General features: G+C 36.7%; 10 protein-coding genes and 2 pseudogenes across 13 annotated transcripts in view; 4 read left to right on the forward strand and 8 right to left on the reverse strand.

Moving 5' to 3' along the window:
* Positions 1-20,456: 20,456 nt before the first annotated feature.
* Positions 20,457-29,460, reverse strand: LOC130956284 (chaperone protein dnaJ C76, chloroplastic-like). The gene is made up of 2 exons (XM_057883324.1): positions 28,809-29,460; positions 20,457-20,658 (listed from the first exon to the last, which is right to left on the reverse strand). Exons 1-2 carry the CDS (start codon positions 29,411-29,413, stop codon positions 20,457-20,459), a joined length of 807 nt encoding a protein of 268 aa, XP_057739307.1. The 5' UTR covers positions 29,414-29,460.
* Positions 29,461-35,636: 6,176 nt separating this feature from the next.
* On the reverse strand, positions 35,637-38,223 carry LOC130957866 (uncharacterized). Its single transcript, XM_057884707.1, has 3 exons — positions 37,477-38,223; positions 35,770-37,323; positions 35,637-35,675 (listed from the first exon to the last, which is right to left on the reverse strand). The coding sequence occupies exons 1-3, from the start codon at positions 38,221-38,223 to the stop codon at positions 35,637-35,639; spliced, it is 2,340 nt and encodes a 779-aa protein (XP_057740690.1).
* Positions 38,224-41,602: 3,379 nt separating this feature from the next.
* On the reverse strand, positions 41,603-43,931 carry LOC130957867 (leucine-rich repeat extensin-like protein 7; annotated as a pseudogene).
* Positions 43,932-44,133: 202 nt separating this feature from the next.
* On the forward strand, positions 44,134-45,639 carry LOC130957868 (MADS-box protein GGM13-like). The gene is made up of 7 exons (XM_057884708.1): positions 44,134-44,321; positions 44,425-44,500; positions 44,582-44,746; positions 45,264-45,305; positions 45,399-45,440; positions 45,530-45,581; positions 45,623-45,639. Exons 1-7 carry the CDS (start codon positions 44,134-44,136, stop codon positions 45,637-45,639), a joined length of 582 nt encoding a protein of 193 aa, XP_057740691.1.
* A 1,686-nt stretch (positions 45,640-47,325) lies between these two features.
* Positions 47,326-48,615, reverse strand: LOC130956360 (uncharacterized). The gene has a single exon (XM_057883398.1). It carries the CDS (start codon positions 48,423-48,425, stop codon positions 47,415-47,417), a length of 1,011 nt encoding a protein of 336 aa, XP_057739381.1. The 5' UTR covers positions 48,426-48,615; the 3' UTR covers positions 47,326-47,414.
* A 16,567-nt stretch (positions 48,616-65,182) lies between these two features.
* LOC130957870 (sugar transport protein 10-like) lies at positions 65,183-76,261 on the forward strand (annotated as a pseudogene).
* Positions 76,262-79,603: 3,342 nt separating this feature from the next.
* LOC130957871 (sugar transport protein 10-like) lies at positions 79,604-83,975 on the forward strand. The gene is made up of 4 exons (XM_057884709.1): positions 79,604-80,056; positions 80,160-80,783; positions 80,866-81,285; positions 83,919-83,975. The coding sequence occupies exons 1-4, from the start codon at positions 79,604-79,606 to the stop codon at positions 83,973-83,975; spliced, it is 1,554 nt and encodes a 517-aa protein (XP_057740692.1).
* LOC130955313 (phosphatidylinositol/phosphatidylcholine transfer protein SFH10-like) lies at positions 82,384-83,419 on the reverse strand. Its single transcript, XM_057882153.1, has 3 exons — positions 82,851-83,419; positions 82,499-82,601; positions 82,384-82,416 (listed from the first exon to the last, which is right to left on the reverse strand). The coding sequence occupies exons 1-3, from the start codon at positions 83,402-83,404 to the stop codon at positions 82,384-82,386; spliced, it is 690 nt and encodes a 229-aa protein (XP_057738136.1). The 5' UTR covers positions 83,405-83,419.
* A 2,504-nt stretch (positions 83,976-86,479) lies between the features above and the next one.
* Positions 86,480-103,732, reverse strand: LOC130955239 (uncharacterized). Its single transcript, XM_057882055.1, has 17 exons — positions 103,392-103,732; positions 102,578-102,776; positions 101,283-101,591; positions 100,926-101,015; positions 99,078-99,551; positions 98,836-98,943; positions 97,412-97,545; positions 97,192-97,321; positions 94,615-94,981; positions 94,029-94,516; positions 93,718-93,897; positions 93,477-93,635; positions 92,177-92,251; positions 89,235-89,352; positions 88,891-89,042; positions 87,770-87,985; positions 86,480-87,255 (listed from the first exon to the last, which is right to left on the reverse strand). The coding sequence occupies exons 1-17, from the start codon at positions 103,598-103,600 to the stop codon at positions 86,620-86,622; spliced, it is 4,044 nt and encodes a 1,347-aa protein (XP_057738038.1). The 5' UTR covers positions 103,601-103,732; the 3' UTR covers positions 86,480-86,619.
* Positions 103,733-105,851: 2,119 nt separating this feature from the next.
* LOC130955665 (65-kDa microtubule-associated protein 6) lies at positions 105,852-111,099 on the reverse strand. Its single transcript, XM_057882585.1, has 12 exons — positions 110,439-111,099; positions 109,696-109,893; positions 109,333-109,599; positions 108,799-109,014; positions 108,518-108,673; positions 108,283-108,442; positions 107,992-108,143; positions 107,288-107,375; positions 107,131-107,204; positions 106,928-107,002; positions 106,328-106,699; positions 105,852-106,207 (listed from the first exon to the last, which is right to left on the reverse strand). The coding sequence occupies exons 1-11, from the start codon at positions 110,511-110,513 to the stop codon at positions 106,355-106,357; spliced, it is 1,806 nt and encodes a 601-aa protein (XP_057738568.1). The 5' UTR covers positions 110,514-111,099; the 3' UTR covers positions 105,852-106,207; positions 106,328-106,354.
* A 20,830-nt stretch (positions 111,100-131,929) lies between these two features.
* Positions 131,930-134,468, reverse strand: LOC130958063 (cyclin-J18). Of its 2 annotated transcripts, none has more exons than XM_057884953.1 (9): positions 134,343-134,468; positions 133,977-134,209; positions 133,835-133,911; positions 133,655-133,730; positions 133,448-133,546; positions 133,220-133,237; positions 133,053-133,123; positions 132,819-132,954; positions 131,930-132,389 (listed from the first exon to the last, which is right to left on the reverse strand). In XM_057884953.1, exons 2-9 carry the CDS (start codon positions 134,064-134,066, stop codon positions 132,312-132,314), a joined length of 645 nt encoding a protein of 214 aa, XP_057740936.1. In that variant the 5' UTR covers positions 134,067-134,209; positions 134,343-134,468; the 3' UTR covers positions 131,930-132,311. The 2 variants fall into 2 exon arrangements, with proteins under 2 accessions (XP_057740936.1, XP_057740935.1); XM_057884952.1 differs by having other exon boundaries at positions 133,628-133,730.
* Positions 134,469-142,020: 7,552 nt separating this feature from the next.
* The window catches only part of LOC130955416 (probable protein arginine N-methyltransferase 6), a 12,235-nt gene continuing 10,381 nt past the window's right edge, over positions 142,021-143,874 (forward strand). For all 3 annotated transcript variants that reach the window (XM_057882265.1, XM_057882266.1, XM_057882267.1), the window contains exons 1-2: positions 142,021-142,354; positions 142,781-142,846. In XM_057882265.1, the coding sequence (XP_057738248.1) occupies positions 142,088-142,354; positions 142,781-142,846 (333 nt within the window). In that variant the 5' untranslated portion in view covers positions 142,021-142,087. The remainder of the gene's footprint in view (positions 142,355-142,780; positions 142,847-143,874) is intronic.

Consider the following 143,874-nt stretch of genomic DNA (forward strand, 5'->3'; position numbering starts at 1 on the left):
TTAATTTTTTTATTATTTTTAATTTTTTTTAAAAAAATACAGGTATCTCGTTTACAATGTAAACGATATATTTATCTCGTTTACAGTGTAAACGAAATGTATATATATTTCATTTACACTGTAAACGAGATAAATACAAAATTATCTCGTTTACAGTGTAAACGAGATAAGAGATTTACTTCGATAAATATTTTTTAAATTATTTATTCGATAATTGTTATAATTAATTTATTTATTTAAATAAAAAATCTGAGGCAATGTCTTAACAAAAAAATAATATAATATCGATCAACATAGAATATGTTGTTCATAAACTACCTAATTAAGACCCTTAAAATTTAGAAATAAGATAAATAATTTTTACAAAAAAATAACAAATGACAAATTTAGAATACGATCACTAATTTATATATATTAGTATGATATAAAAATGAATAAATAAAAATTTATTATGTAGATTATATTTATTTTTGTTAATATTATTTATTTATTTTTTTAAAATATCATATTATTATATATACAAAAATATCTTCATAAATAATTATAAAAAGGTTAAATATATTTTTATAAATATTTTTTATTAAATGACTAAATAAATTACTATAACAAAAAACTTTTTTAATAAAAAGTTAAAATTAAATTCAAATCATATCATTTTAATAATCTAAAAAAAATCAAAATCAAGTAACTGAAGAAAATTATTTTTCAATTTTTTATATCATACTAATACATGTATATTAATAATCGTACTAGAATAATTACCTTTTTTAAAAAGTTTGAAAGAAGACAAATAAATTTTTCTGGTAACACATAAGCGGAAAACAGGCACGTGATGAGGCACTGAGGCTTATGGTTCACTTGTGTATGCCCGTTTAAATTTTGGATGGTAATGACACTAGCCCTCATCTAAAACTTACAGGAAAAGCGATAATTAAACAAAAATAAAGGATACTTCTACCATTTTTTATTTGGCATACTTTGTTTTTGGATAATACTACAATGAAATGGGATTTTTTATTTTTATAAATTAAATAAATAGAATAATTATTAAAATAAATAATTTTAAAAGTATTTATCGAAATAAATATCTCTATTTTATCTTGTTTACACTGTAAACGAGATATATGTATTTTTTTTAAAATTAAAAAATATTAAAAAATATTAATAATATCAATAATCCAAATTTTTGGCATGCAATTAGTACATAAAAGAGTTAGTAAAAGAGATTAAAATGGATATGTTTGATTAATTTTAGTCCATTTTAAATGATAAGAATTAACACGTTTACTTGGAAACCATTAAACTGCCCACTATTAACACGGTTACCTCTATTCTACTATAATATGAAATCTTTTATACTTAAATTATATTTCAAAATTTTATGTACTCCATTGCAACAAATAAAATTTATATATATTCCTGTACAAAAAACAAAAAAAAATAGGTGAATATAGAAGAAACAAATATATTAATAATGTTGTTCATACCCTGACCCAATAGTAAAGGCCCAAATCCAAACAAAAGGCCTAATCCCACGGATTGAGCCTCACCCGGCACCGACCTTCGTCTTACGAAGTCGGCACTCACCACGACTTGTTCTAAAGAAGTTGGGAACGAGGGTTAGCTGGCAGATAAGCACTCATTCAGATGAGTAACTGCCCCTAAAATCTCTCTAACCACTTCCAGTATCCATATATTAACCTCCCCAAGATAAAGGGACGGTTAACACCCTAAATAAGTGGCACTACTCCAACGGTGGTTATTGGTTCACCACTATAAATACACTGACATTCCTCAGGTATCTCTAAGTCTCAATACTCTCTAGACCTGCTTACACTCTTGCTGACTTAGGCATTGGAGTGTCTTTGCAGGTACCACCCCCCATTCTTTCATGCACACAAGTCGGGCGGAGGCCCCCAAAGTGCAGATCCACTCGAAGGCCTCCTCTTTCAAACGATTGGGCCAACCAACGCCATCCAATCCATTAATCTCCGGTTACCCATCGTAACATTGGCGCCGTTGCCGGGGACCCGAGAGATCAACCAGTGATGGCAGACAGATCCCCCGAAGAGGGTCATGTGGAATCAGATTCTGAACAAGAGAATCTGGACACCGGAAATAATGACGCAGATTTGACCCTTCACCAGGAAACCAACGATCAGCACAGAGAAGGTACCTCCGGAGTCAAAAATCCGAAGGTGAATTCTTCAGAAGGGCGCGAATCGGAGAAAGATGGACCATCCCATGCAATTGAACTCATGGGACTAGTCCACGTCCACCAAAGTCGCCTGGAACAGTTAGAACAGGAACGGGAGCGACAAAGGGAGACTAAGAAGAACCTAAAAGAGAAGATGGAACGACGAAAAGAGTTAGAAAGAAAACTCTTGAAGTTAGAATCCTTCCTCAAAGGTCGGAACTCCCGTGACGAACGAGAAGAACCTCCCCTAGGAGGGGAGGATCCTTTCAGCGAGGACATAATGAGGGCAAAAGTTCCGAGGAACTTCAAAAGCCCCGATATGGACCTCTATGACGGAACCACGGATCCGAAGCATCACTTAAGCAATTTCAAAAGTCGGATGTACCTGGCTGATGCTTCCAACGCTACGCGATGCAAAGCTTTCCCGACCACCCTATCGAAAGCAGCGATGAAGTGGTTTGACAGCCTCCCTCCGAGGTCAGTCACCAGTTTTGAAGACCTCTCAAGAAAGTTTTTGATGAGGTTCTATATCCAGAAAGACAAATTGAAACATGCGCTAAGCCTCCTGGGAATAAAGCAGGAGGTTGGAGAATCCTTACGAGCCTATATGGAAAGGTTCAACAAAACATGTTTAGAGATCCAAGACCTGCCCACCGAGGCAGTCATAATGGGGTTAGTCAACGGGCTTAGAGAAGGTCCCTTCTCACAGTCCATATCCAAAAGACACCCCATCTCCTTAAGTGATGTGCAGGAAGGAGCTGAAAAGTACATCAACATGGAGGAAAATGCTAAGCTGAGAGATCTGAGTTGGCGACCTGGGCACCTTCCCTCAACAAAAGAGAGGGAGAGGGAAACCAAGAAAAAGGAAGAACTCGACCTCGATAGACCAAGAAAATATCACTCTTATACTCCTCTAAAGGTTTCTATAGTGGATGTATACAGAGAAATTTGCAATACCGAAAGGCTGCCACCTCCCAGACCCATTAAAAATAAAAAGGGGGGAGCCGCAGCGACTACTGCGAGTACCATAAAATATATGGTCACTCGACCTGACTAAAAAAATGTGATAGAAAAGCTGGCTAGAGAAGGTCGACTTGACAGATATCTCATAGAAAGGTCGGACAGTCATGGGAAGAGAAAGCGAGACGATATGGATAGAAGAGACCCACCACCGCAGACTCCGGAGAGACATATCCATATGATCTCAGGAGGGTTCGCGGGAGGGGGACTCACCAAATCCTCTCGTAAAAGGCATCTCAAGAGAGTCTACCAGGTCGGAGGAGAATCATCAGACCTCCCTACCATTTCATTCACAAAAGAAGATGGGCAAGGAATAATCCCTGGACACGATGATCCAGTGGTAATAACTATGATCCTAGCAAATGCCCATCTCCACAGAATCCTAGTAGACCAAGGAAGCTCAGCGGACATCCTTTTTAAGCCCGCTTTTGACAAACTAAGGTTGGATGAGAAAGAATTAAGAGCGTACCCTGACACCTTATACGGATTAGGCGACGCAGCCACTGGGATTTTTGCCCCTCCGCACCACTTTTGGAAAAGGGAAAAAATCGAAAACTCTGAGTGTAGACTTCATAGTCATAGATGTAGGGTCAGCATATAATGCTTTAATCAACAGAGCTACCCTTAATCGACTCGGAGCGGTGGTATCCACTCCCCACCTTTGTATGAAATTTCTGACCCTAGCGGGGATAGCAACGGTAAGAGGAGATCAGAAATTGGCAAGGAAATGCTACAATGAAAGCCTAAACCTGAGAGGAAAAGGCAGAGAGATTCACACAATAGAACTCGGTGGTGCAAGGGCTAGAGAAGAACTGCGACCACAGCCGGGAGGAAAAACCGAGGAGATACAGGTAGGCGAAGAGGAAGGAAAAAATACTCACATAGGAGCCAACCTAGGGGAAACCCTAAAACAAGGGTTGACTAAGCTCCTAAGAGACAACTCCGATCTCTTTGCCTGGAAGGCCTCTGACATGCCCGGGATAGACCCCGAGCTCATGTCCCACAAGCTCTCGGTCTACCCGGGGTCCCGACCCATACAACAAAGAAGGCGCAAGCTCGGCCCAGAACGAGCCCTAGTAGTAGAAGAACAAGTACAGGCGCTCCTAGAAGCCGGCTTCATCAGAGAAGTCAAGTACCCAACATGGCTAGCTAATGTAGTGCTAGTCAAAAAACAAAATGGCAAATGGAGAATGTGTGTCGACTATACCGACTTAAATAAGGCCTGTCCCAAGGACCCTTATCCACTGCCAAGTATTGATATCCTAGTAGACTCCAGCTCGGGGTATCAATATTTGTCGTTCATGGACGCCTACTCGGGGTATAACCAAATCCCGATGTATGAGCCATACCAGGAAAAGACATCCTTCATCACGCCCAGAGCAAATTTTTGCTATGTGGTCATGCCATTTGGATTAAAAAATGCAGGGGCCACATACCAAAGGCTGATGAACAAAGTGTTTGCTCCCCACCTTGGGAGCCTAATGGAAGTATACGTCGACGACATGCTGGTGAAAACCAAGAAAGAAGTCGACCTCCTGTTAGACCTCTCGCGAGTCTTTGACACCATAAAGTTACACGGGATGAGACTAAATCCCGCAAAGTGTGCCTTCGCGGTAGAGGCGGGAAAATTTCTAGGGTTCATGCTGAAACAAAGAGGGATTGAAGCCAATCCCGATAAATGTAGAGCTATCCTGGAAATAAAAAGCCCGACCTGTTTAAGAGAGGTCCAGCAGCTAAATGGCCGACTTGCAGCCCTCTCCAGATTCTTGGCAAGATCAGCACTAAAATCCCTTCCACTGTTCTCCTTATTGAGAAAGGGATGTCAGTTCGAATGGACTCCTGAATGTGAGGAGGCATTCCAGGAGTTCAAAAGATTCTTGAGCCAACCTCCGATTCTGACCCGACCTGTAGCTGGAGAAGACCTCGTCCTATATTTATCTGTAGCAGACAAGGCTGACGCGTCAGCCCTGATAAGAGAAGACGAGGTCAGCCAGCATCCAGTGTATTTCATCAGCAAAGTTCTACAAGGACCCGAGCTAAGATACTACAAACTAGAGAAGTTTGCCTACTCCTTAGTAGTAGTCTCACGAAGGCTACGACCTTACTTTCAAGCTCATACAGTAAGAGTCCGCACGAACCAACCCATGAAGCAAATCCTCCAAAAAATGGATGTCGCAGGGAGAATGGTTCAATGGGCAATAGAGCTCTCCGAGTTCGACTTGAGGTATGAAACTCGGACGGCGATTAAAACCCAGTGCCTCACCGACTTCATCGCAGAATACGCAGGAGATCAAGAGGAAAAGCCAACTACATGGGAACTCTATGTAGATGGATCCTCAAATAAGACAGGAAGCGGTGCAGGCATAATATTGGTGGATGAAAGAGGAACCCAAATAGAAGTTTTCCTCAAATTTGAATTCCCAGCTTCAAATAATCAGGCAGAGTATGAAGCCCTGATTGCTGGATTGAAGCTGGCAGAAGAAGTCGGTGCTACAAAGGTGATGATATACAGCGACTCACAAGTGGTGACCTCCCAGATAAGTGGAGAGTATCAGGCAAATGACCCAAATGTGAAGAGGTATTTGGAAAAAACTCTGGAACACCTTGGGCGCTTTGCAGAAATCGAGGTCAAACACATAACTCGGGATCTGAATAGCAGAGCAGACGCCCTATCCAAGTTAGCAAGTACCAAGTCAGGAGGGAATAACAGAAGCCTGATCCAGGAAACTCTCCAGAAACCCTCCGTGGTAAAAGTAGAAGACAAACAAGAGGTCCTTGAGGTAGCCGGTTTAAACCTCGGATGGATGAACCCCTTGGTCGAATACATGAAATTCGACATCCTTCCCAAAGAGGAAAAAGATGCCAAGAAAATTCGGAGGGAAGCACAACATTACACTTTGGTGAGAAATATTCTCTACAGAAGGGGGATATCAACACCATTGTTAAAGTGCGTACCGACCTCAAGAACCACCGAAGTGTTAGAGGAAGTTCACAGTGGGGTTTGCGGAAATCATCTCGGAACAAGGTCACTAGCCAGGAAAGTGATCCGAACTGGATTCTACTGACCGACCTTGTAGAAAGATGCCACAGAATTTGTGAAAAAGTGTCAACCATGTCAGATGCATGCAAATTTCCATGTGGCTCCCCCGGAAGAGCTCATCAGTATCACTTCTCCATGGCCCTTTGCAAAATGGGGGATGGACTTGTTAGGTCCTTTTCCCCAGGCCCTAGGGTAAGTCAAATACCTGATTGTGGGAATAGATTATTTCACGAAATGGATAGAAGCAGAACCATTAACTTCCATCACAGCCCAGAGAAGTCGGAGGTTTCTCTACAAGAATATTATCACAAGATATGGGATACCATACTCCATCACTACAGATAATGGAACCCAGTTCACTGACTCTACCTTCAGAAGCCTGGTGGCCAGCATGAAGATCAAACACCAGTTCACCTCGGTGGAACATCCACAGGCAAATGGACAAACCGAGGCAGCCAGCAAAGTCATAATGGCAGGACTAAAGAAAAGGCTACAAGATGCAAAAGGAGCCTGGGCTGAGGAGCTCCCACAGGTGCTATGGGCTTACAGAACAACCCCCCAATCCGCAACTAGAGAAACGCCCTTCCGACTAGTCTATGGCGTAGAAGCCATGATACCAATAGAAATCAATGAACAAAGCCCAAGAGTGATTCTCCATGACGAGATCGGGAACATACAGGGACACAAAAAGGAGCTCGATTTGCTCCCCGAAGTCCGAGAAGAAGCCCAGATAAGAGAAGCAGCGTTGAAGCAAAGGATGACTACAAGGTACAACAAAAAAGTCATTCGAAGAACATTCGCCCCGAATGACTTGGTCTTGATCAGAAACGACATTGGAGTCAACAAATCAGGGGAAGGAAAACTTGCTGCTAATTGGAAGGGACCATACAAAGTCAATGAGGTCTTAGGAAAAGGTTATTATAAAGTGACCGACCTGAACGGCACCGAGTTACCGAGGTCGTGGCATGCTTGTAATATGAAAAGGTACTACAGTTAAAAGCGAACTCTACTCCCTGATGTACTCTTTTCCCAACTTCATTATTTTTTCCCCAAATCAAAGGGTTTTTTCTGGAGAAGGGTTTTTAACGAGGCATCATAGTAGGGGCTAAGGGAAATAGATTGGCAAAAACCCTTAGTAGCAATAAAGTACCCCCCCAATAAATAAAGATCTTTTCATTTTACAAATATCTCTTATAAATTTCTTTTTGTTTTCTCTTTCTTTCGACGAAACGCGTCGGCTTAAACTCGACAAAACGTGAAAATTCCATGAACCGACCTAGATGGTCGTCAGGATAAAACGACGAGGTACAAGTCGATGTAAAGAGGTTATAGAAGTTGATCGTGATAAACTCGGAAACATACCGACTCATAAGTCGAAATGAGAAACCGAGTAAAACAAAAACGAATCACAAAAGTAGCCTAAGTCATAAGAGCTCAATAAAACAAAGTTGAGTACAAGGAATAACCAAAAAGAGATCAAAAAACCTAAGAGAAAAGCTTAAAAGCTGTCCTAAAACACCTTGAAAACAAAAAGGCTTAAAAAGACATACAAGCCAAGAGTTTTCAGAAAAGATCAAGGGAACTTCCGAAAATCAAAAACCAGAAAAGTATGCACGCATAAGGTAACTTAAACCCTTATCCAAAAAAGGGTATTTATTTTTTGTTAACTTAAAACCCTTATTAAAAAAGGGTATTATAAAATGTTTTGTTTACAGCCTTAAAAGGCCAAAAAGAAAATTGTTCAGTAAACCACCAACAAACAACAAATAAAAGAGTTTAAAAAAGGGGGGACCCACAGGCCGGGCCCCCATATAGCCAACAAAATCATTTTTTCAGAGGAGTAGACGGATCACCATCAGAAGGAGTAGTATGAGCAGCATCAGGACCAGGGAGAGAGGCATCCATAGGAGATGAAGAGGAAGTCGGAGGAACTACGGAAGAGCTCGGAGCGTCCTTTGGGCGAGGATGGGGACTCAATGATCCTCTGCCCCCGAGTCTTGAATTCTGACTCGGAAACAACCACGGGAGCAGGGGGATCCACTATGGCACTGGTGCACGAAATTGCAATAACACTTTTGCAATCCCGCACAACTAACCAGCAAGTGCACTGGGTCGTCCAAGTAATACCTTGCGTGAGCAAGGGTCGATCCCACGGAGATTGTCGGCTTGAAGCAAGCTATGGTTATTTTGTAAATCTTAGTCAGGATATCAGAAATTATCAGGATTGATTGTAAAAAGCAAAAGAACATGTAATGGTTACTTGTACTGCAGTAATGGAGAATGGGTTGAGGTTTGGAGATGCTCCATCTTCTGAATCTCTGCTTTCCTACTGTCTTCTTCATCAAACACGCATGTCTCCTTCCATGGCAAGCTCGTGTAGGGTCTCACTGTTGTCAGCAGCTACCTCCCATCCGCGCAGTGAAAGCTAATGCAAAGCACTCTGTCACAGTGCCGCCAATCACCGGTTTGGTTCCCTCCCCTACCGGAATAGAATCACTCTTTTGCGTCTGTCACTAACGCCCAGTAGGTTACAGGTTTGAAGCACATCACAGTCATTCAATCATTGAATCCTACTCAGAATACCACAGACAAGGTTTAGACCTTCCGGATTCTCTTGAATGCTGCCATCAGGTCCTGCCTATACCACGAAGATTCCGATTAAAGAACCCAAGAGATAACTACTCAATCTAAGATAGAACAGAGGTGGTTGTCAGGCATATGTTCATAGTTGAGAATGATGATGATTGTCACGGATCATCACATTCATCCGGATTAAGAACAAGTGTTATCTTAGAACGGAAGCAAGCATGATTGAATAAGAAACAGTAGTAATTGCATTAATCCATCAAGACACAGCAGAGCTCCTCACCCCCAACCATGGGGTTTAGAGGCTCATACTGTGGAAGAAACGTGTACAAAATGTTATGAGGTCATAAGGTTCTGATTACAATGTCAAAAGGTCCTATAAGTAGTAAACTAGTATCCTAAGGTTTACAGAAATGAGTAAATGACAGAAAAATCCACTTCCTGGCCCACTTGGTGTGTGCTTGGGCTGAGCAATGAAGGAAATTCGTGTAGAGACCTTTTCTGGAGTTAAACGCCAGTTCTCATGCCAGTTTGGGCGTTTAACTCCAACTTTTAATCCAGTTCCGGCGTTTAACGCTGGAATTTCTGAGGCCGGATTGCTACGCGGGTTTGGGCCATCAAATCTTGGACAAAGTATGGACTATTATATATTGCTGGAAAGCCCAGGATGTCTACTTTCCAATGCCGTTGAGAGCGCGCCAATTGGGCTTCTGTAGCTCCAGAAAATCCACTTCGAGTGCAGGGAGGTCAGAATCCAACAGCATCTGCAGTCCTTTTCAGTCTCTGGATCAGATTTTTGCTCAGGACCCTCAATTTCAGTCAGAAAATACCTGAAATCACAGAAAAACACACAAACTCATAGTAAAGTCCAGAAAAGTGAATTTTAATTAAAAACTAATAAAAATATACTAAAAACTAACTAAAAGATACTAAAAACATACTAAAAACAATGCCAAAAAGCATACAAATTATCCGCTCATCACAACACCAAACTTAAATTGTTGCTTGTCCCCAAGCAACTGAGAATCAAAATAGGATAAAAAGAAGAGAATATACTATAGACTCCAAAATATCAAAGAAACATAGCTCCAATTAGATGAGCGGAACTAGTTGCTTTTTGCCTCCGAACAGTTTTGGCATCTCACTCTATCCTTTGAAGTTCAGAATGATTGGCATCTATAAGAACTCAGAACTCAGATAGTGTTATTGATTCTCCTAGTTAAGTATATTGATTCTTGAACATAGCTAATGTATGAGTCTTGGCTGTGGCCCAAAGCACTCTGTCTTCCAGTATTACCACCGGATACATACATGCCACAGACACATAATTGGGTGAACCTTCTTAGATTGTGACTCAGCTTTGCTAAAGTCCCCAATTAGAGGTGTCCAGGGTTCTTAAGCACACTCTTGTTGCCTTGGATCACAACTTTATTTCCTTCTTTTTTTTTTCTTTTCTTTTTCTTTTTTTTTCTTCTTTCTCTTTTTTTTTTCGAAATATATTTTTTTTTCACTGCTTTTCTTGCTTCAAGAATCAATTTGATGATTTTTCAGATCCTCAATAACAGTTCTCTTTCTCCTCATTCTTTCAAGAGCCAACAATTTTAACATTCTTAAAACAACAAATTCAAAAGACATATGCACTGTTCAAGCATTCATTCAGAAAACAAAAAGTATTGCCACCACATCAAACTAATTCAACTAGTTTCAGAGATAAATTTCGGAATCCTGTACTTCTTGTTCTTTTGTGATTAAAGCATTTTTCTTTTAAGAGAGGTGATGGATTCATAGGACATTCATAGCTTTAAGGCATAAACTTTATTAATTTTATTAATTAAGAACAAGACTCAAATATAGATGTAAGATGAGACTAAAAATAAAGGAAAAAGGATAATAATAAAAACGAAAAAAACAGAGGCTCCTAATGATAGAGGTTTTCACAGAGTTAGGACTCAACAACCTTGATTTTGAGAAGTGGATGCTCCCCCAGCTTGAGAGGAGAGCTTTTGGCGCTTCAGTTCCTTGATATCACGCCCCTGCTTCTCTTGTTCCTTCAGCAATTTGCAGATCATGCAGTTCTGATTCTGCTGTTCTTCCTTCAGTTGCTCCATAGTCTCTTGCAGCTTGTTGATGGATGCTTCTAGGCTGGCCCAGTAGCCAATTTCAGGGAATTCAGGGAGGAACTCACGCGTCCTCCTCTTGATAGAGTTGTCTTGCACTTGTCCTTCCATTGACTTCTTGGTGATTGGATGTTCAATGGGTATGAACTCATCTACTCCCATTTTTACCCCAGCCTCTTTGCAGAGCAAGGAGATTAAGCTTGGGTAGGCCAATTTGGCTTCAGTGGAATTCTTATTTGCAATTGTGTAGATCTCACAAGCAATCACATGATGCACCTCCACTGCTTTTCCAAGCATAATACAGTGAATCATCACTGCTCTCTTGATGGTGACCTCAGAACGGTTGCTAGTGGGCAATATGGAACGCCCAATAAAGTCTAGCCAACCTCTTGCAATTGGCTTGAGGTCTCCCCTCTTGAGTTGGTTTGGGACACCCTTAGAATTGGTTATCCACTTAGTTCCAGGGAGGCATATGTCCTCTAGAACTTGATCCAACCCCTTATCTACTCTCACCATCCTCCTATTGAAGGAATCAGGATCATCTTGTAGTTGAGGTAACTTGAAGATTTCTCTTATTTTGTCCAGATGGAAGTACATAACTTTCCCTCTGACCATGGTTCTGTGGGTAGGAAAAGCGGTTCCAGTCATTCTTTGCTTATCTGTGAGCCACAGATTTGAGTAGAATTCCTGAACCATGTTCCTTCCAACCTTTGTCTCAGGATTGGTCAGAACTTCCCAACCTCTGTTTCGAATTTGCTCTTGGATCTCCGGATATTCATCTTTTTTCAGATCAAATTTAACTTCCGGGATCACTGACCTCAGTCCCATTATTTTGTGATAATGGTCCTCATGTTCTTTGGTTAAGAACTTCTCTTCATTCCAAAGATTCTTTGGATTGGTCTCTTTCCTTCCTCTTGAGTTGGTTTGTTTTCCCTTGGGAGCCATGATATTGATGAATCTTGGCTTAGTGATCACGGAAAAGCACACCAAACTTAGAGGTTTTGCTTGTCCTCAAGCAAAAAGAAAAGAAATAAGAGAAGAGAGAGAGAGAGGAGAGAAAATTCGAATGGTGTGAGGAAGGAGGGGTGAGGAACGTTCATTTATAGAGTGGGGGGAGGAGAATTTCGAAAACAAAAGAGAGATTTGAAAGGAAATTTGAAAAGATATGAAAGATTTTTGAGAAAAGGGTGAGTTTTTGAAGAAGATTTGGGATTATTTTGAAATAGATTTGAAAAATTGTTTTGATTTTTGAAGATTTGAAAGTGAATAATGAATGATTGAAGTGTGATTTTGTAGAAAAGTATGGGTGAGAAAAGGAAAGTTTGAAAAAATCTGAGTTGAAAACAAAAATGTGGTCCCCCCACCAAGCTGGCGTTAAACGCCCAGAATGGCACCCATTCTGGCGTTTAACGCCCATTTGTTGCCCCTTTTGGGCGTTTAACGCCCAGCCAGGTATCCTGGCTGGCGTTAAACGCCAGAAAACCTTCCTCACTGGGCGTTTTTCTGAACGCCCAGTGATGCTGCACACCTGGCGTTAAACGCCCAGAATGGTGCCCATTCTGGCGTTTAACGCCCAGAATGGTACCATTACTGGCGTTAAACGCCCAGAATGGTGCCCATTCTGGCGTTTAACGCCCAAAATGCCCCTTACTGGCATTTTTTCGCCAGTAAGCTCATTTTCTCTGCTTTTTGAGCTGAATCCTTCTGTAACTCTGTGAATTCCTTCATTTTTGATACTTGCCTCTGTAAGAACTAATCATACAACTTCCTAATGACTGGGTTGCCTCCCAGCAAGCGCTTCTTTACTGTCTTTAGCTGGACTTTCACTGAGAATCACTCAAGTCTCAGTTCTGAGCATTCCTGCTCAAAATTTCCTTCAAGATAGTGTTTGATCCTCTGTCCATTAACAATGAACTTACTGTCAGAATCAATATCCTGAAGCTCAACATACCCATATGGTGACACTTTTGTAATCACATATGGACCCCTCCAACGGGATTTGAGTTTTCCTGGAAACAGTCTGAGCCTAGAGTTGAAGAGGAGAACTTTTTGTCCTGGCTCAAAGACTCTGGTTGACAATCTCTTGTCATGCCACTTCTTTGCCTTTTCCTTATAGATCTTAGCATTTTCAAAGGCATTGAGTCTGAACTCTTCTAGCTCATTTAGCTGGAGCAATCTTTTTTCACCAGCTAACTGTGCATCCATGTTTAGGAATCTGGTTGCCCAGTAGGCTTTATGTTCCAGTTCCACAGGCAAATGACAGGCCTTTCCATACACCAATTGGTATGGGGAGGTCCCTATAGGAGTCTTGAATGCTGTTCTGTATGCCCACAGAGCATCATCCAAGCTCTTTGCCCAATCCTTTCTTCGGGACATCACAGTCCGTTCCAGGATTCTTTTTAGCTCTCTGTTAGAGACTTCAGCTTGCCCATTTGTCTGTGGATGATACGGAGTTGCCACTTTATGGCTGATCCCATATCTAACCATAGCAGAGTATAGCTGTTTATTGCAGAAATGAGTACCCCCATCACTGATTAGTACTCTAGGGACGCCAAACCTGCTGAAAATGTTTTTCTGGAGGAATTTCAGCACGGTTTTGGTATCATTAGTGGTGTAGCAATTGCTTCTACCCACTTAGATACATAGTCCACTGCCACCAGAATGTAAGTGTTTGAGTATGATGGTGGGAATGGCCCCATGAAGTCAATTCCCCATACATCAAACAGCTCTATCTCTAATATCCCTTGTTGAGGCATGGCATATCCATGAGGCAGGTTACCAGCTCTTTGGCAACTGTCACAGTTACGCACAAACTCTCGGGAATCTTTATAGAGAGTAGGCCAGTAGAAGCCGCACTGGAGAACTTTAGTGGCTGTTCGCTCACTTCCAAAGTGTCCTCCATACTGTGATCCATGGCAGTGCCATAGGATCCTTCGTGCTTCCTCTCTGGGTATACACCTGCGGATCACTCCGTCAGCACATCTCTTAAAGAGATATGGTTCATCCCAAAGGTAGTACTTGGCATCTGAAATTAGTTTCTTTCTTTGCACATAACTGTACTCCTTGGGTATGAACCTCACAGCTTTATAATTTGCAATGTCTGCAAACCATGGAGCTTCCTGAATGGCAAAGAGTTGCTCATCTGGGAAGGTCTCAGAGATCTCAGTAGAAGGGAGGGACGCCCCAGCTACTGGCTCTATTCTGGACAGATGATCTGCCACTTGGTTCTCTGTCTCTTTTCTGTCTCTTATTTCTATATCAAACTCTTGCAGAAGCAACACCCATCTGATAAGCCTGGGTTTTGAATCCTGCTTTGTGAGTAAGTATTTAAGAGCAGCATGGTCAGTGTACACAATCACTTTGGATCCCACTAGGTAGGATCTAAACTTGTCAATGGCATAAACCACTGCAAGTAATTCTTTTTCTGTGGTTGTGTAATTCTTCTGTGCATCATTTAGAACACGGCTCGCATAATAAATGACATGCAGAAGTTTGTTATGCCTCTGTCCCAACACTGCACCAATGGCATGATCACTGGCATCACACATTAATTCAAATGGTAATGCCCAATCTGGTGCAGAGATGACTGGTGCTGTGACCAGCTTAGCTTTCAGGGTCTCAAATGCCTGCAGACACTGTGTGTCAAACACAAATGGTGTGTCAGCAGCTAACAGGTTACTCAGAGGTTTAGCAATTTTCGAAAAATCCTTGATAAACCTTCTGTAGAATCCTGCATGCCCCAGAAAGCTTCTGATTGCCTTAACATTGGCAGGTGGTGGTAATTTTTCAATTACCTCTACCTTTGCCTTATCCACCTCTATTCCCCTGCTTGAAATTTTGTGCCCAAGGACAATTCCTTCAGTCACCATAAAGTGACATTTCTCCCAGTTTAAAACCAGGTTAGTCTCTTGGCATCTTTTCAGGACAAGTGATAGGTGGTTAAGACAGGAGCTAAATGAGTCTCCATATACTGAAAAGTCATCCATGAAGACTTCCAGAAATTTCTCTACCATATCTGAGAAGATAGAGAGCATGCACCTCTGAAAGGTTGCAGGTGCATTGCACAGACCAAAAGGCATCCTCCTGTAGGCAAACACGCCTGAAGGGCAGGTGAATGCTGTTTTCTCTTGGTCCTGGGGATCCACTGCAATTTGGTTATAGCCTGAATAGCCATCCAAAAAGCAGTAATAGTCATGACCAGCTAGTCTTTCTAGCATTTGGTCTATGAATGGTAAAGGAAAATGATCCTTTCTGGTGGCTGTATTGAGCCTTCTGTAGTCAATACACATACGCCACCCTGTGACTGTCCTTGTAGGGACCAGTTCATTTTTTTCATTATGAACCACTGTCATTCCTCCCTTTTTGGGAACAACTTGGACAGGGCTCACCCAGGGGCTATCAGAAATAGGATAAATAATCCCAGCCTCTAGTAATTTAGTGACCTCTTTCTGCACCACCTCCTTCATGGCAGGATTTAGCCTCCTCTGTGGTTGGACCACTGGGTTGGCATTATCCTCCAACAGGATCTTGTGCATGCATCTAGCTGGGCTAATACCCTTGAGATCACTTATGGACCACCCAAGAGCTGTCTTGTGTGTCCTTAGCACTTTAATCAGTGCTTCCTCTTCCTGTGGATTTAAAGCAGAGCTTATAATCACTGAAAAAGTGTCACCCTCTCCCAGAAATGCATATTTCAGGGATGATGGTAGTGGTTTGAGTTCAGGCTTAGGAGGCTTATCCTCCTCCTGAGGAATTTTCGAAAATTCCTTTGCCTCCTCTGGCTTTTCCTGATCAGTTTGAGCATCTTTGAAGATGTCCTCAAGCTCTGATTCTAGGCTTTCAGCCATATTGATCTCTTCTACCAGAGAGTCAATAATGTCAGCGTCCATGCAGTCCTCTGGTGTGTCTGGATGCTGCATAGCTTTTACAGCATTCAACTTGAACTCATCCTCATTGACTCTCAAGGTTACTTCCCCCTTTTGTACATCAATGAGAGTTCGTCCAGTTGCTAGGAAAGGTCTTCCTAGAATGAGAGTTGCATTTTTATGCTCCTCCATTTCCAGCACCACAAAGTCAGTTGGAAAGGCAAACGGCCCAACCTTGACAATCATGTCCTCTATTATGCCTGATGGGTGTTTAATGGAGCCATCAGCAAGTTGGAGGCATATCCTGGTTGGTTTGACTTCTCCAATCAACCCAAGCTTTCTGATAGTGGATGCAGGTATTAAGTTAATACTTGCTCCAAGGTCACATAAGGCTACCTTGGTGTAAGTGCCTTCCAATGTGCATGGTATCAGAAAGCTTCCAGGATCTTGAAGCTTTTCTGGTAAGCTTTTTAGAATGACTGCACTGCATTCTTCAGTGAGAAATACTTTTTCAGTTTCTCTCCAATCCTTCTTATGACTTAAGATCTCTTTCATGAACTTAGCATAAGAGGGTATTTGCTCAAGTGCCTCTGCAAAAGGAATCTTTATTTCAAGAGTCCTTAAATAGTCTGCAAAGCGGGCAAATTGCTTATCCTGTTCCGCTTTGCGGAGTTTCTGAGGATAAGGCATCTTGGCTTGATATTCTTCAACCTTAGATGCTGCAGGTTTATTCCTTACAGAAGTGGTTGAAGAAGCCTTGTTAGGGGGATAATTACCAGAACCCTCAGGTGCCTGATTCTCCTTGGGTGTTTGAACGCCAGTATTGGGCAAGGAATGGGCGTTTAACGCCAACTTTCCTCCCCTTTCTGGCGTTTGAACGCCAATAATCTTCCTCTCTGGGCTCTTACTGTCCTCAGAGGGATTTTGAACAGTAGCTTGGTCATCCTCTGTCAACTGTTCCTTAATTGATTTCTTGCTCTTTTGAGCAGTGGCATTCAGTGTTTTCCCACTCCTAAGTTGAACTGCTTGACATTCTTCTGTTATTTGTTTAGATATTTGCTGTTTTGCTTGTTTCAACTGCAGTTCTATGCTCTTGTTAGCAACCTTAGTATCATGGAGCATTTCTTTAAATTCTGCTAACTGTTCTGTCATCAGGAGCAATTGTTGATTAAGCTCATTCATCTGTTCTTGAGGATTAGGGTCAGTGACTAGTGCCATGACCTCCTCCTTTGGAACGAACTCATTGCTAGAATATAAGTATTGGTTTCTAGCAACAGTGTCTATAAGCTCTTGAGCTTCTTCAATTGTCTTCCTCATGTGTATAGATCCACCAGCTGAGTGGTCTAAAGACATCTGAGCTTTTTCTGTAAGCCCATAGTAGAAAATGTCTAACTGTACCCACTCTGAAAACATTTCAGAGGGACATTTTCTTAGCATACCTCTATACCTCTCCCAGGCATCATAAAGGGATTCATTATCCTCTTGTTTAAAGCCTTGGATGTCCAGCCTTAGCTGTGTCATCCTTTTTGGAGGGTAAAAATGATTCAGGAATTTTTCTGATAACTGTTTCCATGTCTTTATGCTTGCTGTAGGTTGGTTATTTAACCACCTTTTTGCTTGATCTTTTACAGCAAATGGAAACAGTAACAGTCTGTAGACATCCTGATCTATCTCTTTATCATGTATTGTGTCAGCAATTTGTAAGAACTGTGCCAGAAACTCAGTAGGTTCTTCCTCTGGAAGACCGGAATACTGGCAATTTTGCTGCACTATGATAATGAGTTGAGGGTTTAGCTCAAAGCTGCTTGCTTTGATGGGAGGTATACAGATGCTACTCCCATATGCAGCTGTAATGGGGTTAGCATAAGACCCCAGAGTCCTTCTGGACTGATTAATTCCACTTAAGTCCATAATAGACAAAAGGGAAATGAGAGTAATTGCAAAGAGATGAATTTTGTTTATTTTTTATTATTTTTTTTTTGAAATAACCGAAAAATTAAAATAAATAAAATAATACAAAAGGAAAATAAAATAAAATTCGAAAATTAAGAATAAAATAAGATCAAAGCAAATTGGGAACTGAATCAATTAGTAAAGAAAAAGATTTTGAAAACAGCAATTAAGAAGATATGATTGAAAAAATTTTTTATGAAAAAGATTTGATTCTTAAAAAGAGGAAAGAGAAAAACACAAAAAGACACCAAACTTAAAATTTTAGAAAATCAAACACTAATTTTTTCGAAAATTTTAAAGGAAAAACACAAAGAGGACACCAAACTTAGAACTTTTATGAATCAAAAAGGAACTAAGAACAAGAAAAAAATTCGAAAATTAAAAGAAGAAAAACAAAAAGCATGCAATTGACACCAAACTTAGAATATGAACTAGACTCAACTAAAATACTCTAAACCAACAAAAAGAAAACAGTCCTAATCTAAGCAACAAATAAACCGTCAGTTGTCCAAACTCGAACAATCCCCGGCAACGGCGCCAAAAACTTGGTGCACGAAATTGCAATAACACTTTTGCAATCCCGCACAACTAACCAGCAAGTGCACTGGGTCGTCCAAGTAATACCTTGCGTGAGCAAGGGTCGATCCCACGGAGATTGTCGGCTTGAAGCAAGCTATGGTTATTTTGTAAATCTTAGTCAGGATATCAGAAATTATCAGGATTGATTGTAAAAAGCAAAAGAACATGTAATGGTTACTTGTACTGCAGTAATGGAGAATGGGTTGAGGTTTGGAGATGCTCCATCTTCTGAATCTCTGCTTTCCTACTGTCTTCTTCATCAAACACGCATGTCTCCTTCCATGGAAAGCTCGTGTAGGGTCTCACTGTTGTCAGCAGCTACCTCCCATCCGCGCAGTGAAAGCTAATGCAAAGCACTCTGTCACAGTGCCGCCAATCACCGGTTTGGTTCCCTCCCCTACCGGAATAGAATCACTCTTTTGCGTCTGTCACTAACGCCCAGTAGGTTACAGGTTTGAAGCACATCACAGTCATTCAATCATTGAATCCTACTCAGAATACCACAGACAAGGTTTAGACCTTCCGGATTCTCTTGAATGCTGCCATCAGGTCCTGCCTATACCACGAAGATTCCGATTAAAGAACCCAAGAGATAACTACTCAATCTAAGATAGAACAGAGGTGGTTGTCAGGCATATGTTCATAGTTGAGAATGATGATGATTGTCACGGATCATCACATTCATCCGGATTAAGAACAAGTGTTATCTTAGAACGGAAGCAAGCATGATTGAATAAGAAACAGTAGTAATTGCATTAATCCATCAAGACACAGCAGAGCTCCTCACCCCCAACCATGGGGTTTAGAGGCTCATACTGTGGAAGAAACGTGTACAAAATGTTATGAGGTCATAAGGTTCTGATTACAATGTCAAAAGGTCCTATAAGTAGTAAACTAGTATCCTAAGGTTTACAGAAATGAGTAAATGACAGAAAAATCCACTTCCTGGCCCACTTGGTGTGTGCTTGGGCTGAGCAATGAAGGAAATTCGTGTAGAGACCTTTTCTGGAGTTAAACGCCAGTTCTCATGCCAGTTTGGGCGTTTAACTCCAACTTTTAATCCAGTTCCGGCGTTTAACGCTGGAATTTCTGAGGCCGGATTGCTACGCGGGTTTGGGCCATCAAATCTTGGACAAAGTATGGACTATTATATATTGCTGGAAAGCCCAGGATGTCTACTTTCCAATGCCGTTGAGAGCGCGCCAATTGGGCTTCTGTAGCTCCAGAAAATCCACTTCGAGTGCAGGGAGGTCAGAATCCAACAGCATCTGCAGTCCTTTTCAGTCTCTGGATCAGATTTTTGCTCAGGACCCTCAATTTCAGTCAGAAAATACCTGAAATCACAGAAAAACACACAAACTCATAGTAAAGTCCAGAAAAGTGAATTTTAATTAAAAACTAATAAAAATATACTAAAAACTAACTAAAAGATACTAAAAACATACTAAAAACAATGCCAAAAAGCATACAAATTATCCGCTCATCAGGCACCGTCGATAACGACTTTGTCAGGATCCAAAGGAGAAAGATCCAAGTCAGGAGCGATGACTCCGACTTGCTCCTTAAAAATCCTCCAAGCCTCCTCGGTCCCGTCAGCAATCGAGTCCTCCAACTCGGCATATGCATTCCGAGAATTCAGCAGATCCTTCCTCACAGACACAAGATCTTCAAATAAACTTTGATAACTCTCCTGTGCTATTTTCCTCAAGCCCACCTCCATGTTGCATTGGGCTTGCAACTTACTCTCCTTCTCCCGGAGGCTATCTCTCTCCTCCCTCAGCTTGGCGACTTCCTCTTTCAACTCCCTCTCATGCTCTTGATATATAAGAAGCCTTCCTTCCAGCTCTTCAACCTTCGAGGTTAAACCCAAAGAGCTGAGAGGAGTCTTCTAAAAAATATCTAAGAGTTTACCACAAACACCCGCCGCCCTGAGACTCTCCTCAGCCAGAGTGGTAAGATGGTTCCGAACAGAAACATCATCCATACTTATACGAGCATGGGGGTAGATGTACTTTCGGACGAATGCAAGAGCATCCGCTTTAACCTCACCTTCAAAAGAAGAGCCAGACTCTAAAGTCTTGCGCTTCTTCTTCTCTGGCTCAGGAGGAAGTCGGGCGGAGGGGGGCAGCCGAGATGAAGTTGAAGAAGAAATCACAATGGGCTGAGAAGGAGTCCCCGTGTTCCAGGGGGGAGGAGGAGGAGGAGAGATAATCGCCTTGGTGCCACCAGTCCTGGCTCGAGACCTTGCCTTGGCCTCCTGGACTCTCTGGTAAGATTCCTGAGCGTTCTTCTTCGCCATCTCTGCAAAAACAAGTAGTAACTAAAAGTCAAACAAGTCGGAACAAGAAATCACGAGTCGGAAGCAAATTAGAAAAACAAAAGCTACCTAGTTGCGCCTGGATAAAAGTCGGAGACCCCTGGAGGAATTTCTTAGTGTCCAGATATGGGGCCTTCCCCCACACTTCTCGGAGGAACCCCACAATGGCCGCCTCCACTTTGTCTAGGTCGTCCAGACCATATTTCTCACAGGGGGAGGCCTCCAACCAATACAGGGGAAAGCGAGGAGAAGAACTCTCGTCCAAGAAAAAGGGGTGGTGACCCTCTACAGCTTGAACTTTGAAAAAATAATTTTTAAAGTCATGGAAGGATTCGTCAAAGAGGGTGAAAACTCTCCGACCTTGTATTGCCCGGAAAGACACCCACTGTTGCTTATTATTTAGCCCACTAAAGGGTTTGGTCATATGAAAAAGATAGAAAAAAATCTTCAGAGAGGTCAAGAACTCCAAAGCCTGGTTGATAAATTGATAAATTTTCAAAAAACCCCAAGAGTTAGGGTGAAGCTGAGTAGGGGCAACTCGGCAGTGACGCAACACAAACATCTCAAAATTTGAAAAAAGGAAGAAAAACACCCAAACGGGTGATCATACACTCATACATAAAGAAAAAAGGAGGGGCCACTTCATTGGCCCTCCCAAAGCAAACCCGGTCTTCTGGGCCCGGGACTACCAACTCATACTTCGGCTCATCCTCCTCAGAAGTACAAATTCTGTGGCGAGTACGAAGGTGGGTGATAAACTAAGTATCGACCGAAGGTTCCTCCCCTAAGATTGTAACATCAACCCACTGGGAAAGGATATCTACGGAAGCCATTTCTTTTCTTAAAAAGGGGACAAAAACCTACAAGGGAAAAAGAAAATAAAAATAAAAAAACACAGTCTCTAAAGGGAGGGAATACGAAACCAAACAGAAATCTACAAACCAACCTATCTATCTACAAAATAAAGGCATGCAAATAGAAAGCATGTTACAGAAGAAGAAAAAGCTAACCTTTATCTGAAAATCAGGATTGGAGGAAGTAAAAGCCTTCGAACACAAGAATGCAGCACGAACAAATGAAGAAGAAATTTGAAAATCGCAGAAACGAAACAACGAAAGAGAGGGAAAGTATTTATAAACATGCTAGGGGCACAATGGTAAAAGCGGGGCAGTCATTAATGAGAATGCACCATTACCAAGACCATCAATCCCTACGCACATCCCTAACGGACGCGACGCTTGATTAGACGTAACTGTTAGAACCAAAAGGTCACGAAAAGTCACGTCGGTTTCAGACCATCACGTCGGTCCTCCAACAAGTTGGCTACGACCCCGAGTAGAATACTCGAACCCAAATCTTGAAAAGAAAATTGGGCTCGAGTAGGGGCACTATTCATACCCTGACCCAATAGTAAAGGCCTAGGTCCAAACAAAAGGCCTAATCCCACGGATTGAGCCTCACCCGGCACCGACCTTCGTCTTACGAAGTCGGCACTCACCACGACTTGTTCTAAAGAAGTTGGGAACGAGGGTTAGCTGGCAGATAAGCACTCATTCAGATGAGTAACTGCCCCTAAAATCTCTCTAACCACTTCCAGTATTCATATCTTAACCTCCCCAAGATAAAGGGACGGTTAACACCCTAAAAAAGTGGCACTACTCCAACGGTGGTTATTGGTTCACCACTATAAATACACTGACATTCCTCAAGTATCTCTAAGTCTCAATACTCTCTAGACCTGCTTACACTCTTGCTGACTTAGGCATTGGAGTGTCTTTGCAGGTACCACCCCCATTCTTTCACGCACACAAGTCGGGCGGAGGCCCCCAAAGTGCAGATCCACTCGAAGGCCTCCTCTTTCAAACGATTGGGCCAACCAATGTCATCCAATCTATTAATCTCCGGTTATCCATCGTAACAAATGTATAGTTAAAAATATATGTGTAACTGTCTATTATTAATAGTGTGCTGAAAAAATATTTGTAACTACCTATAATTAATAGTGGTAACCACATTTGCTTTCAAATATATTTGTAACTGCTCATTATTAATAGTGTGCTGGAAAAATATTTGTAACTACCCATTATCAATAGTGGGCAGCACATTTGCTTTCAAATATATTTGTAACTGCCATTATTAATAATTTGTTGGAAATATATTTGTAACTACCATTATCAATAGTGGGCAGCACATTTGCTTTCAAATATATTTGTAATTGTCTTGTTAATAGTAATAGTGTGCTGAAAATATATTTGTAACTACTAATTATCAATAGTGGGCAGCACATTTGCTTTCTTCCATATTCACTCACTCCTTTTATTTTTTGTACGGGAGTACATATAATTTTTTTTTGTGACTGGAGTATATATAAATTTTATTTGTTGCATGGTAGTACATAAAAATTTGAAATATAAAATTAACTACCCATTATCAATAGTGTGCAGCATATTTTTTTTTTGTGTGTCTAAACATGGAAAGAAACAAAGCAAACACTATCCTATATCCGAGCGGATGATTTGTTGAAGATCAGCACAAGGCTCAGACCAAATAATATTATTAGAGTTACTCTTGGCACCATATCTAGCCATCCAATCCGCAGCTCTATTTGCTTCTCGGGACACCCACTCAACGTGAACAAGCCAAGGACGAGATAAAAGCTCCTGAATCTTGTGAACCAAATCTGTTACTTCAAATGAATACCCACTTGTAAGCTCATGCATGATGGGCAGAATGTCGAGGCAATTCGTTTCACATATAATATTCCTCAAACCGCAATCACAAGCTAAAACCAGCCCCCTCAAAACAGCAAATAATTCACATATGATGATAGACCAGGGGGAATGCTTCCAGAGCAGTCCGAGATCCAATCTCCTTTAAAATCTCTAATAATACACCCAAATCCCGCTAAATTTGAATCCAGATACAAACTTGCATCACAATTAACTTTAAAACTGTTGCCTACCGGTGGTTTCCAACACAGGAAATTTCGGAGAGACCTAAAGACATTGTTTCAATTCCTGTAAACCTGTAAGTCCTTGGCGGTAATTCTGGCCAAGGCAACAACCTTGTGGTTTGTCCAAGGGTTGTCAGTATTGAATATGTCATTGCACCTATGTCTCCATGCCCACCAAAGTCCTGCACCAAAAGATGCCTCATTGTTAGCCAAGGCCTTCTGAAACCACGCTTCAAGAGTAGTACCAGCCGTCGAGTCCAAGATACTATGATCCAACATATGCCAAATTGTCTTTGATCATTCACAGTCTCTAAGGCAATGCTCCATAGTCTCCTGCGCCTTGTTACATCTCTTGCACATATCTGAAGAAGCTAAATGCCGCTTGAATTGAAAGGTCTCAGTTGGTAAAGCATCATGTAAGCCAAGCCACATAGTAAATTTGAACTTCTCTGAAATGTTTATATTCCACAACCAGTTCCAGTTACTATTGGCATTCCAATTTAACGTTTTCTCTAATAACCATCTATAACCCCCCTTGCACTATACTTTTTTGTTGCTGTAGGTCACCACTCCCATTGTGACTCCAACTCAGTTAAACTAGGATATTTCAGACTACAAATAAACTGCTTAATCTCATGCGAAATAGGCACGGTAAGATTATCAACCTCCCAAGACACCCCTTTCCACAAGTCAGCCACTATGAAATCTGATTCAGAAATATGTACATAAGGAACAAGGTTGCAAAGCTTACCAAAAGGAGTCCACTCATCATACCAAACTTATTTGTGGACATCCCCAATATTCCAATGAAGCCCTTCCTTGAGATGCTCATAGGCACTAACAATGGTCTTCCAGGTAGTCGATGAAGAATTTCTACTATTTTCGTTCATACCAAATTGATTCCTGAGATATTTATGCTTCAGAACCAGCACCCACAACTTCTCACTATTATTTAGATAATCTCATACCAACTTTTCCAGAAGCGCCATGTTAGCACAGGTAGTATCCCTAATACCCAATCCTCCTGCCCTTTTAGGAGTTATGGCGACCTCCCACCTGACCAGAGGCAGCCTTTTGCCGGTCGCTTGGCCTTTCCACAAGAACTGTCTCATCAAGGAATCAATTTTATTATATGCATACTTCGAGAGAAGAGAAATTTGCATTTCATAAACCGGGATAGAGGCCATAACCGATTTAACAAGACAAAGCCTCCCTGCCTTATTCAGCAGGCATCCTTTCCAATTGGAGAGCTTCTTCAAAATTTTTTCATTAACCTCCTGAGTCGTCTTCCTAGAAGCTCTGACATGATCGATGTTAATTACCAGGTATTTACCCAAATCATTGCAGAACCAGATGTTAGAGACTCCTGAGAGAACCTTTTTTTTCCTCTCCGGCACCCTCTTGGAATACTGGGCCTTTGACTTATGAAGATTTATCTTCAAACCTGCCGCTCTAGAAAACAAGTCCAGGCAATGCATAACCTCCATTACTTGAGCTTTCGATGCCTTACAGAAAAGCAAAAAATCATCTGTAAACATCAAATGAGAGAGTCATGGTCCGTTCCTAGAAACCGCTACCAGGTTCCACAAACCTTGGAAAACTCTATGAGAGATAAAGCAGGCAAACATTTCCATACAGAGTACAAATAGATAAGGAGACATGGGATCTCCTTGCCTCAACCCTCTCTTTGTATTGAAATTTTGGAGCACGTTCCCATTCCACAAAACTGCCAACGAAGAGGAAGTCACACAATTCAATATAAGATTAATGGTAGCCTTTGGAAACCCAAACTAGACCAAAGTAGCTTCCAAAAATTGCCAGTCTACCCTGTCATAAGCTTTTTCCAAATCAACTTGAACGCCATGGTCCTTTTTCGAGACTTGGTGTTCCTCATGAAGTGCATAATCTCCTGAGCAATGATAATATTCTCTATGGTTCCTCTTCCTAGAATAAACCCTCCTTGCAAAGGACCAATGATTTTCGACAGGAAATGTCTGAACCTGTTAACTAGAACCTTTGTGACAATTTTATAAATTACATTATATAAGCTAATAGGCCGAAACTCCTGTAAGGGAGAGGGAACTTCCACTTTAGGAATTAGAACAACGAGAGTATCGAAAATAGCCGCATTTATGGCTCACCCTCAAATTCTCGCTTGACCAGTCCACACACATCATTGCTAAGAGAGTCCTAAAACTCTTTGTAGAAAATTGCTTTAAATCCATCTGGCCCTAGGGCTTTAAACGAACTCATGGTCATCACAGCTCTTTTAACAAGCCTCAGTACTAAGAGACGGGCAAGGAAAATGCCCCATGGCGTCCAGGTCAATATTCTCCCTTGTAGAAAAGAGTTTTTGAAAGAAAGAATTTGCCACCATTTCTAGAGTCGAAGTCTCCGTGGCCCAAGACCCATCCTCTAAAAATAACCCATGAATTTTGTTCCTCTTTCGTCTAATAACCGTGAAAAAATTTTGTATTTCTATCTCCACATCTTACCCATTGTTCTCTAGATTTTTGATACCACAACAGCTCTTCTTGAAGAAGGACAGCATTCAGTCCCTGATGCAAAACTTGCTCTTTGACCATAAGCTGTTGATCCTCCTGACTCTCCAGAGTAATCTGAACGTCATTCAAAAGCTTCTCCGGCTCTATTTTCTTAACAAAAATATTGTCAAAAACCTTTTTATTGAAGCTAGTTGCATCTTTTTGAACCTCCAACAAACATTTGCTTTTAAATATATTTGTAACTGCCCATTATTAATAGTAATAGTGTGCTGTGAAAATATATTTGTAACTACCCATTATCAATAGTAGGCAGCACATTTGCTTTCTTCCATATTCACTCACTCCTTTTGTTTTTTGTACGGGAATACATATAAATTTTATTTGTTGCATGGGTGTACATAAAAATTTGAAATATAATTTAAGAAAAAAATATTTCATATTATATACCAATAGAGTAATGACATATATTAACTGGGTCATTAAATAAATCACGTGTATTTAAATTATATTTTAAATTTTTAAATAGTGGATAGTTAGAATAGAGATAACCGTGTTAATAGTGGGCAGTTTAATGCTTTCCAAGTAAACATGTTAATGCCTATAATTTAAAATGGACTAAAATTGATTAAACATATCTATTTTAGTCTCTTTTACCAACTTTTTTATGTACTAACTGTATGCCAAAAGTTTGAATTATTGATATTATTAATATTTTTTATTTTTTTCAATTTTTAAAAAAAAAAATATGTATATCTCGTTTACAGAGTTTACACTGTAAACGAGATAAACACGTGTTGCATACCCTCTCTTAACTCGTTTACCATGTAAACGAGATAAGAGATAAATATTTATTTCGGTAAATATTTTTAAAATTATTTATTTTAGTAGTTTCACATTTATTTAATTTATAAAAAAAAATCCCAATGAAGAGTGAAATTTTAGTAAAGAATAAAAATTTATTTAGTTAAAAAAACTTACATAAAAAATTGTTATGTTCAATGCACATCTTTTTCGTAAATTTAATAAAAAAATTTATTCTCTATTAAAAACTTTTTTTACCATTAAAATTGTTTTTATTTGTATAGTATAAAAGATAAGTTTATAATTTTTTTTATATATTAAGAATGTATATGAATCAAGTGAAGTTAAATTTGTCTTATTTCATATCCAATTTTAAATATATATCAAATTTATTTTTTAGACTCTAATTTAATTTTAGATTTGATAAAATCTATATGCGTTCAAGTTACCATTAATAATAATCTGAAAAAAAATATCTGATTTTACGTCATAAGTTTTTTTTTTTTTCTTTAGTCTTGAATGTGTAGGTCTTGTTAGTGTTGTCCAAAACATAACATAATGGGTCAAGAGTGAAAGATGAAAAACAAAAACAAAACAAAAAAAACAAGAGGCTCTGAGCAAAGAAGCACAATCCATTTGGTGTTCTCAATGCATTGCAGCCGTCAGTGATCCAACTACCGTGCCCTAAGCCTCTGCCCCTAAGTATATTTCAAATTTTGAAGGATAAACATCCTCACCGGGCCGGGGAATCCGAGGCATGTCCCGGATCCAGTTTCGATTTTTTTCGATCATACGGTGTCCAGATTAAGACACGCAAAAATTTATCAGGTCATCGGAACATGTATACTTTTATCACATGTCAATCATTTAAATAGAGTGTTAACCAAAAAATAAAAATAAAAATAAAAATAGAGTAATGTGACAATTAAATTTTAAGAAATATTAATTTTGAATTAATTAATTTTAAAAAAAAAGTATTAATTAGGTCTTCTAAAATAATAAACAATTGATATATATCCTTTTGTTAATAAATAATGCAAAACAAAACTTCAAATTGTTCATTTGAAAAAATTGAAATCCTTCTTATTGAATGGCCGTGATACTTCTCAAAAATCGAAATTCTTGATCAATGAAAGAACAATATCACTATCTTTTTTCTATAAGATATCAAAGTGGATGATTGACTCATTCCATACTAAAAAGAATCGCAGAAAATCTTTTGATAACACAGGTTCCTATAGAATTGTCCATATATTTCATTATTTATAATAGTGCATGTTTTGTTACTGTCACATGAGCATAAAAACGATTTAGTTTTAATCAGTGAATCATTTACTATCTTTCGTGTTTTCATATACCTTTTATCAACTGCTCTCTATTATCATAAATCTTATTAAAATAACTGAAGTTTCGCTCCAAAACTGTTATCTACATTTACATGACTATCTTTCATAGATAAACACATTAGAATAATTAACAGGACATATAAACATCTAATTTTAGTTGATGCATTAATAAAAGAATATCATGTTTCCATTGTTTACTATCTTAAAAAACTAAATTATACTTTTGCTAATTAATCCAAAATCAAAATATTCAAAAATTTAATTGTCACTTTACTCAAAAAAAAAAATAAATAAATAAAAAATTTACAAATGTACCTTACTTAATGAAGAGTGACAGGAAGACAATCACTTGACAAGCCTACTAGATTAGGTCTTGGATGTTGGCCAACTCTCAAATTAAAGAAGTTAAAGAGATGCGTGTCAAAATTTGTGTGTCAACTAGCCTATGAATGAATCATATCTCAGCAATTCTCTGAACATTCAGAAAGTGGGAATAGAAATAGCATAGAGGTCAGAGGAGATATACTTACGAAATGCAGTTGACAGGGCAGGAATCAATGGCGTCTTGGATTTTGTGGTGAGAATCAGCCCACTGAGCAACAACCCTTGCTCTGCCATAAACAGATTCAATAGCAAAGGTGTTGTTAGCTAAGAGAGCGCACTTGAGACAGCCAACGCACTTGATTTCGTCGACAAAGATGGCCCGCTGCTCGGTCTGGGAGCCCCGCCATACCGAGTACAGGGGTCTGCCGGTGAAGCCTTTGAATTCTGATATCTTGGCTTGCTCCCTGTCATATGAGAGGCGAGCATTGGGGTCGGAGAGAATGGCATAAGCTTGATTGAGGATGATGGACATGTCATGGCCGGCAGGGCCCGCGATGTCCGGGTGGCACCGCTTCTGGAGAGAGCGGTAGGCCGTCTTCACCTCTGACTGACCCGATGTGTTATCAATCCCAAGAAGATCGTACAGATCCAACTCTGACGTCATCCATGATGATGCCTTGCAGTTGCATCTTATTCTGCTATGTCTACTACTACTACTACTACTATACTTGTTGTGCAGCTTCAATTGCTCTCCATGTGTTCTTGCCATACATGGAATCAGCCATGTGGATGCAGCAGCACTCATAGCCATCTTCGTCCTTTAATTTCGGCTACTCAACAGGATAAGCCCCTCCTATGCCACACTGTCTTATTATTATGGCTGTGGAAGATATTTTGCTTTGCTTTTGTTCAGTAGTCGGGTTCCGAACAGGTCGGGTGGTTAGATGTAGGGGGAAGGACGCCTTCACTTGGGTCGCACTGCTCGCGAGTTGTCGAGTAGCCGAGCACTGGAGCACTTGGTCGTGAGGAGATGTTGGGGGGGGGGGTGCCACCTGCAAAGACACTCCGACGCTCAAGTCAGCAATGTGCAGGCGAGCAGAATGATAGGGGAGAGAATGTGACGTACCTCGGGGGAAGAGCCAATCTTCCCCTTATATACATGTCAGTGGTGGGCCCCACGGGAGGACAGGCCCATATTCCCAAGGACGCTGCTCTGCAGCCGTGTGTGGGTCGTACAGGACGCGTGTCCGGGTCGGGTGGAGGGCACGTGCCCGGGTCGGGTATTGCACGGGTCGGATCAACCCATGCGGGTTTTGGGCCAGGCCGTAACAGTGCCCCCACGCGCCAATGGTAGTCGTGGGAACTACCAATGGCGTGTCGTGTCGCATCTCGTCTGGCCGGCCGCTCGTGGGAAAGGTGTGCCCCCAACGCGCGTCTCTTGGTTGCTTAAGCAACCGTTTCATCGCTTCGTTTCCTGCGCCGAGCATTGAATGCTCATAATGGGGTAAAAAACCCCGTTTGAAAAGACCGTTCTGTCCCCAGGCGTTTCGCGCTTTGGGAGCAGTTTTTAAACGGTTGGTTTTGGTGCTTTTACACCTTTTCACACTCCCTATCTTTCCCTTCTTCCTCCTTGCTACAAGATTTCGAAGTGTTGCTGCGGTGCCTCTGTTCGTCCTTCTTGCATTTTCCCAGACTCGCAATTCCATCTCCTTTCCATCAATTTAGGTAACTTTCTAATCAACCTCCCTTTTATGCATTATTTCTGTATGCGTGTCATTTGGTTCTGTTACTGTTGTGTGGCCTTGCTATGGCGGTTACACGCGTTAGAGGGGGGGAGCCATTCCAGGGTAGGCTTTTCCCTGTCCACCTCTAGTGTTTTGTCCTTAGTTGGGGAGTAGTGGTGTGGTTGAACTGAGCAACCGATCTACCGATCTCTTAGACTAACTGGATGATCCCCCCGTGTAGGTATGGCTCGCACGGTTTCCCGGGCTTCCGTTAACCCCACGGCGTATGATCCGTATGCCTGGGTTGTATCCGACGTGAAGGAATCACCCAACCAAATGGGCGAGGAGGAGCTCACCGAGTTCCGACAAGCCGGGTACTTGTGTGGCGGGACTGACGAGGAGGCCAATTATGACGTTTTCGTCCCGGCTCCTCACGAGCGTTTGTACGAAATCAACTTCCATCCCCGCCAGGTCGCCGACTGGATGTGGTTCTACAAATCCATGTTCACTCAAGTCGGAGTTCGTATTCCATTTTCAGCCTTTCAAATGGCGCTTTTAAACCGGATTTCTGTGTCACCATCCCAGTTGCATCCGAACAGTTGGGCCTCGATCCGCTGTTTCGAGATGGTCTGTGAATACCTCGAACTGCCGGTGTCCGTGGATGTCTTCCTCTTCTTCTTCACCCTCACAAACCCTTCTAAGGAAGGAAAACACAAAAAAGGATTCATGTCCTTCCGAGCTGCCCAGGGTCGGAAGATTTTCGGTTTGTTCGAAGATTCCTACCACGGGTTTAAGGACAAATATTTTAAGGTTCGCCCTGCCAAAGGTCGTCACCCCTTTTGGTTGTCTTTGGAGGGGGTACGGCTCATCCCGACTTATTGGAGTTTCGGGGCAGGGTCCAATTCTTTTATTAAGGTGGCCTATAGGAGTATGTCGAAGGTGGATAAACAGATTGCCGAAGTGTTGATGGCAGTTTTTGGGAAGAACCCAGTAAATCCCCATCTCCTCATGGGTGACCGGGAGTCCGGTCGCAATTATATTTGTGAGAAACTTTTTACTTTGCCCTTTGTCTTTTTGATATTGTGTGGCGACTAACCGACCTTCTTTGTTTTCCTGCAGTGGATATGTCTGCGTCGGTGACGGGCCTTGCCGACTTGTTTCAAACCTTTCTTGCCGGCGGCGATGACGAGGAAGGTGACAAGCAAACCGCCCCCGAAGGGTCTAATGCTCCCCCGGAGGGCCAGGATGCTCCCGAGCAGAGGGCCGCTACCGAAGGGATCGGCACATCGGCTCAAGGCGCCGCAACCGATGGTGACAAGGCGGTCGATACTTCTCCTATCCGTGAGGTGATCGGGACCGGGGGTTCGGTGGCCAATCCGGACGATGAGGAGGAGGTGGTGGAGGTCCCCAGCCTGAAGAGAAAAAGGAAGAAGGCCTCCACGGCGTCGTCTAGCCCTGAGGGCGTCCTTACCGTGATGGAAAGGAATTTTGACGCCGCAAATTTCATAGACACCCAGCTGATCCCCGGTACCGAGGAGCATTTCCATGAATCATCCCTTGCCGGGCAGGCGAGGTGGATGTACCGCACTCTCCTGCGCGGTGCGGTCATAGCTCGAAAGGCCGAGTTCGAGCTGTCCGGGATGGAGTCTCTCCAACGGAGGTTGGATTCCGCTGGGAAGGCCAACAATGAGCTAAAAAGCGAAGTTGAGACCCTTCGGGAGCAGCTGACTCAATCTTCAGAGAAATTGGATGCCGCCGAGAAGAAAGCCACCACTGCCGAGCAGAAAGCTACCGCCGCCGAACAAAAGGTAACAGCTGCCGAGAAGAAACAGAAAGAGTCGGATGCGACGGTCGAACGTTTGGTCGAGCGCGAGATGGCTTTGGAGAAACAGGTTGGCGCGGCGCAGAAGCGCGCGGCCGAAGTCGAGAAGGAGAAGCAGGCCGTGGAGGCTGAACTGGCAACATGGAAGGCTAAGTACAAAGACGTCGTCAAACAGGGCAAAGGCGCGATTTTGGGCACTGAGGAAGCCCTGAAAGCTCAAATTAAAATCGTTGCCCCTGAGTTCGACACGTCGGCAATTGGCGTTTTTAAGATTATTAAGGATGGCCAAGTTGTCGATGTCCCTAAGAAATGAACTCTTTATTTCCTTGTTTTTTGTTTAGCCGTTTTGTTTTGGCTTGTAAACAGTTGATTTCGGCCGTTTTGGCTTATGAACAATTTAATTTTAGCCGCTTTTATTTTGGCTTGTGAACAATGACTTTTTGGTCGCTTGCTCGTTTTGTCGCGATAAAGTTTTTTCTTACTCGTCTGATTGCGTTGTCGTTTCTATTAACCGTTTTTGGTTTATAGTCGTTTATACTGGTGGCCCGCGGCCTCTCGTGTGATTATTCGTCACAACGGTAGTTGATGACCTCCGGGGTGATCAGTCCCGGGTCAAGTGTCGTCGTTAGTCATGACGGGATGGTTTATCTGAAAAACGGAGATAGAATAGGGTGGAGAATTTGCACAAGTATATCTTATTCGGTAACCACATAAAGGACTCGAAAGTTACTTTAAATGACAAATTTACTACTTAGCTAGATTAGCCGGCATATCGCTCTGTCCTCTAGGAGTAGAATCTTCTAAGGTTGTCCGCGTTCCATGTCCTCGGGACCTCCTTGCCATCAAGCTTTTCTAACTTAAAAGCTCCTTTTCCCATCACCTTTTTGACTCTGTAGGGGCCTTCCCAGTTTGCCGCTAGCTTGCCTTCTCCAGGGGTCGGCAGGCCGATATCATTTCGCCTTAAGACGAGGTCGTTTGGCTCGAATTCCCTTTTGAGCACCTTGTGTTGTAGCGCAGAGCCACTCTTTGCTTCAGCGCTGTTTCCGTCAAATGGGCCATTTCCCGGGCTTCATCTATCAGGTCCTTTTCTACAGTTTCCTCCACTCCTTTCAAAAGCAATCGCGGACTCGGTTCACCGATCTCTACGGGTATTACTGCATCCACCCCGTACGTTAATCGGAAAGGAGTTTCCTTGGTGGAGGACTGCTCGGTTGTTCGGTAAGACCAGAGGACCGACGCTAGCTCGTCGGCCCAAGCACCCTTCTTATTGTCCAACCTCTTTTTCAACCCTGAAAGGATAACCTTGTTGGCGGACTCCACTTGTCCGTTCGTCTGGGGGTGTTCTACCGAAGAGAACCTTTGCTTTATACCCAGGCCGCTGAGAAATTCTGTGAACTTCTTGTCAGTAAACTGCGTGCCATTGTCCGAGATGACGACTTCTGGTATCCCGAATCGTGTTATCACCTGCCTCCACATGAATTTTCTGCAATTGGCCGAGGATATGCTAGCCAGTGGTTCGGCTTCTATCCATTTGGTATAGTAATCAATCGCTACTATGAGATATTTGACCTGCCCAGGGCCGACTGGGAAGGGCCCTAAGAGGTCGACTCCCCACTGAGCGAACGGCCGTGAGGTCGTTAGCAAGCTTAGCTCGGAGGCCGGTGCCTTGGCAAAGTTGGCGTTCTGTTGGCACTTTATGCATTTTTTGACAAACTCTTTGGAATCTACCACCATCGACGGCCAGTAGTACCCAGCTCGGATTAACTTCCTTGCTAGGGCTTTGCCTCCGATGTGGTGCCCACAGCAGCCCTCATGGACTTCCTTGAGGACATAGTCCGTCTGGTCGGGGTGTAGGCACTTCAGTAGGGGTTGGCTAAGCCCTTTTCTGAACAGCTGTCCTTGGATGACGGCGTATTTTGCCGCTTCTCTTCTTAATTTTGCCGCATCCTTTTCATCACTAGGGACTTGGTCGTGCTCTAGGAAGTTGGTGATGGGGTCTAGCCATGAAGAACTTAGGGTTGTTATGTGCAGTGCAATTGCTGGTTCCCTTGTCATGCCTTGGATGAGAGACCGATTTCCCTCCCCTGGCTTCGTGCTGGCCAATTTTGATAGGAGGTCTGCCCGTGTGTTCCTTTCTCTGGGTACATGCTGGACCGTGACCTCTTCGAACTTTTGGCTCAAGCTTTTAACCTTTTCCAAGTACTTCTGCAACAAGGGGTCCTTGGCTTGGTAGCTGCCGTTTACTTGGGAAGTGACGACTTGGGAATCGCTGCACACTTCCAGTCTTCTTGCGCCGACTTCCGCTGCTAGGGCCAAGCCTCCTATGAGGGCTTCGTATTCTGCTTGGTTGTTTGAGATGGGGAATTCGAATCTAACCGACTGTTCGTATACAACCCCAATCGGGCTTTCCAGGATGATCCCGGCACCTCCGAAGGTCTGGTTGGAGGCTCCGTCCACATGGAGCTTCCACCGTGTACCCATGTCTTCGCCTGGATCTCCCGTTACTTCAACCAAGAAATCTGCCATGGCCTGCGCCTTGATGGCTTGCCGGGGCTCGTACCGTATGTCATACTGAGAGAGTTCGATGGACCAAGTCATCATTCTTCCCGCCAAGTCGGGTTTCTGGAGAACTTGCCGGATCCCTTGGTCCGTTCTAACGACAACTTGGTGACTTTGGAAGTACTGTTTTAACCTTCTCGAGGAAGTTAGGAGTGCTAAGGCTAGTTTTTCCAACTTGCTATACCTTAATTCTGCCCCTTGCAGGGCCCTGCTTATGAAGTAGACTGGCTGTTGGGCTTTTCCGTCCTCCCGTACCAGTACTGCGGCCAGGGCTTCGCTTGTTATGGCAAGGTATAGGTACAGTGGTTCCCCGTCCCTTGGCTTCCCGAGAACGGGAGGTGCCGCCAGGATTTCCTTGAAGTGTTGAAAGGCTTCTTCGCACGCGGGTGTCCACTCAAACGCCATCCCTTTCTTCATGAGGTTAAAAAACGGCAGGGCCTTTGTCGCCGAGGCTCTAAGAAACTGGGAAAGTGAGGTCAACCGTCCTGCCAACCTCTGGACGTCCTTGATACAGCCCGGACTCTTCATCTGGAGTATTGCCTGGCATTTCTCCGGGTTAGCTTCTACCCCTCTCTGAGTTATCATAAATCCTAGGAACTTGCCGGCTTCCATGGCGAAGGCGCACTTGAGGGGGTTCAGCCTCATACCGTGTTGACGGAGGGACGCAAATACCCTTGCCAGGTCATTTAGGAGGTCGTCAGGTCGTGTTGATTTTGCCAGGATGTCGTCCACGTAAACTTCAACCGTTTTCCCAATGAGGTCGTGGAATATCCTGTTCATCAGCCTTTGATATGTCGCCCCCGCATTCTTCAAGCCGAATGGCATTATCTTATAGCAGAAAGTTCCTCCTGGCGTTATGAACGCCGTTTTGTCTTCGTCTGGTCGGTGCATCGGTATCTGATTGTAACCAGAGTAGGCGTCCATGAAACTTAGATACCGGTATCCCGCCGCGGCGTCGACGAGTGCATCTATGTTGGGGAGGGGAAAGCAATCTTTGGGGCATGCTTTGTTAAGGTCAGAGTAGTCCACGCACATTCTCCACCTGCCGTTGTGTTTTTTTACCAATACTACATTTGAGAGCCACGTCGTGTAGTCCACTTCCCGTATGAAGCCTGCTTCTAGGAGGCCGGCCGTTTGCTTGGCTACCTCCTCTGCTCTTTCCGCTGACATCTTTCTCCTCCGTTGAGCCACTGGGCGTGCTTCTGGCTTGACGGCTAGGTGATGTGAAATGATTTTTGGATCTATGCCCGGCATGTCGGCTGGTGTCCATGCAAACAAGTCCCTGTTGGCCCTTATCATTTCAATCAAAGGCTCTTTCAGCTCCTGTGGGAGGTTCTTGTTAACGAATGTAAACTTTTCCTCCTCGTCACCGATTCTAAACTTCTCGAGGTCCCCTTCTGGTTCTGGCCTCGGCTTGTCCTCTACTCTAGCATCAAGGTCGGCTAGGAACACGCCGGATGCTTCCTTGGACTTCTTCCTGAGGGAAAGACTGGCGTTGTCACAAGCGACCGCCGTCTCGAGGTCTCCTCTTAAGGTTCCTATGGATCCATCGTCGGTGACGAACTTCATAACTAGCAGCTTGGTGTTGATTATGGCTTCAAAATCATTGATTGTTTTTCTTCCCAAGATGATGTTGTAGGCTGTGGAATCTCGGAGGATTACGAACTCGGCCATCGCCGATCTTCGGCCTTGCATCTGTCCCACCGAGATTGGTAGGGAAATGACTCCGTCCGGTTTTATGAAGTGGTCGCCTAACCCAATAACCCCGTGCTGGTGAGTCATCAGGTCGGCATCCTTTAGCCCTAGTGCGTCGAATACGTTGCGGAACATGATGTTCGAATCGGCTCCCGTGTCGACAAGGATCCGTTTGACGAGGCCGGTTCCCACTCTGGCCGTTATGACCATGGGGGGGTTTTCCGGGGCGTCGTTGAACCATTGGTCTTCTGGGCCGAAAGAAATGGATGGAGGTTTTTTGGTACTTCGCACCGGTGAGGACGAGATCGCCAGAACCTTGGCGTCTTTCTTGTGTGCCGACCGGGATTTTGGCGCGGCGTTTTTTGCCGTTACCACGTTTATCACAGTGAGGCCGTGGTCTCTGTCTTCGGGCTCCTGTCGCCGCTTGGCCGAGCGCGTCTTTCCTTCCTCGTCTTGATCACGATAACGCCTTCTCGGCTCCCTGATGAGATGGGAGAACGATGCTAGCTTTCCTTCCCTTATCGCCTGTTCTAATGCATCCTTCAGGTCGAAACAGTCCTGTGTTTGATGGCCATACCCCTTATGGTAATCACAATAAAGGTTCTTGTTTCCACCCGTACGGTCCTTAAGTGGTCGAGGCTTCGGAAGAATTCCCTTCTCAGCTATTTGTTGATACACTTCCACGATGGGGAGGGTGAGTGGAGTGTAGTTAGTAAATTTTCCGACTCGAGGGAATGGCCTAGGTGCTTTGTTTGATGCCTCCTCCCTGGCCTTTTCTTTTGCTCTCTCACCGTCTCCACCGGGCTGCCGAGCCTGGCCATAACCGGACTGCCGCTTATTGGCAGCCACGACTCGGCTCACTTCCTCGTCGTTTATGTACTCCTTGGCCACCGTTTGGATTTCATGCATTGTCCAAACCGGCTTCGTGGTAAGGTGTTTCCGGAAGTTCTCGTTGAGGAGGCCGTTCGTCAGGCAGAGACTGGCCACCGAGTCGGTTAAGCCGTCGATCTCCAAGCATTCGTCGTTGAACCGATCTAGGTACCTCCTGGTCGGCTCTCCCTGTCTCTGGGTTACCCCGAGAAGGTTGATAGGATGCTTGGCTTTTGCTATTCGCGTTGTAAATTGAGCCAGGAACGCGCGACTGATGTCTGAGAAATTGTAGATGGAACCTTGAGGGAGGCCGTTAAACCATCTGATCGCTGGTCCTGCTAGGGTTACCGGGAAGGCGCGGCATCTTACTTCGTCGCCCACTCCCTCTAGATTCATCCTGGCCTCGAAGGCCGTGAGGTGTTCTAGAGGGTCTTGAGTTCCGTCGTACCTCATGTCCGTTGGCTTGTCGAAGTGTTTCGGCAGCCGGACCTCGAGGATAGATCGGTGGAACGGGGTGGCGCCCATTATCACAGGTTGTCGAGTTCTTTTGTCTTCGCGATCTCTTGTCGCTCGGTGGGTCGGTCTGCCGCGGGAGTAGATGATCGTGTCATTTCGTCTCCTCATTATGGGTGACTCCTCCCGCGAGCTCTCCGCTTTCGTCCGCGGGCGGCTTCGGTGAGAGTCTTCCTCCTCGCTCCCGGGAGACGGGGTATAGCTCGGATCGGTCGACCGTCCGTCCCGCTCCTGGTCGGCAAGCTGCCGTTCCAGATTCTGGACTCTGTGGCGTAGCTCTTGCATTATTATGGCGCTATCGCCGCCCGTTCCTCCGAATGGTCGTGTCCTCGTGTGTCGATGGGGGGACCTCCGCCGCCCCCCTTGCGAGGCGACGGAGGCTGCCCCCTCCGCTCCGGCAGCCCGGCCTTGGTCGCCGGGACCCAGTACAACTTCCATTTAGACGATCCCCACAGACGGCGCCAATGTTCAGTAGTCGGGTTCCGAACAGGTCGGGTGGTTAGATGTAGGGGGAAGGACGCCTTCACTTGGGTCGCACTGCTCGCGAGTTGTCGAGTAGCCGAGCACTGGAGCACTTGGTCGTGAGGAGATGTTGGGGGGGGTGCCACCTGCAAAGACACTCCGACGCTCAAGTCAGCAATGTGCAGGCGAGCAGAATGATAAGGGAGAGAATGTGACGTACCTCGGGGGAAGAGCCAATCTTCCCCTTATATACATGTCAGTGGTGGGCCCCACGGGAGGACAGGCCCATATTCCCAAGGACGCTGCTCTGCAGCCGTGTGTGGGTCGTACAGGACGCGTGTCCGGGTCGGGTGGAGGGCACGTGTCCGGGTCGGGTATTGCACGGGTCGGATCAACCCATGCGGGTTTTGGGCCAGGCCGTAACAGCTTTCTACATCTTTTTTTTTTTCTTTTTTGACAACGATGGAAGATACTTATTATTCACTAATTTTCTGTATAGATGGCTATATCCAAGATTATGGTTTTCCTCCTTATAGGACCACCGTTGATGTCCAATTCTAATGTACTCGAAATTTTTACTTAATTATCCGCCCTATTTTATAATTGTGACCAATGTATTTTTGTCCTTAAACAATAAAATATATGAATTAATGTTCGGTTGCCCGCTAGAAAAACAGATCAGATAGTTCGCGAGTCGATAGCAACGAATTGATCAAAGGTGTTTTTAGATTTGGGCGCAAGTTTTATGGAGAGGTGTTGTTTCGAGTGTTAGTGGGTCGGCGAGTGGAGCCACCTACAAAGATATTCCGATGCTAAAGTGAGCGTCAGTACAATGAAGCTGTTAATTAGAGTAAGCGTGATGTATTTTGAGGAAGATACTTTGTATTTCGGATGGACCCTTTGTCCTTGGTCCGTTTGAAAGTTTCTGCCTACTATTCAGGATGGTGGACTCCCCATCTTTCTTAGGTCGAGCCACAACAATTAACATTCTAAATTTTATAATAGATGTTCTACTAAACAAAAATATAAGAAAAAAATTTAGAGAATAATATTTAAAAAAAAATCAAATACACAGATTATTTATCTCTAAGAACAGGATTAATCTTTAAGATTAACGAGGTCGTTTATTTCTTTTAAAAGTTATGTTCAAAATTGAACTGATCAACAATGATAATTTTTTCCCATTTTGTAAATATGCGTTTTACCTATCATTGACAGGTTCCTTTGAAGAGTCAAAGATGAAAACTTTTCATACCTTAGTTTTATTATGAAAATTATTAATGAACCCTAAAGGCAATTTCACCTTGAAGCAAATGCCTAGTAGTATTTTAAAATTTTACATATTCTTTAATAAAGAAAATGTCAGGACCAATACTTTTCATTACTTCTTTAATAATATAACATCATTCTACTTTCATTAACTTTAAAGTTATATATAAAAAATTGTTAAAATTAATTAAGTTTAGTTCATTATTAGTTTTAAAGGATGTCTATAAATATTTTTCAATATTATATATCTCTTTATTGACTATTGATGATATATTTAGTTGAAACAGAACAAAAAGTGTTTTTGTTTAACAATAACAAACAATAGTAGCAGTACGTAGCAGTAGTAGTAATATAAAAGAAACCAAAATATAATCCAAACTCCATTGATAAAGTAAATTGCAAAGTTCGAAGATGTCATATGGGCCATGGAAATAGGATTGTTAGAAATGAAGGATGATGTCCTAACTTCCATGGCCATGCATAAATGCAGAAATTCATCAACATGACCATGGCTCTTAGCCTATAAATAAAAATTCTCTCCTGAACAAGATAATAATGGTAACATGCAACTAACATTGGGATCATAATTCTTTGACATCATTTAATAACACGCAACTTCATGATCATGTTAATGAAATCTCTAATAATTTTTTGTCATCATCTGTCCCAATATAAATTTGACATCATAACAATGGTAAACTTTAATATTCTTGCCTTTTACTAATATTGACAAAGTCCACACATAATCATTTAGCATGATCGTAGCTACATTGGAAGAATTTGTCTCATATAAAATCTCTATTCTAATAATACAACCGACTTCAATAATAAAAATTATAAAAATATGCATGTTACCTGCGAATTTAACTAAAAATAAATCTATAGATATATTGAAACATGCACTAATTTTTATATTTGACATTATATATAGAAGATTAGAAGTTAATTTTTTTGAGTTTTATTTAGAACTAATAATTTTTGTAGTAGAATGTAATAACTTTATATACATTTTAAAAATATTTTTTATTTAATTTCCTTCTTCGAGGCATCATGATTTCTCTCTTTTATTTCCTAAAATATCACAAGTACTCCTTTATTTGGTATTTATCTACCAAATTGATTTTTCCCATGTCTGGCCACTTTGAGAACTTTCATATAGGAAATTAAACCAAGTTTGCACTTGATGTACAATTAATTAATAATAATCAATCATAAATTAACATGGACCAAGCAAAGGTGTCTTTTATGGTGTTTATTAACATTTTCTTATAAAATTTAAAAATAAAGAGGTGAGTTCTACTTTACACTTTATCTTTATTTTTAGATAAATTAGACAAAAATTTTGTAGGCACAAAAAATTCTTCCTAAACAAAAATAAATATAGTATTTTCAAGAGAATAAATAAGAACTATTTATGTTGTACACAAAGGGATAAATTAAAAGAAAATATTAAAATTTTCAATATAAAAAAAATTATATATATAATAATTAATAAGAAAAAAATAATACAAACACAAGAGTTGCCAAACTTAGAAATTATTGGTTTTATTATTGAGGGATGTAAAGTAATGAGTAATGGGTAATTAATATTGAAGAGACAGAATATGTAAGTATTATTATTTAAGTAAAATTCAACCATAAATATTCTCTGCGCGTGAAATCTGAGATTTGGTGTAATTTAATTATACTTATATTAGTGTTAATGGATCTTTATATGCTATTAGCCGAGTAAATACCCATAGTCGTCCCTGAGATTCACGCAAATACCCATAGTAATCCTTAAAATCCCGATTTTTCTATTGTAGTCCTCCAGATAGAGCTCCAAGTACTCAAAGTGGTACCTGTGTATATTTCTAGTGATGAGTCATCACCAGAGTGCTGACGTGGACTCGATTTGTCACGCTGGAGGGCTCCCAAAGGTTGAGCTGGCGAGTTTCCAATTTTTACCCAGATTAGTCCCTCCTATTATATTTAACCCTAAATCCCCAAATTCTAAGACACTTCATCTCCTCTTCTTGTTCATCTCTTCTTCTTCTTCTTTCAAGCATGTCACGTGAAACATAAATTGTCTGGCTTGTATATACCATCAAGTATCAGGTGTTGTCTTTCTATAATAATCATGAAACATATTAGAAGTTTTGGAAGTCAACAAGTATTGAATGTCTTGCAGACAAGACAATGTGTCTAGCACATGACCCATGAAAATATTGTAGCTAACATCCAGAACTTGAATCTCAATGAATAGCCCTACTCCTTCAGGAATGCAACCAGTTAACTGGTTATTCAAGAACATAATCTCCTTCAATTTAGAACCCATGAATCCAAAACTTGCTGAGATGTTCCTATTCAATTTGTTGTTGGCTAAATTTATCACTGATGCAGGGAAATTTCCAAGATTCTGAGGAATTTTACCTTCAAATTGATTGTTGTTGAGAAACAGTGCATCAAGATTCTTGTAGAAGAGTTCTTGAGGGATTATCCCTGAGAAGTAACTGTTACTGTTAAGGTGAAAAAGGGATATGTCAGTGAGTAAAAATAGCTCTTTGACAAGGGTTCCTTGGAGATTTGATGGTTGAGATCTATGCTTGCAACTACAGGAAATGCTGATGCAAATGCACCCATTTCATCTTCAGTAAAATCACAAAAAATCCCTTTGTAAGAGCACACACTTGGACCAACCCATGTTCATAGAATTTTTTTTGGGTCATTAATGATTGCAGATTTTTATGCTTGTATCGTTGTGTAAGCTCCATCCAGATTTGATTCTGAAGAAGATCCAGAGGGTTGTGGGTTGTTAACCCCTCCCCCAACCCAAACCACTCCTCCTCCACCATCATTGCCAATACCAACACCAACACCAATACCTATAGTATCTGATATATGCTTGAAAGAAGAAGAAGAAGAAGAGATGAACAAGAGGAAGAGATGAATTGTATGAGAATTTGGAGATTCAGGGTTAAATATAATAGGAGGGACTAATCTGGGTACAAATTGGAAACTCGCCAGCTCAGCTAGCCGTTGAGAACCCTCCAGCGTGGTAAACCGAGTCCACGTCAGCACTGAAATGCTGACTCATCACCAGAAATATACCTAGGGACCACTTTGAGTACTCGAAGCTCTATCTGGAGGACTACAATGGAAAAATTGGGATTTTAGGAATTACTATGGGTATTTGCGTGAATCTCAGGAACGACTATGGATATTTACTCGCTATTAGCCTATTACTATTACAGTATTATTACTACCACACTAGCTACCAGAAGCCCCTAGCTCTTGTGTAATATTAAATTTAAGAATACAGTATGCACGATACACTAGCACAAAACACGAAAAACTGAAAGTGTTAGACGAACTTATTATATCCGTGCAAATAAATGTATAGTAGTTAAAATATGTCTGTATTTTGTTTTTGAGCGGACAGTAATTAATGTCCATGTTAATGAATGAATGTGACATATATAAGAATGAGGTTTTGGACCATTTCTATAAGTTTAAAACTTAATAAATTTTAATAATCGATTTCATGATTAAGAGTTTTTTAAAATTTTAAAAAAGATGTTATAAAAAGAATATTAACTCTTTATTATTTATTTTAATTTCTAATAACTTAATTTTACGAATTTAATTATTATATTATAACTATTATTTTATTATTAAAATAAATATTTAAATATTAATTATATATAAATCTAAAATTATGAACAACATATCTCATGAAGAAGAAAAAAAATATCTTATAAAAAGTTAATTTATGCATAAAAAAAATCACATAAAATATAAACTCATAACGTTATAATCTCATAATATATGTCCTATTTTAAATACATGCATTTAGATATGTTCTTTATTTTAATTTTTCTTGTGACTTGTAATAATAATTTGAGGATCAAAATTCTTAAAAATACACGTCCAAAATTAAAAATGAAAAATTTAAAATATTAAAAATTTAAAATAAAAAAATAGTAATGATATCGTATTTTCAATTACTTTTTATAAATAAAAAAGTATAGGTAAATAATAGTTTTTGTGAACAATGTGAACAATAGACTCAATAAAATAAAAATACATTATATTCTTAAATTATCTATCTAAATCTAATATTAAATAACCATTCGCACACCTAGTAAATTGAACCTCCGTTGTTCATACTTCATATTGTTAAAAAAAAAAAGTCATTATTTATGATGACAATTAAGAGTATATAACTGAAAAAAAGGAAAATACTTGTAGAAAGAAGAGGGGACCCCAGCCCGGGAGAGTGAGAAGTGAGAAGTGAGAAGTGATGATATGCGATGCATTTCCATTTGTGAATTATATGATATCATCTTCGCCCCTCGGACCTGCATGGCAACGGCATCAGGCCAGGCCATATGGGTTTCTGCTATTGCATAATCATGACTTGCAGGAAATGACATATCTACCCTTGAAGCATTTATTTTCCGTGTCACTAAATTGATATCCCACACACACACACTCTCGCAAGTTTCTTCCTGATTTCACGCATTGCTTCCTAAGTAGCTTAGCAAAGAAGGAAATCGTGGGAGAGCTGGTTAGGTAAGGTGTTGACTCGGATCTACTCTCTTCCTGTGCTTCTTTCTTTCAGCTGTGGAATAAAACATGGGAAGGGGAAAGATAGAGATAAAGAGGATAGAAAACACGACGACGAGGCAAGTGACGTTCTCAAAGAGAAGGAACGGACTCCTGAAGAAGACCAATGAGCTCTCTATCCTCTGTGACGCCCAGATCGGACTCATCGTCTTCTCCAACACTGGCAAGCTCTTTCACTACTCCTCTCACCCCTACAGGTATAACCTTTTTATATTCCTTAGGGCTTTCCTCAATTCTATCTACTTATTATCATATCATATTTGAATATATATATGAACGTGAAATTAATATTTTGGTCAGGATGGATCAAATAATTGAAAAGTATCAACGATCTACAGGGACTCGCATAACGCGCCATGGACATTCCCACCTTCAGGTACTTATTATGAGACTAAGGTGCTCAATTTTCTTTCTAATCATATAGTATAATGAATGATTTGCATGTTCGTTTTTGTAGGAAGATTTATTGACTGAGATGGCAATGCTGAGGCGTCAAAATCTGAGCCTTGAGATGGGGATTCAGCGCTACCTTGGAGAGGGCATAGCTTGTCTCCAATATGAAGAAGTGACTAAGCTTGAAGAAAAACTTCAAAGCTCTGTTGCAAGGGTTCGAAAGCGTCAGGTATATACCTTTTTTTTTCTTCGGTGATGATTAACCGTCAGGTATATATATATACACACATGTGCATTTCGAAGTTGTTTTTTTTTTTTCTTCTTCACATAGTTTTCAGAAATTTGATGACCTAAATGAGCAGATACACATACTAATGTCAAAGAAAATAAATAAATAAATTGATACGAGGTTTTTTGCAAAATGTTCACTGAAGATAATAAGGTATATATTGCGATATGCGTGCATACATTTCAGACAAAATTAAATGTTTCCATCACTGATCAAATACTGATTATAATTTATATAATTAAGTTAACTAATGTCAGAAATTAGTTTCCATTCACTATATATGTTCAGGATCCCCCTGTAACTACAAATCCAATGCATATATCATGTTAAAGGAAAGCATTATAAAATTGAGTTGCTAAACGCTACTTGTTAATTAATTATTATTATGTGAAAATTGAATTAAAGTACTTTTGCAACTGAATCTTTGACATTTATAATTTATTGCCATATGCATCAGAATGAGCTCCTGCAGCAGCAATTGGAGAACCTGCGAAGGAAGGTCAAATAATCAATTGATAATCTCTCCATCATCTCGTTCTTAATATATAATTATTATTATTATTGTAACTGGTGCTTCTTGTAATTTATATAGGAAAGAATCTTGGAAGATGAAAACTGTAATTTGTCCAATTGGGTATGTAAGTTAGCAAGCTATAAATTTGGTACTAGTTAATATAGTTATATATACACATTAATTATTATTACTGATAAATGGAATAACAGGAGCAGCAAACTGCTGTATTGGAGTTTGAAAGGGCTGCAGCAAGTAACGGTGGTGATAACAAAGCAGTGATGGATCATCATCATCATCATCAGTTGCCATTCTACGATGATGAGCAAGCTTCTGCTTCTGCTGGCACCATCCTTCAGCTTGGTGCACCACATGTACCACAGCAGCTTCATCCATATCCATATCCATATCTTCAGCTTGCACAGCCCAATGTTCATCATGACTCACTCACTGGACTACTCATGGGGCCATCAAAATGGTATCTATCTTATCCATCTTTATACATAATTAAGTTGTCGGTTATATGTATCAAGTTTATTTACTACTAATTATTATTATTATTATTATTATTCTGATGAATCATGATGACTTGCAGGGTGATAGAGAAGGACGGAGGAGTTCCCTTCGATGCATGAGATGATATATCATCATTATCGTCATCCACAAAGATTTGCCACTTTCATTGCTACTCCACTGCACCTTCAGAATTATAACCTTGCTTTTTTACATTAAATAATTTTCAGACTATACAACAAATTTATTTTCACTTTTCATCATATGTTTGATCAAAAATATATTTATATTATTATTATCTGCACATTATCTAGAAAGAAATGAGGAGAGTGAATTAGATACTGGTAATCAGTAATAGTGGATAAGAAACTTATTAGCTACTTATGAGCTATATGAAGTGTCTGCTCTTCAATAGTATTTCCTTATTATTATTGTTGTTGTTGACATATTCATGAATCATTTTGTTTGGCAAGCATGAAGATATTGACTTGTGGGCCTAAATAAATATTTTTTAAGATAAAAAATTATTAAAGAACATTTTAAAAATAATGTAACCGCTTGCCTTGGCTTACTTTTCAGTAATAATATTTAATTTGTATATAGGTTATTCATCTTAATTGATTTATGAAAAATAAAATCAAATACAAAAATGTTCAATACGTTCTTGGTACATATATATCAATTAATCATTACTAATTATATATATTAATATACTCTAATTAACCAAGGTTTCGATCTCCTTAGTGCAGTTGCTTTATGTGTTTGTCTTCCTTCTATGTATCTCCCTGCTACTGTTCATTTGCATGGAAAAGAAAGTGATGCACACTAGATAGATAACAGTCAAATTAGTGAAATGAATGTTGCTGACCCACTTTGTGCCTTATAGAATATAGACAGTACGATGTTTTCTGACATAGAGATTGCATTATTTACATTTGTCATGTGTGTCAACTTTTTATGTATTTATTTCGTCTAGACACCATGTGGTTGGGGCAGATTTCGTTTTCAACCAAGTGTGTATATCAATGTTTCGGTGCATAAAATTCTGATTTTATAAAAAATAATTTTATAATTTAACTTTTCATAATAATAAAACTTTATTTATTTTATAAAAATTTATAAAGAATATACGAAAAGTAATTTTTAATAAAACTAATTTCTGTTAAAAAATAAAGTTGAAACAAACACAATACTAAAAACTATTCGAGTCTCCAACACGATAACAATCACCTGGTAAATATTTTTCCTATAGTTATTTTCTTCTCTCAATTATGCGTGGCTTATTTTTGTGCAGGTTACTAGCTCAGCTGATCTAATTAACCTAATATGTTTTTTCTCTTCTTTTTCTATTTTTAAGGAAAAATAGTGAACTATATATAATTTAATTTTCATGCATGGCGATAACAAAAACAAAAAATAGAGGAATAGTCGCAAGCAGAAGATAACAAAAAAAGTTACTATTTTGAGCAACACCAAGTTAAACTTATAAGCCATGTTGTATATGGTTGTAAATCTTATTGAATTCTATACCGACTAAAACAATACACACAAAAAAAAAAGGAAAAGAAAACTATGATCCTTATATTATAACGGTTTAACTAGAGAATTTCGATTCACGATGAGATGTGTTGGGAATGGAAGCATTGAAGAAAATAAAAAGGAGGCCTGTTTGAGGAGATGAAGTAGAATGAGAAGCAATATGGCTCCAAAAGAAGCAGCAAGTGTCGCATGATGATGATGAGGTGATTTTGCTGCCAGATAAACACAATCCAGAAATATGAAAAACCAGCTTAGCCTTTCCATAAGCCCCTTAATCCTCTGCAACATGATTCTGTTGTTGCCGGCGGCGGCGATTCTGCATATAATCCTGAAACAGAGAACCCCAACAACCATGAAAGTGGTGAGTGACCAAGCCCTGTACCTAACCAGCTTCCCTCCCACCACCAGCTCCTCTTTCCTGCACACACAAGAATCGCACTCTCCTGACAATCTCGAATTCTTCATCGCGTCCAATCCCGTGTAATAAGGCACCACCACATAGTCCAGGTACAGGCTTGCATGCAGGATTCCTGATACTGTCGATGCTGCAAACAATGCATACCTCAAGTCCTTCTTCTTCTTGTTCTCATCTTCTTCTTCCTCTTCCTCCTCCTCCTGAGAGTCAAAGACCAATGCAGAGATGAGGACCAGGTGGAGAATTGCAGGGCCAGTGGATGATATTGGGAATAATGTGTTGATTTGAGGACCCTTTGCAAAGGTTAAGATCACTAGTGGGAGTGATATTGGTCCACATGGAAGCAGGTACCTTATTGTTCTTTGTGTTGATGAAGAAGAAGAATAACGAGACCTTGCAGTGGTAGCAACAATCACAAGTGTCACCAAATAAGAAGCTGTCGCGAAGAGGAGGACCAAGATATCAACATAAGGTGGGTAATTTGCAGGGTAAGTTGTCTCGCACACATAATGGTAAGGGCAATTCAGTAAATCTAAGGTTTCCTCGACTTGCCAGCTAATGCATTTGAAGAATGTGGCGGCGGCATGGGAATCTGCTTCTGTTAAGGTTAGGTCCCGTCCAGGTTGGATTGTTGGGAGCATATTATTCTCAATTCGCTTAGCTTGCTTTAATTTGATTTGTTTTGTTCTGCTGTGTTGCGTCTGTTAAATTAACTTTATCATTATCGTTATGGTTGGATATTGTTGTTGGTGGTATGAATTAGAACTAGACCAAGAAAGACCAACTAACCAAGTTTATTTCCCACTCCATAGTCCACATATAGAGAGGAAAAGTGTTGGTTTCAATGGGAAGCGTATTGCTGAGTGGAAGGAAGCAAGATTGATTTCAAAAGAGTGCAATAAGATTAAGGCAACGTGACTCCAAAGGGAAAGGGTTATGGTTTGGTGAGTGATGCCCATTCATTTCATTTTATTTGATGTGCTGTGCTGCCAAATAATATTGGTATACCAACACTCCCTCATTTCGACCCTTCCTATTTAATTCATTTTTACAAATCATTTATTATTCTTATTTCTTCATTAAATTATGGTACGCTGGGAGATCACAAACATGCTCATGCTCAAGTTTCGCAATGCATCTTTTCATTCCTATTAGGATATTTTATACTTGACCGTTCTATAAATGATTTTATAAACGCTCATCGAATTTAAAACTATATCCTAATTTTATTTCTATCAGATTTTGCTTGCATCCTTTTCTTTTCTTGAATCAATACTAATAAACTTTTTTCATTTTTTACACTTGAAAAAAATTAACTCCTAGTATTTTTTGGTCCTACAAAATTATAAGAGTTATGCTACGTGTACACCAAAATCAGCTCCGAAAGTTAGCCACCAATACAAAATACATATTGAAAATAAATTAAACCACATATATATTTATACACCAATACATTGATAGTTGATTTTATTGGCTGATTTTGGTGTACAGATAATATTTTTGAAATTGTAATTTTTTTATTAAAATTATGAGGATAATTAAAAAGTTAATTTTTTTTAATTAATATCAGTCAATTTTTTAAAAGTATTTTTTTATCTTAATTTTTAAATCTTAAATTTTAAGTTTTGAATTCTAATTCTTAAATATTAATTTAAATTCTAAATCTTTTAAAAATTAAAAAAATTAAAATAAAAAAATTAACTAATTAAAAATCGAATATTTTAATTATTCATAAAATTAATGCATTCATATCATATTCTTCAACAAAACGACCAATAATAAGCTCGCTCTGTTTGCAAAACAGAAAATGTTAGAATTAGAAACTTTATGTAGTAATTTTGTAGTTAGCTGTATTCATAAAGTAACTATTTCATGCATGTGTCCAAACCAATTATATCTTTCCTTGGACTCTAGCTAGCATAATTAGATTTGGTTCGATAAAATTTTTTGAAGAAGTATTTGTATTTTTTGAAAGTATAAATATTTTATTTTGTATTTGATAAATAAAAAATTTATGTGTTTATATTTACAGTTTTTAAAAGTTAAAAGTATTTCTTTTAAAAGTACTTAAAGAAGAGATTTTTAAAATTAGTTTGTGTTTATTAAAATTAAAAAATTTAATATAACTTTATAAATTAATCAATATTCAAATTTAATACTGTTACGGTGGGTAACCGGAGATTAATAAGGTGGATGACGTTTGATGGCCCAAGTGTATGAAGGAGGAGAACTCCGGGTGTGTCTGCAACTCGGGAGGCTCCGTCCGACTTGCTCGCGTGCAGGAATGGGGGGTGGTACCTGCAAAGACACTCCGATGCCTAAGTTAGCAAGGGTGTGAGCAGGTCTAGAGAGTATTGGGCTTAGAAATACCTGATTGGTGTCAGTGTACTTATAGTGGTGAGCCAATAACCACCGTTGGAGTAGTGCCGTATCTTTAGGATAATAACCGTCCCATTATCTTGGGGAGGTTAAGATATGGCTTTATGAAGTGGTTAGAGAGATTTCAGGGGCGGTTACTCATTCGAATGAGTATTTATCTGCCAGCTAATCTCATAACTGACTTCTTCGTACTGAGTCGTGGTGGACACCGACCTCTTAAGTGGAGGTCGGTGCTTTACTAGGCTTAATCTATTGGATCAGGCCTTTCGATTGGACCTGGGCCTTTAACATTGGGCCAGGGTATGAACAGTGCCCCTACTTGAGCCCGAGTTCCTTTTAAGGCTTGGGTTCAAGTATTTAACTCGGGTTCGTAGCCGACCTTCACGGGTTTTGAAACCGACGTGATTTTCGCGACCTTTTGTTTCTGACAGTTACGTCAATTCAAGCGTCGTGTCCGTTGAGGGATCATTCAGGGATTGAGGGCTTTGGTAACGGTGCAGTCTTATTAATGACTGCCTCGTTTTTACCATTATGCCCCTCAGCCTATTTATAAATACTTTCCCTCTCTTTCGTTTTTCCGTTTCTGCAATCTTTCAAACTTTTCTTTTTCCCTGCTCGTGCTGCATTCTTGTGTTCGAAGATTTCCGTTCTTTCCAACCTTCGTTTCTTCGGATAAAGGTTAGTTTTGTTTCTTTTATGTCATGCTTCGCATTTGCATGTTTTGTTTTGTGAGTAGATAGGTCGACCTGTAGATTCTGGCTTCGCATCTCTCCTCTCTAGGGGCCGTGTTTTTTTTTTTCTTTTTCTTTTTCTTTTTCTTTTTGTAGGTTTCTGCCATTTTTCTTTGTATAAAAAATGGCTTCCGTAGATGTTCTTTCTTTGTGGGTTGATGACACTGTTCTTGGGGAGGAACCCCTGGTCGATGCTGAGTTTATCACTCATCTTCGTACTCATCACCGGCTCTGTACTTCGGAGGAGGACGAGCCAAAATATGAACTAATAATCCCGGGTCCTGAAGACCGGGTCTGTTTTGGGAGAGAAAATGAGGCGGCCCCTCATTTTTTCTTTATGTATGAGTGCATGATCACCCGTTTGGGTGTTTTTCTTCCTTTCTCCGATTTCGAGATATCTGTTTTGCATCACTGTAGAGTTGCCCCTACTCAACTTCACCCCAATTCTTGGGGTTTTCTGAAGATCTACCAGTTTATCAGCCATGCTCTGGACTTTCCGACCTCTTTGAAGATTTTCTTCTTTCTTTTCCATATGACTAAGCCCTTTAGTGGGCTAAACAACAAACAGCAGTGGGTATCCTTCCGAGCCATACAAGGTCGGAGGATTTTCACCCTTTTCGACGAATCTTTTCACGACTTCAAAAACTTCTTTTTCAAACTCCAAGCTGTAGAGGGTCACCACCCCTTTTTCCTGGATGAGCATTCCTCTCCCCGCTTCCCCCTTTATTGGTCGCCGCCTTCCTCTTGTGAAAAGTATGGTCCCGATGACCTGGACGAGGTGGAGGCGGCTATTGTGGGGTTTTTCCGAGAAGCGTGGGGGAAATCCCCATACTTAGATACCCGAAAAATCCTCCAGGGAACACCGACTTTTGTTCAATCTCAATTAGGTAGTGCGTGCATTCCTAATTTCCGAGTTATTTCTTCCGACTTGTATTCTACCGACTTGTAATTTTTGTTATTTGTTTTCTTTTGTAGATATGGCAAAAAGGAACGCTCAGGAGGCCTACCAAAGGGTCCAGGAAGCCAAGGCGAAGTCCCGGGCTAGGTCCGGGGGTGCCAGGGCGATCACCTCTCCTCTTCCTCCTCCTAAGAACACTGGCACTCCTTCTCAACCCATTGTCATTTCTTCCTCGAGTTTGCCCCGACCACCCCCTTCTGCCCAAATTCTCTCCGAGCCCGAGAAGAAGAAGCGCAAGACTTTAGAGTCTGGCCCTTCTTCTTTTGATGGTGGGGTTAAGGCGGATGCTCTTGCATTCGTCCGAAAGAACATCTATCCTTTTATAAATATGGATGATGTTTCTGTTCGAAACCACCTTACCACCATGGCCGAGGAGAGTTTTAGGACGGCGGGTGTTTGCGGCAAACTTTTGGACATTTTTTAGAAGACTCCCCTCAGCTCTTTGGGGGCAACCTCAAAAGTTGAGGAGTTGGAGGGGAGGCTTCTTCTTTTTGAAAAACATGAGAAGGAGTTGAAGGAGGAGAGAGATAAATTGAGGAAGGAGAGGGATCACCTTAGGGAGGAGGTAGGTAAGCTGCGGGCTCAATGCACTTTGGAGGCAAATTTGAGGAAAACAGCACAAGACAGCTACCACAGTTTATTTCAAGATATTGTTGCTGTGAGGAAGGACTTGCTGAACTCTCGGAACGCATACGCCGAGTTGGAGGACTCTATCGCCGATGGTGCCGAGGAGTCTTGGAGAATTTTCTTGGAACAAGTCAGAGTTATTGCTCCCGACTTGGACCTTTCTCCTTTACATCCCGACAAGGTAGTTATTGATGGCGCCATCGTGGATCCTCCTGCCCCCGAGGTCATTTCCGAGTCAGACCTGAAGACTCGGGGGCAGAGGATTATAGAGTCTCCTCCTCGTCCTAAGGATGCCTCGGGTTCTTCCTCTGTTCCTCCGGCCGGTCCTGGTGGCGCCCCTCCTGAGCCTAGCGGTGGTGATTCCTCGACTCCTTTGAAGAAATGACTCTTTATTTTTTATGGCTATATGGGGGCCCGGCCTGTGGGTCCCCTCTTTTTTAAACTTTGTTTCTCTGTTGGTGGTTGTGAACAATTTCTTTTTGGCCTTTTAAGGCCGTAAACAAAAATATTTATGGCGATTGCCCCTTTTAAACAAGGGCGTAGAAAAATAAATGCCCTTTTTTGGATAAGGGTTCTAAGTTACTTCGTGCGTGCATGCTTTTTTGATATATTTTTTGATCTTTTTTGAAGAAACCTCTTTGTTGGCTTGCTTTTCTCGAGCCTTTTTCGTTCAAGGGCTTTTATGCAGCCTTTAAACTTTTTCCAGGTTTTCCTATCTCTTTTGTTATCCTTTGTACTCAACTTTACTTTAGTGAGCTTCTATGACTTAGGTTATTTTTGTGATGCGTTTTTCCTTTACTCGGAGCTCGGTTTTCTTTTACTCGGAGCTCTTTCGAGTTCGTTTTACTCGGATTTTCATTTCGACTTGAGAGTCGGATGATTCCTGAGTTCTTACGATCAACTCATATAACCTCTTTACGCCGACTTGTACCTCGTCGTTTTATCCTGACGACCATCTAGGTCGGTTCATGGGATTTTCACGCTTTGTCGAGCTTAAGTCGGCGCGTTTCGTAGAAAGACTTAGAATAAAGAAGGATGCTATAAGAGATATTGAAAAAAGATCTTTATTAATTTGGAAGGTACCTTTTTGCTACTAAGGGTCTTGATAGCCTATTTTCCCTTAGCCTCTATTATGATGCCTCATTAAAAACCCTTCTCCAGAAAAAACCCTTTTCTTTGGGAAAAAACTCGTGAAGTTGGGAAAAGAGTACATCAGGGAGTAGAGTTCGCTTTTAACTGTAGTACCTTTTCATATTACAAGCATGCCACGACCTTGGTAGCTCAGTGTCATTTAGGTCGGTTACTTTATAATAACCCTTTCCTAAGACTTCTTTGACTTTGTATGGTCCCTTCTAATTTGCGGCGAGTTTTCCTTCTCCCGATTTGTTGACTCCAATGTCATTTCTGATTAGGACCAAGTCATCTGTAGCAAATGTTCTTCGAATGACTTTCTTGTTGTATCTTGTAGTCATTCTTTGCTTTAGTGCAGCTTCTCTTATCTGGGCTCCCTCTCGGACTTCGGGGAGCAAATCGAGCTCCTCTTTGTGCCCCTGTATATTTCCGACCTCATCGTGGAGAATTACCCTTGGGCTTTGCTCATTGATTTCTATTGGAATCATGGCTTCTACGCCATAGACTAGTCGGAAGGGTGTTTCTCCCGTGGCGGATTGGGGAGTTGTCCTATAAGCCCATAGCACCTGAGGGAGCTCTTCAGCCCAAGCTCCCTTTGCTTCCTGTAGCCTCTTCTTGAGTCCTGCCAGTATGACCTTGTTAGCTGCCTCGGCTTGCCCATTGGCTTGTGGGTGTTCAACCGAGGTGAATTGATGCTTGATTTTCAGACTAGCTACTAGACTTCTGAAGGTGGCATCGGTAAATTGAGTTCCATTGTCTGTGGTGATGGAATAAGGTATTCCATACCTTGTGATGATGTTTTTGTAGAGGAACCTGTGACTCCTTTGAGCGGTGATGGTGGCTAGTGGTTCGGCTTCTATCCACTTTGTGAAGTAATCTATTCCCACGATCAAGTATTTAACTTGTCCTGGTGCTTGGGGAAAAGGGCCTAACAAATCCATTCCCCATTTTGCGAAGGGCCAGGGAGAAGTGATACTGATGAGCTCTTCGGGTGGAGCTACGTGGAAATTTGCATGCATCTGGCATGGCTGGCACTTTTTCACAAAGTCTGTGGCATCCTTTTGCAAGGTCGGCCAATAGAATCCTGCTCGGATTACTTTCCTGGCGAGTGACCTTGCTCCTAGATGGTTTTCGCAGATCCCACTATGTACCTCCTCCAACACCTCGGTGGTCCTTGAGGTCGGTACGCACTTTAATAATGGCGTTGATATCCCTCTTCTGTAAAGGACATTTCTTACCAGGGTATAGTGTTGTGCTTCCCTTCGGATCTTTTTGGCTTCTTTTTCCTCTTTAGGGAGGATGTTGAATTTCAGGTATTCGACTAAGGGATTCATCCATCCGAGGTTTAAACCGACTACCTCAAGTGTCTCTTGTTTATCTTCTGTTTTTGCTACCGAGGGTTCTTGAAGGGTTTCTTGAATCAGGCTTCTGTTGTTTCCTCCTGGTTTGGTACTTGCTAATTTGGAGAGGGCGTCCGCTCTACTATTTAGATCCCGAGTTATGTGTTTAACCTCGGTTTCTGCGAAGCGCCCGAGGTGCTCCAAGGTTTTTTCCAAGTACCTTTTCATATTAGGGTCCTTTGCCTGATACTCTCTGCTTATTTGGGAGGTCACCACCTGTGAGTCGCTGTAGATTGCTACCTTAGTGGCACCAACTTCCTCTGCTAGTTTTAACCCGGCAATCAAGGCCTCATATTCTGCTTGATTGTTCGAGGCCGGGAATTCAAATTTTAAGGATACCTCTATTTGGGTTCCTTTTTCATCTACCAATATTATGCCTGCGCCGCTCCCTGTTTTGTTGGAAGATCCGTCTACATAGAGTTCCCATGTAGTCGGTTTTTCTTCTTGTTCTCCTGCATATTCTGCAACGAAGTCGGCGAGGCATTGGGCTTTAATTGCTGTCCGAGTTTCATATCTCAGGTCGAACTCGGAGAGTTCTATCGCCCATTGAACCATTCTCCCTGCAACATCCGTCTTTTGGAGGATTTGCTTCATGGGTTGGTTTGTGCGGACTCTTATTGTGTGAGCCTGGAAGTAAGGTCGCAACCTTCGCGAGGCTATCACTAAGGAATAGGCAAACTTCTCAAGTTTGTGATACCTTAGTTCGGGGCCTTGTAGTACCTTACTGATGAAATAGACCGGGTGTTGTCCGACCTCGTCTTCTCTGATCAGGGCTGAAGAGACAGCCCTGTTTGCTACGGATAGGTATAGAACGAGGTCCTTTCCTGGTATTGGTCGAGTTAAAATGGGAGGTTGGCTTAAGAATTTTTTGAACTCTTGGAATGCCTCCTCGCATTCCGAAGTCCATTCAAATTGGCATCCCTTCCTCAATAAAGAAAATAGAGGAAGAGATTTCAGTGCCGATCCCGCCAAAAATCTGGAGAGGGCTGCAAGTCGGCCATTGAGCTGCTGAACCTCTCTCAAACAAGTCGGGCTCTTCATTTCTAGGATGGCTCTGCATTTGTCGGGATTGGCCTCAATCCCTCTTTGTGTTAGCATGAAGCCTAGAAATTTCCCCACTTCTACTGCGAAGGCGCATTTTGCGGGATTTAGTCTCATCCCATGCAACCTTATAGTGTTGAAGACTTGTGAGAGATCGGCTAAGAGGTCGTTTTCTTGCTTGGTTTTTACTAACATGTCGTCGACGTATACCTCCATTAGGCTCCCTAGATGGGGGAAAACACTTTGTTCATCAGCCTTTGATACGTGGCTCCTGCATTCTTTAGTCCGAATGGCATGACCACGTAGCAATAGTTGGCTTTTGGTGTGATGAACGATGTTTTCTCCTGGTCGGGTTCGTGCATCGGGATTTGGTTATATCCCGAGTAGGCATCCATGAATGACAGGTATTGGTACCCCGAGCTGGAGTCCACCAGGGTATCAATACTCGGTAGAGGATAAGGGTCCTTAGGACATGCCTTATTCAAGTCGGTATAGTCGACGCACATTCTCCATTTGCCATTCTGTTTCTTGACTAGCACTACATTGGCTAGCCACGTTGGGTATTTGACCTCTCTAATAAAGCCGGCTTCCAAGAGCGCCTGTACTTGTTCTTCTACTATTGAGGCTCGTTCTGGGCCGAGCTTGCGTCTTCTTTGCTGTACAGGTCGGGACCCTGGGAAAACCGAGAGCTTGTGGGACATGAGCTCGGGATCAATCCCGGGCATGTCGGAAGCCTTCCATGCGAAGAGGTCGGAATTAGCTCTTAGGAGTTCTCCCAACCTTTGTTTTAGGGTTTCCCCTAGGTTGGCTCCTATGTAAGTGTTTTTTCCTTCCTCCTCACCGACTTGTATCTCCTCGGTTTTTCCTCCCGGTTGGGTTCGCAGCTCCTCTCTGGTTCTTGTGCCGCCTAACTCAATGGTGTGGACTTCTTTGCCTTTTCCTCTCAGATTTAGGCTTTCGTTGTAGCACTTTCTTGCCAATTTTTGATCTCCCCTCACCGTTGCTATTCCTCCCGGGGTTGGGAATTTCATGCAAAGGTGGGGAGTAGATACCACTGCTCCCAGGCGATTAAGAGTAGTCCTGCCGATTAAGGCATTGTAGGCTGACCCTTCATCTATGACTATGAAGTCTATGCTCAGAGTCCTTGATTTTTCCCCTTTTCCAAAAGTGGTGTGAAGGGGTAAGAATCCCAGTGGTTTTATTGGCGTATCCCCCAATCCGTATAGGGTGTCGGGGTAGGCTCTCAACTCTTTTTCATCTAACCCTAGCTTGTCGAAGGCGGGCTTAAAAAGGATGTCCGCCGAGCTTCCTTGGTCTACTAGGGTTCTGTGGAGATGGGCATTGGCTAGGATCATAGTTATCACCACGGGATCATCATGCCCGGGAATTATCCCTTGCCCATCTTCTTTCGTGAATGAGATAGTGGGGAAGTCGGGTGTCTCTTCCTCGACTTGGTAGACTCTTTTGAGATGTCTTTTGCGAGAGGATTTAGTGAGGCCCCCTCCCGCAAATCCTCCCGAGATCATATGAATATGTCTCTCTGGAGTCTGCGGTGGTGGATCTCTTCTATCCATATCATCTCGCTTTCTTTTCCCGTGAGTGTCCGACCTTTCCATGAGATATCTATCAAGCCGACCTTCTCTGGCCAGCTTTTCTATCACATTTTTGAGGTCGTAACAGTCGTTGGTGGAGTGACCATATATTTTATGGTACTCACAGTAGTCGCTGCGGCTTCCCCCTTTTTTGTTTTTAATAGGTCTAGGGGGTGGCAGCTTTTCAGTGTGGCAAATCTCTCTGTATACATCCACTATAGAGGTTTTGAGAGGAGTATAAGAGTGATATTTTCTGGGCCTTTCGAGACCGAGTTCTTCCTTCTTCTTGACTTTCCTTTCCCTCTCCTTGGATGAGGGAGGGGGTCCGGGTCGCCAACTCAGGTCTCTTAATTTCGCATTCTCTTCCATATTGATGTACTTCTCGGCCCTTTCTTGTACATCACTTAGAGAAACGGGGTGTCTTTTAGATATGGACTGTGAGAAAGGACCTTCTCTGAGCCCATTGACTAGCCCCATTATGACTGCCTCTGTGGGCAGGTCTTGTATCTCCAAACATGCTTTGTTGAACCTGTCCATATAGGCTTGCAAAGACTCTCCGACCTCCTATTTTACTCCCAGGAGGCTCGGTGCATGTTTTACCTTATCTTTCTGAATTGAAAACCTCATCAGAAACTTCCTTGAGAGGTCTTCAAAGCTGGTGATAGATCTTGGTGGGAGGCTATCGAACCACTTCATTGCCGCTTTTGATAAAGTGGTCGGGAAAGCTTTGCATCTCGTAGCGTCGGAGGCATCGGCTAGATACATCCGACTTTTGAAGTTGCTTAGATGATGCTTTGGGTCCGTGGTCCCGTCATAGAGGTCCATATCAGGGCTTTTAAAGTTTCTCGGAACTTTTGCCCTCATGATGTCCTCACTGAAGGGATCCTCTCCACCCGGGAATTGGTCTTCTTGGTCGTCACGGGAGTTATGGCCCTTGAGGGAGGATTCTAGCTGTAAGAGTTTTCTTTCTAACTCTTTTCGCCGTTCCATCTCCTCTTTGAGGTACCTTTCAGTTTCTTTCTGCTTCTCCCGCTCTTGCTCCAATTGTTCTAAGCGACTGTGGACCAACCCCATTAGTTCAGTTACGTGGGATGGTCCACCCTTTTCCGATTCTCGCTCGTCTGAAGGATTTGCCTTCGGGTTTTTTACCCCGGAGGTGCCTTTTCTATGTTGATCATTAACTTCCTGGTGGAGGGTTACATCCACGTTGTCATTACCTGCGTTCAGATTCTCTTCTTCGGAATCCGTTTCCGCATGGACTTCTTCGTGGAATCTATCCGCCATCGATGGATGATCTCTCGGGTCCCCGACAACGGCGCCAATGTTACGGTGGGTAACCGGAGATTAATAAGGTGGATGACGTTTGATGGCCCAAGTGTATGAAGGAGGAGAACTCCGGGTGTGTCTGCAACTCGGGAGGCTCCGTCCGACTTGCTCGCGTGCAGGAATGGGGGGTGGTACCTGCAAAGACACTCCGATGCCTAAGTTAGCAAGGGTGTGAGCAGGTCTAGAGAGTATTGGGCTTAGAAATACCTGATTGGTGTCAGTGTACTTATAGTGGTGAGCCAATAACCACCGTTGGAGTAGTGCCGTATCTTTAGGATAATAACCGTCCCATTATCTTGGGGAGGTTAAGATATGGCTTTATGAAGTGGTTAGAGAGATTTCAGGGGCGGTTACTCATTCGAATGAGTATTTATCTGCCAGCTAATCTCATAACCGACTTCTTCGTACTGAGTCGTGGTGGACACCGACCTCTTAAGTGGAGGTCGGTGCTTTACTAGGCTTAATCTATTGGATCAGGCCTTTCGATTGGACCTGGGCCTTTAACATTGGGTCAGGGTATGAACAAATACTTACATTAATATTTATTATAGTATTTTTAAATTTTAAAAACTATTTTATCAAATGTGTTTGTTTTTTTTATATTTATTAAAAATTATTTTTAATTTAATTTATCAAATACAAATACTATCATTTTTATAAACTATTTTTAAAAAGTAAAAATTTTACCAAACTAAATCTTATATTAACGGTGTATAATTTTTTTTTTGCTCAGGTGTATAGTAGATATCTTTAATATAAGATATCAAAATTTTCGTGTGTCAACTAGGGAATGTTTCTACGTAAGATGAAATCGGATCTGTCTTTGTTTAGATTCGACTTTAAATATTAATCAGGTTGATTTTCAGATTTTTACTCATTTAGTACGTAAACTTTCATTATTTTCAGATCACAATAAAATTGGAGCCCAAACCAGATGAAAATGGACTTCATATGAAATCTAAACTAAAATAAATAAATAAAAACAACTTGTTACTAATGGATTTTTTTTTTATCAATATGTCACTTTTTTTTTTCAAAACTTAATATCAAAATGTTTTTCTTTTAAAACTATTAACTTAGATGTCACTCTTTTTATATTACTATAATTAATTATAATTAAAAATTTAAAACTTAACAAATTAAAAGAGTGGCATTTAGATAATTACCTTCAAAAGATTATGACATTTTAATAATATATTTCAAAAAAAAAAGCATGGCACATCGATAAAAAGATCCAACTAATGAAACTTAAGATGTAGCGTTAAAAATTAGTATAAATTTGTTTTATATAAATTCTAATTCATCAATAATTGCCACAGCCAAATATATATTATAAAAGTAAAATATTTTATTAGAATTGGACTCAACAAATCAAGTGTAAACTCACTCAATTAAAAACAAATAAATTTATTTTACTAAATATAAAACTTATTTAGAAAACTGAATTAATAAAATTAAAAGATTATGATAAACACAATGAAAAATATTATAACAATTCAACAAGTACATAATAATAATAATAATAATAATAATAATAATAATAATAATAATAATAATAGTAATAATGAAAAATGGTTTAGTCTGGTCAAATAATAATAATAATAATAATAATAATAATAATAATAATGGAAAATGGTTTAGTCTGGTCAGATCGGGTGATTTGAACTTTGGTCTTGACTCAATTGAATGATTTAGCCAAGTCATTTAATTTGATTTCGTGTTTGACTTAACCCTATCGAATTCGAACCGTGTTTAGAATTTAAAATTGAGACCAAATCGTATTATAAACACCCTCTAATATCAAGGAAATCAAACCTGCACACTAAAAAATAAAGTGACCAAACCTAAAATCTACGACTCTACGTTTAGAAATGGAAAATGAAAATAAATATGCTGAGCAGTGAGGTTGAATAAGTTTAAAATATGAAGAAAAAGAAAGTTAAGATGGACTAATTCTTTAAAGAGAAAAAATGAAAATTTATTACGTATCTACCAAATAAAAGGCTGACAAACAGCAGGTGAGAACACTTAATATAAAAATTTCGATTAACTTTTTATAAAATTGATAATTAATAATTATTAAATAATAATTTAATCAAATTTATTAAATCATTTAAGTATATAAATTCTTACCGATGCTCAAATGTAAAACATAGTCAGAGGCCTCATAATACAAATACAACTAAAACATACACAAATCCTCCTCAATACCTTTATTATTTAATTAGCTTTTTGGTTTCTAAGGCAATGTCTTAACAAAACACAAATAACATGATGTCAATCAACATAGAATATGTTGTTGATAATCTACATAGTTAAGACCCTTAAAATTTAGAAATAAGACAAATAAATTTTTACTAAAAAATAACAAATGACAAATTTAGAATACGATCACAAATTTATATATATTGATACAATATAAAAATTAAAATAGATAAATAAAAACCTACCATGTAGATTATATTTATTTTTGTCTATAGTTTTTATTTATTTTTTAAAAATATTATATTACTATATGTACAAAAATATCTTTATAAATAATTATAAAAAATAAATATATTTGTATAAATATTTTTTATTAAATGACTAAATAAATTTCTATGAAAATATATTTTTTTAATAAAAAATTAAAATTAAAATCAAATTAATTATATCAATTTAATAATCTCAAAAAAAGTCAAAATCAATTAACTAAAAAAAAATACTTATCAATTTTTTATATTATAACAATAGATATAAATTAGTAATCTTATCAGAATAATTACCTTTTTTTAAAAGTACGAAAGAAAACAAATAAACTTTTCTTACAACGCATATGCGGAAAATAGGCACGTGGTAAGGCTTATGGTTCACTTGTGTATGCTCGTTAAAATTTTGGATGGTAATAATACTAGTTCTCAACTGAAATTATAATGAGTGAATACCCACTACCCCTGATAATTATTTTGAAAGGACAATGAAGTTTCTAAAAAAAAGAAATACCTAATCCGATTTTTGATATTTTTTTTTAGGATTGATTAGTCTCTGTACAAAAAAAATAACATTGATTTTTTTTGCACAAAGACTAATCAATACCATAAAAATAAAGCTCAAGGACCGAGTTAGCTTTTTTTTTTTTTGTCAAGAACCTCGTTGTCTTTTGAAATAATTGTTGGAGGCTATTTTAAAATTTTCTCAATTATAATTAAAGGAAAAATGATAATTAAACAAAAATAAAGGATACTTCTATTATTTCTTATTTGGCATACTTTATTTTTTGATTATACTACAATGAAGTTTTAGTAAAGAATAAAAATTTTTGTTTAACAAAAAAAATTACATAAAAAATTGTTATGTGCAACAATGCACATATTTTTTTCTAAATTTAATAAAAAAAATATTCTTTATCCAAATTTATTTTTCACCAAAAAATTACTTATTTGTATGATATAAAAGATAAGTCTATAATCTTTTCTCACATATCAATCATTTAAAAAAAATAGAAAGTTTATAAAATATATCTTATTTAATAAAAAAATGATACGAAGACAATCTCTTAGCAAGCCTAGGGACGGATATATATATTGTAGCGGGAGCAAGTCCTCCCTTACAATTTGAATTTTTTTTTTAAATAGTATGTGATAATAATATTTATTTGTCCTTATTAAATTATTTTTGGATTTGTCACTTGTTACAAGTCTATTAGAGCACGTCTTGTATTGAACGTTAATGAGTTGAAATACCTACAAAAATTACTAACTCTTAAATTAAAAAAAAAGTTAAAGAGATTCTTTCTTATGAACTATTATTTTCTATTTATTTGGATGGATTAATAACTATTGTTTTCTACTCCTAATTTTTGCATTGATTTACATTCACCTAAATAACAGCTTGAAACTGAATTATCATAACTCTCTAATTATCTGAATTTAATGTGATACGTGACATATAATTATATCATCTTTGAATCTTTAGGATTTTGTGTGGCTTACAAACTAGGATTTTAACTTAAACCTTCTAATTAGATTAAGTGACCAAGAAATTGGCAGTTAATTGAGTTAGAGGAGGATTAAAGTACCAAGGAATTGGAGTCTAATCACTTAAAGTTTGCTATGAATGGAATCTTTGCATAATTAAAGTAGTTAATAAGAATTGTTAATTCTGAAATTTGAACATCTCAAAAACCTTAACTGCTTTCTCACATTGTTTCTTACAACCACTTTACTATTTGCTTTCTTAAATCTTCTAAATTACTGTTTAATACAATTTGAACTCAAAACATTCATTTTTGCTTGTCTAACTAAGTAAATCACTCAACTATTATTTTTTGGTCCATCAATCCTCGTGGGATCGACTCTCACTCACATGAGGTATTACTTGGTACGACGCGATACACTTGCCGGTTAGTTTGTAGTTTTCAAAATCCGCATCAGGAGCTATCGACTACTTGCATTGGAAGACTTCGCGGAAGAACCAAGTGAGAGAACATAAGATGAGAAGACACCACATCCAACTCAAAACCTTAAGGTGTAAAGTGAATGGGATGTGGGACTCACTCCTTATACACTACATATGAGTATTCATCTTCGATGTTTCACCATGAATACTCCTTAAACAACCAGACCAATTAACCATCAGCTCTCTTTCTCGTTACTCCTCACACACCACATATGAGTATTGGTCCAAACCATCCTTGTCGGGAAGACTTTCGATGTTTCACGTTGAATACTTCCTTAAACCACCAGATCGATTAAACATCAACTCTGATACCACTTATTAGGACACTGTGGGGAGCTCTCAACCATCAGAGAGACTTCAAAGAGGAACCATGTAAGAGAACATAAGATGAAAAGATACCACAGCTCTAATACCTTTTGTTAGGACATCGTGAGGAGCTCTCGACCAACGAGGAGACTTCGGGGAGGAACCAAGTGAGAGAACATAAGATGAGAAGACACCGCATCCAACTCAAAACCTTAAGGTGTAAAGTTAATGGGTCTCTCATATTATAAACTCATCACCCTTCATTGTTTACTTCAACGTGGGATTAATTCTTACACTCCTCACACACTACATGAGTATTCGTCTCTGATACTTCACCTTGAATACTCCTTAAACCACCAAACCGATTAATCGTCGGCTCTCGTCCTTTTTTTCTTTAATGTGGGACTAATTCTTACATTCTTCACACACCACATATGAGTATTCTTCTTTGATGCTTCATCTTAAGTACTCCTTAACCCACCAGATCAATTAACCATCGGCTTTCTTTCTTGTTTTCTTCAATGTGAGACTAATTCTTACAATCCTCACATACCACATATGAATATTTATCCAGACTACCCTTATCGAGAAGACTTTCAATGCTCTTCAAGTTAAATACTCCTTAAACCAATTGAATACTCCTAAAATTACCAGACCGATTAACCATTGGCTCTGATACCACTTGTTGGGTCACCGTGGAGAGCTCTCGACCATCAGAGAGACTTTAGGGAGGAACCAAGTGAGAGAACATAAAATAAAAAGATACCACATCCAACTCAAAATCTTAAGGTGTAAAGTTAATGGATCTCTCATCTTATAAACTCCTTATTCTTCCTTATTTTCTTCAACGTGGAACTAATTCTAACACTCCTCACACTTACAACTTAACATTATTAGTGTGTTGTATGGTGTTGAAAATACTTTACAGTCAAAAGATGAATGATATACCATCCCAATTCATTAATAAAATGTTTCTCTTTGACAGTTTCTTAGAAATTCAAATGACGTTTGTTGGCACTTATTGCCAAAATAGAAAAACTTGTGACAGTAATTGGAAGCAATTTTTAGTGTCAGTTGTGAATATTTTTAGAAATCTTATATGAGTTGCTTTCAATGTAATACCCTATAATTAAACATGTTTATCAATAATTTATTATCATCACTACAACAGAGATAGGGAAGAAGAAGAAGAGCATAAAAGAACAAGTAGAAGCATAATTATTTAGTAGAACATCTATGATGTTTTCTTGTAACAAGCTAAGACTACATACAAATACAAGAAAAATCAATCACATCTTTGTAATAAGAAAAATTAAAATTAGAAAGATGGCAGGAGATGGCTACGTTAAAACTGGTGGACGATAATATGAAAGAGAGGTGACAGCATTCGTGTTAATTACATGTTTTGTTGTTGCCATGGAAGATTTTCTCTTTAGGTACGATTTTAGTGTCATGGGAGGAGTCACAACTATGGAACCATTATTGGATAAATTTTTTTCGGTTGTGTATCAACAAATACTGAGTGATTATGGTACCAATCAATACGGTAAGTTTGACAACCAGCTATTCTTGTTGTTCCCCTCCTCTATGTATCTTGCAGTATTAGTAACTTCTTTTTGCTATCACAACCTCAAGATTGTTTGGGCACAAGCCATCCATATTTTTGGGTGGCCTATTTTTCCTTATTGGAACACTGTTGAATGGTTTTTCAATTAACATTAAAATGTTTATCATCGATCGATAGGAATAATCATGGTTCAGTTTTTTCATAAGCTAAACTGAAACTACACTAAATCATTTTAAATAGTTTAAAAGTTGAACCAAACTATATTTCATATGATAAACCAGTTTATGGTTTATATGTTAAAATTAATTTTTAACATATAAAAATTAGTTTTAATATCTCTCTCTTCCTTGTTATTCCTCACACACAAGATATGAGTATTTGTCTAGATTATTCTTATTGGGAAGAAAAACTTCAGGGAAAAACCAAATGAGAGCACATAAGTTGAGAAGATACCACATCCAACTCAAAATCTTAAATGTGGGACCAAACTATTAACTCTTCAGTCTTTCTTATTTTCGTTAATGTGGGACTGATTCTTACACTTCTTATATACCACATATGAGTATTCGTCTTCTATACTTCACCTTGAATACTCCTCAAACCACCAGACCGGTTCACCATCGGCTCTCATCCTTTTTTTTTTAATGTGAGACTAATTCTTACACCCCTCACACACTACATATGAATATTTTTCCGGACCACCCTTGTCGAGAAGACTTTCGATACTTCTCGTTGAATACTCCTTGAACCAACTTCTTAAACCAATTGAATACTCCTTAAACCACCAGGTCAATTAACCATCGGCTCTGATACGACTTATTGGGCCACCATGGGGAGCTCTCGACCACCGAGAAGACTTCGGACAGGAGCCAAATAAGAGAACATAAAATGAAAATACACCACATTTAACTCAAAACCTTAAGATGTAAAGTTAATAGGTTTCTCAATGTAGGACTAATTCTTACATTCTTTACACTTGTTGTTTAACATTATTAGTGTGTTGTATTGTATTAAAAATAGTTTACAATCAACGAATGCTCTTATATCTAAATTCATTAACAAAATATTTATCTTTGACAATTCATCAAAAATTTAAATGACGTTTGTGATACTTATTGCTAAAATAGAAAAATTTGTGACAGTATTTAAAAGCTATTTTTAGTGTCAGTTGTGAATATTTTTAAAAATCCTACATGAGTTGCTTCCAATATGATATCCTAGAATTAAACATGTTTATCAATCAATTATTATTATCTCTACATTAGTGAGACAGAAAAAAAGAAGAAAAAAATGCAAAAAAGAATAAGCAGAAGCATAATTAATTAATAGAATATCTATGGTGTTTTCTTGTAGCAAGATAAGGCTACATACAAATACAAGAAAAATTAATCACATCTTTATAATAAGAAAAATTAAAGTTTCAAACATAGTAGGAGGTGCCTACGTTGAAACTGGTGGAAGATAATATGAGGGAGAGGTGACAACATTTGTATTAGTTACATGTTTTGTTGCTGCCATGAGAGGTCTTCTCTTTGGGTATGATGTTAGTATCACGGGAGAAATCACATCTATGGAACCATTCTTAGTTAAATTCTTTCAAGTTGTGCATCAACAAATGCTTGATGATTCCGGTACTAATCAATACTGCAAGTTAGACAACCAGCTACTCACGTTGTTTACCTCTTGTCTGTATCTTGTGGCAATAATAGCTTCTTTTTTTGCTGCCACAATCTCAAGTTTGTTTGGACACAAGCCATCCAATTTTTGCGTGGCCTATTTTTTCTTATTAGAGCATTGTTGAATGGTTGCACAATTAACGTTTAAATGCTTATCATCCATCTATAGGTATCTTCATTGTTCAGTTTTTTCATAAGCCATACTAAAAGTGTACCAAAGCATTTTAAATAGTTTAAAAGTTGAACTATTTCATATGACAAATAAATTTATAAACTGTATTATATGCTAAAATCAACTTTTTAACATATAAAAAAAGTTAGTTTTAATATCTCTCTCTCTTTCTCGCTCTTCCTTGTTACTACTCATACACACCATATGAGTATTCGTCCGGACCATCCTTGTTGGGAAGGCTTTCGATGCTTCACTTTGAATACTCCATAACCACCATATCAATTAGCAATTGCCTCTGATACCACTTTTTAGGAACTCTCGATCAGCGGAAATGACACCACATCTAACTCAAAATCTTAAGGTGTAAAATTAATAGGTCTCTCATCTTATAAACTCCTTACTTTTCTTTATTTTCTTCAATGTGAAACTAATTCTTACACTCCAGATACTTGCTTCTTAACATTATTAGTGTGTTGTATGGTATTGAAAATAGTTTACAATCAAAATATTAATGCCCTGATATCCAAATTCATTAACAAAATATTTCTCTTTGACAATTTCTCAAAAATTTAAATGACGTTTGTGATACTTATTGCAAAAATAGAAAAATCTGTGACAGTATTTGAAAGCTATTTTTAGTGTCAGTTGTGAATATTTTTAGAAAGTTTATATGAGTTGCTTTCAATGTAATACTCTATAATTAAACATGTTTATCGATCAATTATTATTACTATTACAACAGTGAGATAGAGAATAAGAAAAAAAGAGCAAAAAAGAACAAGTAGAAGCATAATTAATTAATAGAACATCTATGGTGTTTTCTTGTAGCAAGCTAAAGGCTACATACAAATACAAGAAAAATAAATCATATCTTTATTATAAAAAAAATTAAAGTTTTAAACATGGTAGGAGGTGCCTATGTTGAAACTGGTGGAAGGCAATATGAGGGAGAGGTGACAGCATTCATGTTAATTACATGTTTTGTTGCTGCCATGGGAGGTCTTCTCTTTGGGTATGATGTTGATATCACGGGAAGAATCACATCTATGGAACCATTCCTGATTAAATTCTTTCCGATTATGTATCAACAAATGCTGAATGATTACGGTACCAATCAATACTGCAAGTTTGACAACCAGTTACTCACGTTGTTCATCTCCTCTGTATCTCATGGCAATAATAGCTTATTTTTTTGTTACCACAACCTTAATATTGTTTGGACACAAGCCGTCCAAGTTTTTGCGTGGCATATTTTGAAGAACTGTTGAATGGTTGTCCAATTAACTTTTAAATGCTTATCATCGATCTATAGGAGTCTTCATGGTTCAGTTTTTTCATAAGCTAAACTAAAACTACACCAAACCATTTTAAATAATTTAAAAGTTGAATTATTTCATATAACAAACCAATTTATAAACTGGTTTATAATGTAAATCCATTTTTAACATGTAAAAAATTAGTTTCAATATCTCTCTCTTCCATGCTACTCCTTATACACCACATATGAGTATTCGTCCTGACCATCCTTGTTGGGGAGGCTTTCGACTCTTCAGTGTTCCTTAAATGTTCCTTAACATTGAATACTCCTTGAACCACCAAACCGATTAACCATCGGTTCTGATACCATCCGAGGAGACTTCGACAGGAACCAAGTAAGCGAACATAAGATAAAAAGATACCACATCCAACTCAAAACCTTATGGTGTAAAGTTAATAGGTCTCTCATCTTATAAATCAGTAGAACATCTGTAGTATTTTCTTGTAGCAAGCTCAAACTACATACAAATACAAGGAAAATCAATCACATCTTTGTAATAAGAAAAATTAAAGTTTTAAACATGATAAGAGGTGCCTATGTTAAAACTGGTGGAAGGAAACATGAGGGAGAGACGACAGCATTTGTGTTAATTTCATGTTCGGTTGCTGCCATGGGAGGTCTTATCTTTGGGTATGATGTTGGTATCACGGGAGGAATCACATCTATGGAACCACTCTTGGTTAAATTTGTGGCAATAATAGCTTCTTTTTATTGCTACCACAATCTCAAGATTGTTTGGACCCAAGCCATCCATGTTTTTATGTGGCCTATTTTTTTTATTGGAGCACTATTGTATACTTGCATAATTAACATTTAAATGCTTATCATTGGTAGATAGGAGTCTTCATGGTTCAGTTTTTTCATAAGATAAACTGAAACTGCACCAAATAATTTTAAATAGTTTAAAAATTGAACTATTTTATATGACAAACTAATTTATAAACTGGTTTATATGCTAAAATCAATTTTTCAATATATAAAAAAAATTAGTTTCAATACTTTTCTAGTTCTCTCTCTTTTTCTCTCTTCCTTGTTACTCCTCATACACCCAATACGACTTGTTGGGCCATCGTGAAGAGCTCTCGACCACCAAAGAGATTTCGGACAGGAACCAAGTAAGAAAACATAAGATGAAAAGACACTACATCAAACTCAAAACCTTAAGGCGTAAAGTTAATAGGTCTCTTCTCTTATAAACTCCTTACTCTTCCTTGTTTTTTTCAATCTGGACTAATACTTACACTCCTTACACTTGCTACTTAACAGTATTAGTGTGTTGTTATGGTATTGAAAATAGTTTACAATCAAAAGATGAATGTCCTGATACCCAAATTCATTAATAAAATATTTCTCTTTCGTAATTTTTCAAAAATTCAAATGACGTTTGTAATACTTATAGCCAAATTAAAAAAATCTGTGACAGTATTTGGAAGCTATTTCTAGTGTCAGTTGTGGATATTTTTAGAAATTTTATATGGGTTGCTTCCAATATAATACCCTATAATTAAACATGTTTATCGATCAATTATTACCAACACTAAAACAGTGAGATAGAGAAGAAGAAGAAAAAAAAAGAGCAAAAAAGAACAACCAGAAGCATAATAAATTAGTAAAACATCTGTGGTGTTTTCTTGTAGCAAGCTAAGACTACATACAAATACAAGAAAAATTAATCACATCTTTGTAATAAGAAAAATTAAAGTTTCAAACATGGCAGGAGGTGTTAATGTTAAAACTGGTGGAAGGCAATATGAGACAGAGGTGACAGTATTAGTGTTATTTACATGTTTTGTTGTTGCCATGGGAGGTCTTCTCTTTGGATATAATATTAGTATCACGGGAGGAATCACATTTATGGAACCATTTTTGGTTAAATTCTTTCCGGTTGTGTATCAACCAATGCTGGATGATTCGGTATCAATCGATACTGCAAATTGTTGGGGCACCATGGAGAGCTCTCGATCATCTGGGAGACCTTGGGGAGGAACTAAGTAAGAAAACATAAGAGAAAAAGACACCACATCAAACTCAAAACCTTAAGGTGTAAAGTTAATGGGTCTCTCATCTTATAAACTCGTCACTCTTTCTTACGTTCTTCAATGTAGGACTAATTCTTACACTCTTCACACGCCACAGACCCCTGCACAACACCTCGGGATATGCCCCATAAGATATGAAGATACCACATCTAATTCAAAATCTTAAGGTATAAAGTTAATGGCTCTAAACTCATGACTCTTCCTTGTTTTCTTCAATGTATGACTAATTCTTATACTTCTCACACACCACCACTTTTTTTTTGTTTTCTTTAATAAGGGACTAATTCTTACACTTCTCACACACCACATATGAGTATTTGTCCGGACCACCATTGTCGAAAAAACTTTCAATGCTTCACGTTGAATACTTCTTAAACCTCTCCCCCTCTCTCCCTCCCTCCCTCCCTCCCTCTCTCTCTCAAGTCAGTCACCTTTTTCACCTTTTTACTATTTTACATTACTCGATAATTATTATGTTTTTTATGTTTTTAAATTTTGAATTATTTTATTTATTTATTTTTAGCTAACTAATTGATAATGAAATCTCATGATCGATATAGCTATCTAATGAATAAGTGAGTCACTATTTTGCATTATTCCATAATTATTATGCCTTTTATGTTTTTATATTTGAAATTATTTGTATTTTTTAGTTAACTAATTATTAATGGAATACGATGATCGATTACTTGTTATCTTATTTAAAAATAGAAAATTATGACAATTATGAAAACTAGTTATTTGAAGTAAAAGCAGAGAGAGAGAAAGAGAGAGGAGAAAATCTGATAATTAATTAAAGTGAAATTAGAAATAATTTTATTTGCATTAATAGCAAACTGAACTATAAAAATTGATCTTTTATAAACTGATTTTTATATAAAAAAATAGAAACTATAGTTCTAAAAAATTGGTTTATTCAAAATAATTTTGGTTTAGTTTCAGTTCAGTTAAATTGCTTTTTTCAAAACCTTTATCAATCGAATATTTTTAGGTTTTGGTGTTGGATATTGCAATCAGGTGAGAAACATCATTAATATATAAGTTTTCTAATCCACATGCATTAATAGTTAGTTCTTTAATACTAATCATTTTTTTATTATCTGTTGTTAAAATAGTTTGTTCCAATCTACTTGTCTGAGATGACTTTGGCTAAATTTAGAGGAGTACTCAACATTGGGTTTCAAATGATGATCACAGTCAGAATTTTAAGTGTTAGTCTCATCAACTATGCAACTTTGAAGCATAAAAATGGATAGAGAGTATCTTTGGGAATTAGAGCTGTGTCAGCAGTTTTGCTGTGTATAGGGTCTTTTTGTTTAGAGAAAATACCAAACTCTTTGATTGAAAGAGAATAATACGTAAAAGTTAAGACAATGTTGTAGAAAATCTGTGGTACTAACAATGTTGATGTGGAATATCAAGATCTTATTGATGCAAGTGAGGCAGCTAGTAAGATGGAAAACCCATGGAAGAACATTATACGACACAAATATAGGCCACAACTCACTTTCTGCTCTTTCATTCCGGTCTCCCAACAATTCACTGGAATTAATGTCATCATGTTTTATGCTCCAGTACTTTTTATCATTTTGGGCTTTGGCAGTGATGCCTCCCTCATGTCGGCAGTTATTGTTGGGCCATCGTGAAGAGCTCTCGACCAGCAGGGAGACTTCGGGGAGAAATCAAGTGGTATCAAAGCCGATGGTGGTCCGACAAGGGGTATCAGAGCCGATGGTTAATCGGTCATGGTGGCCCAACAAGTAGTATCAGAGTTAATGGTGGCCTAACAAGTGGTATCAGAGCCGATGGTTAATCGGTCAAGTTTAAGGAGTATTCAAGGTGAAGCGTCGAAAGTCTTCCTGGCAAAGATAGTTCGGAAGGCGTGTTCCGCGGTGTGGTGTGGCAGTGTGATGGACGAATACTCAAATGTAGTGGAAGAGTTAGAGTGGAGTTGATGCTTGATGTGGAGATGATTCACACTTGAAGGGGAGATTGATATTGCAGGTGTGAGAAGTAGTGTATGAAATTAGCTCTACATTGAAGAAAGCAATAAAGAGTGAGGAGTTTATTAGATGAGAGACCCATTAACTTACTACCTTAAGGTTTTGAGTTGGATGTGGTGTCTTCTCATCTTATGTTTTCTCACTTGATTCCTTTCTGAAATCTCTCTGGTGGTCGAGAGCTCCCCACGGTAGCCCAACAAGTGGTATCAGAGCCGATGGTGGCCCAACAAGGGATATCAGAGCCGATGGATAATCGATCATAGTGGCCCAACGAATGGTATCAGAGTCAATGGTGGCCTAATAGTTATCACAGGAGGTGTTAATGTTCTTGCTACACTTGTTTCTCAAGGGTGGCAGACAAATTAAATTTGGAAGAAGGATGTTGTTTCTCGAAGGTGGCATTTAGATGCATGTTTGTCAGGTAAAAAATAAATTTATGGAGAAAATTAATTATCAGGTAAAATATCTCCGTATAAAAGTAATAACTAAAAAGTTAATATATATTATACTAAACGGTTTAATTAGTTATTATCTTTACAAGATATCTTGTATGGGTAGTCAGATTAATATTTTCTATTCAGTCATTTTGTGTAACTAAAGAATGAAAGAATAATGTTGATGTATTTGCAAGGGAGCACTCTAGTAGTTAATGAATTAGATGAGGAAAGTACAATGCTTTCTGATCTCGCCATCTAAGTCGGTGAAGCAATAAAGACGATTTTGAGAAGGACGCATGGCTTAATTACCCTATTGATCTGGGTTGGCGAAAATTACTTTCTTGAATCTTATTCGATCACATGCTTTGATTAAGTGTTGACATTAATTAAAAAGATCGTTAATTTTTATGGTTAACTCATTATTTAATTTATGTTTCCATAAAAAAGAGGTGATTCATATGAATACAAACTTTACATGGTTATTTTGCTAATAGAAAACAATTAATATATGGTAAATTTTATCTAACTCTCTCAAAAATAACATATAATTTATTTTTTATGATGTGTCAATTTTTAATTGGTTGATATTTTAATTAATTTGATTATTGACTATATTAATAACTTAAAATTTACTCCTTCTCTAATGAATTTCACTCTATTTTAATATTTTTTGTCATGAATCTTTAATTGTTGTCAAAATTAGATAATACTAAAAGTTAAAATTAGAGTCTATATTTGTTATTGTTAGGTCATCAAATTAAAAAGAAATATACTTTTAAACATGATATTGCATCGAATGTTATAATAACAAATTTTTTATATATTTAAATGATAAATTATTTTTTTTTAAGAATGATATTTTTTTTCTCGTGGCCATTGTTTTTTTATTAAATCAAAACCTCTAAACACTTCCCAAACTATATCTAAATGTTCTTTATGCTAAGACGAGTTTCCATTGCTTTGTTCTAGCTATAGAGTCTAATTATTTATTAATTAGAACCAATATTGTTTAAGTTAGTAAATTTGTTATATATGATTCTTCAATAATTTCTTCCATTATATTATTCCAACAGTTTCTTCTTCTTTAGTGAAGAAGATTATCTATTTTAAATAACAAGCTAATTATAAATGGTCTCTATTATAATTAAAATACTAATTTTAGTTAAATTTAAGAAATTTAAATTAATAGTATAATTAGTAATTAAATTAAAATATTAATTAATAAAAATTAATAAATCATAAAAAATAAATTACATGTTATTTTAGAAATAATTTAATAGAATTTACCATTTTAATATATGCATAAAAGCGAGAAATTTGAAATTATATGAGATAAATGATTAAGTAGAGATTTGATCCAGATTGAAAGGATGCTAATAAGAAAATCTGATAATTAATTAAAGTGAAATTCGAAATAAGTTTTATTTGGATTAATAGCAAACTGAACTATAAAAATTGATCTTTTATAAACTGATTTTTATATAAAAAAAAAGAAACTATAATTTTATAAAATTGGTTTATTTAAAATAATTTTGGTTTAGTTTCAGTTCAGTTAAACTACTTTTTTTGATATCCTTATCAGTCGAATATTTTTAGGTTTTGGTGTTGGATATTTCAATCAAGTGAAAAACAACATCATTAATATATAAGTTTTTTAATCTACATGCATTAATAGTTAGTTCTTTAAGACTAATCATTTTTTTATTATCTGTTGTTAAAATTATTTGTGTCAATTTATTTATCTGAAATGGCTCTGGCTAAAATTAGAGGAGTATTCAACATTGGGTTTCAAATGATGATCACAGTCAGAATCTAGCTGTAAATCTCATCAACTATGCAACTTCGAAGCATAAAAATGGATGGAGAGTATCATTGGAAATTAGAGCTGCGCCAGCAATTTTGCGGTGTGTAAGGTCTCTTTGCTTAGAGAAAACACTAAACTCTTTGATTGAAAGAGGGCAACACGTAAAAGTCAAGACAATATTGCAGAAAATCTGTGGCACTATTAATGTTGATGAAGGAATATCAAGATCTTGTTGATGCAAGCGAGGCAGCTAGTAAGGTGGAAAACACATGGAAGAACATTATACGACGCAGATATAGGCCACAACTCACTTTCTGCTCTTTCATTTCGGTCTCCCAACAACTCACCGAAATTAATGTCATCATGTTTTATACTCCAGTACTTTTTACCATTTTGGGCTTTGGTAGTGATGCCTCCCTCATGGCTACAGTTATTGTTGGGCCACTGTGGAGAGCTCTCGACCAACAGGGAGAAATCAAGTGGTATCAGAGCCGATGGTGGCCCGACAAGGGGTATCAGAGCCAATGGTTAATCGGTCATGGTGGCTCAACAAGTAGTATCAGAGTTAATGGTGGCCTAACAAGTGGTATTAGAGTCGATGGTTAATCGGTCCAGTTTAAGGACTATTCAAGATGAAGCATTGAAAGTCTTCCCAACAAAGATAATTTGGTAGGCGTGTTCCGCGATGTGGTGCGGCAGTGTGATGGACGAATACTCAAATGTAGTCGAGGAGTTAGAGGGGAGTTGATACTTGATGTGGAGATGATTCACACTTGAGGGGAAGATTGATGTTACAAGTGTGAGGAGTAGTGTATGAAATTAATTCTACATTGAAGAAAACAATAAAGAGTGAGGAGTTTACAAGATGAAAGACCCATTAACTTACTACCTTAAGGTCCTGAGTTGGATGTGGTGTCTTCTCATTTTATGTTTTCTCACTTGATTCCTTCCCGAAATCTCCCTAGTGATCAAGAGCTCTCCACGGTAGCTTAACAAGTGGTATCGGAGCCGATGGTAGCCCAACAAGGGTATCAGAGCCGATGGTTAATCGGTCATGGTGGCCCAACGAGTGGTATCAGAGTCAATGATGACCTAACAATTATCACAGGGGGTGTTAATATTCTTACGACACTTGTTTCTATTTTTTGTGTAGACAAATTTAGAAGAAGGATATTGTTTCTCGAAAGTGACAGACAAATTTGTATGAAGGATATTGTTTCTCGAAGGTGGCATTCAGATATTTGTTTATCAGGTAAAAAATAAATTTATGGAGTAAATTAATTATCCGGTAAAATATCTCGGTATAAAAGTAATAACTAAAAAGTTAATATATATTATATTAAATGATTTAATTAGTTATTATCTTTACAAAATATTTTGTATGGGTAGTCATATTAATATTTTCTATTCAGTAATTTTATGTAACTAAAGAACAAAAGAATAATGTTGATGTGTTTGCAAGAGAGCGCTCTAATAGTTAATGAATTAGCTGAGGAAGGTACAATACTTTCTGATCTCGCCATGAGTCGGTGAAGCAGTAAAAACGCTTTTGAGAAGGACACATTACTTAATTACCCTATTGACCCGGGTTGGCAGAAATTGCTTTCTTGAATCCTGCTCAACCACATACTTTGATTAAGTATTGAAAAAATATTAATTAATAAAAAATTAACAAATCATAAAAAATAAATGACATATTATTTTAAAAATAATTTAATAGACCTTAATATATGCATAAAAGCAAAAAATTTAAAATTATATGAGATAAATGATTAAGTAGAGATTTGATCGGAATTGAAGGGATGCTAATAAGCTAAACTTGTTTTTGAAAACTATTCCGATATATTCGATCCATATAATATAAATATATAATTTTGTGCGGTGGCGCCGGCAAGGTATAAAAAATAAAAAGAATTCTATTTTTATATAAATTTATTTTTCATAAAAAATACTTTTATTTTTATGGTATAAAAGATAAGTTTATAATCATTTTTCGCATATTAATCATTTAAAAAATAAAAAATTTATAAAATGTACTTTATTTAATAAAAAAATGACAGAAAAAAAATCTCTTGACAAATCTATTAAAATAGATCTTGAACGTTATTGAATTTGAATATATGCAAAAATATTTTAACTTTTAAATTAAAAAAAAAAAGTCAAATAGATGTGTAGTTAGAGTTTGTGTGTCATATCTAAAAAGATAAAATGCATATATAAACTAAGATGAAATTAAAATTATACAATTCACCCAAAATAAAAAATGTTACATAGATCTCCCAACTGGACGTTTTTATGCAAATCAAATAAGACCCGTTCGAATTACACAATCTAACACTAATTCGAATCGGTGCAATTCGAATTACCATAGAAAATACAAATCAAATCTGTTCAATTTAATTTATGCACGGACAAAATCTTAGAGTAAATCCAATCACATTGATTTTCTAGTTATATATGCACGTGAGCACCCACTAATTCGAATGACACCAATTCGAATTACAGGCAGTTTATTTCCTTGTATAATCGAACTTAACTGATTTAAATTACCATAAACTTAACTTATTAATTTTTATATGTTATTTTTAAGTTAATAAATAAATAAATATTATTTTTTATTATAATAGTAAAAAATTATAGCATACTAAAATAGAATATTAGAAAAAATACTATATAATATAAAAATATATACTAAAAAAATTATAATAAATTTAAAAAGATAATATTATAATTTAATATCATATTTTTTTTAGTTATTATCTACTTAAAATTAATTTTAATTAATATTATTCAAATAATATTTATTTTATTAAAATTAATTTCAGTATAAAATTGTCAAACATAAATTATTTTCAACTCTTATTCATAAATTGAATTAAAAATAACATATAAAAATTTAACAACTTTTTAAATATTCTTTCTATAATAAAAAATAATATTTATTTATTAAATTAAAAATAATATATAAAATAACATATTTTAGTACTCTTTTTAAGTACTCTCAATAAGTTTAACGTAACGTGACATTTATAAGGAAGTTTTTTTATTATTTATAGTAAATATTTATAATAATTAATTTTTTTTAATTTACTATTGAATGTATTCTTTATTATATTTATTATGGGTATTATTAAATGAAGAAAAAGTCTAGCGGCCAGCAACTTTATTAAATTCGGTCCTGCATGTAACCAGCAAAGAAAAGTGAATTATTAGATGAAATCTCACACCAATCTCACACCATTAAAATTACCATTTATGGCTATTTGATGGCTACAAATCACAAAAGTTGCTAGACCCCTGGCACTACTCTTAAATGTAATGTTATTGTACTTTTATTGTATTCATTATTTTTTAAATTTGTTATAATTTTTTTTATACTTTTTCTAGTATATTTTTTTATATTATATAATATTTTTTCTAGTATCCTATTTTTAGTATGCTATAATTTTTTACTATTATAATAAAAATTGATAAGTTAAGTTCATAGTAATTCAAATCAGTTAAGTTCGAATTATATAAGTAAATAAATTACTTGTAATTCGAATTGGTGTCATTTGAATTAGTGGGTGTTCACGTGCATGTATAATTTGAATCAATATGATTCAATTTATTTTAAAATTTTGTTCCTACATAAATCGAATCGGACAGATTCAATTTACATTTCTTATGGTAATTTAAATTGTACCGATTCGAATTAGTATTGAATTGTGTAATTCGAATGGATCTCATTCGATTTACATAAAAACCTCCAATAATTGGGAGATTTCCGTAACGTTTTTTATTTTCGGTAAATAGTGTAATTTTGATTTCATCTTGATTTATATTTACATTTTACCCTATCTAAAAACATATGCTATTTCTTTTTATATAATATACTCTAGGACGAATCAAGTAGAGATAAAATAGAATATTTTTTAATTTGAAAGATTCCATATAAAATTACCCTTATAAAATGAAATAAAAAACAAAAAGAAAATTTTTATTTTTATTTGTTTAATAAACTGATTTATATATATTTTTTATAATGTATTTAACTAATAACATATTATATAAGTGAATATATTTATTAGGTATAGTTGTAGATCTAAAGTATCTAATAATGATATTGCAAAAAGAGAATTTGTAAAGGACAAATTTTTAACAAATTTGCCACTTCACTCTATGTATACTTTCGTCTGATGATAATATGTCAAATTAAAATTAAACTCCAATGATAGGCAATATTCTTTATCTAGTCAGCATTACTTGTACTTGTATTTTTAGAGTACTCCCGACATTAAAGCGATAGATGTAGGCAATATTTTTTATCTAGTCAGCATTACTTGTACTTGTATTTTTAGAATACTCCCGACATTAAAGCGATAAATATGTTAGTTGAAACAATATCATAACTAAAATTGCGTAACACGGATTAGAACCATATGACAGAGTTATTAGTGCATTTGTATGGTATTAAAAACAGTTTATAGTCAAAAGATAAAAGTCCTGGTATCTCGATTCATTAATAAAATATTTAGAGGTTTGACAGTTTCTTAAAGAATGAAATGACGTGTGTGGATACTTATCGCTAAAATAGAAAAATCAGTGACAGTAATTGAAAGTTATTTTTAGTGTCAGTTATAAATATTTTTAGAAATTTATCGTGGATTGTTTCTAATGTAATACTCTATAAATTAAACATGTTTATCCATTAATTATTATTATTACTACAACAGTGAGATAGAGAAGAAAAAAAAAAGAGACCATCAAAAAATGAGCCAAAAACTTAATTACTTAGTAGAATATTTGTAGTGTTTTTTTAGCAAACTAAAACTACATACAAAGGCCAGAAAAATCGATCACATCTTTGTAGTAAGAAAAATTAAAGTTTGAAAGATGGCAGGAGGAGCTCACATTGAAACTGGGGGACGACATTACGAGGGAGAGGTGACCGCATTTGTATTAATTACATGTTTCGTTGCTGCCATGGGAGGCCTTCTTTTTGGGTATGATCTTGGTATCACAGGAGGAGTCACATCTATGGAACCATTTTTGGTTAAATTTTTTCCCACTGTGTATAAACAAATGCTTGATGATTCTAGTACTAATCAATATTGCAAGTTTGACAACCAGCTACTCACGTTATTCACCTCCTCTTTGTATCTTGCGGCATTAATAGCTTCATTTTTTGCTGCCACAACCACAAGAATGTTCGGACGCAAGCCATCCATGTTTTTGGGTGGCTTATTTTTTCTTATTGGAGCACTGTTGAATGGCTTCGCAATTAATGTTGAAATGCTTATCATTGGTCGAATATTTCTAGGTTTTGGTGTCGGATATTGCAATCAGGTAAGAAACGACATCATTAATATAAAAGTTTTCTAATCCGCATGCATTAATACTTAGTTCTTTAAGACTAATAATTGTTTTTTATGATCTCTTGTTAAAATAGTCTGTGCCGATTTACTTGTCTGAGATGGCTCCAGCTAAAATTAGAGGAGCACTCAATATTGGGTTTCAAATGATGATCACACTCGGAATCCTAGGTGCAAACCTCATCAATTATGCAACCTCGAGGCATAAAAATGGATGGAGAGTATCTTTGGGACTTGGAGCTGTGCCAGCAATTTTGCTGTGTGTAGGGTCTCTTTGTTTAGAGGAAACACCAAACTCTTTAATTGAAAGAGGACAACATGTAAAAGCCAAGACAATGTTGCAGAAAGTCCGTGGCACGAACAATGTTGATGAGGAATATCAAGATCTTGTTGATGCAAGTGAGGCAGCTAGTAAGGTGGAAAACCCATGGAAGAACATTACACGACGCAGATATAGGCCACAACTCACTTTCTGCTCTCTCATTCCGTTCTTCCAACAACTCACTGGAATTAATGTCATTATGTTTTATGCTCCAGTACTTTTTACCATTTTGGGTTTTGGCAATGATGCTTCGCTCATGTCTGCAGTTATCACAGGAGGTGTTAATGTTCTTGCTACATTTGTCTCTGTTTTCTGTGTAGACAAATTTGGAAGAAGGATATTATTTCTTGAAGGTGGCATTCAGATGCTTGTTTGTCAGGTAAAAATAAATTTATATAAAAAATTTTATATGTATGTATGTATGACGCGACTAAGCAAGATTACTATTGCATGGATTGTAGATTGTGGTTGGAGTCATGATCGGTTTGAAGTTTGGATTGAATGGTCAAGGATCATTTAACAAAGGAGAAGCAGACATCCTGTTGGTGTTTATATGTTTATACGTTGCAGCATTTGCATGGTCATGGGGGCCACTAGGTTGGTTGGTACCAAGCGAAATATGTTCTCTTGAAATTCGCGCAGCAGGCCAAGCTATTAATGTGGCAGTGAACATGTTCTTTACTTTTGGCATCGGTCAAATCTTTCTTAGCTTGCTTTGCCACTTGAAGTTTGGTCTCTTTTTCTTCTTTGGTTCTTGGGTGCTTGTTATGACCATTTTCATTGCCTTCTTGTTACCCGAGACTAAAAACGTCCCTGTTGAAGAAATGAACTATGTTTGGAAGTCCCACTGGTTTTGGAACAAGTATATACCTGATGATGCCGTTCCACCAGCTTACAATAGTTCCAAAGCTGCTCCTTGAAGTTAATTAGCGAATCATTAAATAATCTTTTGTTCTCAGATAGGGATCAATATAGTTTTTATTCTTGCTACTTTCACAAAAATAAGGATTAAAAAAAAAAAAGACTTATCAGATCAAGCTTATATGCAAAGATATTCTTTGGCATAAGGGATATTTCTTCATGTAACTTCCCAACATATCAAATTATTGAGTAGAAATAAGATTGATTTCTTGAACTTTTATCTCTTCATATCATTCATTCCCTCCCCCTCTTTCTTCTATTATATCTAGTACATTTTATATGATCATTAGATTTTCTTGGTGAGAAAAAAAAAAAAAAAACAAAAGTAAGTTTTCTTGGGTGCAGATTTATATATAAAGCAAATTAATTATCCGGTAAATATCTTTATGTAAAAGTAATAGTTAAAAAGTTAATATATATTATATCAAAACGGTTTAATTAGTTTTATTTTTATAAGACATTTTCACATAAGTAGTCATATTAATATATGCTTTGATTAAGTGTTGACATGAATTAAAAAGATCATTAATTTTGATAGTTAGTTCATTATTTAAGTAATATTTCCATAAAAAAGAGGTAATCCTTATGAATACAAACTTTACATGGTTATTTTGCTAATAGAAAATAATTAATATATGCATAAAGGGGAGAAATTATATGAGATGAATTGAACGAGAATGGGAGGATGCTAATAAGCTAAGCTTGTTTCTGAAAACTACCCCGATATATCCCATCCATATAATATAATTTGGTGTGGTGGGGCCGGCGTGGTGTAGATAGCTTCCTTAGCTTGTTGGTATATCTCTCTGATTGGCTTCGTTCTCTTTAATAATCAAGTTGAAGTGTGTGTCGCTCAACCATGATTGATTCGTTTTTCATTTAATTAGGGCATGGGGTGATTGGCCATCCTTTTAATTTGTCTCCTTTGATAGATCGATCCAATGCCTCTCATCCATCTCTGCTTTCTCCTTCAACTTCAAGTGTGCCTCTCATCCTCATGCATCACTTGGAATGTTGCTGTTTCATCTGTATATTGTTTCCTCCTCAATCCTAGCTAGCTAGCTACTGTTCTCCTCCTCATTGTCATACATCTAATCGAGCAAACTCACTCAATTAATTACTTATTTATCTCTAATGGTAATGCATGCATGCACGTACATACGTAGGGCGTACCTTGCAGAGTATATCGGGGTCATTCCAAGGTCCCTTGTCGGAAAGCATACAGCCCCCTTTATCTGCACATGTGCAAGTACCACCGAAGAATTCTGGAAGTTCACTGACGAGGATGATATAATAGGCAACTTAGAAAGAGCAGAGCGAGCGAAATAAGAAACGAGGAATGTTAGGAGGCCATCAGGTTTTGTGATTTGTAGCCATCAATTATCATTAATGTTTTTAATAGTATGAAATTACTCATTTTTCTTTTGATAATTAAGTGTTGACAAATTTTAATGAAATTGCTGTCCTTCTAGACTTTCCTCGTAAGAAACTGAATTAACTAGTACGTATGTAGGTAGGTAGGTACCTGGCATCAATGATTTCAAGCAACTTGCTCTGGTAGTTGTTACCGAAGACGTGGATTTTGGAGGCGGTCTTAGGATCGAGGAAGGTCTTAACAGTGTTCCACAAGATCCGGAAACCAGGACCAGCATTGATGATGAACATACGATGCAAGGTCTCAGGATAGTAGTCAGCAGTGATCTTCTGGAGGCGATTGATGAGGTCCCTAGCAGCTTTATTCATGTTCTTAAGCCCCACGTCTTGAACATCCAAGATCACAGTGCTCTGCCCAATGTGCTTTCCGGCAGCAACAGAGCAAGCAGGGAATTTGAGATGGTTGGCCCTCTCGAACTCCTTCACCTGATACCTGATGTAACGGTCAAGAGTCGTGACCTGCATAAGCTTGTTGGAGTCAACCTGACCCACTCTCTCTATGTACACCGGTCTTCCATCCTTGTCAACTCCATGGTGCCCCTGCGGATAGTGTTTGAGAACCTCATGAATCTCATTGAACTCGAAATCCTCCATTATGCTCTCTACTCCGAACTCCCTCCTCCATTCAAGCATGTTTGCCCACATCTGCTTTGTTTTCTCCACATCCAGCTTCCTCGCTCGAAGGAATCTCAGCATCATGTGCTCGTCATCGTGTTTTGAAGGCAAAAGACCTTCCTCTATCAGTGCTCTCCGAAGCCCTTTAACCGCTTCCACTTCTTCTCCGCTTACTTCCCCGTCTTCCCAAACACGCATCATCTTCCTCTGCCTCTTGCTACTTCTTTCAACACCTCTACCTTCTAAATCAAATCCACCTTCTCAATAGCTTAAGACTTACCACCACCTTTATAACTTGCATCTGAATTGCCAAACATCATATCATTACTTTGATCTTGTAAGCTTACTCAAATAAAGATATCAAGTTTAACATTAAGGATGCCGCATTGTTTGAAAAAAAAAAAAAAGAGTAATTATTAAGTCATCAAAATTTTGTCATTATCATATTATTCATAGGCTTTATGATCGAAGGTGCAGCCAAATGGATCCCAGCAATGGGGTGTATATGAAGAAGATGATGATGTTACCTTTCGAGATATATTAGTTACTAGGATCAAGATGGTACTTTCGTGAGTTTTCGCTAAGAATGAAAAGGGATTGAAAGGCCATACAAAATTGCAAAAGTGATGGGCCAAATATAACTTCCAGAATGAGGCCATGATAGGGCGCGCCAAAATGGACAACCTACCTTGGTATAATCCATCTTTAGATCTTTTTTATTTATTATTATTATTATTTACTTGTATCGTATTAGCCATTGTGTTATTTAGGGTGTCCTTTAAACATATATACAACTTGTTTTAAAAATCCTCATTTATAGTATACAGTATTTTTAACTAAAATGGATGTATATTTTACTTACTATTGTGGAGTAACGTTGGTTAATTTAATCACCTAATATAGTCTAGTTAAAAATAAATTTAGTTATAAGCGCCAAAGATTGTAAAACATATATTTGTTTGTGGTTGCTCTCCATATATAACACATTTTAGTATTTTACCCGATTTAAGGCAAAGGCGCAACCCTTAATTTAATAGTATTTATTTAACTATATAGAGGTAGGTAGAACAAACAATATATAAAGGATTTCCCATGATCCAGAATTGGGCGTTGTACTTGGGATTCCAAGTTTATGTATGTATGATGAAAACTAGATCTATTTACATTGGAACCCATCATAAGAACCGGAGTGCATTAGTATGAAACATTCTTAGGCACATCCATTCCATGTAAAGAATAATGATTGGCATTCATATTAGGTGACTACTCCAATGAAGATTTTATGATTATTATCATGTGAAGATATTTCATTTTGACCATTGAATAATAGATTGTAGGACTTGATTTTTATTTAAAGTAAAAGTGTTACCTTTATTCAAAGTGTTGCTAAACAAATAAGTTACACTTTTTAAATAAGAATCATCATGAGATGATGTTTTTGACATCTTCATCGGAATAGTTACCTTCATATTAAGCAGATCTAGAGACATTGCGTTTCGTACTAATTTAATGCGAAAAAACTCTTAGAAAAGGGAAAAAGATTCCTGCTAAATTAGAAATAGATGGGACAAGGAGACTATTAGCTCCGGCGATATCTATGACTAACTGTGCTAGGTAATCAACAAGAGATGGAGCCAATTATAACTAATTAGTAAAATTTTTTTATTTTTTTTAAAAAAATATAAATTTAAATTATCATAAAAAAATCTAAAATTAAATAAAAAATATTTAAAATATAAAAAATATTTAAAATCAAATGAAAACAAACATATAAAATTATTATAAAAAGAATATCCAAAATCTTATAAAAAATATCTAACATATAACAAAAAAAAATCCAAAATATAATAAAAAAGAGATATCTAAAATCATTTCAAAAATTCAAATTCTACAAGAAGAACAAAGAGGAGGAAAAACATGAATAAAAAAAGAATATATGAACCATAATAAAAAGAAACATCTAAAACCTAAGAAAAATAAAATATTCAAAAATTATTTTAAAAAATTCAAAATCTAATAAAATGAGACATCCAAAATTATTCAAAAAAGAACATCCGATGACTAAGAAAAGACGTATCTAAAATTACTTTAAAAAATCATCAAAAACCAAAAAAAAAACATCGAAAAAAAATATATATCCGAAATCTAAGAAAAAAAAAAACATCTAAAACCTAAGAAAAATAAAATATCCAAAAATTATTTTAAAAAATTCAAAATCTAATAAAACGAGACATCTAAAATTATTCAAAAAAAAATATCTGATGACTAAGAAAAGACGCATCTAAAATTATTTTAAAAAATTATCAAAAATCCAAAAAGAAGAAACATCGAAAACAAAAAAAAAATATCCAAAATCTAAAAAAAAATCTAAAATTAGCAAAACGAATCATCCAAAACCAAAAAAAATAAAAAGATCTTACGCGAAAAATAAGAAAAAGATCTTACGCCGAGGAGATGATGGGGAGATCGCGGCTAGAAAACTATTCCAATGATGTGGCGAAGCATGGCGTCCTTTTTCGTCATCATTTTAATATATCTAATTAGCCTTTTAATTATATAAATCATAAAAGAATTGTGTGAATTAGTTACTTGAATTCACATAGCATAATAGTAAAAAACTATAAGACTACCAATACATTAAAAGGCTATCTTAGTATATATATTTATATTAAACTTATATGAGAATATAAAAATAAAAGGTTAATAAGCAATTATCCAAATCTAAGAATTTAAAAATCGAATACTTTGATTTTTCAGAATTCAAAATACATGAAACAGTCCCCAATATTTATCTTTATTAAACAATACAATGTCCCTTTAATTTGCTTAACATTTTTTGAAGAGTTTAAAAACATCAAAACAATCTCCAAAACAAAAATTAAAAATTTCAAAACAGTCATTTTGATTAAATGGATCAAATTAGAGAAGGACTATATTGTCTAAGAGAGATGAACACTATAGACTATTTTATGTATTTTAAAATTTAAAAAACTAAAATATCTAACATTAAATCTCAGAGATCAATTTGGATAATTAATCTAAAATTATTCAATTAGCTAAAAAAATTGTACCAATTAATCATTTAAGTTGATGCAACGTGATAATAAAAAGTTAAAAGATTACGGATATATTGAGAGTTACTTGGTCTCTGTTTTAATATATTATAAATAGATGGTATGAGTTTCATGAGATTAGCCTCGATAAAAGACATGAGCCACATGGTTTTCCATGACCAAATTCGGATATCACCTGTACATTTGATACTGAGAATTAATGTCTTGGAAAACAACCTCCAAAGAGGCTAAATCTATGTCAAAACCAGAACTCTGCTCTGCATACTGCACATATAGATGCTCTTTAGGAGAAGTGGGAAGGGGGAGAATTTCAGATATCTCAGGTAAATCTGGTCTAGGTGGAGAAAATATTTCTGTCTTCTTCATAGTGTAGTAGATATCAGCTACGAGAAGCCACGCCAGATCAGGATCAATAGATGCAAGCCCATGGAGGGCATTCAGAGAAGCCTTGCGGAGTCCAATAACGCTGCTACAAGCTATCCCTACAACTAGACCGCTTACTTTCTTCAGAACAAGTTGTAATGCTGGGGCGCTTCTCTTATTTTGGCACAAATCTGCAATCATGTTAAGCAGTGCAATCTGAACCTTGATATAGGAAGTCTCAGCCAGTGAATCCTCTGAAGTCATGGTACTGCTTCTATAAGGAAGTAGTAAAGGGGTCTTCTCCTTGAAATAGGACTTCTGAAATGAGGATGTGGTAAGAAGTTTCCAAAAGTGCCTCCCATCAGTTTGGAAACGTCGTGTGAAGAAATCTCCTCCACAGATTTGCACCAGCTTGCTGATAACACTCGAACATCTTCTGACAGCCTGTCAAAAATTAGTTGCATTCAATATGTATCTTTAATGCAGTTAAGAATCAACTGTGATTGAAAGGGTTAATTGCGTTACTGGGCCACTGGTTGAACAGTGTGACCCGGATATAAATGAAATAAATATTTAAGTTATATGATGGAACGCATGGTAATTGGCAAAGTACGACCCTTAACAAGAAAAAGGTCCATGAATGACTCCCAGTTTCAACAATTTTTGAAAAAACCCAGCTTGATCGAGCAGAAGCGACGGCATGGTCCAGTTTGATCCTTCGGCCAGTCCGTTGTCAAAATATGATAGTTTGTCTGGGTTTGACCAACTTTGACCAGTTATATGCATTCCCGGTCTAATTGCAAAACTGACCCAGACCACCAACTGGATCAGCAGTTTCCAGTTTGAACTAGCCATTTAACAACTGACTTCAGGTCATCATTTACACCCAGATATGGATGACAGAATTGAAAACCTAATGTTAACGAGGAGAAAAAAAAAATTCAGAGGGATTGCTCACCACTGGGTTCCTGTTCTGAATACAAGTTACCAGGAATGGCCATATTTTATTCATTGCTGGTAGCAGCCTATTTTCATCAACACCTTCTTTAGTAACGTCCAAAGAATCCTTCAACTGATACAACGATAGTGATTGTAGCATTTCTTCTGTTGCTTCTCTAATTTCTCTTTCATGTTTATATGTTGCTTCAACTTTTGCTAATGCTAACATGGCATCCTAAAACCAGAAAAGATCCAAATAGCAACACGGGAAATAAAGATAAATTGATTGTTTTAATTGAACTCCCAAAATAATCAATCATTATCAAAGAAAAGAGTAAAAGACATCATTATATATTTATCAAAGAAAACAATAACTGACAAGCATTTTCCAACACTTGCCATTTGTGTCAACATCTGCATTGTAATAACCCGATGTTTATGGAATATCTATCGACTACCAAATATATTCATCATCCCTGTAATATTTGTTGGATTGCCCAGGAGTGTTCATATCTTGCCTAGTTGTGCAAGTTCCTTTACTTTCTTAAGGCCTGGATAACTAATTACTATCAATGATGCTAATTAATTAATTAATGATTCCCTTGTAGACTTAAATTGTAACTATAAAGGGGATAGGGTGAGGTTTCATGCACATTTTTCTTCCTAAAATATCCTTTTTCTTTACTCATTTATAAAATATATTTTGTTATTCTTAAAACTTGAACCCAAGACCAATCATTAGAAGAGCAACATACTTATTATCTTGACTAATTTCACTTTTTTTTTTTATTATTTATACACATTTGATTAAAAAAAAAGTGAATTAATCCATTAGTCGGCATTAAGGCAATCAATAATCTTTACTTATTTTCGCCATCGCTAATTTCCTCTTCCACACCTTACTTTGTAATTTGTAGCTGTCAATGTCCATCATCACAACTTTAGACCTTTTATCTATGTTTTCTGGTTAACACAATTCAAACAGTCATAGCAGCATGAATGTCTACCAATTAGTGAAAAATCAACAAAACTGCTTCCAAAATCCAAAATGATAAGAATAATACACTTATAATTCCCATAAACTACGTCAAATGCAATAAATTGAAGTGATAAAGCATTTCAATTTCAACAAAATGATACCTCAATTATATCCAGGGAAGCCAAACATATCTCTTGCTTGTTTGAAGCCAGAAGAGGGATTGCAGCAGTAACACATGAACCAGCAATAGAACCAACTGTTTGTCTATATCTTCTAGAATCATTTAACTTGAATAAGATTATCTCGCACTGATCTACAAGCAACGACTTCAATCAGTAAGAATCAAGGATCAACCATTGTTACCATAAAAAAAATCCACTAGTAACTGCTACTAATTGAAGGAATTATTTTGTATTTAGGTTACAATGCAGAATTCAACATCAAGTTTTAATGAGAACTATAAAAATTAAAACAGCAATCTTATAGGTGGGTTCTGAATCTGAACCTTGTGAGGTTTCTTCTGCAGTTGAGATTACAGACTTGACATGTAAGGCAAGTGACTCTGCCTGTGGGGGCAATTCACAAGCTTCACGTTTTGAAGCCTTGGCAACTTCACTTACAGCCTGAAATCAAAGACAAGTATTGGTATCAGAATTAAGTGTTTTTTTTTTATTGTTTTACTTTTACCCATTCAGAGAGATACATGCTGAAGGGAAGTATAATGGCTTAAAACAAGTTTAGGCATAGTTGTTTCTGAAAACTTAACACTCAGAAACAGCTCTAGCATTGTGAGCACTATTCTGAACATTAATAAACGGCGGGTGAGGGAACTGGTGCTGGAATATGCAGTATGGGAACCAATGCAGTCCATCTCTCACTGATATAGTGATGTGTCACAAGAAGAAGATCCCTAGTTGCCTGTGATTTGACTAAGTAATTGTAAGGCCAGAATTCAAAGAAACAGTGATTATCTAGGGCTACCGTAATAAATTTTTTAGTAATTTTAGGGTCATAAATCACATTATTTAGTTTTAAAAGATAAGGAGAACGAATATTGAAATGTCCAACAGGAGAAATGCACAGACCTTGGCCAAATCCAACATGGTGCTGATCAGAACCATGGTAAGGAAAGGCATGCTACATAAGATTTGAGTACTGTGGAATAGCAAGAGCTGTAGCTCCTGAATCTGGATACTATGACGAATTGATCACAGATTCAGGTATGGCTATTAATGCCACATAGTTGAAACCGGAATTGGAAGGAGTAGAAACCCTAGAAGGAGCAAGCTGAGAATGTGCATGGTAATGTGATGATGCAATGTAGAATGCATGGATTATATGGAGATGTACGTATATAATGAGGTTCATAATCATAGTAAGCTTGAATAGATGCAGGGGAAGTAGAGAAGTAGATTGCAGAAGGTGGAGATGAAGGACAGGTATAACAGCTGTTACGAAGCTAATAACTTAATAGGCTACCTAGAATACTACTAACTAGATGGTGACTAGTCTATCAGCTGTCTAGCCTTGCTTCTGCTTGCTGAAACTTCTTTAGCAATAAAATGAGGAGTATCTGAAGGCTGGTGTTCTCCAATATGCATATTGATAGAAACAGGTTGGTTTGTTCTTTTTGAGCATAGTTTAGCAGGTTTAGGGGCGGTAGTGCTAGTCCTAGTGGCTGCCTATAAATACTAGTGGTTAGTTAATTTTCAATTCAGTTAGAAAATTCTGTGAAGTCTGTTAGTTCAGGAGGGGAAAAATTCTCTCCACAATGTACTCCAATGAGGAATTGTGATTTGCAATCCCTAGTTCATCAATAAAATCCCCTAATTCTGCTATATCTCTGATCCTATCAACTGGTATCAGAAGTCCACGGATCCTGGAAGCTTGTGATGAATGGTGCAACCATGATCGCAGAAAATGGAAGGGAGAATGGATGCAATGGAATCATGATTTGACCGCTTTGAGGACCTGTGCCGCGCGCTGCAGGAGATGCTGCAGAGGATCAATGCGCAAGTGGATTCCATGGAGCAGGGTGTTCCGATCCGTCACGAACAGAGTTCTCCGGCATCGCACCAGGCCGTCGGTGGCTCGCATCAGAGCAGTGGAGAAAACTGGAACTCCTGATTTTTTGCGGTGAGGACACGATGACTTGGACCGAGCATATGGAGCAGTTTTTCTTGCTCAAAGCGGTGCCGGAGGAGGAATGGCTCGCGGTGGCGACGTTCGCCATGGAAAGCCGCGCGTTCACGTGGTTCCAGTGGTGGGAGGCAACCGCACCGACGCTGCAGTGGCAGTCCCTCCAAATGGTGTTACCACGTTACTTCCAACCTGAACGGTTGCAAAGTCCCTATCAATCGCTGTTGAGGCCGAGACAAACAGGCACAGTGTGGGACTTCGTTGATCAGTTTGTGCTGCACGCACGTCCTCTGCGAGGTCTGGCTCCAAAATTGTTGATTGACTTGTTTTTGAGTGGGTTGAAGCCTGAGGTGAGTGAGGAGTGCAGGCTGTTCTTGTTCCAGACCGTGGATGAGTTGATGGGGTTGGCGCAGAAGGTAGAGAATCGTAACATGGCACTGCGGGCTGCTCCTGGCCACAGTGTGGGTACGCATATGACACAACTTCGTTACTAACAAGCCGGTACTTGCAGCAGCGGCGACGGGTCCGGCAAGCAAGGGTGCGGAATCAGGGGTGAAGCCTCTGAAACGGCAGGGAGTGCGGCACCTTAGCAATGAGGAGTACAAAGCTAAACGTGCACGAGGCGAATGCTTTTCCCGTGATAAACCATACTCAGCAGAGCATGTGTGCAAGCACAAGGAATTCAAATTGCTGGTTATGGAACCTAAGGCTGAAGAGGAGGGTTGGTTGGAGCATGAAGCCATCCCAGAGGCAATGGAGCAATTGGAGCTCCTTTCCAGAGTTCCACCTTGAGGACAAGGTGGTTGTCCAGCGGGCAGAGTAATGGTAGAAACAGGTTTGTTTGTTCTTTTTGAGCTAGTTTAGCAGGTTTAGGGATAGCAGGTTTAGGGACAGTAGTGCTAGTCCTAGTGACTACCTATAAATACCAGTGGTTAGTTAGTTTTCAATTCAGTAAGAAAATTCTGTGAAGTTTGTTAGTTCAGGAGAGGAAAAAATTCTCTCCACAGTTGGTAGTTCCAACAGTGTACTCCAATGAGGGATTGTGATTTGCAATCCCTAGTTCATCAATAAAATCCCTTTAATTCTGCTAGATCCCTGATCCTATCACATATAAAATTACAATTGTGAATGGTGACTCCTAGTAAGAATTCTCACGAGAAGCCCACACCACCAAAAGAATAAAGGGGCGAAGAATGAGGGCATCTAAATAAATACAGTAAATAAGTAATGAGAAGTGAGAACACAATTTCACAATAAGAAAAAGAAATGTAGGCACACAGAGAGGGAACAAGTAAGTTAGCAACACACCTTCAAGAATGGAATTGTTAAATCAGGATGCTGATGTCTAGCTAGTATTTCAAGTTCCACTGAGACAGCATGCATCTGTTAAATTGCAAATCATGAGACCATAGAACTGTAATCAATGAAGTTTAAGCATGTCAGACAGCAATTCCTTACCTTTTACAACTATAAGCACAAGAGGAACACATGATTTCATAAATAATCTCTAAATAAATGCAATCACAAACATTTCCCAATACAGATTGAGCATTGTTTATATAATCAACCTTTGCCAGATTTTTTTTCTTTTTGGATAAAAAAAAAAAACTTTCTTGGATATTTTGAACAAAACAAAAAGAATAAAACAATGGAACATTGAAAAGATTGGATACTTGACATTTTTTCCACTTTGCTTTCCTAAATGGTCACTCATCGAGCAATATGTATGACTGAACCCCAGGGTTGAGAGTAAAGACAAAATCTTAAACAACCCCCATGGGGATGGTTTCAGAGTTTAGGAAGAACTTTTGTTCAAGTTTGGATTTCAATATAGTGATCCATCTCTGCCATCAAGTTTCATGGAAGTAGTGTATCTACATCCTATTATATCAGTGATAATACTGCCAGAGGGTCATCTTCCGCTTTCCTTGAGCACCTGCTCAACCTATGTTAGAATATCTTTAGGATATTATAGATTTAAATCTAAGTATGCCTCATATTGATTTTATGTTTATTTAATTTGATATTAGGTTTATTTCATTATTATGATAAATACGCACTCCTCATCATACATCATATTGATATACATCTAAATATACAATATATTTCTAGGTTACCATCACAAATTCTAACAACCTAAACTCTGAATTCTCTCAGATCTTGCAAATATGCACTAGATTTTGGTCTTAGGTTCAGAAATTTCCTGATGGTTTCTAAGCACCTATTTCAACTGAAGTACACTACGCATCATCTTCATGGAGCATAACCAAAATGGATACAGCTAAGGCCTAAGGATATTCAAACACAACTGGCCTTTGGACTAAAGCTTTCAACAAGATATGGACCAAATCTTATAGAACCCACGGTAATATATATCCGCAGTTGGAGCTCTGCTGTACACAGGACCTGAAATTTCATTTAGTATGAACATGCCCTGACAGTTCACTTAGAACACTAGGCATGAGCTAGTGAAAAAGTTAAAAGGCCAACAAACTTGTACTTCACCCCCGAACTAAGCACATTGAACCTAGTCTCTCTGTCAGGGAAAGGGTATTCCAGAACAATGCACTAATTGCCTTAAAACAGTACTAAGAGGAGATAATCATACCGGTTCATCCAGTAGAGGCAATATCTTGTGAGCCACTCCAATGTACGAAAGTATGGATGCTAGCACATTTGGAACACGATGATTAAGGTCCAAATGACGCAACTGTCGACATATTGAATCAATCACGTAATCTGCATTTTCCAAAACTAACTGTCCAACCTACATAAAGACGTATTTAGTAAGTTAACATCCATGGAAAAAGGTCTAAAATGTAAATCAAGATTATCATGGACAAACCAACCATTGGATAGCCAGACATGTCAGAAACTACATGCAAGACAGAATCTGCAGAATTTTTGACATGGAAATTTGGAGAACTGAGATTTTCCAGCAGCAAATAAAGAGAAGTATGAAGAAAACCGCTTGTAGCAAAATCTCTTCCAAGGCAGAGATTAAAGATTCCAATTCCGTCAATAATAACCTATTACGCAAATCACAAGGAAGATATCATGGAGGTTACAGTAATCTACTTTAGAGGATATGAACATGGTAATATCATCAAATGGATGAGAATAAACATGCCACGTCAGCTTCAGGGAAAAAGTGTCTTACCTCATGTAGCATAGCAACATCCTGAAAGAAGTATAGACTAATATCTTCAACTGGAACATTAAGGTCCATGTCAGCTACTCTGCACTCAAGTGGTAAATTCCACACCTCAGCAGACAAATACTCATGTAAGATCCCACCAATGCAATCAACCAAATAACTCCTTATGACTTTATCCTTTGGCATGTTCCACAAAGATTCAGAAAATGTACAATCAAGTTTGTAAGACTGAGGCTGGACTCCTCTTTTAGTAGATCTATGGAACATTCTAGAAAAACCATTGATTGCTTGATCTGATAGACCAAATATAATCTCATTGAGCATGCACACAGCTGTGCTTGCTTGCCGCAATAACTGTCCTGAACCAGTCCTGTCATACCACAACTGCCAGCTTTCTTTATTGTACTCTTTCAAACGGAGCTCAGAAACCAATTTACGGAAGTAACCAAGAAGGGTCTCAGTCACATGTGACAGAAGCCCTTCACTTCTATCTATAATTGACACAAGATGATAATAGACTCAGTAGATGTCATAGTAAAACACTCTCAGAGCAACAGGAGGAGAAAAAACACACTGAATTCAGAATCACCTGCCATTAAAGATAAACCAACGAGTCGGAGAATCCCAGCAAGCAGCTTGTATAGTTTAGGACTACCAACATAACTAAACCAAGGGGGCATATGAGGAAGTTCATAGTTCTTCTGGGGAGTTTTCAGAGGTTCTTGTATACTGTTTTCTTCAATAAGGCTAAACTTCGAGGATTCATATAAACCAGAATTTATACGAGGAAGTCCATAGTTGAAGAAACTAGCTCCAGACTTCAACTCAGTAATGGAGGGAAGGTATCCCATTGTTGATGATCTACTTGTTGAAATGAGTGTACCAAGTGAACCAGAAAAAACTGAATTATGGCTTAGACAAGTTGCAAACACATCTAGGAATCTAGCAGCTCCCACCTGATCGCTTTTCAGGTATAAGAAATAAGAAATTTCCATGGAAAATAAATCAGAAAAGACTTTACTATTACTAAACTAAAGATGTGTAAAACAGATAAATAAAAGGCATCATGTTCTATCTGATCTCTCTTCTAATATGAGAGTATGAGAAGCATGTGATAACAAAGCCCAAACAACCTGGATTATATACAAGTAACATGTATACTATTATACTATATTCTCTAGGTTGAACAAGTGTTAGTCTTATCACCTGAGTACATTATTGAGAGTTATTGAGCTGAGCTTATGCTAGTTATAACGAAAGGTATCCTGATTTTTCAGAATTAATAGACACACAAGTTATTGGGCTGGGTTATGCTAGTTATAGCTAAGGCCGCGTTTGTTGTGTGTATCTTTTAATACATAGACATAGAGACATAAACACTAAAGACATAGACACATTAAGACACAAATTTTTAAATTTGTTTGGTATACAAGTACAAGATAGAAGACACAAATCATAATCTTGTTAAATTTCAATATTACCCTTATTGTAAATTATTCTCAGTACCACCACTACACAATTACCATCTCAACCAAACCACCACCATTAACAATCAGCCACCATCTCAATCAAAAACAATCACCAATAACAATCTAAAATTAAATAACAAATTTAATCCAACAAATATCAACAAAAAAAAATCAATCCAACAAAATTATTTTAACAAAACTTAACCAAAATTCAAATAAATAAAAAATTAAATTATACAAAAACAAAAAAAAAATGGTGAGAGAAGGGAGAACAGATCTGGAACATGGTGACAGAAGGGAAAACAGATCTGAAAACATGGTGCGCGAGAGAATGGAGAACGGATCTGGAAACATGGTGACAGAAGGGAGAACGGTGCGCAGATATGGATCGTCGACGAGATGTGAAGTAGAGGCAACAACTAAAAAAGGTGACGGCAGCGAAGAGACAACCGTGAAGAGAAAAAAAAGAAGCAAGGGGGAGAAAATGGAGGAAGGGATGGGGGTGGTAGAGGTGGTCTGAGTGGAAGAAAGGGAGGAGGAGGAGAGGAGGTGGTTTGGGACACGAAGAGAAGAGAGGTGACGGTTATTTGGGTGGAAGGAAAGGAGGAAGAGAGGCAGCGGTGGCCGGAGTGGGAAGAAGAGAAGATGAGAGGTTAAACTCTCTGTGTTTTGGAAGTGGAAGGGATGAAAAGAGACGGAGAAAGGAGAAGGATTTGAAGGGTAATTTTGAAAAACTAATGTTAAAAATATTGTCTATGTCTCGAGATCAGTGTTCCACCCCTCAGTGCTATACACAAATTGTGTCTCTATGTGCCTTTGGGTCTTCCCATGTCTATCAGAATTTTGTGTCTTACTAGCCAAACAGAGAACGAGTACTACCGTGTCTGTGTCTTGGGTAGACACACCCACCAACCAAATGCACGCTAAAGTATCCTGATTGGGGAGCCTTACTCCTTTGAGTACTTCCAAAGTCAAGGCTTTATGCTCCCAATAAACAATTCTCTTTGGCGTGTTTATCTGTGAGTTGTGAATAAAATCAATAACACCTCCTCCTGACAGCATACCCAGCATTAACAAACAAGAGAAGTTACAAACAACCCATATCACAGCACAAACACTTCAATAAATAAAGCACATAATAGTTGGAAGCTGTTAGAATGATAGGTACAGTTTGAAATCCTTGGTAAAATATGATCTACCTCAGCCCACATGAGTTTGTTAAGAGGGATAGTAGAAAGGTAAAGAGAAAACAAAAACAAGGAAGAAGGAAAATAAATTCACTGGAGGAGTCATATAATGATGATCCTCAAATACTTATGCCTACAGTGATTATATAAACCTTGTTCCCTTGAGCCTAGTGTATTTACTTAGCATGCACTATTAATCTCATTCTCAATACCATAACACTTTCCCAATTACCTAGTTTTCCTAGTTCTTTAACTTACCCCAACATAAAAGAAAAACTTTTGACAATCAAAAGTTTCCTAAATCAGTATCACGAAAGTGGATCTACCAAACAAAGCCCTATTCCAATGTCAATGATACAGAGGTCCTGTCATTAATTTATCTTTCCATGTTAAACTTACCACTTTGTAACACAAGATTCATATTAGGTTCTTCCGTTTGTTACATGTCAGTTACTGACACAGACATGCATATTTAGGGAAAAAGAAACATATAATATAGGAAGAACATACAGGAGACTGGAGATGATCCACCAACAGATGAGGACCAGAATAAAATATTATTGTTAGTAACTGCTGAGCATGTAATACTGCAAGTGATTCCTCATTTCCAAGGATCATTTTGGGAAGCTTTTCAAGGTGCCTGAATTAGGAATAAATAATATTGCGGAATTAGAAAAAAGAAAAAAGGAGTCTGTCATCAGAATATGTATTTGTGCACAAAAAGAAGCACCTGATAAATATCTCTGTAGCATCATGTTCTACAAGAGCTTTTGAATGTTGTGAGAAAAATAACGAATCAAGGAAATCTTGAGCAGTTAAAGACACATCATCAGAGTCATCCACAACTAAGGAACATAAGCACTCCTGAATCATTACCAAAACAAATTAAAATAAAACCAATTAACAACAGAAGATTACCAATAAAATACTCTAAAAGCCAAACACAATAAACTAAGATCGGAAGGGTAGGGGTGAAGCAAATAACCATGAAAAGAAAATGAATTACCTCGACAGAATTGTTTATAAAATTTCCATGGACACGACTATAAAAATTATCAAATGACTCTAATACAGTCACTAGATTAAATAACCTTTTGATGAAGAAATTAAAACAAATAATGAGCTTATTTAAAAACACACTACCCAGATGATGGAACATGAAGTCACATTGTATCAAATATATGAAATGAATGTGTTTGTAAACAATATTCAAATAGAAAATTGGGATAGAAAAGAAAGGTAAATCGAGTGAAAGAAGAATTCTTAATAAGAATAGCTAAAAAGATTTAGATGTACATTCCCCAATGTATTGGACCAAAAAATTGAAACCAAAGATAACCCATGCCCTGTCAATCCCCTATTCCTCTACTGACCAATGAGATAGACATGGATAAAACAAGCTATCAAAGAGTGAATATCTTTTCCATGATTGAGTGTTGCTGGCTAGAGAATTTTACTGTTCTCGATAGAAGATAAAATTTGGACCCCAAAGCTCATCCTATGGTCAAATACTTCATTTGGATAGATATCCTTAACATAATACCAATAATATTTTTGGTGGTTTGGAGGCCACATAAGACTATTTTCTTTGATGTGTGTTATGTAGGGTGAATTCAGAATCAATATCACATTTGTTTTATGCATTGTCCTGTGGCCTACTTTGCCAACATTTCGTTTGCCATCTTTGGGGAGTGTTTGGTGTGCCATACCACAGTAGTTGTTTGACTAATTTTTCTTGCTTGTGGGAGAACATAGGAAGCCAAATCTTTGAGGCATGTGCCATATAAGCCATTATTTGGAGTATTTGGTTGGAGCATATTTCTCACATCTCGCATGGTAGATCTTTAGACATGCATGTTTCGTGGAAAAGTATTACACATTTGGCCTCTATTTGGTGTAAAACCCATGACAATTTTAGAGGAACTTCTTCTCAAGACATGTCAAGTTTGGAAACTATGCCTAAAATAAGTTTTTTCTATTGTTTGTTTTTTTCTATTGAGGGTATCTTGAAGGGTAGACTACTAGACTATTATGAATATTAAGAATCACTAGAGCAAGTTTCAGAATATATGTTAATTATAGGAAAAACATATGGATGGCACATTGTCACAAACCTAACAAACAGTAGTTCCAGATAAGCAGTTCAGAGCTCACCAAAAACATCAGTCTACTCTCCCCCAGTGTGTGACAGCATTCCAGTAACAGTCCTTTTATGGCATCAACAAGTCCTTTTCTCAACTTATGTGAAGGGTGAATACAGATCTGAGATTCGATGGTTTCATTGGTCAGTTAAAACATTAAATCACTATCATATCTAACTACAAAGAAAGCACTGAAACTCTAGATTCTGCCGAACACTAAAAATGTTAAGGAAATTAACAACAATAAAGCCTTACATGTGGAAAGGTTGCAGACAACAGCTTTTTTACATGTGCTGATGTTTTCTGCACCCAATCTTTTGTTCGATTCACATGAAAGGACGAGTTCTCCCTGTAAGGATCAGTACTCTCCATTACTTGAAGTTGACTTCGTGTGCAAGGGATTTCCCTTGACTCAACACTTCCATCCTCCTCAGCTTTTATCTTAATGCTATCTTTAATTGGCAAATGACGAAGCTCCCTCAAAAGAGAACTACTGGATTTAAGACCATTTGAATCAAAGTTTGAAGTCACTTCATTATCCATGGCAAATGCATTAGCATCATCCTGAAGGACTAACATAAGAAACTCTGCTAAACCTCTAATCGCTTGCTCAATAGCTTCCATGCTTCCAGCTGCCCCACTAATCATTGTTTTTGCACCATGCAAGACTTTAGCAAATTGACTAACAACACCGGGTAAAAAGAAGGCTAATGCATCTGCAGAACCAACCTGCATAAGTAGGCCAATAAAATAAATTGATTATATGCATAAAATAAGATAGAGAAAGGCTGGCAAAAAATGTAGAAAAGAAAATATTGGCTCTGAAAGGATCACCAATCCCTTTGTCCAAAAAATAAAGTGACCAACCACAGCACCAAAAACACCACAAAAATTACCCAATTATGATAGGCTACAATTCTAGTTCACAATACTCCTTTTTTTCCCATTTGATTAAAGATGAATACCAATATGACGAAGAGAAGAATAACTACAGAAGATAGGAGGATACTCTTTAGTATGGGTACGAGAAGTGACTGCGAGGTATATTCAGCATGCTATGGACACCCTGGCACGAAGACATTCGAACGCAAGCGCACATGCATGCACACATGCAAAAAGTATTGGCTAAGATCGGAACACAGTATAGCTTTGATGCATCTTTTAGTAAGTACAAAGTTTAATACAAAAGAAGAAGTATTAATGAATTAAAGTGATGTATAGGAAAAGCTATAGACAGCAAAGGCACTCTTTATATTGCTAATTAGTATATAATCCAAATTCAAACTGATGACTACCCGTGGTTCATAGATCACATTAGTGCTTCATAGAGTTATATGATGTTCATTTTAAGTGGTTCTGCTAGCCTGAAAGCATATGATTTTATAGATGCAAGAAAGGCAAAGTCAAATTGAAAAATTTAACATTTCAAGAATTTTTTATGCTTACTGTTATAATGGAATAAAATATCTTTTGTTCTGGATATACTTTTTAGCCCTAAAACATGCATCTGACTGACATCAAATTAGTCACTAAAACATTGTTTATCTCCATCGGAGCCCCAAAATTTAAATGTGGACTTATGTCAGTTCTTTAACTATTTTGACACCAAATAAGTCCCTAGAAATTCAAATGCGGCATCACTCTGGTCACTGAAGAGTGAAGAATATATGTAACATCAAGCAAGTCTTCAGGGGAAAAAAAATCGAACTTCATCTAAAAGAGGGAGATCAAGTAAATGTCACATGTATCTTTCAAGGACCAAAGTGATGTCATGTTAATGAAGGAACTTATGATGTCAAAAACTTTTAGGAATTAAAGTGATATCATAGGTGAATTTCAATAACTTATTTGATATTGTGAGACTCAGGGCCTAGTTGATATCACATAAATCTTTTATGGACCAAGATGTTTATTTACTCAAAATTTTTTCCTTCTCTTTGTTTCACTAATTAACTTGTTTGTGCACCACCTCCCCCCCTCTATTACCTTATTTTTGAGCAGATACTAACTCTCCTTTGAGATCTATGAATTCTCTTCAAAAGAAATAAATAAATTTAAAAAATAACTATCATAACCTTCCCAAATAACCTTTTCTAAAATTACCTTAGCAACCAGTACCCTCAGAGTTTTGAATGCTTCAATTCGAAGTCTTGCTGAGCCCTTTTGTCCCCTTGCAGCCTCTGTATCGGCAGCCTTTTCATAAAACCAAATTGTTACTACAGACTAACAATATCAGGTAACCAACTTTCAATAGCAAGAAGACAGGGAGCTTTGCATCTAGATCTCCAGTCTTGATCAATAAATAACATAATGCACTTACAATTATGCACTTAGAATATAGTTTGGTTATTCTATTACAAAATGTAGCTAAAAGCCTAAGAACCATTTTGAAATAACTGAACTGTGTTTCTCCAAGAAAATTAAACCAAAAACAAAACAAACAAAATTATGTCAACATACTTTGAGAAGAAGTGAAAGCCAATGTCCAACAGCAGCTGATGCACTTTGAGATCGGAGAAATGCAAGTAAACATTCTTCTGACTCTGAACCAGATTTGAAACATTTATGATGGATTGCATCATTATGAAGGTCATCTGAAAGTGCAGGCATGCCAGAAATTTGTTTACATGAACAAGACACATCAGAACAGGGAGATAAACCCATAAGCAGTGCCCTGAAACACAAAATAATTCCTTCACGAAACTCCTCTGAAGCCTCAGCAGGGGTAAGCAAGGCCCCATACGTTAACTTCTTTAATAGCACAACCATCTGTTAAAGAACATCACAATTGAGTTTCAATTTCATTTACTTTTCTCTTACACAAAACAACACAAGACAGCAAGAGTCAGTTTAAATAGCTGTTCAAGGCTAATTTCGGTGGGCTATGTCAACATGGAAAATCAATATACTTTGGCTTACCAAAAATACCTCAACAAAACATTTTTCCAAGCACTCACTTGTTCAGAGACTAAATGTCTGTTGCACTTTACTTTTAAAACCATTTCACTATGATGAAATTATCCAGAAGTTCAAATCATAGCAAGTTTGCAAAGCAGTGTAAAGAAGCATTACAACGGATCACTTAAACAAACCATGAGCTGAAACCACAGAAAGGCATATCTAATTGCATGAATATTTTCATTTGTTCTCAATTTTATGCTATAAAAATAATTAGAGATAATTCAATCTTGAGCATTATGATTGTAATACAATTTGGTCGTGCTTTAGCTTCAGGGATTGAAATTAAAAAATAAAATGCTTTCATGGATTAATAGAGTAAGCTAGGGAGTCTCAGCTAGGCTTAGAGAAAAGTATGAATAGAAGCAACTTCCTAGGATGACAGCTGTACCAGCTGTAACTAACTTAACAGTGAAAGGTCCAAACTACCACTGTGGTAGCTCCCTCCCCACCACCCCCCCCCCCCCCAAAAAAAAAAAGGCTACCATTCTCTTTATATAAACAGTGAAATCACTCAATTGAGTCAATAAACACAATTTAGAGAAATATCTCTTCTCGCTTTCTCTCTCTACTCTGCCTTTTCAGTTCTGTATTAGGAATTGTCCGTTTATGCGAAGTGAACAAAACACGTGCCCTAGATTCTTTTTTTTATTTTTTTTCTTTTCTCCTAATGTTGAAAGTTCGTCATTACAAATTTGACACACTACTTCTAATTAAGCCAATTTAAAGTAAATTAAATTCCAAAAGTAATATTTCATATTTTGTATAGAATCCAGACCACAGGCCAATCCACCTACCTGTTCCACAGACATCAAACAGCACTTCCTCAGAAGCTCTTGCAAACAGTTAACTACACCTTCAGCCACACTATCACTCACTTTCAGGGTTGAGTTTGGAATATCTGACATAGTAAACTTTTCTTGAGAATCAACTTTCTGAGTAGATCTGCATTGAATTGCTGCATCGAGAAGCAAAAGTAATGGAAACAAAGTGTAGCTGAAAGAAGAGAGACACAAACGAAAATTAACACCGTAAAATAAAGTAGGCATCAAATAATCACAAGAAGCAATCCTATAAATTCCAAAATTTCAAAACAGGATTCATTTGCCAAAGCAGCTAAATAAAAATACAGACAACGAAAAACATAAGGATAACCGCATTTTCCTACTGGGTGGGACTAGGTAAATGACTGAACTACATTACTGTGTCCTATTATAAACTATGTGTCACCAGAGTATTATTAGTTTGCATGCAACTTGGTTTCTTTACCTTCCAAGTTATTTTCACCAGTGAGGTTCATAGTACCTTGGTTCGCTCATTTACGATTTTGCGTAATAAATTCTCCAACCTAAATACCGCAAACCCAATGCTTTCTAAGGGAATATTTGTAATCTTATAACGAAAGGTAGCAAACTATGTGCTAAAACAATAGAATTCGTTATTAATTAGACATTTGTTTCCTGGGTAAAATGGGATTGCAGAGAGAATTGTGACAAGTATTTAGCTATCGATACTACTACCGGTAGTTCATCAGATATTCATGGATGATAAAGTTATCATATTTGCAGAGAATGTAAAATAAATGAATAGTGAAGGGAAGTCGATACATACTCGAAGAAGGGCTGCAAATTGGAGGGAGAAGAAGTCTGAAGGAAGTGAAGGAGGTGAGTGATAGGAGCGTGGGCGTGAGTGACAGTGTGAGGGTTCTGCAAAAGCTGCAGAAGTTGCAAGGACAATGATTTCAAGCGTTGGAACGTAGCGCTTCTCAGAGGATCCTTTTCCATTGCAGGATTGTTTAAAATATCTTCCTCCATTTCCATCGCGAACCCTAGTGTCTAGTGAGTGACTCCCTCGAGTCTGACGGTTCCAAGGGCCAAGTCGCGGGGCTGCCAAGCGTTCTCCGGCTCCACCAACGCAATCGTTCTGAGCATTCTCGACTTCTCTTCTGTTTTCTTTCCAAGTTTCTGCTTTTATATATAGGTAAAAACTTAGTGCGGCTAAATTGATGTAAAGTTGGTAGCCGATAACAGTTGAATAATTTAAATGATTTTATTATATGCCACTTGAGTTAAGGCTCATTGGCAAGCATTACTCATGTATTACACACTCACACACACTACATGAGTTCATTTAAAGGTTCATATTACCTCTACTAGGATTTGAACCCAGGTGCAGCCACATAACACACTCACACACAACCCAGGTGCAGCCACATAACACACTCACACACACTACATAAGTTCACTTAAAGGTTCATATTACCTCTACTAGGATTTGAACCCAGGTGCAGCTACTTGCGAGGCAACAGATCGTGCCACTAGCCTAAGCCTCGGCTGCGGCAAATCTGTTTAATTCACCTATATAATATATTTATGAGAAAACATATAAGGCAAAAAAAAAAAAAGTTAGACCCATTAAAACATTTTATATAATTCTGGGCTTAATAAAAGCCCAAAATATTTCTATACCAAAAACACCCAAAACATTTTGACATAAGGCAATAAAAATGCTAGACTCATTAAAACACAGTTTCATGTGATTCTGTATTTAAAATAAAAGCTCAAAACTTTTTTTTTTTTGATGATTGTAGTTTCAAACTTTCAATCTAAAGGTTCTATGTTATCTTTAAAAAAAAATTTGAATGTTACAAATACTTATTTTACACTTTTTTGAAAATTTATAAGTTATTAGATTACTTTATTTTATTCCATATTGAACGTGAATCAATATTTGACTTAATTAAGAGATAGAATATTATTACTAAAATCATTTTTTTATTACGGTTATTTTGAATTTTTATGAAAGATGTTTTAAAGCGGATTTTTCTGGGAAGAAATTTATTTATTCTACATTGAAATTTTTGTTATTATTTAAACTATAAGGATTTACTTCTCAATCAAAAGAAACAGTAGTGGACATGCGAAACGAATAAGAAATAAGAATTTTTTGGTTTATTGGATTTGTAAGATCTCAATCAGTGTGTATAGGAAGTTGAATTTGTTTGTACTATTTAAGAATATATAATCTGCTTTAGAGTAATACAGGAGGTTCGTGTGTACAAAGTCACAATGGCACGTAAGGACAGATTTTCACCTGAATTCGAAGTTTCGAACTGGTCCGGCAAGAGTACACGCCATGCCCTACAAGAGAACCCGTCCCGGAATGAGTACCCACAGATTCGAGTAGAAATGTCATCTTTAATTACACCCTTTAAATAAATAAGTTTCTCTATTACTTTTATTAAAACTTTTAATAAATGTAGTGGACAATTAAATTCTTAACAAATTTTATTATAAGACAAATTAATTCTTCTTATAGAAAAATCAATCCATTTTGAAAACCATAAAAATGTATTGAAAATCAAAGTGTTTGATATTTTTTATTAAAAGACTAATATAGGTATTTACTCAAAACTTAAAAAGCAAAAGGCAAGATTAGAATATTCAAAGCTTACAAGTTGTTAACAATAATACCATACACTTTTTAAATTTTGATATTGACTTTCTAAGAGTGTCTCTCAGCTGTATTAAAGTTTGGTATGTTTTGCCATGATATGAAATCTACAAATCTAACCCTTAAATTTATTATTTTTCATTTGAAATCTCCATATCAGAAGAAAACACCTATCTTATCCATGACCATGCATAGCACACACATTACGTCCATATCTAAAAAAATCAACCCCATACATACGGAGTCAATTACTGTATTACTGAAATAAACGCTCTTGATTGCAAGTCTGAAATTGATAGAAACTTCCATGCTGAGTGCAATGCACATTGCAAAGCATAGTTTTCCTAAAACAAAAGATAATGAATCAAATGATCTCTGTTCCCGCCTTTAGATATGAAATGATATCCATATGCTTTAGACACATGGAATACAATAAAACGAAACTCATAAGTCACAACATATAGAAGGTAATGCTGCGCCTATAAATATTTTTAACATCCAACTACCCAAGTCCAACTAAATTGGAAAGAGGGGAAGAAAATGCTGAAATTGAAACTGAAATTGAACGTGCGAATAACGCAAATAAAAAAACACACTTAAAGACACTTGGTTAAACTTGGTTACAATGACTTGTTCATCTAGCATTTATGGTCTAACGGTCAAAGTCAAACACTATATATTATTACCATAACCCTCTCTCTACAATTAAAGGAGTCCCATTCCTCAAGTATCCCTACCAAGTATCAACACACTTCGGGGAAAACTTTCGTTCTTCCATAGCATAAACACCCTAGTTCTAGTCCTCAAATGTCAGTTAACATTGTCCATGTACATATATATATCAATCTCAGCTTTTTATTACAAACAAATTACTAGTGTACAATCCATCTGATCTCATATTCACAAGGTTCTGAGCCTGGTTCTTGCTCTCGATAATGTTGTTACAGATACCCAAGAAAATATTAAGCCTACTCCTGCACAAGTGAAAAAGTGTCAGCATATTTAAATATATTTCCAATACTGTATATTGTTGGCAAAACCATAGCTCTAGCTTACAATGATTTATATTATACAAATTGGTAACCACAACCTACCATTTTTTGTTTCTTTCTTCTTTTTAGTTAGAGCTGGGGAGGAGACTCAGGCTCTGAACCACAATGCGAAGTATATGATGACATCGAATCTTCCTTCGATATAGCTACGAAGTTCAAAGGTGCAGTGGACAATCTTCTCATTTCCTTAAAATATCCATTCTGGCGGCCAGAGTAGGAACGAGGTGTAAGTAGATCGGATGATCCACCACCACTAACAGAGTTACGGCGAGGTGTAGGAGGCATAGAAGAACCATTGCCGTTTGCTCGATACCCATTTGTCTTCCTAAAGCTGTTACTTTTGCGTGGACTAGGTTTAGACCCATACATGGCTTCCTTTTGATTAAGGAGTAGATCTTGCAGCTTCTTTTGGTCCTGCGAGATTCAAGAAAATACATAATAAATGTTTTACAAATTGTGAAACAAAAATTAAAAAAAAAAACTATTTTTTTAATTGGTATCTTGTGAAATACGTAAGCAGATTAACTGGTCAAAATATAAGTTATTCACAGATCAATTTGTGGAGGAAAAGTATAATTATACCATTTTTTATACCCCAAAAGATAATGCATAGAGGAAATACAGATAAACAGGTAAACCTACCCTGCATCGTCTCTTTTCTTCTTCTTTCAGTTGTCTGGTAAGCTTATAATCATCCAAAATTGACACCAAGCGTACCTACAAATAGTATCACAATTAGATTTACCTTCCATCAAAGAACATGGTGGTAATTTAAAAAAACAAAAAACAATAACAATAACAAAAACAGAAAAACTAGAAACATTTAAGACCACTTCAAAGCTCACCCCATCATATAGAAAATGAGTCTTGTTTTCATCTTCCCAGATTAATGTTTTATTTATAAGATTGTCAACCATTGCTGCAAAGAGAACAAAACTATTACACAGGTTCAAATGGAACTCTTGATAAACATACACGGGATTTCATTAATTAAGGCAATACCTGGAATTTTGCTTACAGTAACTCTGGCTCGCTCTGCACGTTTAAGGCTAATGTGGGCACCTCTCCCAGCATTGTACCGATTGTCATCCTGAAATTCATTGAGATTACTTTTAGAGTTGAGAGAAAACACAATATTTATTCAAACCAAAAGACTTGAAGTCCATAGTCAAAATGGATAACTAATTCATGCCTTTAGTTAGTAGTAATATAGTATCCTAATTGGCAGTACTGCCCGAATAAAAATAATGCATTGTAGTTGCCACATCATATCAATTAAGTATGAGTTTGAACAAGATTATAACAAATAAGAAAGGGCCAAAAGCTGGATAAGAAAAGGAGAAAGTATGAACAGTATGAAAATTTTTATGTTTCTGAAATTTTTGTCCCACTCCAACCTTTTTCTCTTTTTCACTCCAATATCACTTTAATTCACTTAAAAATATAGTAAGTTTTACTGTGGATTACTGGATTTGCACAAGTTGCATTGACTCCATGCAAGAATCTCCCTTGAATTTAAATGAAAAATGAGGGCCAATACCCAATAAGATATCAATATAGAATGCCACCATATACAATGAAACACAAGTTCGGACAAACAAATAACAACAAAGTATTTAAGCAGGAAAATGAAAAGGCAAAACCCTGGCTGGTCTGTATCCTATCAGGGTGTTTATGAATCTTGTAGAACAGAAGTTCAGGCTTACTTGATTATATTCATCAAGCCAATGCTCCTCTTCACAGGCAGAAAGCCACTTATCAATCCTATCTGTTATTTCTCTTCTGCTCAAAGCTTCCTCTTTTACCTTTAGTATCTGTGCTTCAATGTTAGCTAATAGTTCAGATGGATCAACTAGACCTGCATGGGATCAGCAAAATTCAGTAATGTGAGCTCTTTCCTAGGAAATTCCAAACAAAACCAGATTTGCCTAAGTCGCTGAGTTATGATACATAACAGAAAATTAATCTATAAAAGCAACAGGGAACAGGGAACATACCCGAATCTATTAATGCACTGGCTTTTTCAGCAGCAGTACTAATATCGGGTTCAATATGAGTCAGTCTGCAAATTTCCTCTAACTCTGACCTCTTCTTAAAAACAAGTTCTTTCATTCTGCTTGCTTTTAGTTTGGTGAGCCTTTCCACTTCTGCTGAAGCCTGCAAAATGACATTTTAATTTGGTTCAAAACATAAATAAAAGGGGGGTGAGGGTAAAAATCACAGAGTATTTACCTTCTCTATCATCTCTGTTGAAAGAACACCGCGTTCGGTGATCTGTGATTCTGCAGACCCAAAAATAGAGGTAACCCTTATAAAACTATTTCTCTCTTCTTTTGATGAGTCCATCAAATTCCAAAGTTCAAATAGTTGAGCAACAACATCCTTCAACTGCATTTAAAAAAAAAGGAAATAGAGAAAGAAAGGAAGAAAGTATACTTTAAATGTCAAGCTACAGTAGAGGAAAGAGCACGAATCGAAAGAAAAAACAACTAAGGATGGTGAATTTGAATCACCTTCAGGACTCGAGCTTTCCTTTCTGTTTTCAACTTGAGAATGGTCTGCTCCAGGCCTTCCAATGTACTATTGCTGATATTAGTGGCTTGTTCCACCTGAGTCCCGTGCAAACTTGGATGCACATTATCTACTGTCTGACCAAAATCCAATCCAAGCACACCACAGAGAGAATGCACCTCATTCACACATTGCAAGACCTTTTGAAGCCGGTCGGACTGCAAGAAACAAGCATAAAAAATGCACAAATGAGTCGAAAATCAAGAACCGAACTAACTGATACAAGGAAAGACCTTTAATATCATGAAAACACTTTCAAGCCAACTTTGTGTGTGTGTAACAGTGTAAGTATATAAGACACATTAGAAAGTAAGAAATAAGGGCTAAAGAAAAACATTTTACTATAGCCATACATACAATGATGGTCTCTGTTAACATAAAAACAATATGAATAGTGTGTAAAGAAATGTAAAGAGTGTTCATATGTGAGAAAAGAAAATTCATATGCATGTCAAAAGTGATCCCATAATACATGCCTTTTCCTTTTGAAGACCACGGAGCTGTGTTTGATATTCATTTAGTCTTCTAAGTGACAAATCTTGTTCCTCTGTAACTGTTATGCTGCTTACACCACTATTGAGAGGGTGATTTCCAGAAATCTCTCCACTAATTTTATCTATTTGAGCTCTTATATCTGTAAATTGCTTCAATCTTTCATCTTTCTTCTTCTTCAAATCTTCAACCAAGGGTGTGACAGATGCAAGCTTCTCCTTCAAGGATGCAGACCTCTTATCTGCCTTAATCTACAAGAAACAAAGACAAAACATAAGCACAAGCAGTATACTCGGAAAAGAAAATATGACACCTCGCAGAGAGCATATACAAAATGATTTTCTTACCGGAGAATGAATATCACCAAGCGCAGCCATTAGCGTTGCAAGCTCGGCTTCCTTGGCGGCGACAGTTTGGTGGAAGCGTGCTTTAGTGTTTGCAGCCTCATCAACCTTTCTCCTGTATATATCCAAGCATTCCCTCTCCAGCTCCATTAACATTCGATCTTTCTCCAACTCGCTTTCCCCGATATCCTTCCATAGTTGCTGCACACATAATTCCGCTGTCTATCAACCCGACAAGAAAAGGAAAAGAAAAAACTATGTGCCAATTTTTTTTTTCACTTTCATTTTACTCTCATCTTCTTCTCAGCTAAACATAAAAAGCAAACCAATAATTCAACAAATTAACAAAGAAGCTTACCAAGGGCTTCACCAATTTCGCAACCAAACCATCCAGAGACTCATTCAAACTCAACTACTGAAATCTTTAAGAATTTGTAGTAACCCTTTCCAAAAATTAATCACTTCAAACTTTAGCCTTAAAAAGACGGAATATTTTAGGGAGGAAAGAAAACAAAGTCACAAAAGAAAGGGACTTTTTCAACTGAGGTAATAAAATAACCTACGAGTTATTCTATTTTTCAGAGAAAAAGTTGAGCTCAGGAGAGACACAATACATGATTGGCAAGAGAATACCCAAGAAGAAGAACAAGGAGAAGGGTAAAAAAGAGGTGGCACTTGTCATCATAAGCGAATAATTGTAAGAAGAGTGAAGTGAAAAGGAATAAAGAGAAAAGAAAAGCGGTTACCTCAAGTTCTCTTAGCAAAGCAGCGCAAGTAGTGCTTGCACTTATACTGGTGCTAGGACTCCCAATAGCCAGCATTGTAATAACAAGAAGAAGAAGATCAAGTTGAAGAAAGGTTTTTGTTTGCAGCTTCAACTTCAAAGAAAGCAAGATTCAGAGACGAAACAAGAGACATGCCATGCCATGCGGTCTCTCCAGTGCCTCAAACAATCTGACCTCTCCCCAGATCTAAAGTTCTAACCTTTTTTTGTCTGCTCTCTCTCTCTCTTCTGAAAAGGAAGCAAAGTAAGACTAAGAGGATCACTCAAAATGGGGTTGTTTGCGGAGGATTCTCACTTCTCTGGAGGCGGGGGAGGATTGCCATGATTATTATTGTTGAAACCTTGGCCCAGTAAGAAAAAAACAAAACAAAAACAAAAGAGAAGAGACCAAATCACCAAAGGATTATGCAAAAGCAAAGAGGCAAAGAAAGAAAAGGATAATGCTTTTTATTAGGGCTCGGTTGTTAGAGGCTAAAATGCGCCAGAATGTAATGTACCAGGAAACAGTAGTGGAACTTGGAAGTAGCAGGTATAGAGAGATAGAGAGAGGGGGGAAGGACCGGAAAGTATTGGAATGGAAATAACATAAACATGGATCTGTATGTATTTCTGTATTGTGGCGTTGAACTATGAAATCAAAGGAAATGAAATGATGCTATCATACTAGTGCTGTTATGTTAATGTTAATATGTTTATTAATTGATTTTTATTATCAACATAAAAGAATTTTATATAAATAATTAATTATATATTATTGTATCGGTAAGAATAATTCATTTTAAAAATTTATTATTTAAAAGTTTTTTACGGTGTTAATATATTAAAATTAAAACTGTATTTATTTCTGAGAATAGAATGAGACAAAACACTAAAAATAAAGACTACAAAATTTTGTGTTTTTATTTTATGTTTAGTAATAAACTAAAACAAATTATAAAAATTCAATTTATTCTTATTCTTTTTCATTCAAAAAATTTGAGACGAAAAATATTATAATAAAAAATATAATTATAAAAAATTAATAAAAAAATAAAAAATAAGTTATATCTTTTATTAGTATTTTTGTGTTTTTTCTGTCATGATAGATATAAAATATATTAATTTAATGTCTTTTGATATATTATTTCCGTACATATTTTTTCTGTTTGTGTTTCTGTATTTCTATCTCAGTGTATCCTTTGTCTCAGTAAACAAACGCATCCTTATCAATTAATTTTAGGGTAAAGTATTAAATTGGTCTCTTACGTTTGGGCGTAACTCTATTTTGGTCATTAAGGTTTAAAGTATCATGTTTGAATCTAAAAAATGTTTCATTTAGCTTCAATTTTAAATAATTAATGAAATGTTTTACATGGTAGTAGTACCAGAATAAGATCGATAATCTGGAGAACAAGTACAAGTTCTAAAGTACAAAATTAACTGTAGATGGATCAATACGTTTATTTATCATTCTCCTTAGTTCTATATGAAATATTTTATTTAAATTGAAAGAAAAGTGATAAATAAATGTATTAATACATTTACGGTTGATTTTGTGCATCTAAAACTTATACTTGTTCTCCAAATTATTGATCTTGCTCTTATACTGCTGTCATGTAGAACATTCCGTTAATTATTTAATTTTGACTTTACTATAAAACTATATTAAAACTAAATAAAAAATTTTTAAATTTAAATAAAACACTTTAAACTTTAAAGATTAAAACAAAATTACGCAAAAACATAAAACTAATTTACTACTTTACCCTTAATTTTAATATTACCTGAGATTCATAATTGAAACTTCATCTAATCTAACCTTCTAATAAAGAAAATATATGTGCTCATTATATATACAAAACAAAATACACAAAATATAATTTTTCCGTCGTTAATTATAATGTGCACATTCGCCAATGATTTGGTACTGGGTTGGGTTGGATACTCTCACTCTTCGCCTTATTATATATTTCTCTTTCTCTTTATCTTCTCTCTCTTTCGGAAATTTCTGACAGGATAGAATCTCGATATTTTTTGTTTCTTACTCTCAATATGGCGCTTGTTTCGCAGTCTCCAGTCATTGAACGAGGTTTTCGCGTGTTTAATTGAGGCGCGTGAGAAATATTTGGGTTTTATTTCAGAGTGATCCATGTAGCTGTTTTGAAGTTGAAGTGTTTGTAAAGCGACAGAATAAGAGATAAAATGAAATATATTATTTTCAGGGGTATAAATGCAAAAAATGTAAAGAGTTTCTACATTATTATTGTTGTATGTAGAGGAGTAAATGAGTACGGATAATTCGATTACATTACTAGATCAAACTCAATCTAATTAGTAATTACATTGGGCCTTGTGTTTGATGAATAATCAAATCTAATAGGGTAAAATCCGATTACATCTGATTGTAATCAGTTTGGATATCAAATTTATGGCTACAAAACTAAAATCGACTTGTAACTTTTAAGCAAATTGTAATTTTTTGTTATCTTTTTCCCGTAACGTAATCCTAGGAAGCTCAACCATCTTCTCCGATTTTGTCAGCTCCTCTGCATTTACGGTGTCTTTTCTAGCTCGTCACTGACGCTTCATCGTCAGCTCTTCTTATGCTTCAGCAATCTACTTGAGTGCTTCATCAATCATCAATCATGATTTGTTCCCTTCCATTTTTGTGACTTTTTAAGATAAATTTTGTGTGAATCTATTAGTTTAGAGTTGGTATTCTCTTCTATTATTATTGAAAAAGAGATCTAAATATGAGTATGCTCTTTTTGATATTGCTGAAATATGATAAAACGTTTTTTTTATAGTTGTTTCTTCTATTTGCTGATATTTATTCTTACATTTTGGGTTTAGATTTTCTAACTTTTTATGTTGCTAAAATTTTTCATATTTGATAATTTTTTTGTTTTTTTTTTCTATTAAAATATAAGATGTAATTGAGTGTCTAATTATTCGAATCAGTTCAATAATTTTAGATTGATTCCAATTTACTCTCCAAAAAGTTTAATTTAATCCAAACAAATTCGATTATTATTTAATTAGTTTGATTATAAATTTATAGTTTAGTTTCAAATTCCGACTCAATAACACCATTAGTTATAAGTCTAGGTAAATAATTTAAATAAGTTTTTTTAAAAAAATAATTTAAATAATAAATATTTATATTAAAAATAACTTATAAATAAGTTATTTTGTATTTAATTTGTTAGTTCTAAAAATATTTATTTTAAAAAAATTTTATTATGAGATTAATTATTTTTTTACTTCTAAAAATTATAACCTGATCCGGTCGTTACAAATCTAATGTCTTATAACTTGACATTATACATCATAACTCGGCAATTTGCGTAATAACTTGGCGGTTATACGTTATAATCGGACTCAATGGACTACATCCTTGAATAAATTTGTCTGACCAGGTATTTATTACTTATTAAACCTAATAACCTATGAAGCACAGACACTTCGTCAAATTGCTGTGTCCGCGTGTCGGACACATTTTGGATACGGTACTCACCGACACTCGTCTGACACGCGTGTTTGCTGGGTTCAAACCGTGTCTTAATAAAAATAAAAAATTCTTCACCGGACATGCTTGAACACACCTAAATACCATCACGTATCAGCGTGTCCAATCTTATTCTTAACATATATTCTTAAAATAAATTTAGATATAATATATATGATTATTTATTAAAAAAAATATTTTAAATATTTGATATAATTAAAATAAGACATTAAAAATAATTGAAAAAATTAATTTATATTTTAATATCAATAAAATATCAAAATATCATTACGATTTATCTAAAATATACTTTATATTTTATATATATGCGTGTCCCCGTGTCTTATAAGATTTTAAAATTCGCGTGTCGGCGTGTCCTGTGTCGTGTCGTGTCCCGTGTCCGTGTCAGTGTCCGTGCATCATAGCTAATAACTACTCACAATTCAGATAAAGAACGTAAGTGACCTATCTTACTTCACCTATAAAGGTATGATGTTTTATCCTCAACAGGGACACATTGAATTCTCAGTACTAACTTAAGTATCGGAGTGTCTTTTACAGGTACACTCCCCCTTTGCTCGTACTCTCCATGATGTGACATCCCTCTGGACGAGAAGCTCGGACCATCATAACTTATAGCTCGGCGCTGAAGGCCAAAGCTCAACGTTAAAGGCTAAAGCTCGCCGTCAACTCCTGTAGCCGAGGTTACGTCCAGGTTGTTCACACAAGAATAATTGGCGCCCACCGTAGGTCCCGAAAATATAATTCTTTTCATTTTCATCGGCCTCGACATTTTCACCTCCAACCATGGCTGAGCAACTTCCATCTACATTATCTGAGCTCATTTGGATGGTAATCGAGTTACAACAAGCCAACCAGCGCATGGCGGAGGAGAATCAAAGAATGGCGAATCAAATTGCTAACCTAACTGATGCTCGGATTGAAAACAATGACGAACGTCAAGAACGAGCTGAAGAAGCCGAGCATCAATCTGATCCAACACATGTCTCTGAAACTGCTCGGAACGAAGAAGTTCGAAACAAAAGAGCCAATCTGAGCACAATGAGGAAGCTCGGCCAGAAAACGAGGATGGCGAGACAGATAACTCGCCTGGACCATTCACGGCCGAGAAAGAGAAAAGGCGAGCACAAGCCATCCTGAACAACCAAGAGGAGTCATTAACTATATTTATGGAGGTTTTACAGGCGGAGACAGCACAAGCTCGGCAAGAAAATGCTCTTACCGAGCTATGTTTCCAATCAAAGCCAATCTGAACAATCTTTAAACGCCTCCATGCTTTCCCCAGATGACGTTTCAAGCATTCGACTTCAATATAACTACAACAAATCTGGATGATCATGTGGTAATCTCCATTCAATTTGGAGATCTCCTGGTAAAAAAGGTACTGCTTTCTCGGCGAACAGCGCCGACGTCCTTTTTTACCCCACTTTCCAGAATATGAAATTAAGTGACAACATGCTACAACCTTTTACCGGAGACCTGGTCGGTTTTTCAGGCGAACGAGTCTCAGTATTGGGATCTGCGTGGTTACAAACCACATTCGGTGATGTTCCCTTATCAAAAACTTTAGACATTCAATATTTAGTAGTCGACTGTTTTAGCCCATACAATATGATCCTCGGCCGAACTTTTTTGAATAAGTCCAGCGCTACTGTTTCTACAATTCATTTCTGTGTTAAGCTCTCCTTGCAGGATGACACTATTGCAATAATTCACAGTGATAATTGTGACGCCAGACAATGTTACAACAATAGCCTCAAAAGGCCCAACCGAAATATAAATGCACATGTTCACACCATTAGCAATCAAGACGAATCCCTAGTGTTGGCCGACTTTGACCTAAGGGCCGACGTTCTAGAACGACCAACCCCTACGGAGGACTTACACAAAATATTTTTTGCCGATAACTCAGAAAATTTCACTTACGTCGGATCCACACTAAGCTCGAAAGAGAAAACCTCATTTCAAAAATTTCTACAACAAAATACCGATTTGTTTGCTTGGACCCCAACAGATATGCCAGGCAATGACCCTTCTATAATTTCTCATAAGTTAGCATTAAACCCATTTGTCCTACCTATAGCATAGAAGAAGAGAAATCTCGGACTTGAACGAAAACAAGCCTCTTTGGAAGAAACCAAAAAGCTAATTAATGCCGGCTTCATACAAGAGATCAGATTCACAACATGGTTGGTAAATGTCGTCATGGTAAAGAAACACAACGGTAAATGACGCGTGTGTTGATTTCACCGATCTCAACAAAGCATGCCCAAAAGATTCCTACCCCTTACCATCTATTGATTCCTTAGTAGATAATGCTTCAGGCTATAAAACCTTAAGTTTCATGGATGCATATTCCGGTTATAATCAGATTTTAATGCATCCTTCCGACCAAAGTAAGACCGCTTTTATTACTGAATTTGGAAATTATGTTATAAAGTTATGCCATTTGGTCATAAAAATGCAGGTGCAACATACCAACGCCTTATGGACAAGGTATTTGCAGCACAAATCGGCAGAAACCTTGAAGTTTATGTCGGCAACACGGTAGCCAAAACAAAGCTTGGTCACAACCATCTTGACGACCTTGCAGAAATATTCAAACAAATCCGAAAATATAACATGTGGCTAAACCCCGAGAAGTGTGCTTTTGGTGTACAAGGGGGCAAATTTCTCGGCTTCATGCCTACCAACCGAGGAATCGAGGCAAATCTTGAAAAATACCAAGCTATCTTGGAGATGACAAGCCCACAAACTATCAAAGAAGTCCAACAACTGACAGGAAGACTTGCCGCGCTCTCTAGATTCCTCCCTTGCCTAGCTTCCAAATCTTTCTATTTTTTCCAAACCTTAAAAAAGAAAAAAGATTTTTATTGGACTGATGAATGTGAACGAGTTTTCACATCTATAAAAGAAACTATTTCAAAACCACATGTTTTACAAACACCTCTTCAAAGGGAACCGCTTTTTCTATATTTATCTATCACTGACTGGGTTATAAGCTCTATTCTTGTTGCAGAATGGCAAAAGCAGCAGGTACCGATCTATTTCATCAGCAAGACCATACAAAATGCCAAATTTCGCTATCCAAATATCGAAAAGCTGGCTTTAGCTTTGGTATTTTCGGCTCGAAGACTTCGGCCATATTTCCAAAGTCATGCAATATATGTTCGGATAGATCAACCCTTGCGGCAAGTCCTTCAAAAGCCAGAATTAGCTGGCCGACTAATAAAATGGTCGGTTGAGCTCTCCGAGTTTGATATCCACTATCAAGGACGCGGACCAATCAATTCTCAATATTTAGCAGACTTCATTGCCGAATTCACAGTCCCAGAGACAAGCGAAGAATCAACCAAATGGTCTTTATACGTAGACGATTCTTCTAATCCACAAGGGAGTGGAGCCGGAATCATACTTGAAAACGAAAATGGTAATGTCATCGAATAATCTCTATATATTTACTTCAAAGCAAGTAACAATCAGAGTGAGTATGAAGCTCTTATTGCTGGCCTCAAACTTGCCGCTGATCTAAACATTGTCGAACTCATGGTGTATTGTGATTCCTTGCTCATCGTACAGCAGGTAAACGATTTATACCAGGTAAATGATCCTTTATTATCCAAATACCTTGCCATTGTTCAAACCTTACTTTCAAATTTTTGTAAATGTGAAATTCAACATATACCTCGAGAGAATAATAGTCGAGCTGATATCCTATCTAAGCTCGCCAGTACTCAAACAACCAACTCCTCTCTTTACCAATCAACATTAGTTAAACACAGTATAGATTTAACAGAAGTTCTAAGTGTCACACAGAATGTAGATTGGAGAACGCCCTACTTAAACTATCTCAGGACAAGGATATTATCAGAGAGTATAAAAAATGTTCGGCATTTTTGCCGACAAGCTTTATTTTTTACAATATATAACAATTGCCTATACAGATGAGGATTCTCTCGTTCCCTGCTTAAATGCCTTTCCAGGTCGGAGGCCGAGCTTGCACTAGCCGAGGCACACAAAGAAATTTGTGGCACACACCTCGGATCCCATAGTTTATCATCAAAGATACTCCGAGCTGGTTTCTATTGGCCAACATTGCAACAAGATTGTAAAATAAAAGTTAAAAGTTGTGACAATTGCCAGAAGCACAGTCTGATCACACACCTTCTAGCCGAACTCCATATTTCCGAGGTAAGTTGGCCCTTTAATCAATAGGGGCTCGACATCTTCGGTCCTTTCCCTCCTCTAGCGGCAGGGCAGGTAAAATTTTTAATCGTAGCAATTGATTACTTTTCCAAATGGATATAGGCACAACCTCTAGCAAAGATCACATCGCAACAAATGGTTTTATTTGTATGGAAAAAATATTATCTGCAGATCCGACATATGTCGACACATTATCACTAATAATGGTTGCCAGTTTACCGATCACAAATTCACCTCCTTCTTGCAGGATTTAAAGATCAGACAATATTTTTCATCAGTAGAGCACCCGCAGACCAATAGCTTGGCCGAGGCTGCAAACAAAGTTATCTTACATGCGTTGAGAAAGAAACTTGACGATGCCAAAGGTCTCTGGGCTGAATTAATACCCGAAGTCATATGGGGATACAACCCCACCATTCACTCAACAACAAAGGAAACGCCTTTCCGGCTGGTATATGGGTCAGATGCAGTGATACCCGTGGAGATCTCCCAATCCTCCCTGCAAACTCAATTGGCCGCCTATAGTATGGCAGATACAGGTTAGCAACATGATCTGGACACTATTGAGGAAATCCGGTCCTCAACAGCAATCACGCGCGGAGCTATGCAACAGCATATAGCTCGACAGTACAACAAGAAGCTTCACCCAAGGTCCTTCAATGTAAACGACTAGGTGCTGAGATGAACTGAACAAACTAGAAAATCACCTAACCATGACAAACTAGCAGCTAACTGGGAAGACCCTTTCCGAGTTATCAAAATCGTCGGGAACGAAGCCTACCGATTACAAACTATAGATAGTAACTCTGTGCCTAAGACTTTGAATGTATCATCTTTAAAGTTATATTACAGTTAAAAGCCATGGCCAGACAAGTACTCTTTATTCTACTGCCAAGATTTTTCCCAAAAAGGGTTTTGCTTGGAGAGGTTTTAACGAAGCTTGCTTACCTGCACCTTTGTAATCAAAGGTCCATCCATACATCTAAAATCTTATATTTTCTACTTTACTATATCTTCTATTGAGCATTTTAATCTCTTTTCGAATTAAAGATATCATTCTGCTGACTTCTATTCAGAGTCGAGCTCATCAGACTCCGCCGATCAAATTACAAATTGCTGATCTTTATCCAGAATCAAACAAACTAGTAAACATATAGCCGATCTATAACCAAAAAAATCGGATAAACCAAATGCCGATCTTTATCCAGAATAAAACAAACTGGGTAAATAGATAGCCGATCTATAACCATACAAATCGGATAAACCGATTGCCGATCTTTATCCAGAATCAAACAAATTGGATAACAAACTATCGATCTATCAATCAAATCGGTCTTCACCAAATTACCGATCTATCAGTTAAATCGGTCTGCACCGATCATATAACAAATCACCGAACTTTATTAGATATTCCTATCTCTTCAATTATATCTTTATTAGATATACATATCACACACCTAATGACTATGGTCATACCAGACATACAGTCAAACATACTACCATCAGACACTTAATGCAAACGCATCAATCAAATAAATAGATACCAAACACATTTTTAAATGTTACATTTAAACCATCACATTGTGTTTAGATACCAAGAATAACACGTTTCAAATAGTCACAACGAGGGCTAAGCATCTGTCAAATAAACAAAGTAAAAGAGTTCAAAACAAACGTACAAATTCCACCAGATAACTAAAAATCTATCCAAAATTTTTATCTTCTTCTTCAGCATCACCATCATACCACTCTTTAGCATAAATAACCGTTTAAAGCAACTTGAACTGGGGGCTCCAAGGCCATATTAGTCATCGAGTTATAAACTCACTCAGAGGCCGATTTATGATTCATTACAAGTTCAACCTGCTTCATTAAACATATTTTCAGACTAAACTTGGGAGCTATGATCCGGCCGTTACAAATCCAATGCCTTAACTCGGCATTATACACCATAACTCGGCAATTTGCATCATAACTCGGTGGTTACACGTTATAATCGGACTCAATGGACTATATCCAGGAATAAAACTGTCTGACCATGTATTTATTACTTATTAAACCTAATAACTACTCATCAATTCAGATAAAGAACGTAACTGACCTATCTTACTTCACCTATAAAGGTATAATATTTTATCCTCAACAAGGACACATTGAATTCTCAATACTAACTTAAGTATTGGAGTGCCTTTTGCAGGTACACTCCCCATTTGCTCGTACTCTCCGTGATGTGACATCTCTCTGGGCGAGAAGATCAGACCATCCCAACTTATAGCTCGGTACTGAAGGCCAAAGCTCGGCATTAAAGGCTAAAGCTCGCAGTCAACTCCTGTAACCGAGGTTACGTCCAGGTTGTTCACACGAGAATAATACCTCTTCTTATCTGGAATCGAGTTCCGAGATATAGGTCGTCTATGTAGTGCTATTTATGTTTGAAATATGCGCCCATTACTAATCTGAGATTATTGGTACCTAATACGATGTGTGTCACGAATTTTTCTCTTAGTGCGACACTATCCCATTTTGACCTAATAGTTGATATACAGTATTTATATAGATATAGATTATTCGAGATATAATATCGATCCGATTAAATGGATACGACTCAATATCAGATATTAATACTATTATTTTTTATAAGTAAAAAAAAATTAAAACTTTCTATATACGAAACCTAAATATATTTTGGATTTCCGAAAAGCTCATCACTTTTGTCTCTTTCTCTCATCGACTATATATCCTTATCTTAAGCATCACAAAATGCATTCATACCCAGCGAAAGATTTTCAAATGATTCAAGGTAAAAAAAAAAAAAAGATTAAAAAAGGTATATTATATTTAACATTTGAAAAATGTGATTATCAAAGTCGAATGATAAGTTAGAATGATGGTTCATGACAACTTTAGTAGAATTCAATGGCTTTTAATTCATGCATACTTCCATAAACATAAATCAAATTAATTCCTTGATACAAAGCACAAATACGTGCTTGAAAAAGTAGATTAAGACCAAGGAGATACACCTGCTAAGTGCTGGCTGAAAATAAGATTTAACATTTCGAAACCTCCCGTAATCAGTTTTATTTTATTAAATTGTTAAATTAATTGAATTAGCATTGTCATATTTTGCCTTTCATAAATGAGATAAAAACTCATTTGTTTTTCCCTGCTCGAATTGTTTTAATATAAAACCAAATCCATTATTCGTTAGTTAAATCAGATTTACTCGATACTTAATTAAAGTCTATTATTTTGGAACAAGTTAATAAAATCTCTTAAAAATCATATTTAATAAATGTCATATAATATTTATACTAAAATAAATAGTAAACTATTATGTTTTTTTTCAACATTTAAAATAAATTTTAAAATTAAATCGTTTTATTTAAATAGTTAACATTTTAAAATCTTCTCGATATCGTTCCGTTGTTAGTGATCTATTAATAGAGTTGACAGTATGATATCATCATAGCTTTTACTGCTCATCACATTTTGAGGATCTGGTGTCATATGGTGTGTCGCACCACTATCCGGATACCAGTTTTGATCATAGCTGGTGGATGGTGTTTCTAGACCACTCAAGTGAGTTTGTGATTGTGGCCTGACTTCTATATGCTCATAACCCTCTCTTGAACTCTGACTTTCATTCTCACATGACGAATCATACCTGAACCAGCATCTGCGAGCTTTATGACCAACCTTATCATATAGCTGACAAACCGGTCTGTTACTTCCACCATCATATCGTCTTTCATTTTGACCATCACTAGCAAATCTTCTATCATTATCATAGAATCCTCCATTTGACCTTCCATAAGCCCTTCTTTCATTGCCAGAGAAATCGCCTCTCATCGTTCTTCCATCTCGTCCTCTGAAATCTCTTTTGAAATGCCCTTGACCTCCATAATTGTTTGACTACTGAGCTACATTTGCTTGGATTGACAGATCTGACGTCCTGAATCTTTCTATCATACTTTCATGTGCAAGAAGCAAAGACTCTAACTCTCCTACTGAGACACTAGATGATATTGAGACTATAGCTGTAATCAAAGACCATATTCCTCTGTTAAGCTATTGAGTATGGCACTAACATGATCACTTTTTTTATTGGTTTCCCAACTGAGGCTAACGTATCTATTGTTTCTTTAATTTCTAAATAGCTATTGGCAGAACTTCAAATTTTAATGCTACTCAATTTGTTCTTTAATTACATAATTCTTGCTCGAATTCATGATGCAAAATGATCCTCTAACCTTCTCCATACCTGATATGTGTACAAGCAGCTAACCATCCGAGTGGTGAAGGGCTTGGTCATCGACGCCAACAACCAAAATTTGAGCAGAGCATCTTGTCGCTTCCATCTTGCAAATTCTAGATCATTCTCTCATGAAGCTGTGAACTGAGCTGGAATACCTTCTTCTATGATGTGAACTAACAGATCGTGACCTTTGATTATCAATTCCGCTTGATCTTTCCATTGAAAAAAGCTGTCGTCATCAAACTTCATCGAGATCGGTGAGGACGTGAAGTTAGGTTGATGCTGAACCTGAGCTTCAGCCATTTCTGTGTTTATCTCCATGGTGATTGAACGAACCACAGCTCTAATACCATGAAAGGTACCAATACCGAGCTGAAGGAGAGAGCAGAGATCAAAAAAGAAGAGAAGAGAAATTGAAGAGAGAGAGAGAATAGCTTGCTTAACTGATTTTGGTAAAGGTGATCAAGAGTTGTGATTACAATGACAACACTCTAACTAATACGTACAATTGGCTATACAAACTGAGTCTAATGACAATTTTCAAGTAATTCTAATCTGAGAGAGTGTGTGTAACTGACTCTGCTGAATCAGCTTGACTTAACTAACTTAGCAACTAATTCAGTTTCAACTCAATCACTATTCTATCAGACATATATGCTAATAAAATAATGTTTTATCTAATTGTAAGCGAGTATAAAAAAGTATAAAGAACCAACTCTATATACATAATTTTTTTAAAAATATTTTAAAATTTAAAAAATTAGTTTTACGCTCAAAAGATGTGCACCTTCTCATTCCCTTTCACATATTTTCTCTTCTCCCTCGCATCTTGTTTCTTTTTTGTCTCTCCCTTTATCTTTCTTTTCAAGTCTCTTCTTTTTATTTAGATTATTGTGACTTTCAACTCTCAAGAGTAGAAAAGTGAGAGTATGCCAAACACAAATTTTAAAAAATTTTGTCTCTTTAGTTGTGGTATTTTTTTAAATAATTTTAGATATTTATTTTTATTCAGTTTTAAATTATTCTTTTTGTTTTAGCTTTTGGATTTTTTTTTTATATTTTAAAAGATAACATCTAAAATTTAATAGAAAATATTTAAAATTATAAAAAAAGAACGTCCAAAAGTTAATAAAAAATCTAAAATCTAAGAAAACAAAAATTTAAAATTATAGAAAAAAAACATATGAAATCTCTAAAATAACATGCATCCGAAATCTAAAAATATTGTTTGTTTAAATTTATTTTTCGTTTATTTTAATTCTACATTCCTTAAAAAATACCCAAAATCTCCAAAATTTAAATATTTGAATTCTAGGAATAAAAAAATCCAAAATTATGCCATTTTTTAAATAGTTTGTTTTCATTTATTTTTAATAGTACGTTTTCAGAAAAAAATTCGAAACTTCTAAAATTTAAACATCTAAATTTTAAGTATAAACATTCGAAAGTAGTGCATTTTTTTTACTATGATTAAAAGAGTTTTTATTGCACTCAAATTTTTGAACCTTTTTTAGTTAGATTTTAAAAGTTCTTTTACCATAATTTTAGATTTTTTTTTGCTATATTTTAGATATATTTTTTATTAGGTTTTATATATTTTTTATTAAGTTTCAGATATTTTTTTATATTTTAGTTTTTTTTAGAGGTTTCTTTTTAATATTTTTAAATTATTCTTTTGATTTGTTTGTCTAACACACTAACTAATAATTAACTGTTATTAATTCATATCCAAATTAATTACCTAACACGAGTCGAGCTACCATATCTCACACGGCAATGGCCTGGGTGACATCCATCCGATAACACAAATGAGGTCCGTATTTGACCCCAATGATGCTAATATATATTATTGCAGGTTTGTTAGATTAGGTCTCACATCAATTGATTATTCAATAATAATGACAGATCAGATAACCGTAATCATGAGAGTTATATTCATTATTAATTATCATAAAGAATTTTCTCCACTTTCGAATTATAGATTATATAGATTATATATATGCAATCATGCATGCTTGCATATGGTGTAGGTTTTTAGAGTGTATATATATATATATATATATATATATATATATATATATATATATATATATATATATATATATATATATATATATATATATTTGGGTATGAAGATATTGGTGGTAACAACCAGAGGTTGAAGCCGAAAGATAAGAATGCAATACAAAGACAAACGAAGGCCACCCAACCGATGAGTGCATGGACCCCTTCCACTGCACTTCTCCTTCAATCTCTCTCCTATGCACTATATAATTCTTAATATTTTTGTGCACTAATCACAGAAACCATAAATTAATTAGGCCATCCTCATTTCAAATCATTACCAAATTCATATATAGTAGCCCCACCTAAAGCTTGCTAGTTGCTAGCGATCAATAATGTTTACTGTTAATTTGTAGTATACTTTTTCCTTTTCTGAATACATGTCCATAAAAAACACATATATTAAGAAAAATAACAAATGAATTGTGGTCGTAAACTCGTAATGCTCACGTTTATATAAATAGACAATTTTTTTATAATTAATATTTATTCAATTATATTTTTTACGATAAATATTATAGCTAAATTAAAAAATTATATTAAAATATAATCAGTGTCGTGTTAATATAAAAAATAAACAATTATTTTAAAATATTAAGTTTTCTGTGGACATATATTTTAAAACAAATTTAAGAGAATATATAATTTTCTTATGGCTAATAATCGGTAGTCGGTTCGGTACTACGATAATTTATGTTGTCGAATTTTGTTAATATCTGCTTATTATTCTTTTAATTCTTTTAGGTTACGTTTCTTGAATTATAGGTGGAAAATAATTTGGAGTTAAAAGTGCAATTCACATGTTATTTAAATCTTGAATATTGCTCACGAGTTCATGTTTCAAACTCGAATGTGGATTACTCTCCTTTAGGAAAGAAGAAAATGAAAATAATATAATTAGATCAATGAGAGATCCAGTAAAAAGGGGCATAATACCTCAATTATATTTTATAACTTTTTTTCGCTAGTAACGTTTAATTTATCTAAAAAATAAAAGAGAAAAACAAGGTATATATGCCTAATAAAACAAAAGGGAAATAATCAAATAATGAATTTTCTCAAATATATAGGACTTGTTCTTGTGTAGTAAGTTTGACAATTGGTATAGTTTGTCATGTTCAGGAATTGAACTCTTCTTTGTCTAAAGTAAAAGAAGTATATGCCTGAAGTGGATGATAGGAATAAAACACAGTTCCTTACTTGCAAGAATAAGAGGAGCAACAATATCCACTCACAACAAGTATTAACACCAGCACAATAATACTCAATAGCAGCGGAAAAATCACATAAACCAAAAATTATAAGCAAGCTAACACACCAAGATTTTTAACGTGGAAAACCTCCTCAATGAGAGAAGTAGAAACCACGAGTCACCAAGACCAGGATATAGCTTCACTATGATGAAAAATAGGGTACAAGAGAGTCACAAATTACTGCACAAACGTGCATACAACAAGCCAAACAACCCAAGCTTCAAAACTTTCAAAACAAGAACAAGAAGATGAAAATACCACAAAAACAAAGCTACTGTACGTGGCTAATATCTCCAGCTACATATGTCGAATTGAAGATCTGAACGGTAAAATCAAAGAACCAGATGTGTAGAACACACTGTCCAAATTTGAGCTCGATCCAACGGTTAACGAATCTGCAGTGACCAATTTACAGAGACAGCTTTGTGTATGTGCGAAAATGACTTTCTCTCCTCTCTTCTCTCTAGTGTTTGGTGTTCTCCTTGCAAATGACCTCTCTCTCTCTCAACCCTAACTCACCTCAGCCACTTCAACTAATCAAGGACTTGGATACTAGCATTTGGGCTTTTTCTCCACATAGGAAGGGAGCCCAAAAACCCAACAAATCTCCCCGTCACGACTATGTGGAGGTAACCGCCAATCCGGCGATTAAGCAACAAACTTCAAACTTCCATCTTGGTAATGCCTTGGTCATCATATCAGAACCATTCTCATCAGTATGAACCTTTTCAAGTTCCAACAACTCAGCATCCAAAACATCACGTATCCAATGATATCTCACATCAATATGTTTGGACCGAGAATGAAAAGTAGAATTTTTACCAAGATGTATAACACTTTGACTATCACAAAACAACACATACCTCTCTTGAGTAGACCCGAGTTCCTTCAAGAATTTTTTCATCCAAAGCATCTCCTTGCATGCTTCGGTAATGGCAATAAACTCGGCCTCGGTAGTAGACAAAGCAACACATTTTTGCAATCTTGATTGCCAAGACACAACTCTACCCGCAAAGTTGATCAAGAAGCCTGAAATAGACCTTCTAGAGTCAATATCTCCTGCCATGTCTGAGTCAGTGTAACCAACTAGAATAGGCTTATCACTTCCATAACACAACTTCATGTTAGAAGTACCATGAAGATATCTCATTATCCATTTTACAGCATTCCAATGCTCTCTTCCCGGGTTTGAAACAAAACGGCTAACACAACCAACAACATGAGCTATATCCGATCTTGTGCACACCATAGCATACATTAAACTACCCACGGCTGATGCATATGGAACTTTTTCCATGTCTTTCTTCTCTTCATCACTTGATGGACTTTGCTTGCAACTCAATTTGAAGTGTGTAGCAAGAGGAGTACTAACGACCTTTGCTTTCTCCATTTGGAACCTGTGCAACATTGTCTCTATGTATTTCTCCTGTGACAACCAAAGTTTCTTCTCCTTTCTATCACGCTCGATTCTTATGCCAAGAATCTCCTTTGCTGGCCCAAGGTCCTTCATTACAAATGACATTGCAAGTTGCTTCTTCAACATATCAATCCTAGAAGCATTCTGACCAACAATAAGCATATCATCAACATATATCAAAAGGATAATAAAATCATTACTAGCAAACTGTTTAACAAATACACAATGATCAGAAGTAGTCTTCTTGTAGCCTTGTTCTGCCATAAAAGACTCGAACTTCTTGTACTACTGTCTTGGAGCTTGCTTCAAGCCATACAAGCTCTTCTTCAGTTTGCAAACATGATCCTCTTTGCCTTTTACCATGAAACCTTCAGGTTGTTCCATGTAAATTTCATCCTTAAGATCGCCATGAAGGAAAGCAGTTTTCACATCCATCTGCTCTATCTCTAAATCAAGACTTGCAGCCAAACTCAAAACAGTCCTAATAGAAGATCTTCTCACAACTGGTGAAAAGATTTCATTATAGTCAACTCCCTTTTTCTGCCTGTAGCCCTTGACCACCAATCTAGCCTTGTACCTTGGACACTGAGAATTTTCTTCATGCTTCAACCTATAAACCCACCTGTTCTGCAAAGCTTTCTTTCCTTTTGGCAACTTCACAAGCTCAAATGTTTGATTATCATACAAGGATTTCATTTCATCTTGCATTGCATCAAACCATTTCTTATTGTCGTCACCTTCCATAGCTTCCGTATAATATTCAGGTTCTCCCCCATCAGTCAAGGTCACATATCCATCAGTAAATGTTACATACTCACTAGAAGGATACCTCGTTGAAGGTCGTCGCTCTCTAGTAGACCTCCTAGGATGGAAACCTGGTGGATCTTTAGGTAGCTCAGGTTGATTATCAGCATCATCATCAACTGGAGCATCAATTGGATCTCCCATCTCCTGGTCATCAGGAACCAAAGGCTCATTTTGTTGCATATGCTCCTGATATTGATTTTCTATTTGTTCTGACGAAGGAGGCGGTTGAACTGGATCTACATCAGTTAAGTCACTGCTCTCTTGTGATTGACTCTTCTTTGCCTTATCAATGTCCTCAATGGTCTGGTCTTCAATAAACTCTACATCACGGCTCCTTACAAGCTTCTTTTCAACTGGATCATAAAGCCTGTAACCAAACTCATCTTGACCATACCCAATAAAAATGCACTGCCTTGTCTTCACATCCAACTTGGACCTCTCATCCTTTGGAACATGAACAAATGCTTTGCATCCAAAGACTCTCAAGTGACCATACGAGACATCTTTACCCGACCAAACATGATCCGGAACATCATTGTCCAAAGCAATTGTAGGACTCAGATTAATCACATGAGCCGCTGTAAGTAGCGCTTCACCCCAAAAGACTTTAGGTAGCTTAGCTTCAGTAAGCATACACCTAACTCTTTCAATCAGTGTTCTATTCATCCTTTCTGCCAAACCGTTCAACTGAGGTGTTTTAGGAGGTGTCTTTTCATGCCTAATGCCTTGCTGCTTGCAATACACATCAAATGGTCCACAATACTCACCACCATTATCAGTGCGAATACATTTAAGCTTTTTACCTGTTTGCCTCTCAACCAAAGCTTGGAATTGTTTAAATTTTTCCAAAGCTTGGTTCTTTGTTTTTAAAGCATAAGTCCAAAGCTTTCTTGAATGATCATCAATAAATGTAATAAAGTAAATAGCTCCACCAAAAGACCGTACCTTCAAAGGACCACAAATATCGGAGTGCACCAATTCCAAGAATTCTGATTTTCTTGAAGGTTGATGCTTCTTGAAGGATAATCTTCTTTGTTTGCCAGCCATGCAATGAGAACATTTCTCCAACTCTGCATTCTTCAAACCTGAAAGAGCATTCTTTCTAGCCAAATAGCTAAGTCCTTTTTCACTAATATGACCAAGTCGTCTGTGCCACAAGCTACAAACTTCTTTACTTTCAATCGCATTCACACTACCTTTTGCAATCATGGCATGCATCACATACAAACTTGAAGTACCTTTTTCTCGAGCCACCACTAAGTTGCCTTTAGTAAGCTTCCATTGTCCAAAGCCGAAAGTGTTTACAAAGCCTTCATTATCAAGCCTTTTAACTGAAACCAAATTCAAGCGAACATCTGGAGCGTGTCTAACATCTTTAAGTAGTAGCTTCATTCCCATATTGGTCTCAAGACAAACATCTCCTACACCAATAACCTTGGCCAAACCATCATTACCCATCTTAAGCACTCCAAAATTACCTGGAGTATAAGAAGTGAAGAACTCCTTCTTCGGTGTAACATGTATTGAGGCGCCACTATCAATTACCCAGCTGAACTCATCATCAGAAACAAGATTGACCTTGTACTCATAATCAGCAATATCAATAGTAAGAAGATCATCTGAAACAGAAGATACACGATCATTACCACCATCATCCTTCTTTTCTTGCTTACCTTTGTTCTCCTTTTTCCAAAGATAGCAATATTTTTGAACGTGACCCATTTTGTGACAGTAGTGACACTCAACTTTCTTGTATCTTCCCTTGGATTTGCTCCTGCTTTTACCTCTACCCTTTTGAACTCTATTCTGATTTCTCCCCTTGGTTTCAGTGACTAACATTTCAGAGTGTGACGAAGAATTCTGCGTCTTCCTTCTCATCTCTTCATTTAAAATGCCACCTTTAACAAGTTGCATGCTCACTTTACCATTCGGAGCAGAATTAGTAAAAGAGATACGAAATGTCTCCCAAGAATCTGGTAGAGTATTTAGCAACCACAATCCTTGAACCTCATCTTCAAACTTGATTCCCATGCTTGACAACTGATCCATAACTCCTTGAAATTCATTCAAGTAATCTAATACTTGTGACCCCTCTTTGTATCTCAAATTCATCAACATATTCAACAAGTACAATTTATTATTGCCAGACTTGGAAGCATACAAGGATTCAATTTGATTCCACAAAGCCCTAGCATGAGTCTCATTAGCAATGTGATTATAAACATTATCATCCACCCATTGCCTAATAAAACCACAAACTTGTTGGTGTTCAAACTCCCATTCTTCATCTGTTTTAGATTCTGGTTTTTGTGTAGAAAATACGGGTAAATGTAGATTTTTGACAAACAACAAATCTTTCATTTTTCCCTTCCATAGATGGTAATTAGTGCCATTCAAACTTATCATCCTAGTAGAATTATTTGCCTCCATCTTTCAAGCAAGTTATAACCAAATACCCAAAACTGAGCTCTGATACCAATTGATAGGAATAAAACACAATTCCCTACTTGCAAGAATCAGAGGAGCAACAATATCCACTCACAACAAGTATTAACACCAGCACAATAATACCCAATAGTAGCGGAAAAATCACATAAACCAAAAATTATAAGCAAGCTAACACACCAAGATTTTTAACGTGAAAAACCTCCTCAATGAGAGAAGTAAAAACCACGAGTCACCAAGACCAGGATATAGCTTCACTATGATGAAAAATAGGGTACAAGAGAGTCACAAATTACTGCACAAACGTGCATACAACAAGCCAAACAACCCAAGCTTCAAAGCTTTCAAAACAAGAACAAGAAGATGAAAATACCACAAAAACAGAGCTACTGTACGTGGCTAATATCTCCAGCTACAGATGTCGAATTGAAGATCCGAACGGTGAAATCAAAGAACCAGATGTGTAGAACACACTGTCCAAATTTGAGCTCGATCCAACGGTTAACGAATCTGCAGTGACCAATTTACAGAGACAGCTTTGTGTATGTGCGAAAATGACTTTCTCTCCTCTCTTCTCTCTAGTGTTTGGTGTTCTCCTTGCAAATGACCTCTCTCTCTCTCAACCCTAACGCACCTCAGCCACTTCAACTAATCATGGGCTTGGATACTAGCATTTGGGCTTTTTCTCCACATAGGAAGGGAGCCCAAAAACCCAACAGCGGAAGAGGTATATATATACGTTAGTTGGAGCGACATGATGTATAACAGAAGAAGGTGCAGTGACAACGTCAAGAACAAGAAGCGCGATGCATGAGAAAAAGAAGGTGCAACGACAACGTTGGTTACAGGGAGTACAGGTGTGGCGCGTTGCTTTTTCAGACAATAGTGACCGCGATAAAATGTGTTTGTGATGGCGCGATAGGAAAAAGAGAATGAAACGGGCAAGCGGCTATGATAAAAAAAAAAAAAGAGAAACGTGAAAGGTGAAAAATTAGAATTATAGTGGATAAATAGGAGAATATTTTTTGTTTTAATGGACTTAAAATGCAACTTATTATTCATGTTGTTTACATTCTCATTAATTATCTAACAGAATTCATTGACAAATGATGAGCTTCTATTTCAACTAATGAGATCAGCATGATATCACCAATGAAAAAAGTGCACATGGTTATAATAGAAAAAAAAATTTGTTGTCTAAATTTTAAACATAAAATTAAAAAAATTATATTTATCTATTTCTAACTTTAAACAATTTAGATAAAAAAAATTATAAACATAAAAAAATCTCCTAAAAAAAAGAAGTTTATATTTTATAAACATGCATCAATCTCAATTAACAAAATCTATAAAATATTATATATTAAATTTAAATTCCTAAACCATAAATTGTAATAGTTTAAAAATAAAGATAAAAAAGGAAAAATATTTTGTATGCAAACTGCAAAGAAACGTAATCCAAAAGTTGGATCGGTACCATATAAATAGGGCCAATCAGAGTTGAATCTTTTATGTCTGATAATATGTACATATAAGCAAGCTTAGAAACCACATTCATCAGAGTGCACTGGTAAATATCCTCTTGTGAGTTGCGAAAAACAAGTTCAAAAGACAATCCAAATTCCAGAGGCGTTAATCTATCAGAATGAACTCAAGAAGGTTCCAGTACATGTCTGAGGATCAGAGTGGCCATTTTGATGATATCCTCTTCCTTACACGAGGTCACAAACTTGGCTGACAACAAAATATTTTTATCAGCTTCAGTTCCTTTATCCTTAATAACTTCATGGTTGAGTTAATAAGTTCATAGAATAAAATACAAGTCACAGGCTCACAGCCAGGAAAACTGGAAAAGCATGTTACATTATATTTTCAACTTAGTGCATCTCCTCACCCCATGGAAGAATTGGAAACTCCCATTTGTGTTGAGGGACTGTCATTACATATGTCACAACCTGAAAAAATTATACAACTAATTAGAAGCACACGCTCACATGGAACTAGTGAACTGAACAGGACCAGAGCCTTTTATTTGTTAAGGGGACAATGCCCCCTGAATTTTAACCTTTTTTTTTTCATAATTATGTACAGATTTTGGTTTAGTCCCCTTAAAATTTGTATTTTAATCTCTTTGTATTGAAAAAATAAATTTTGACCCTTTCTCAAATTTCATTCCAACTTGTCTCTGGAGCTAAACCAACCTAAATTGGTTGCACATTGCAATATATTTGGGCCTAATTGGCATTTGGCGACTTTGGAAGGCCCATATTCGTTAGATCATCCCCAAACCCATGTACGGCATTATTTTCAACGCCTACGAACTATATATAAAAAATAAAAAACTCATTTGCCTAAAAATTTGAGAAAACAAGTAAGAAATATACCAAGATTGATGCAGCAAGAGAGTGAGGCGGACAGCTATAAGTACAAAGTAGTGATGTCTCTTCCTTTTCATAGAGCAGATCCATGATCTCCATGCAAGCTTCAAAGTTAATCAGCTCACCAGCCTTTGCCACTCCCCTGAGTTCAACCATTTTTAAGTGTGGAATCAATGAGTAATAACAATATGTTATATAAGTAATTAGCCTCCTGCCATGTTGAAGGCATGCATGACTCACTTGATCTGAATCCAAAGCTCTTGAAGGAACAAAAACGCAATATTTGTTGTGCCAATCTCAAAATTCAACACCTTAATTAGGAAATACCAAATCAATCATACTAGCTCGTGAATTGGAATAGAGTAGTTCATTGATATAATTGCAGGGTCCTCAAACTCAACTAATACCTGCATAAAGAGCACCTCCTGCGGAAAATGCACACCAAATACAAATAGTTCGAGTATAAGACAAAGTAATTAAGTTCCACGACACAGTCACACTAGTGTGAAAAACCACAGTGGCTCAAAATAAAAATAAAAAATTTATAAACAGACATAAAAGCAGAGATCAGATGATCGGATCAGAGCCATTAATAATGATTTAAAAGTTGGCATAAATTAAGCAAAATGGCTCACTGCTTCCAAGAAATTTCGAGTGGTGAAGTGTTGTTCGCTGATGGATTTGTTAGCCAAAGACCTCAAGCATGTAACGGAGAGCGGCCTCGAATCATGCATCTGAAGATGTTAATTAGAGTCGACCAGTGGATGCATAACGCATGAAGAAAGGGAAATAATAAGTTGAAGGAAAAAGCGGACTTTGGTTGAAATCCAGAGAGAAATAACCGCAAATAGGTGCAATGCACTCTCAGTGAGGGGCTTCAATAGCCAGTTATTTGAATTATGAGCATCTATTTTGAAACTGCATGGAACAGTACAATAACGTAGCAAAAGTGTTGGAATCATAAATTCATAATCATTATTAACAACACACGTACAAATTAAACGAGAGAGAGAGAGAGTGACCGTGGTAGAGAAGGAAGGAAGCGATCCGCGAAGAGGGATAATGCAGAGTACTTAACAACTGGAGCAACTTGGAGGTGCTACATACATAGAAAATCAAATTAGAGAGAGTGATTGTTACTTGTTACAGTTAGAGATCACTTACTTCAGCAGATTGAATGAGGAACTCAACGAGTGAGAGACGCTGAGACGAGATCAGCGTTGAGTCAACCAAACTCGAACTGCTGTGTTCCATTATGTTTACTTGTTTGGTTGATGAAGGTGATGCTGGCTTTCGCAATTTAAGTTGTTGAAGTGCTCCAAGGTCCAGTTACTTGCTGGCTGATCACTGGATACTAAAATTGTTGAGAAATTTGGTAGAAGTCTACTCCTTGCTCCCTGTTAGTTAGTTAGATGGCATCATAATTAGACTGCAATTCTTACTCCAAGTTGATGTTATGACGGTATGCATAACTCTCAACTTTGAGGGGAATGCTAGTTGGATAGTTAGCTTGCTAATTATAGAGATTACTTTGTTTTAAGCCAGGTCAGCAAACTTGGTTATTCCCTTGCACATGGATGTGTATATATATGACAGCAGAGCATGTAATCAACGAGAGTATTCATTCTATGCACATCAAGAATTTGTGCACCAATTCCTCTCTATTGAACATTTGAACTCTCTCCTTCTCATCTTCTACACTCTTCTTCAGTTAACAATTGATTCCTGAACACTTCCCAAATTTCTCAACAATTTTAGGGGTTTTTTTTCACCCTTTAGGTTTGGGATAAGCCCGCAAGTAAAAGTAATAATATTCGAGTTGATTATTTATTTGGTTTTGCCAACTTTAGTGAGTAAACAAGTATGTTAAGTGTTAACTTTTGAAAAACGAATATATTTTGTAACAAAAAAAAATATTAGCAAAAAATTATTAATTTTTTTAAATTTTATTTAATACATTTTATAATAAATAAATATTAAATAAAATAAATTTGGATAGGCTTTAGATCTCCTTATCTAACCAATAATAAATTTAGACAATTTTGAATTGATTGTTTTTTGTGCTTTTAGTATTATTATTATTGTCTAAAAAAATAACAATTTTATAACATTAATCATATAATTGACAAAAATGAGTTATATGATTGAAATGAATAATAAATACTACAATAAGTCATGAATAAAAATAAGAAGTTAATTTTAATTAGTTAATATCAGATAATTTTTTATTTTAAAATTATTTTTCAAATTCTCACTTTTTTTTTTAAATTATTATCTATGATTATAATTTAATATCTTTAATTTAGAATTTATGATTTAATATATGAAATCTACAATAATTTAAAAAATATCAATATTGGCTAAAAATAGTTAATTCCCTTATTAAATTCAGAGGTAAATACTAAATCAGTATTTAAAAAATTTTGGCGCTGAAAAAATAATAATTGACTTTTGTTCTTGATAAAATTATACTTTAATGATTTTAAAATTTGACAAACATATTTTTGATTTTACTAGAATACATCTCCAATAAGAATGATGTTGAGCTCACCAATGTGTTTGGCTGAGATGATAACATTGTTAGGTTAATTACCTAGGTGTAATTTTTAATTAAATTAAATCAAATTCTAAATGAAAAATTTCCAAATCAAATTAAATTTGTCTTAATTCCAGACCCAAATTTACTAAATTATCTTTATTCTTTCATTTTTCACTCAAAATTAAACTCAAAGGTCACAGAGTGAGAGATGTTGCTCTCGAAGTTGGTCTTAGCACAAATAGTAACAAAACAACGTGAGAGCTATTGCTGATTGCTGAAGTAGGTTTCATTTTGTTTTTATTATTGTATGAATGTTGCCTTTTTAAGTGATGAGCAATGGTTTGTTATTGCTCGTTCTGGTTTGCTTGTTTCACTATATTTGTTGTTTATTTCTAAGCACTGTTGATCGAAATATATTTTCGATAAGAATGAGCTGAATCGAAATGAGTCGAGCGTAGTTTTTTGAGAAAACACGTGTAAGTATGAAGTTGGAGGTAATCAGTGATGAATTGAATTTCGATTATTTTGTCAATCGAATGAGATAAATCGAGTAGAGAACTCATTCGAGAAATTAAGTGAAGGATTCGACTCGAGAAGTTAAGTAAAGGTCTTCGAAGAGTTAGTCAAATGGTTGTAGAAGTAGAAAGTTAGTGGGTGTCATTACGCAAGGTAAACGTGGGGAATGTCTACAATCATGCAGTGAGAACAGTTATCAAGATTGATTGTATCTTAAATTTGTAATTTTCATTTAATTGTAATTAATGGTGATTAAATTGACCGTTATGTAAATTAGCCTATAAATATAAGAAAGTGCTAGGGAATAAGAGTTGAAATTTTTACTCAGAAAAAACACTCTAGCACTCTCACATCCTAGCGAATTCCTGAGTTTGCGATCGAGTTACAGTTTCTGTAGGGTTCCTTCCATCTTCTTCTTTCTTTTAGTTTATTTTTTTGTAAACTTAACATTTCAATTAATCTTATTTACCAAGTGTTCTTTACTTTCATTCTTTAATTTATTCTTCTGTGTTTAAATCTTTCATGTTGAAGTCCTTTAATCAAATCGAAGGCATTTTATTGTTTTCTTTAAATTTCGGATTAAGTATTCTTTTCGTCCTTAAGGTCTTGGGTTAAAATCAAAATCGTCCCCGACCTTTTTTTGTTATTAAAATCATCTCCAACGTTACAAAACGTTATAAAATCATCATTTTTACAAAAAATGATAATACTTTGACAATTTTACCCTTAAAACAAAAATAAAAATAATATTAAAAAAAAAGAAAAACCCCACCCCACCCCACTCCCAGCCTCTTCGGTCTCTCTCCCCCATTTCATCCCTAAAATTTTACCTTCCTCCTACTTTTAGATCTAGCCAAACTCTCAGGCCCTGACCCTCCTTTCCAAGTTTCAACTTCCTTCTTCCTCATTCTTTCAGATCGTCAGTGAGGGGGTCTTCCATGAAGGGATCGTCGGTGGTGGGAGATCCGGTGATGCCGCCGCCTCCGATGGCAGGGAAGAAAGCGGCGCCGGCGGTGGAAGAGGATGACGCAAGGAGCAAGTATGAGGAGATGTTGGAGATGAAAATGGTGGTGCGGCATAAGGACTTGAAGGAGATCGTGGAAGCCATTAAAGAGAGTTTTGACAAAGCTGCGGTGGCTGGAGATCAGGTCTCTGAGATGCTCCAGATCAGTCAGGCACAACTCGATCGCAGTTTCAAGCAATTGAGGAGTTTGTTCTCTTCTTCTTGTTTGTTTGTTTTGATAATTAGTTGATAATCAATTTTGGCTTTTTTATTTGTTTCATTTGTATGGTTACTGAGTTTTTGGGCAATTAAGAGGTTAAGTTTATTGGTTCTCCTTGACCATCACTTCTTCTCTGGGCCCATTCCTCCCTTGATGAATCATTACTACTGCTACTCATCAATCTGTTTTCGTTGTTCACGTTGTTGTTAAGATGCGCTTGTTGCTCAGTCCCACTTGGGCGGCAACAAAAACAGCACGATAATGTTGATGATAAGGGTAGTTTGGAGGTGGTACTTGCTGCAGCATGTTCTGGAAGCTGAGAGTACCTAAATAAGACGAAAAAGAAGAGACGGGTTGTTGAAAGTTAATGGCAGTAGTTGGAGAGAAGAAAGGGAAGAGATAAGGAAGTGGGGGTGCAGGTGGAGGGGAGGGTTTATTTTTATTTTTTAATATTATTTTTATTAATTGATAAGGATAATTTGGTAAAATAAAATAAAAAATGACGATTTTATAATGTTTTATAACGTTGAGGATGATTTTAATCACAAAAAAAAATTGGGGGCGAATTTGATTTTCACCCCAAACCTTAGGAATGAAAACAGTACTTAACCCTTAAATTTCATTGCAAACATTTTTCATTTGTAATTATTTAGTTTTCAAAATTTTAATTTCTAAGTCCTGTTTATTAATTTACAGATTTATTTCATTTTTATTTTTAAATTTGGTCTAATCGAAGACGTTTCGATGCACTTCTAGAAAATTGGTACTCGCACAGAGGAGTAGGTTTTGCTCTCAGACCACTAGATATCAAACCACCATCAATTTGCTAAAAATCGACAAAACAGGCATTGATGAATTAGATATTCTACTTTTGTAGTTGTCAAGAATTAGAGTTCTATTTTTTATTTATTCCTTCTATGTTTATTTTGTCAATTTTCAAATGAATTATCTTATCTCGTGTGTATATCATCATATGAGTTCTTTGCAAAAGAATCGGAATGGTAATGTGACATATGATGGGGTTTAATAATCGAAATATATAAGATGAATGTGAAAACATGCAACTTATTTTTTTTAGGGTTCAATTAATTCTTAATTTCATTTCTCTTTCTATTTATATTTCTTATTTTGGTATAAAAATCTGCAAATTTAGAAGAATTTTTTAACTTCTTCAAGTATATTGAAAATCATCTTAATTTTTGACACAAATTACTCATCAATATCATACAAAAACTGTAAAAACAGAAAAGTTATAAGCATGACACCATTGTAAATTAACCACAATACTGAAATTATTCATATTCGTAATCAAAGAATTTCAAGAGCTCATTGTTAATGGAAATCACATAAAACAAAGTTTGTGTATTTATTTTGATATGAGTTTGTGTGCCGTTATCATTAACTAATTTCGATGCATTATGTATTTAAATGAGGTGCACTTGATCTTATGGTTTGAATTTAGTGTAATTAGTTCATGCAAGATAGTTGTAATACTTCTCGTGTCATTTAAACCATATTGGTGACTTTTCTGGATTAAAAATTTACATAAATGTGTTGTTGTGGATGATTAAATTTTACTTGAATGCTTGTTTTGAACTGAATTCGTATGTCGTAATTATTAAGGAATTTTGGTACATTCTTGATTTCAATATTTTGCTATTAGTAATTCATCGAAAAAACAATTTAGAACTCTTAGATTGCATTCAAATTCATATCCTTAATCATGAATACTAATTTTCACAAAAAAAAACTAAATTATTCAACTTATATACAAAACAACTATACCAACATCAACTCATAACGAACTACATTAATTAGGAACGAATAAAATCTCATCGATTTGATTTGATTCAGGACAACGATCCAATTCGCCTTGGTTCAACTGATCTGAACTTGCATTATTCTTTGTTTTCGAGAACAAAAAATCTGTTCAAATCTGATTTCAATGTTTAATTTAAAAAAAATTTGATCAAAAGCGAAATTAGATCAAACAACATTGATCATAATGGTAAAAAGCAAAGAAGACACAGAAAATAGAGAAATTTAACAAAAAAAAAAAATCCACCAAAAAAGAAGTTATTTACATCAAAAGACAGTTACATATAAAGGCGCGTAAATGTTAAATATGTTGTACTAATTTGGTTGAATTTAGTTAAATAATTTACTTAGTTGTAAAACATTATTATTTTTAGAGGAGTGCTACACATACAAGTCATACAAGTTGGGAGAAGCTTAACAAAAAACACGCTGACCCATATACGTTTTCATGGCGTGCTTCGCGTTCCTCCTTCTCCTCCCCCTCTTCCTTCTTCTTCTCCTTCTTCTTCCCCTGATCTTCTTCTTCTTCCTCCATGAAAACGAGTTTCTTGTCAAATTTGTTCGATCTTCTTCGTACGTTCTCTCTTTGCCTTTTCATTCGTTGTTTTATCTGCGTTTATCACTGGTATTCTTGCTTCGTTTTTTTTTTTTCGATTTTCATAATTTCTGAAAAATCAAGCTTTGAAATCGTTTTGAAGATAATGGAACTTCAGAAATACACCCAAACGATTACAGAAATACACCCAATCGATTACAGAAATACACCCAAACGGTTACAGGAATTCACTCAAACGATTATAAAAATACACCCAAAGTATTTAAAAAATACACCCAAAATTTGTTGAAGTACACCTTATGCATAATTCAGAACTCTTCCTCTTTCTCCTCGTCATCTTCTGCTGCTTCTTCTTCTTCATTTTCTTATTTCATATTCTCATAATTCTTTTTGAGAGAAAAAAATCAAACAAAGAAAAAAATACATAATGTTGCAAAAATAAAAGAAGAACGAGGAGAAACACGACGATTAAGATGAAACACTTCAAAAACGAAGAAGAAGAATAGGAGGCACGGAAAAAGAAGAAGAAGGAGAAGAAAAAGAGGAGACATGGAGAAAGAAAAAAAAATAAATGACTTATATGACTTGTATGAAAAAATGCTTGTATGTGGAGAATTCCTTTTATTTTTATTATTCCCTGATATTTTGTCTATGTTTTTAACATAATATCTTATAGTAATTTTAATCGATGTCCTAAAAGCACTTATTAACTCAAACTAACTTCATATTCTTTCATAATTTTTTGGTTTACAAAAAATTAGAATTCAAATTTTACACAATTTAATATTCAAATCTAATTTATAAGGAAAAGTAAAATGGTAGGACTTTTCAAGCACAACAAAAAAAATTTTTAAAAACTCACTTATCTTTTAATAGAAAGAAGAGAATGGAAAAATTAGTGTTGAAGCGAATAAAAGAAAGATAATGGCAAGTAGGTAACTAACAGAAGAAGAATTAGTAACGCTAGCAGAGACCGAAAGAGGATCGGAAATAGAAACGCTGGTTAAATTTGATAGCATATTAAAATCTAATTTAAAAATCATAGCATAAATTTTTGACTAAACAACAAAAGAAAATTTAAAAGAAATCTTTTATCTTTGAATGAAAAAAAAAGAAGAAAAAACCAATGGAAGAGAGCTACGAAAGTTGAAAAAATTACAGGAAGAAGTGAAGAACTACTGTGGAAGAGCATAAATTAAGAGTTGGAGACACTAACTTTATGTTCATGATACCTGAGTAAGAGTTTAATTATAGTGGGTGAGATATAAAGAGAAGGATGAAAGATCGCACATGCAGAGGATAAATAACTAAAAATACTATATTTTATATTATAAATATTTTTAACATTTTTAATTAAAAAATTTAAGAACAAAAAATATTATTTTCAATTTTGTATTCTTTTTAAAAATATTTTTTATTAAAAAATAATATTAAATGTTCAATTAAACATATTTTATATTTTATTTTTATTTTTATTAAAAATAAAACTAAAAATGATCAACCCAATCAATTCTCATTGTAGCTAAATTTTAAGTATTTTTTATTAAATAAAATGTAATGTATTTTAATTTATTAATTAAACAAATCATATTTTTTACTTTATTGTATTTTATGTAAATAACTGAGATTAAAAAAAACTCATTAATTAGATTAACAATGATAAAAGAGTATTCATCATTCTCTATTTTATTTAAAATGCATTGATATAATTTATCATATCATAATATTTATTTATTTTTATCACGATTCACAAAGAATTTTTAAAATTATTTTAAACAAATTTTAGGTTTGGCTTAGTAAAATTTTTAAAGTAGGGTTTGTGTTTTTTTTTTTTTTATATTTGATAAATTAAACAGTATATATGCTTGTATTTGTAATTTTTAAAAACTATCTGTGTTTTTAAAAGTACATAATTTTTTAAAAATAGAATTATACTTATCAAAATTAAAAAAAATTAATATAATTTCATATATTAATTAATATCTAAATTTAATTTTTATATTAATATTCTATTATAATATTTTTAAATTTTAAAAATTATTTTACCAAACATAGTTGTTATTATTTTTGCAATTATGCTTATTAAAAACTATTTTTAATTTATTTACCAAATACATATATTATGACTTTTAAAAAGTTAGCTTTTAAAATCTATTTTTAAAAAGTTCAAATTTTACCAAAGTAAATCTTATATTGTATAAATTAGTCTCTAATTAAAAATTATTAATTGATCTTTGTTTTTATAGAATATTAGATTGATTAGTTCTTATTAATTTAAAAGTATAAATTAATTTTTAATATATATTTTTTAAGTGACAAAGAGCTAGTTTTTAATTTTTCTAAAAATCCAATATGGTCGATGATTAAAGTGTGTAATATTTTAAGAGATAAAAATTTCATTTATCTACTTATTTTTAAAAATAAATTTTTCTTTTTCTAATTTTGATATTAGAAACTAATTTGTTTTTTTTTTTTTTGAAATAATTTATTCTAAAACTTATGATCCTTTTGTTAATTATTTATGGCCCTGGGTAAACACGAAAGTTTACAAGACGAGGTACTTAACCGCTGCGGTCACTAGCCTAGCTTGGGCCGAAGGCACAGAGAAAGAACGATAGAATAGATGTTTCCGAAGGAGAATAGTAGTAACGGCTACCATACCCCCCCGCCGCCGCCGCCGCCGCCGGGAGTGGGAAACATTAACAGCCACAGAGAGCGAGCCCGTCGAGGCACGCGCAGGTCACGTGCTTCCCGAGACAGTATCAGCCTTAGGGTTTATGACCAGCAGCAGCAGCAGCAGCAGCAGCAGCAGCGAGCTCCTTGCACGGACTTCGACATGGCCTATTTCCATTCTTACGCTCACCTCGGTATTCACGAAGAGATGATAAAGGTTCTGTAGCATATACTATATCCTTCTTTTCTTCCTCTTTTATTTCTATCGTATTTTACTTCATTATTTGTATATGGCCTATATAAGATTGTTGCTGTTTCTAAAACCACAAGAATGTCGCTGTTCACTGGAATAGCAAAGATATATTTTGCATTTTTAGCGAATATTTATTAGAGCATTTTGATTTTGATTTATTTTTTTAAATTTTGGTTTAAATATCATTAGCTTTTCATGGTTTTGGTTGAACGTATTTGGTGTAAAGCACTTGGTTTTTTGAATGGGGTTTCTATAACAGTTTGACTGCGATTTATTGGGATGCAATGCTCAATTGATTTTGTATCCTCCAATTTCTTTATGGTTTATTCTTTTTCTTCTTAAAGCAATGTCTTAGTAGAAACTAACTTTTCTTTTCCTTTCTTATCATAGGATCGCGTGAGGACTGAAACTTATAGAGAAGCAATCATGCGGCATCAGAGTTTTATTGCAGGCAAAGTAATTTAGCGATCACAAGTTATTGAGTATATATATAGTATTTGGTTCTATTTAAGTATTTTGTTATTCTAGGGAAAAAATATTTGCACAATTAAATTCCAGATGGAAGCCATAGAGCCCTAGTATTTATATGATATTTGCCTGAAACATTAGTCTTGATCAAAATTAAACCTCAGCCTCTGGCATAATTGATTTCAGAAAAATTGGGGAGAGAATTTCTGTTTCAACAAAAATATGACTGTAAGTTGGGTTATTACTACTAGATTTTCTGTGGGTAACTTGGTAATTCTGATTTCAGTAGGCAGAAACCATACTGATAAGGAATTGAAATCAGACTAGAAGTTTTGGTTAATATTTTCAATGCTATGACAAGAAACAGAATACTAAAAACACCACTAACACTTCAAAAGGGTATACGTACGTGTCTTCCCTTCCCAATCATAACTCAAATCTTGTTTATCCCCCTGTCTCTCCATTGAAGTGAGCTAAGTAACAATTCACTGTCCGCAATTCACTTACAGAGTCAATTGCTCTTTTATTCTCTACTTTATTTTTGTTAGAATCTTTTGGGGGCAATTACACAAAACTGTGATTTATTGCACATTTGAAAATTCTGTTCAGAGCTTTAGAGTCAACAAAGAGTATACCTTCTGTCTCACATTTGACCTCTCTCAGATTCAGATTCTCTTTGAACTTTCCCACACTTCTCACCTTGTCCTTCACTTCCTAAGTCTGAGATAGCTCCCCCTTTTATTCCATTTCCCTAACTAGGTCACATGTACAATCTTCAAAACATTTTTCCATCCATATTTCTCTCATTGCATCATGTGGTTTAAACATGCTGCTGCCTGGCCTAAAGTCTAGGTAGGGTGCTAATTTGTAAATTAGAAGTCTTTCAGAAAGACCAAAAAAAAAAAAACTTTTTAATTACAAATATGATTCCTGTTTCAATTTTAATTCTTCTTACCTTGTGTTTGAAAATATGAATAACTTGATTTAATTTACAATCTTTGGCCATAATAGAGGAT

Source organism: Arachis stenosperma, chromosome 10 (genome assembly GCF_014773155.1).
Source record: "Arachis stenosperma cultivar V10309 chromosome 10, arast.V10309.gnm1.PFL2, whole genome shotgun sequence".
NCBI lineage: Eukaryota > Viridiplantae > Streptophyta > Magnoliopsida > Fabales > Fabaceae > Arachis > Arachis stenosperma.

What these genes read in the sequence shown, in the direction of transcription:
- LOC130956284 (XM_057883324.1), bottom strand. Translation starts at nt 29,413, where the DNA reads ATGGCTATGAGTGCTGCTGCATCCACATGGCTGATTCCATGTATGGCA. An exon ending in TGCCCTGTCAACTGCATTTC is followed by an intron (nt 20,659 to 28,808) that starts GTAAGTATATCT and finishes TTGTTTTTGCAG; the next exon opens with AGATGGCGAAGAAGAACGCT.
- LOC130957866 (XM_057884707.1), bottom strand. Translation starts at nt 38,223, where the DNA reads ATGGAAGTTGTACTGGGTCCCGGCGACCAAGGCCGGGCTGCCGGAGCG. An exon ending in ATCCTATCAACCTTCTCGGG is followed by an intron (nt 37,324 to 37,476) that starts GTAACCCAGAGA and finishes CTTACCACGAAG; the next exon opens with CCGGTTTGGACAATGCATGA. An exon ending in GGCTCTCAAATGTAGTATTG is followed by an intron (nt 35,676 to 35,769) that starts GTAAAAAAACAC and finishes TCCCCAACATAG; the next exon opens with ATGCACTCGTCGACGCCGCG.
- LOC130957868 (XM_057884708.1), top strand. Translation starts at nt 44,134, where the DNA reads ATGGGAAGGGGAAAGATAGAGATAAAGAGGATAGAAAACACGACGACG. An exon ending in ATGGACATTCCCACCTTCAG is followed by an intron (nt 44,501 to 44,581) that starts GTACTTATTATG and finishes TCGTTTTTGTAG; the next exon opens with GAAGATTTATTGACTGAGAT. An exon ending in ACTGTAATTTGTCCAATTGG is followed by an intron (nt 45,441 to 45,529) that starts GTATGTAAGTTA and finishes ATGGAATAACAG; the next exon opens with GAGCAGCAAACTGCTGTATT.
- LOC130956360 (XM_057883398.1), bottom strand. Translation starts at nt 48,425, where the DNA reads ATGCTCCCAACAATCCAACCTGGACGGGACCTAACCTTAACAGAAGCA.
- LOC130957871 (XM_057884709.1), top strand. Translation starts at nt 79,604, where the DNA reads ATGGCAGGAGGAGCTCACATTGAAACTGGGGGACGACATTACGAGGGA. An exon ending in GTGTCGGATATTGCAATCAG is followed by an intron (nt 80,057 to 80,159) that starts GTAAGAAACGAC and finishes TTGTTAAAATAG; the next exon opens with TCTGTGCCGATTTACTTGTC. An exon ending in TTCAGATGCTTGTTTGTCAG is followed by an intron (nt 80,784 to 80,865) that starts GTAAAAATAAAT and finishes CATGGATTGTAG; the next exon opens with ATTGTGGTTGGAGTCATGAT.
- LOC130955313 (XM_057882153.1), bottom strand. Translation starts at nt 83,404, where the DNA reads ATGTGGGCAAACATGCTTGAATGGAGGAGGGAGTTCGGAGTAGAGAGC. An exon ending in CTTGAAATCATTGATGCCAG is followed by an intron (nt 82,602 to 82,850) that starts GTACCTACCTAC and finishes CATCCTCGTCAG; the next exon opens with TGAACTTCCAGAATTCTTCG. An exon ending in ACCCCGATATACTCTGCAAG is followed by an intron (nt 82,417 to 82,498) that starts GTACGCCCTACG and finishes TTGCTCGATTAG; the next exon opens with ATGTATGACAATGAGGAGGA.
- LOC130955239 (XM_057882055.1), bottom strand. Translation starts at nt 103,600, where the DNA reads ATGGAAATGGAGGAAGATATTTTAAACAATCCTGCAATGGAAAAGGAT. An exon ending in TGGATCATCTCCAGTCTCCT is followed by an intron (nt 94,982 to 97,191) that starts GTATGTTCTTCC and finishes AAAAGCGATCAG; the next exon opens with GTGGGAGCTGCTAGATTCCT. An exon ending in TGGTTTATCTTTAATGGCAG is followed by an intron (nt 94,517 to 94,614) that starts GTGATTCTGAAT and finishes TGTCAATTATAG; the next exon opens with ATAGAAGTGAAGGGCTTCTG.
- LOC130955665 (XM_057882585.1), bottom strand. Translation starts at nt 110,513, where the DNA reads ATGCTGGCTATTGGGAGTCCTAGCACCAGTATAAGTGCAAGCACTACT. An exon ending in GTGGTCTTCAAAAGGAAAAG is followed by an intron (nt 109,015 to 109,332) that starts GCATGTATTATG and finishes TGTTTCTTGCAG; the next exon opens with TCCGACCGGCTTCAAAAGGT. An exon ending in CAGTGCATTAATAGATTCGG is followed by an intron (nt 108,144 to 108,282) that starts GTATGTTCCCTG and finishes GATCCCATGCAG; the next exon opens with GTCTAGTTGATCCATCTGAA.
- LOC130958063 (XM_057884952.1), bottom strand. Translation starts at nt 134,066, where the DNA reads ATGGAACACAGCAGTTCGAGTTTGGTTGACTCAACGCTGATCTCGTCT. An exon ending in TCCTCATTCAATCTGCTGAA is followed by an intron (nt 133,912 to 133,976) that starts GTAAGTGATCTC and finishes CTATGTATGTAG; the next exon opens with CACCTCCAAGTTGCTCCAGT. An exon ending in GAGCTTTGGATTCAGATCAA is followed by an intron (nt 132,955 to 133,052) that starts GTGAGTCATGCA and finishes GGTTGAACTCAG; the next exon opens with GGGAGTGGCAAAGGCTGGTG.